At 34.0% G+C, this 144,179-nt stretch overlaps 2 protein-coding genes across 2 annotated transcripts; one reads left to right on the top strand and one right to left on the bottom strand.

Annotated features, from left to right (window-relative positions):
• Positions 1-1,845: 1,845 nt before the first annotated feature.
• RBM11 (RNA binding motif protein 11) lies at positions 1,846-17,042 on the bottom strand. The gene is made up of 5 exons (XM_074232052.1): positions 16,839-17,042; positions 8,571-8,733; positions 7,422-7,494; positions 5,657-5,747; positions 1,846-3,113 (listed from the first exon to the last, which is right to left on the bottom strand). The coding sequence occupies exons 1-5, from the start codon at positions 16,935-16,937 to the stop codon at positions 2,829-2,831; spliced, it is 711 nt and encodes a 236-aa protein (XP_074088153.1). The 5' UTR covers positions 16,938-17,042; the 3' UTR covers positions 1,846-2,828.
• Positions 17,043-32,405: 15,363 nt separating this feature from the next.
• On the top strand, positions 32,406-104,158 carry LOC141520294 (lipase member I-like). The gene is given in 11 exon segments (XM_074232050.1): positions 32,406-32,514; positions 47,554-47,939; positions 64,620-64,728; positions 70,881-70,982; positions 71,865-71,893; positions 71,896-71,956; positions 76,866-77,033; positions 86,489-86,584; positions 92,056-92,167; positions 95,858-96,037; positions 104,062-104,158. Coding segments are annotated over 11 exon segments (1,449 nt in total).
• Positions 104,159-144,179: the final 40,021 nt, after the last annotated feature.

The following is a 144,179-nucleotide window of genomic DNA, read 5'->3' as shown; positions in this document are numbered from 1 at the left end:
ATCACCTCCTGAGATTCCAAATGAAAACTCAAAGAAATATTATAACCAAATTTCAGAGCTCCCAGGTCAAGGAGAAAATATTGCAAGCAACTAGAAAGAAACAATTCAATTATCATTGAATCAGGATAGCACAAAATTTAGCAGTCTCTACATTAAGGGATCATAGGTCTTGGAATATGATATTCCAAAGGCAAAGGAGCTTGGACACAACCAAGAATCAACTACCCAGTAAAATTGATCATATTCTTTCAAGGGAAAAGATGAACATTCAATGGAATAGGAAGCTTTCAAATTTTCCTGATGAGCTGAATAGAAAATCTGATGTTCAGATATGAGACTCAATGAAGCATAAAAAGAAAAATAGGAAAGATAAATCATAAGGAACTTAATTATGTTGAATTGTTTGTATTCCTAAATGAGGAGATGATACTGATAATACAAATGAACTTTCTTATTTATTAGGGCATTTAGAAGGAATACATGTGGACAGGGCATAGGTGGGAGTTGAATATTGAAAGATGGCGCTAAGGGGTGGGAGTTGAATATTTAAAAATGGGGCTAAAAGGTGAGAGAGGAATATAGCATATGAAAGTCTATATCATGGGGCAGCTAGGTGGTACAGTGGATAAAGCACCAGCCCTGGAGTCAGGAGAACCTGGGTTCAAATCCAGTCTCAGACACTTAATAATTACCTAGCTGTGTGGCCTTGGGCAAGCCACTTAACCCCATTTTCCTTACCAAAAAAAAACTTTAAAAAAGTCTATATCATGAAAAATCTTGAGAAATTTGGATTTTTGTTTGTTTTGCTAAGAATTCCCACTTTTGCTGCTGCTGTAAAAATACTTTCTCCCCTGACTTAATTCTAAATTAACAAATTCTTCAAAAATTGAAAAGAAAAGTTACTTTTGTTTTCCAGGTTGCATAATGATTGAAGAATAAATCATATTATACAGTAATGAAAAGCAGTCAGAAAGATCTAGGTTAAATTCCTTTCTCTAATACATATTGGCTATACCAATTACGTGACCTTGGGCAAGTCACTTAACCTTTCAGTGTTTTAAACAATTTTAACTGCCTAAGAATATATTTCAAAGAGTGTGCCAGCCTATAATGGTAGAGGAAATTTCCTCATCTAAGAGTTCTCTACAATGTAATCACATTTACTTTCTACACATTTTCAATATTTTAAATTTTCATGATGTCCAAAACTTCATGTTTACAAATTTCACACTGCTCACAAATATAATTAAACTTTTTAATAATAATAATAATAATAATAATAATAATAATAATAATTCAATACTAGTAGCTAGCATTTATACAGTGATTTAATATTTGCTAAGTGTTTTACAGAGCTTAGTACAATTCCTTACAACAACCCTGAAAGGCAAACTATAATCTTCATTTTTACAGTTGAGAACACAGAGGCAGAAAAATTTAAGTGACTTACTTAGATATAACATATTTATTGTCTGAATCAGAATTTGAACTCAGGTCTTCTTCTCTAGAAGTATGCAGATCTATGCTCTGTTAACCTAGTGAACTGTAAATTACTTGTAGCTTTTTTGAATATATAATTTTTAATTAAATATAAATGTATATATTTCAAGTTTTAGGCATATGATTGTCAGTACATTATGATGAAAGAATTCCCTAATATTAATGAATAATCTATAAATTTGGAGAGGCTAATCTCAATAATCTCAAACAAATCAATTTCAATTATCTTTGATAAATAAAATTTAAAATTATTTTTATTCAGGTCCCTTATACAACTACAGGATTAATCTAATAAAAGATTCACATTTGAAAATTATACAGTAATGTAATTTATTATAAGTTATGATTAGTAATAATTGAAAATTATTATTATAAATTATTTGACAAATTAATTCTAGTTCCTAATGGTATAATCTCTTATCCCAACTTGAAATACCAATTCTATAATAATCTGAATTGCAAAATAGTTTTAGAAAATTTCAAACTTGAACAGACTGGAAAAAAGATTAAGTTCACTTAGCAGGGATTTAGGTTATCAAGACTAAAATAAAATTTACTAAAATAAATTTACCCTAAATGCTAGCAAATCAGTTAAGGGTGATACTTATAATAGAAAGCCAGTAATAAAAATAGAAAAATGATAAAATAGTAAAATAGTAAAAATAGCAAAAAAAATAGAAAATTGGTAATAAAAACCAAAATTGGAAATCCAACTTTACCTGCACATGATGGCACATAGACTTATTCCCATAGACTAAAACATTCAAACATCCAATAAGCAGTTTCATGATTGACAGTCTTTCATTAGAATCTCCATAGCTCAAAGATCCTTAGCAAAAAAGTTGAGTCAAAGAATGTAATAATTATGAAAAGTGTAAAGAAGATGATTGATACTATTTATTAGTTAGCAAACTGCATTTTTAACTCTTGCTTTACCTTTATGCATAAAAAAATAATCACTGTTCTTACAAGTATGATTTGTTGAAGATAAGGAGAACTATGTAGAGAGCTTGGATTGAATAGCATGTAGTACCCTATACCAGGAGGATATTCTATAACTATTTGTTGATTGATTGATTGGCAAGTAAAAATCCATAACCATAAACAAAGTACATATTTAGCTGAGTCTGTCAAGAATAGATGACAAGCATGCTAATACATCATTTACAAGTTTTGTTCATTCAAAGCATGAAATTAAATACCAATATCAAATTGGTCATATAATATACATCTAAAAATAAATCACATATCATAATTATTCTAACTGTGCAAAAATTTAATTTTCTTTCAAGTGTTATATAGATTAAATCTTTCATTTAAATACAATGTTAATTTCTTTTCCTCTTCTTATTCCTCCTTTTTCGAGGGTTACATTCTCTTGTTTTTCCTATGTCATCCTCTGCGCTACTATCACTAGTTTCTGGCTGCCATTTTCTTTTATTCGTTAGGCAAAAGTCCCAATCACTTGCTTGGTGAACACATTCAAAGGAACTTGTTCTAGCTTCCAAATCTGAAAGAGGATTTAGCACCGATAATACAGAAAGACTTGAAGCTAGTTGTGGTGTCATCTGACATTTTGAAGGTTGGGCCATCAGATTGTATATAGGATTGTGCTATGATTAAAGAAAAGATTTATGTATAAGAACAAGACAATAAATATAACAATCTTTATATATTAAATACAAAAGTGCTTATTAAACCAAAGTGTTTATTGGTAAAGTAGACACAGTGGTCATGCATAATTGGGAAACTTATGTAATGGATATAAAAGGAAATAAAAATACATGACATAATGGTATTATATGGATAGTACATTTAGGGAGAAAGTGTCTTAGTTATTAATTTTTTATAAAGTTTGTTTTACGTATAAGAGAATTGAAGTATCAGTCATTTTAAAGTTAAGAAAAAAACAAAAGGATAAAAAATATCCACAGGTCAGTCTACGATTTACAGTTGAACAGGCTCACTCAGTATATTTATCTTGATTATCTGCTACATGACAATAAGAGTAGAATATCACCCTAAATAGCATTTAAATAAATGAAAACTTTTAACAATACCTAACTACTTATTGCTGCAAATATTAATTTATTTAATATCAATATGATCCTTTTAATGTGATATGACTGCGAACCATATAATGTTATAATTTAGAACTAAAATTTAAAATGGTAATGAAAAGACCGATATTTATATTGGGTAAGCTGAAAAATTTTGCCAACGATCACTCATGCTTAGGAGAAGAAGCAGAAGCAGAATTGTCTATGGAAGAGTCAAACTCAAATAAAAGGGTAGTTAATCCATATGTAAGTATCCTTTCTGACCATACTGACAGTTTTAAAATGTTGTGTTACCTATGTTTTATTGCATATTTATTTATTTTGTTAAATATTTTGTATTTTCATTTTAATCTGGTTCAGCAGCACTTGGGAGGCCTACTGGATAGAGAGCAATCCTCAAAAACCAATATTTTGATGTAAGTTATACTTCTGAATCATGCTGATTATGTAACCCTGGTCAACTGATTTAATCTGTCAGTGCTCTACATAAATCTTTAAAATTATAAATTCCAGAGAAGGTACTAATTTGTATTGGTAGAAGGGAGTTCCCTCATGCGGGAGCTCCTTAAGTTAATGAAATCATGCTTACTCCTATGTTAAATTATACTTGCAAAATAGTGTTTATCAAAATAGAGGAAATATACAAGTAACCAGAAAAGGAAATAGTCATTTATAAGCAGATCAAGTAATAAAAAGTCAAATATTAAAAGTTTGTGGGGAAGTCCACTAGCAGGATGGGTAATGTTTGTTCTTCATTATCAAGAAAGACTATGACATCAGAGAGGTGATCCCTGACAAGTATATGAATCGGATTTAAGTGGGGGGAGGTAGGGCTGTGCTAAATCACCAGTCTCACTTTCTCCTTCAGTGTCATCTGAGTCCAGAGACCACATATGTATCAGCATGGCTAGAGATGGCCCTGAAGGTGAGACAATCAGAGTTAGGTGACTTGCCTAAGGTCCCACAGCTAGTTAGTATCAAGTATCTGAGGCCAGATTCAAATTCCTAGTCTCCTGACTCCAAGAAAAAATCAAAGGAAAATAAACAAGAATCATGTGATGGGAATTTATTCACACCTACAGAAGGAATACTCATACTAATGAAATCTCAAATACAAAAACAACTAATAAATTTAAAAGGTTAAACTTACAAGGTTCAGTGTGTATGGGAGGTAGGAAAGAAGATATTTGGAAAATAATGTCATAAAATCAAAAGAAATCAATAAAAATGAGATATTAAAAGTGAGAGAATCTTTAAAGCTATCCTTTCAGTTTACTGCAATTTGTATGTCTTGTTTCATTTACAATAAGAATGTCGGTGTGGATGTGGTTCAATTTTTCTACTATGCTCATTCATTGATTTATAAACCACCAGCTCAGACCACAAACAGCTAAGTTAAAGTTTCCAGATTAGGTCAAAGTGGTATCAATATTACCACTATTTTTCTCCTCTAGTACTCTATCTCATAATTGCATAAAAACAATTTATAGAAAATAGCTCACACAACTTTTTGTAATTAGAAGAGCCACAGAAAATAAATTACAATATAAAAAACATTCAGTTAATGATGGCCATATACCTGATCTCTACTTCTTTCCAGTGACAAATTTTGGTTACTGAAATTTCTCCTTGCCATTTACTTATTGAAATAACTGATATGTAGGGATTCAGGTGCAAAGATAATATAGTGACTAGTGAGTTCAAAAAAAAAGATAATATAGTGGTATATCAACACACTATAAGAGGCATGATGAAAGTCTCACACTACTTCCTCAGAATAACTTCTTACTTTAAAACAACTGAATTTGCTCTACAGATTTTCCCTTTCTTCATATTTTAATTTGATATTGTGAACTATGAAATAGTTTGGGCATCAGGTAGACATGGGTTGAAGGTCCGAGTCTAACACATAGCTGTATGATCATGGCCAACCTCATGCTCTAGTGATTATCTCTCTTAGACTGTAAGTTATGGAGGAATTGCTGATATGTAGCAGGTGAAAGAAATTTCCAGATTAGGATTTTCTTATGCTAAAGAAACCACAAATAAATTGGTACCTCTCCCCAACCAACAACAACAACAAAAATTAAACTTACCATATTCTGAGAGCCAAATTTCTGAGCAAAGTTACTGTCATTTGCTGTAAAGGTTTGTATAGGAAATGATTTTGACAGAAAGTCTTCATTTCTATTAAAAGAAGTAAGAACACTGAAATCTAGAGATTTGAACATTATTTTAAATTTAAACAGACACATACAGAGAGAGAGAGAGAGAGAGAGAGAGAGAGAGAGAGAGAGAGAGAGAGAGAGCTCTTTTCTAGGATGCAGCATTTGCCAGAAAAGTCAAACCACTGCCACCATGACAACAATAACATTGACCACCTGTAGACCTCAATAGAAACAACCCAGGACTTTGAATTTAAGAGCTTTTGGGATAGTATGCTTCTAGTCCACTGTCCAGTCATCTTTTGGGAAGCAATATCTTTGGAGACACAGTCTTGCAACTTCCTGCAGAAGATGCTAAAAATCACATCTATTGAAGACTCAGAAAAGATAATACTTGACACTCAAATCTATGGCAAATAGTGAACATGAAAAACTGATGAGTAGAAATAATATTAAAGAGGATGTACCAGCCTCTGTCTTGTAATTACAAAAGAATATAGGATTTTCCCATTTAACTTGCAATTGAAATATTCCGAGTTAACTTCCATTTTAGAATATTAAGTTCTTGGTAACAAGGACTGTTTTATTTTTCTAAATATAGCTTCAAGGCAAAGAACCAAATACAGTTCAAACTCTTGCTAGCTGTGTGACACTGAGCAATTCACCTAACTTTGGTCTGCTTCCATTTCCCCAAATATAAATTGGAAATAATAATAATGCCTACCTCTCTAGACTGTGAGAATTAAATGATATTTATCACACATAAGATGCTTAATATATTTTTATTTCCTTTCTTTCTTATTTAAGACTAGTTTGTCTAAAGTGTTCTTGGATTTTATGGCTTTCCTTCCACTTGCTACCTCAATTGTTCCTATGACAGTGGTAGCATACTCTAATGGGTGGAGAAGTGGGGGAGACAGGAAGAGCCAGGGTATGCATCTGTTATTTGGATGGGTGGATCAGGCACTATCTAAACAAAGGCGATAGTTGCCTATGTAGAGCATGATGATTTTTTCTTTTTAGAGTTTTTAGTTTCCTTTGATAATTATTATAATTAGATCTTGCCACCATAAAAATGTTGAGGAAGGAACACAGTGTGATCTTTCCTCTGAGCCTTAAAACCCTTTAGGAATGCTATTAGAAATTAAACAGCTAGGGGCAGCTAGGTGGAGCAATGGATAAAGCACCAGCCCTGGAGTCAGGAGTAACTGGGTTCAAAACCGGTCCCAGACACTTAATAATTATGTAGAGCTGTGTGGCCTTGGGTAAGCCATTTAACCACATTTGCCTTGCAAAAAAAAAAAAAAAGAAATTAAACAGCTATATCTTTTTTTTCAGATCAGATGACTAAAAATAGGGCAATGTAGAAGTCTACTCTACTAATCTTTAACCCAGCAATATAGTTATAAAAAAGAATATAAAGTATTAAATGGCATACCACTTGAAGTTGAAAAATAATTCTTTATATTTCCTTTAAAATATTAGATTTTTATTTCTCTTTGTTTATAACAGATCTAATTTACTTTGTTCCTGAATTTGGTAGCAAGGCTTTACTTTTTACACATGTATATGTGCATACACAGAGAGAGGTTTGGATATGGATATATATCTGTATTTGCATACACATATGCATAAAGCTCACATTTTCATTAGAATATATTTACTATCAAATTTCTTCCACAAACTATTTAATTACCTGTATATTTGTGAATTTATATTAACATATTTCTCAGCAGTTCGTTTATTCCACTCAGTTGAATGAGAACTCCCTACAAAAGACAAAAAAGATGTTAATGTTAATTTCCTAACTAGTTTTTTCTAATTTATCTCTAAATCTAATAAAGTGATAGGATGGTCATGGATTAATATATATGTATATGTAGATAAGATATATATCTATGACCTCAGATGAAAGAATAGCATATAATCCTTCCCTCACATACATACATTTTTTTACTGATTATAAGTACTATATATTCAATGTACCACATTTCATAAAAATTGCAAAAGTATATGATAATATTTACATTTTTTAAACTATCAGGGGCAGCTAGGTGACATAGTAGATAAAGCACTATCCCTGAAGTTGGAAGGTCCTGAGTTCAGATTCAACCTCAGACACTTAATAATAATTACCTACCTGTGTGACCATGGGAAAGTTACTTAACCCCATTGTCTTGAAAAAAAAGAAAAAAGAACATATACAATGACAACAAAAATGTAAATGGAACAAACAAAAAATCAAAAAGAAATAAACTATCAGTATGCCTCTTTTATGTAGAATGTTTTAACAATCTGCATTGATATATAAAATGCAACTCTATATTATGGAATGAAAAAAAGGAATGAGGTATGGCAAATATGTTGGGTAAATCTTTAGGTACATTGATGCCATACAGAAACTATCCACTGAACTCATTAAAAAGCATATTAAAGACTATTCCCAAAAAGAGTACCTATTTAGCTAATTTTCCACTTGCCAGAAATAAACTGAGACAAGTTCTTCTCCCAAGAAGGCAATGTTTCTAGTACAAAGGGGGAAATCAGACCATAAGAAATACAAACCATGAATGAAACGACAATATATCAGATTAAAACAAAATGGTAAGGGTCTCAAAAGATAAACTTTTCCAAATATTTCATGTAATAAATGAAGAACCCAGGGTGCAAAGGGATTTAATGATTCATTCACACAATAAAATTGTGGAATAACTGCAACAAAACTCTCATGTCTCAATAAATTTGGTAGAACAATTAGGATTATTTGTTTGACTTATGTACTAAGGACAAAATAAATTAGAAGTACCACAAGTCACAATACGAATTCAAGAAATATAGAACTTACCAGATCTATACTGCACATTAATTGGTCTACCATATAAACGAATTCCATTTAATAAAGCTATAGCATAGGATACTGATTCTTGATGTTTAAAACAGACAAATCCAAAAGGTCTTGGTTTTCCTTCTTTGTCCTTACAAATGGTAACTCTGATTAATGGTCCAGCCTGCAATGAACTTAAAAGTTATTTTGTTATAAATCTCAAAAGATATTCTTTACTCTTAAGTCAGTTTGGTAATTATAAATCATAATCTCAAAGATGACTAAAGAAAGATACATGTAAATTCATATTTATCTAAATATTCCTGCTAATATTTTTGTAGTATATTAAACGAATGCAAGGGAATCATTTGCTGGGGAAACAAGAAATCACATACAGAATTTAACATATCACCATTATTTTAGTCATGTATCTCATAATATATACACTCTTAAATTTTTATCAGAAAGTCATCTCATGTTTGTAACCAATTAGAGAATTTCTATCTTAAAAATTATATTTTATTTTTATAAGTATTAACATAAATCCAATTTGTTATATGAGCATTTCATTAGAATGTCAACACAAAAGAATGGTTCAATTTGAAATAGTTTAGATACCTCATATTTTGATTGACAAACTCTTTTTAAATAAAATTCTTACATGACTCAGCTGGAAATCTAAAATACACGGTCAATAGTTCTAACTTTAATAACAGATCAGTTTCTAAACATAATACTTAACGTCTTTAGATCAGAGGTATCAACCTTATTGCAGAGAAATATTTAACAAACTAAATAAAAATACAATAAAGCATAGTATAAATTCTATCATAGCTCTCTTAGAAAAATATGAAAATAACTGAATAGAACAAGTGGTCTTTTAACATCCATTTTTTTCTCCTCACATATACTGTCAATATTCTTTTTTCTTACTTATTCACACTGCCAATATTAAATTAAAAAAAAAACCTTCAGATCACAGAGAACCAGATTTACATAAAAAGGAACTTGAATTTGAAATGTGAAATAATTTGAGAAACCCCTTAATCATAGAATTTCACAACTGGAAGATATCAGGTAGTACTATCATCACATCAACAAGAGTCCTCTAATGCATATGAAACATATTTCTGCTTGAAGGTGAAGCTAAAATCTTCCAAGGAATTTCAATTTCCTGTTCTGTAGCTCTAATTGTCCAGAAGTTTTTCTTTATCTCAAGTCTGCTATCATCCCTACTTCAACTTATCTACTTGCAACTTTGATCATTTCTCCTTGTTCTGCCATATGAGGCACAGCAGAATTGGTCTTTTCTTTCTGCCATATGAGAATTTTTCAAATACTTGGAAGAAAAGAATTGAATCCCTCCAAATCTTTCCTTTCCCAGGCTACATAAAACCCATTCCATTAAATGATCTTCAAATGTCTTGATTCTGAAGACTTTCATCCTCGTTTTGACAAAAAAAGTGTTCACATTTCTGTAAAATTGTTATCTAGATCATTCCAATAATATGTTGGCTAGTGCCAGACATTGTGCTAAACAGTAGGATAAAAAAATGAGACAAAAGACAGTAACTGTCCTTAAGAAGCTAATGGAGAAAACAAAATGTAACCAAATATAAACAAAGAAAATTATATATAGTGGAAAGAAATCACTGAAAGAGGGAAGGTATTAAAATTAAGAATAATGGCGGGATTTTAGATGGGATTTATAGGAATCCAGGGAGATCAGTACTTGGAGCAGGGTCAGACCCCCATTTACATTGGATGCCTGGTAGGCATCCTCCAGCACCCAGATCTCCATGTGCTTCTGCATAACCCTGGATAGGCAGGTAGTCATTCCCCCACTTCAGTGCCTCAGTGCAGCACAAAACATGAGGGTCCCCTGTGAACCTTGACAACCTGAGCCTAGCACCATGGGGTTTGTAATCATTGGCACAAGAAGCTTGAGCTAATGGCCCTTCTACTCTGGTAGCAGAGTTCATATTTAAAAGAGAGGGAAATGGTCAAAAAAGGAGTGTAAAAAAACATAAAAAAAGAATCTGATTAGAAAATTATTAGGGTGACAGGTAAGACCAATATACAAATTCACAGGAAAACAATGTCAAAACACTTCTGGGAAAAACTCCAAAGAAAAATGGGAAGTGGTCTCAAGCCCAGGAAAGAGCTCATGTAAAGAGCTAAAAAAGGAGCTTAAAAATCATATAAGAGATAAGAAAAAGGGGGGGATAAGAATGATGCAATAGAATTAGGGGGAAAGAGTCAATACCCTGGAAAACTGCTTAAAAAGTAGAATTGGCCAAATGGAAAAGAAAGTGCAAAAGTTAATTGAGGAAAATTTAAAATAGAATTGGGCAAGTGGAAGCTAATAACTCTATGTGACATTAATAATCAATCAAACAAATTCAAAAGAATGCCAAAGAGGAAGAAAACATAAATATTTCATAGGAAAAGCAACTGATCCAAAAAAAATAGATTCAGAAGAGATAATATCAGAATCACTGGACTTCCTGAAAGTCATAATCAAAAGGAGACTGGACATCTTTCAAGAAATTATCATGGAAAACTACCCTGATATCTTGGAACCAGAGGACAAAATAGGCATTGAAAGAATGCAAAGATCAGCTGAAGGAAGAGATCTCAAAAGAAAAACTCCACAGGAATGTTAGAGTCAAATTTCATAATTATCAGGACAATGAAAAAATACTAGAGGTGACACGAAAGAAGTGCTTTCAAATATTGATGAGTCACAATTAGGATTACATAGGACTTGGCAGCTACATTAAAGGATCAGAGATTATGAAACATGACGTTCTAGAAGGCAAACCTGACAAAGTTAAGTTTACTACATGAAGAGAAAATAGTTGACAATCAGTGAAATGGGAGGATTTCAAGCTTTCATAAGGAAAAAACTAGAAGTAAATCAAAAATCTGACTTTTAATATCAATACCCAAAAGAAGCATAAATAGATTTAAAAGGGGGGGGGAGGAAGAAAATAAAAGGAATTCAATCAAGCCAAATTGTTTATATACCTACACAGGAATAAGATACATGTAATTCTTAAAAAGCATTATCAATAATAGTACAACTAAGAAGAAGATACATAGAAGGTATGAGTAGAAGGTGAATTTAAGGGAATGATATTTAAAAAAGGATAAGTATGAGGACCCAAAAGGAAGGGGAAAGTAATGGGGTAAATTATTTCACATGAAAAAGACTGTTTAAAGTGAAAGGGCAGAGATGGGAGGTTTGGGTAATGAGCACTCTTGAACCTTACTCTCATCAATATTGATTCCAAGAGGGAATAATATATGCAATCAGTTGAATATAGAAATATAACTTGCCTGACAGGAAAGCAGGAGGGGAGGAGAATAAGTAAAGGGGCGTTGGGAGTAGGGACTGATAGAAAGGCGGCCAGGTTAGGGGAGGTAGTAGACTCAAGTAAAACATTGATGAGGAGGGCAAGGTAAAAGGAAAGAGGACAAACAGGAGGAAAATTAGGATGAAGGGAAATAAACTGGTAGTAATCATAATTGTGAATGTGAATGGAATGAAATCTACCATAAAACAGAATAAAATAGTAGAGTTAATCAAAAACCAGAATCCTACAATATATTGTTTACAAGAACCCTATTTGAAACAGAGATGCACACAGAGTAAAGACAAGGGGCTAGAAAAGAATATATTATGCTTCAGCTAAAGCAAAAAAAAAAATTGTACAGAGCAGCCACCCTATCCTAAAGTAGAAGCAAAAATAGATCAAATTAAAAGAGAGGGAAGAAAATTATATTTTACTAAAAGATATCAGACAATGAAGCAATAGCAATAAGGTATTTCTAATAAAAACCTCATTTCTCAAATAAGTAATGAGAAGAGATAAAAAGATGTGCTTAGTCAGCTGTTTATATATATATATATATATACATATTAATAAACACATGTTATCTCTTTATGATCAGCTTTTTTCTACCCAGGACTTTGTTGTTCTAACTTGTTCAGTCTGTCTTAACTCTTCATGACCCCTTTTCAGGTATTCTTGGCAAAGATATTGGAGTAGTTTACCATTTCCTTCCCTAGTTTATTTTGATAATGGTGTTGATATTTGTCCTTCATTCTCAAAGAGCATTACATCAGGGAGGTGATGCCATGACAAGCATATGAATTGAATTTGAGTGAAGAGGTACTGTGCTAAGTCACCAGCCTCAGTTTCTCCTCCAGAATCATCTGAGTGCAATGGCCAGATATGAAACAGGACGACTGGAGATAGCCAAGAAAATTAGGGTTAAATGACTTGTCCAATGTCACACAACTAGTAAATGTCGTGTCTGAGGCCAGATTGGAATTTCTGATCTCCTCAATATAAGGCCAGTGTTTTATCCACTGTATCACCTAGCTGCCTTACATTCATTTTATAGATGAGGAAAATGAGGCAAACAAGGTTGTGATTTACCCAGGGTCACACAGCTAGTAAGTGGTTTGCTAGTAAGAGGACAAATTTGAGGAAGATGAATCTTCCTGACTCTGGGACCTGAACTATCCATTTTTGCCACCTAGCCATTCAATTTCTATGTTACCACCTACTGGTTCCATCATTTTTGGTTTGTTTTGACTCTGACCACCAATGGAAATCCCCTGACTGTTGTCTCCAGACTTCCTTTCAACCTTTCCTTCAATATTGCACATTATTTTCCTTCACATATTCAACATTACAAGAAAACTGATCTGCTATTCCTCACATGACATTCTAGCTCCCTTCCTTGCTTCTTACAAGCTATCTTATATATTAAGTAGATTCTTACTTAACATTCCTTTGTCTATCAGTAAATCTAGCTTCCTTCAAAGCTCAGCTCCAGCACTATCTCCTAATTAACACTCCTTTTGTTTTCTCCAATCCATCATGATTTATCTATAAAGTTCTTACATTTACTTTGTATACATTTTGTATTTTGATATATCCCAAATAGAACATAAACTCTTCAAGAGGAAAGAACAGTTTAGTTTTTGTCTATATAGCTCCTACATGTAGTTGAATATTAAGTCCATGACAGTGAATTTTTTAAACCATTAATATCCCTGAAATAATTATTCTGAAATCTCCTGGGATCCTCCTTTATTATCTTTCTGATTTCTTTTTTCCTACCTCTTCATTCCCTTAAATTCCAAATATCCTTTGGTTATACAAATACAAATTCCCCACAAAATCTCTCTCAACATTATCTTACCTTAAATCTTAAAGCTAGCATTCCCTCTCTCTCTCTACCCTTTACTATAAAAATTCTACTACCCAAATATCTCATACTTACTGCCTCCACTTCATCATCCTCCAACTTAGTCAACCCCATTGTACTTTTTTTTTTTGCTTTTACTACTCTCCTGCATTTGCTCTTTCAAAGTCCATTAATGATTTCCTTGTTGTCAAATCCACTGGCTTTTCCTAAAAGAAGTTAGGGAGAGATATCTTTAGATATGATAAAAAATTTCATAATCTCAAACAGAAAAAGAAAAAAGACACAATGAAGGTTGTTAAAAAGTGCTTTTTTAAATGATAACTTAAAAACAAAGTCTCTTCAGTTTTAATGGTAATTTTATAGCTCAGATTCTATATCATTGTCCATGTTTATTTCATGAGTTTTCATTCAATAAAGATTCATTATAGATATAAAAATCTTGCTAAAATCAAGAACAGCAACAAATAACAAGAGAAAAGTGTCCTTTATGAATTTTTACAAATTACACCTCTATGAAAGGCAATCAGATTTGAAGAGAGGGAGGGAAGGCGGAGAGAGGGAGAGAGGGAGAGGGAGAGAGAGAGAGAGAGAGAGAGAGAGAGAGAGAGAGAGAGAGAGAGAAAGAGAGAGAGAGAGAGAGAGAATGCAATAAACTGACAATGTGGGGCTATCTCTGAAAAAATCAATGGTCCCCTAAACCAATTTAACTTAATTGAATAATCTCACACTTGAAAGTGTCAACATCTTCTAAAAGACACACTGGTTTTAGAATTGGAAGACAATATGTAGTCTATTCAGTCCTTCCATTTTGCTTAATAGTTTAAAAAATGAATTTGAGAGTATTTGAAATGAACTATCTCCTTCTGACACTATTGTCAAAGGTCATTTTACAACTGATCTCTTCAGATACATATATTTTAACATTTCTCATTTTTACTGTGTATTGATATATACTCAAGTTGACTTCCCAGTAATATGTTAAAAAAAGATTTTCTGTTATTCAAACTCATAGCACAGGACAGCTAGGTGGATAGAGTACAGGGCCTTAAGTCAGGAGGACCTGAGTTCAAATCTGTTTTCAGACACTTAATAATTACCTAGCTGTGTGACATTGGGCAAGTTACTTTAACCCCATTGCCTTGCAAAAAGCACAAAAACAAAAAACAAAAACAAACTGATAGCAGGAGTCTTTAAAAAAAAACTGCTGAATAGGGGCAGCTAGGTGGCGTAGTGGATAAAGCACTGGCCCTGGAGTCAGGAGTACCTGGGTTCAAATTCAGTCTCAGACACTTAATAATTACCTAGCTGTGTGGCCTTGGGCAAGCCACTTAACCCCATTTGCCTTACAAAAAAAACTAAAAAAAAAAACTGCTGAATAATTAATTGATTGATATTTCCATCAAAGCATGACTAATATGGCTCCAGTCATCAAGATTTCCTACTTTCAGATGACAAGAAAATTTTAGTTCCTTCTTTTGGAAGTAAGACAAGTCATTAAATTTAGAGTCAGGGGTTTTGAGTTGACACCCTCCCCCATTAGTTTCATCATCTCTAAAATATGGAATTGAATTAGTTTTGAATCTATGATAAAATGATATGAGGATTTTTAGGGCTAAAAGAACAAAATAGGCTTAGATGACTTAATTTAGCCTGGAGAAGAATATCATATAAGTTGATAGCTTTAGAATTGGAAGGAAACCCAGAAATCATAAACTTCAATATCCTAATCTTAGATGATGAAATCAAGTCCCCATAAAGTTAAATAATTCTCCTTAAGTCACACAGAAAGGAAATGATCCCAACATGATACAATTGAAAGTACACTGTAGGAGTTAGTTTGGAATTCTATTTATGATGTTACTACCTCTTGACCTTGAGAAAAATCACTTTTTCTACACTAGGCTTCATGTTTGTAAAATGGTGGTGTTTCATGGGGTGATCTTTCTTTCTTTCTTTCTTTCTTTCTTTCCTTTTCTTTCTTTCTTTCTTTCTTTCTTTCTTTCTTTCTTTCTTTCTTTCTTTCTTTCTTTCTTTCTTTCTTTCTTTCTTTCTTTCTTTCTTTCTTTCTGTTTTTGTAAGGCAATGTGGTTAAGTGGCTTGCCCAAGGCCACACAGCTAGGTAATTATTAAGTGTCTAAAGTCGCATTTGAATTCAGGTCGAGTCAGGGTGGGTATTCTATCCACTGTGCTACCTAGCCTCCCCCAAAGTCTCTTTCAATTCTAAACTTGTGATGCCATAAACTCAATCTGCATTCTGGCATTGAGCAGGGAAAAATCCACAAAATTTGCTTGAGGTCTGAGTTGAATTCCAGCTCTGTCATTTTCTTTGCAATTAGAAACCAGTAACGACCTCTCTGTGCTTTCTTTTTCCCATATATAAAATGAAAAAGGTGAGAATAAATAAACTGAAATTAAATCCGTTCCACATTCCTCTAAGATAACCTTTCTCTTAAAAGTTATAACTATCTTCTTTTATGCACACTGCTTCCTTTAAATTTGTGAACCCTATAAAAGTGTGAGTTCTATGAGCAGATGAGATTGTTTTGTTTTGTTGGGGGCGGGGTTCCCTTTCTTTGGGACTCCAATGTTTAGCATATTTCCTGGCAGATAAAAATTGCTAATAATTACTCATTAACTGACTTGCCTCATAACCTTATGTGTAAGGATATGTAAATCAGCCTCTCTAAGTCTGTTTCATCATCAGCAAAATTAAGGGAACTGAAGGGAACCCTAGGGTCCCTTTTCAGGGCAACAGGATCCCTTTGCCTTTGAGATGCCTCCTGACTTACAACGCAGGTTCAAACCTTCACACCTGGCCCCAAATTCTTGAGGCTGGGCCAATAGAGATTGGACTTTTAAGACAGAAGCAGGAGAAAAGGGAAGTGAGCAAAACCAAGGAGGCGGTACTTTGTTCTCCGGGCTGGAAGAGGCTAAAGTACCGCCTTCTCGGTTTTGCTCACTTCCCATTTCTCCTGCTACTGTTTTAAAAGTTCAATCTCAATTGCCCTAGCCATCCAGCCCGCACCTCCTCCGCAAACGCCTAGGGGAAAGAAGGCTTGTTACCTGCAGGAAGAGTTCATAGAGGATCTCCTCGCTCACCCTACTCTCTAAATTGCCCACGAATACCATCCGGTCCGCATCCTTCTCCCGTGAGTCTGACATTGCTCACTGACCAGCAGCTCCTTTCCTCCGCCGCCTGCGCTCTCGCCACCGCACCAGGTGCCGGCAAAGCCCGCCTCCTCCTCTAATCGGTCACCATAGCGATGGGGGCACGCCTCCCAGCGACTGCCCAGAACCCCCTCCAATCCGCTTCCCCTCACGGATTAAGGATTCCAGCAGACTCAAAACTGAAGGATGCTGAGAGTTAGCTGAGGAGAAGAAAAGGTAAAACGGAAGAACATCTGATTCTGTTTCTCTATTTTATGTAGTCCCTGTATTTATGTATTCACGGGTATTCATTTAAGATTGAAACTGCAGCATTTCAGAGGATAGACTCAGAAAGAGCTGGCTAGTTTCGGAGTAGAGGTTAATCTGTATTCAGAATACTGGTGGGACTTCAAATAAACACCTCAATGTTTTAAAAATCAAGATCTTTTTAAGGGGGTTGTATTACAGACTAGCGAATTCACAGAACTATTGTGAGGATAAAATGAAACAATGCTTTCTATAATGTTAAAGAGGTATAAATGGGTCAGTAAAACTTGTTCTCGTCCTTGAAGGAAGAATGAGGTTCTTCTGGTTTATAAAAGGGGGGGGGGGGAAGCGAGAGATGGCCATACAAATATGATGTGGTCATTTCTTTCAGGATGATGATGATGACGATGCTTGTCCTTCTTTCTTGAAGAAGGCCGGGGGCAGCTAGGTGACACAGTGAATAGAGCACCGGCCCTGGAGTCAGGAGTACCTGAGTTCAAATCCAGACTAAAACACTTAATAATTACCTAGCTGTGTGGCCTTGGGCAAGCCACTTAGCTTCATTGCCTTGCAAAAATACTAAAAGGAAAAAGGCCAGGACTCAGGGAGGAGAAGCCATGACAAGCACATAAATTATATTTGAGTGGGGCAGTGCTATGTTAAATTACCAGGCTCACTTTCTCTTCCAGAGCCATCTGAGTCCAGTGGTCAGATATAAATCAGGAAAACTGGAGGTGGCCCTGGATTCTAGGTAATCAGGATTAAGTGACTTGCCCAATGTTACATACTAAGCATCAAGATAAGCATCAAGAGTCTGAGTCTGTATTCAAACTCCAATCCTCTGATTCCTGGACCAGTGCTCTAGCCACTGTGCCACACTAGCTGGGAGACCTTGGGAAAGTCACTTAACCCTGATTCCCCTGAATCCAGGGCTATCGCCAGTGGTACTGATTCATGCAAACAGTTGGATCAGGAGGAATGGCTTAGCATTGCACATCCTCTGATTCAAATCCAATTCATGTGCATGTCTTGGCATCATCTCCCTGATGATATGGCTTCTTCAAGATTGAAGGATAAACATCATCAGTCAATATAAGCAGTTTCCACATGAAACTTACTCTAATGTGTTTCCTGAGTCTTTAAATAATTTGATTTCCAGATGATGGAAGAGAATGTCTTCATTTTTATTTAGTAGATGAAACATCTTATTGCACTTGCCATCCTCTGGAAATACTAGTATTATAGATCGTCAAACAGGTATCAGAAAAAATCTATTATGAAATACTGCATATACTTTTTGTTCAGCTGTAATATTTAAAAATAGTACTTTTGAAAGAAACATCAGAAAATAGGTAAACTTCCTTTATAGAGTGGGGGAGTATCTGCTTCAAGGATTTATTCAATGAAGGGAGATCCAAATATGGAACTTCATTCAGTCTTATGAATCTGCAACTTTTTCATAAAGTAGAGATTTCTTTGGGAAACAGAGATACCACTGACCCATAATGATACAGTTAATATATGTCAGATAAAGACTAAAACTTCTACTTTACTTCAAACATACATAGGATTATATACCTTTGATTTTAAACATTCCCCTTCCATTATTAAAAATTCTTACCAAATCATCTTATCATTACATTCCTCCCTACGCTTCACTCCTAAATCTGTTCTTTGTGCTCTGTCTGTACCTTCTACACTGTTAATTGAATATCATTTTGCTCTTTTTTAGAGATATTAGATATGAGTCAAGTCTGAGCTTTAAGTAACCTTTTCTATAGGCCCTTGTGTCTGGGGTCAGAGTGTAAAAAGAATCAGGGAATTCAAAAAAGAGTCTGACACCTTTCTCTCAATGCCATTCTCCTTAGAATTGAACCCAATATGCCTGTATTTGAATCCAGATCTAAGAGAGGCCTCTTCATAAAGAGGAAAAATAATCAATGCTTCAGCTCCTCCAGTCCAGAACAATTATCATTACATTTGTTAGTTAATCTAAATTAAGCTTTCGCTCAGTTAAGGCATTCCTTTTACTTTTTTGTAATTGCTTTTCCATACTATTCAGTCCAACAACAGGAATAACAATAGAAAAAAATGATATAGTAAAAGGTACCTCATACCACTTTGTACTTTTGCACCATTTAAATATTCTACAAGACATGGCTCAGTGAAGAGGGAAGGTGAAAAGGATTATATTCAACATTTGTATTCTTTTTTTCTCTTCAAACTTCCCACATCATCCTCATACATATACAAATCTCATCAAAAAGTCCTCTCCACATACAAAACTGAGAAAATATAGGTTTAAGACAGCATAAGATCAAAATTTCTGTAAAATGTCTGGATAGGCTTTACTCTCCCCATATCAGAGGAAATATAGCACAGGACAGCTCAGTTCCACAAATATTCCATAAAGACATGGAAAATGTACCATACCAAGTTGTGATAGGAAATCCAAGGAAAAATTAGTGAGTCATCTTTTCATCTTTGATCAGCATAGAGAGAAACATCTGTAAACAAACAGATAGGCTCCACCTGCCAAAGTACTCCATTCAAAAATTGAACTGGAGTTCCAGACTATGTTGTAGGATAAGAAAAGTTTAAAGTACAGCAGATTCCTGAAGCTTTGTAAAGAGCAGAAGCAGGTGCCAAAAACCCAGATTTGGGTCACAAATCAAGTGAGTCCTGAGGACTAAAACTGTTCTTGTATATTGAGTAATGAGTAAGAACAAAATTGATAAATTCAACCCACTTCTTAATCTGAGGCCTACTGTAAAATAGCCTGGGCAGGGAGCTCAGTTCAAGGGGAAGTCTGCTGTGAACTTGCAGTCTTTCATCAGGCAAGTTTACTGGTAGATAGGTCAATCTAGAACTATAAATGGAGGCAAGCACAGTTGTGTTCCACAAATTCAAATATACATCAGTACCTTGCAAAGATCAGGTTAGGGCAATGACAGACCACACTGGGTCCACTTAAAGTTTTTAGAATATTGGAATAAAAATGCCAATAGATATAGAAAAAGGAGTTTGACAGCATATAAGACCCTTTGCTTTAAAAAAAAAACTCAAGCAAACTAGAAAACATAGGGATAAATGAATTTTTCCTTAATAAGTAGACTCTTTTTAAAATCAAGTACCAGGGTAGCTAGGTGGCCCAGTGGATAGAGCACCAGCCCTGAAGTATCTGAGTTCAAATCCAGTCTCAGACACTTAATAATTACGTAGCTGTGTGGCCTTGGGCAAGCCACTTAACCCCATTTGCCTTGCAAAAAAAAAACCCTAAAATCAAGTACCAAAATTAGTTGCAATAAAAATAAATGAATTCTTTCCAGTAAGATTAAGAGTAAAATAAGCATGTCCATGATCACTTGTTCAGTATGAAATTGTAACTCAATAAAATAAATGAAAGAAATTGAGAGACAAAAAGGAAACACAATCATTGCTTGCTATGGATGATATGATGGATTACCAAGAAAAACTAGCAATGTTTCAGGACATAAAATAAATGCTCATAAATAATTAAGATTTCTTAATATTACTAACAAAACCCAACATTAAGATACAAGTATTTCATTTAAATAAATACAGAATGTGCAAAATAAATGAATGGCTACATATGTCAAGATACATAGGATTCTATGAGTATGAATATAAAATACTCTTTACTGTGTATGGATAGATAGGCTTTTCTCTATCTCCCTATTTCTCTAAATAATTAGAGAAATATTCATTACTCACAAAGGACTTGTTCTCAAGATACATAAGGGGATTGCTTTAAATTTACAAGAATAAATTGATAACTGTTTAAAGTATATAAACAAGAAGTTTTCAGAGGAAGACATCAAAACTATTGCTAGTTTAGGAAAAAAACTACAAAGCTCTAATAATTAGAAAATAAAATAAAAGTCACCTTGAGTTTTTCTATCTTAAACCCATTTTAGTGGAAAAGATGACAAAAATATGAAAAGTCAAAGAGGTTAGAACACTGATATACTAAATGACCAACCATGATTCCAGAAGACATATGATAAAACATATTATTCACATATTAATACAGGAGATAGACTCAGGATGAAGACTGAAGCATTTATTTTTGGGAAATGGCCAATAAGGGAAAATATTTTACACGATTGTGTATTTGTTACAAGATTTTTTATTTATGTGTTTTCATAATTTTTAATTAAAATGCAATTTAGACCATTTTTTAAATGTCATTCATTATGAGTTCCCTTTTCTACTTCATCCCTCAAAACTCCTTGACATTTCCCATTCTCTTCTCTATCACTCTTTTACTTCAGATTTGATTATTATAGAATCCAATGAAAAAATTAGATCCCAGAGCAAACAAAAAGAGAAGATGAATAATGAAGAAAGTGAGAGAAATCCTTTATGGCAAGGGTGCAAAACATGAAATTTAAATACTGAGGAGCAATATTAACTAAGGGGGAGGAGAAACTATCTACTTGACTTGGTTACAAAGAAGAGAGGGAAGAAATATATAACCAGATTAAAAACAGTAAAGAAAAAGGAAACCCTAAAGGGAAAGTAATACCTTGAAAAGAGGTAATCATTGGGGATAGTACTACCTTTAAAATTATTAAAGTAGGGGTAGCTAGGTGGCCCAGTGGATAGAGCACCAGCCCTGAAGTATCTGAGTTCAAATCCAGCCTCAGACACTTAATAATTACCTAGCTGTGTGGCCTTGGGCAAGCCACTTAGCCCCATTGCCTTGCAAAAACTAAATATATATATATGTATATATATATATATATATATATATATATATATATATATATATATATATATACTTCATTAGAGGGCAGGACAATTTTAATCTCCTCAGTGTCCTCAGAATCAGTTGTAAACAGGTCAGTTGGAATTCCTATTCCAGGTTCTCTAATCCTTTAATGTAGAAGATGCTAAATACTGTGTAAGTGTAGTTCTATGGTATACAAATTGCTATTTTCTGAATACTTCTAATATTTTCTTCCTGATATGGGAATTCTGGAATTTGGCTATAATGTTCCTGGGAGTTTTCATTTTGATCTCTTTTTTTAGCAGGTGATCGATGGATTCAATGTCTCTTTTATCCTCTGGTTCTAAGATATCAGGGTTGTTTTCTTTGATGATTTCTTAATGTATGGGGTCCAGGTGCTTTTTTTTTATCATGGCTTTCAGGTGGTGCAATTTAATTAATTAATAATTGAATTATCTCTATTGGACTTATTTTCTTTTGTTAGCTTTTTTTAATCTCATTTTCCATTTGTTTGGCCAATCCTACTTTTTTAAGGAGTTGTCTTCTTTAAATATTTTTTGTACATCCTTTTCCACTTTTTGTGCTTCCTTTATCAAAATGCTGACTCTTTTTTTCATAACTCTCTTCCATTACTCTCATTCCCAATTTGTCTTTTTATTTCTCTTATTTGATTTTTGAAATTGTTTTTTGAGCTTTTCCAGAAGTTCTTTTTGGGCATGAAGCTAATTTACATTTGTCTTGGAATCTTTGCACATAGGCATTTTGACATTGCACTCTTCTGAGTTTGTGTTTTGATCTTTCTTGTTATTGCAATAAGTTTCTGTGATCTGGTCCTTTTTGGGTTTTTTCCCTCCCTCATTTTCCAACCTATTTCAATACTTTTAAAGTTGAGCTCTGTTGCTGGGGTGCAGGTGTCATTGAGGGCCTGGTACAGCATTGGGACCTCAGTGCAGAGAGGGCTGATCACTGACCTGGTACTTTTCTGGGGCTCATGGAGGGACCTGGTTCTGGCCTTGGGGGCAGGGAGAGGGTCTGGCCTCTTACTTGATGAGTATCTGGGCTGCACAGGGCCTGCCTGCTCACCTGGCACTGCACTGGGGCTCACAGGGAGCTTCGTAATCATTTTGATATTGGCAAGCTGTATTCTGAAGGCTACCTAAAGTAGACAGATGTACTTCTCTCCTTTATCCAATTTTTAGAGCAGACAAAAGGGAAAGGTTTAAAACATATCATGTTTTTACTTAGATATTCTTTGGGATTTAGATACTTGTAGGGAATTTTTACTGCAACAGTTATATGGATATATGAAAATTTTATCTGCAATTGAATGCTGTTTGAATTCACATGAACACAATAATTATACCTTGTCCTATCATTTGATTAATGAAGTTTTATTCTTTGAAGCAGAATCTTATGGGACTTTAATTTGACATACTTCTAAATTTTTAATTTTAGGTAGATGTGTCTGACTCTTCATAAAGCCTCCAGTCCATCATTTAAGAAAAATGTCAACAAGTCAAAGGGAGTTGTCTGTAGTGGAAAATATTAAGTAAGAACCCTCTTGATTCAATTTGCTATAAAACCATTTCCCCCATGGCTAATAACACAGCCTGGCTGTGACATCTTTTTATGCAACTGGCTCCTTATGACTCATGTGTGAAACTGAGTAAGAACTAAAGTCTTTCTTCTCAATAGCAAATTCCATTAAATCTAAGTGTAAAATGAGGCCTTATTTTTTCATTGTAACATACGTGAGATAAATCCTATTGGTGATTTCTGACTAAGTAATATAAGCTAGAGGAATCATTTTGAATTGTCATTTAAATCAAAAATAATAGATACCATGAAACTACGATTTATAGGCTATTTTCCTATTTGAAGTATCTATCTGATCATTTTAAGAAAACCAAAGATTAATTTTTTAATTCATGCCTCAAAATGTAACAATTGAAGTTCTCTGAAGTTTCAGGTGAATTGTGTGGTATTCTTCTTATAGCTTTATTTACTATTTGATTTTTATAAGTTTTATTATGGAATTAATCGCCCTTCTTTAGGTAGAGCTAACCTTAAACTGAACCAGATTAACATAGATAGACTCTTAAATATAGGTTACCTATATATTTAGCGAATAGACAGATTGAGTAGACTTTATCATATAGCACCAAATAATTAAAAGAATAATCATAATATTACAGGGTTTTTCAGAAAACTAAATTTCCCTTTTTAGCAGATGGTTGACTAGAGACCAAATTCCCCTTTCTGGTTGCTGGAGAAAGGCTAATCAAAGATAAAATTCCTCTTTCCAGTTTTAGTAGGTAAACTTTTTTTTTCAGAGTGTAACTTGAGTAATGGAATATTGTAAGGAATACAGGGTATAATTGCTAACCATAGACCACAAATTTACTCTTTCCCAATATATTTTTTGGTTACAAGAGGCACCACCTGCAGGCAAGGGCTTCTGGAATAGGATAAAGAAAGCCTAGTAAAAACTAATTATGAGAACTGCATTATCCAAAGCAATTATGTTTGAAAAACATTTCTATCACTTTTTACATTCCTCTTTTTTGTTAGAAAAATCAGTTCTAGAAATCATTCTTTGTCTCTGACCTATGAGAAGTTAGTTACATTATGCAAATGCTAGCATTTGAAATCAAATCATGGATGATGATGTAACTTTGTCCCCAGTTTCCTTTTTTTATTTCAGATTATCGGTCTCAAACCACCAAGAACTGTCTAGATTTAAATATCTCCTGGGAATTATACATCCCCTCCTCCCTTTACTATTTTACATTCTTCTTCACAGAATCCATATTAGAATCTTCTTGAAATACCTTTGGGGAACACGCAGAGTTCCTAGTGTTTTACAAAAAAATAGTTTCATGTACATATTTTATGCCAGACTCTAGAAGACCTTTTTTATATTACATGTTATTGACAGTACTTTTCTTATAGAGAAATATAGATATAAATAAATATAAATAAATAAATGAGGAAATGATATAGGAGAAGTTGCTGGATTTGAAGTCAAACTTAACATATTCAAATTCTTGAGCTGCCATTTACTACTTGTGTGATTTTGTATGAATCTTTTAACCTAGATCACTCAATTTAAAAAAAAAATTTTAAAAGATAATTGGGAACTTTTTTGCCAAACTATATGCCAATAAATTTGATAACTTGAGTGAAATGGATGAATATTTACAAAAAATACAAACTTCCCAGATTAACAGAAGAGGAAATTAAATACTTAAATAATCCCACTTTGGAAAAGAAATTGAAAAAAACATCAATAAACTCCCTAAGGAGTTTAGGTCCAGATGGATTTACAAGTGAATTCTACCAAACATTTAAGGAATACTTAATTCCAATTCTATATAAACAATTTTTAAAAATAAGAATTCTTCCAAGTTCCTTTTGTGACCCCAATATGATGCTTATACCTAAACTAGGAAGAACCAAAGCAAAAAAACTTATAGACCAATCTCCCTAAAGAATGTTGATGCAAAAATCTTAAATAAAATCTTGGCAAAGAGATTACAGCAAGTAATTACTAGTATAATAAAATATGCATGATCAGGTAGGATTTTTACCAGGGAGGCAGGGATGACTCAATATTAGGAAAACACTCAACATAATTGAACTTATCAATAACAAAACCAACAGAAATTATATGATTATCTCAATAGATGCTGAAAAAATCTTTGATAAAATTCATCCATTCCTATTAAAAACACTAGGAAGTTAGGAATAAATGGAGTTTTCTTTAAAATAATGGGCAATATCTATTTAAAATCAACAAGAAATATTATATGTAGTGGGGATAAACCAGGAGTATTCCCAATAAGATCAGGGGTTAAACAAGGATGCCATTATCACCACTACTATTCCCATCCCTTTTCTCTCATATTTTCCCCTAGGATAAGATAAATTTCTATATCCAATTGAGTGTGTATGTTTTTTCCTCTCTGAGCCACTTCTGATGAGAGTAAAGGCTCACTCACTCCCCCTCACCTTCCTCCTCTTCTAATCCATTGCAAAAGCTTTTCTTTGTTTTTTTAATGTAAAATTACTCACCCCTTTCTGCCTCTCCTTTCTCTATCTCCTAGTACATTCCTTTCTAATCCATTAACTCCATATTTTTAATATATTAAATTTTCAAATTCAACTTCCTCCTCTGCCTTGTCTATATATGCTCCTTCTAACTGTTCCAATAAATGAGACAGTTCATATGAGTCACAAGTATCATGTTCACATACAGGAATACAAGCAGTTCAACATCAAGCTCCTCATAATTTGCCATTCTCCTCTGCCCTCTCTTTGCCCCACCCAAGTCCTGTACATGAAGATCCAACCTGTTCAGCTCTGATAGTTTCATCAGGAAAGTTTGAAAGTCCCCTATTTCATTGATTATCCATCTTTTCCCCTGAATTAGCATGTTCAGTTTTTCTGGGTAGTTGCTTCTTGGTTGTAATCCAAGCTCTTTTGCCTTCTAGAATCTCATATTCCAGCCCTATGAATCCTTTATGGAGAACCTGCTGCATCTTGTGATATCCTGGCTGTAGCTCCACAATAATTGAATTGTTTCTTCTGGCTGCTTCTAATATTTTCTCCTTGACTTGGGAGTTCTGAAATCTGGCTATAATGTTCTTGGAAATTTTCATTTTGGGATCTCTTTCAGGACATGATGGATGTGAATGAATTCTTTCAATTTGTATTTTACCCTCCTCTTCTAGGATATCAGGCAATTTTCCTGGAGAATTTCTTGAAAAATGAAGTCTAGGGTCTTTTTTTTGGTCATAACTTTCAGGTAGTCTTGAATCTGTTTTCAGATCAGATGTTTTTCCAATAAGATTTCCAATGAGCATCTAGTTTTTCCTTCTTTTGGTTTTGTTTGCTTGTTTCTTGATTTCTCACAAAAATCATCAGCTTTCCTTAGCTGCATTCTCCTTTTGAAGGAGTTATTTTCTTCAGAGAGCTTTTGTATCTCCTTTGCCATCTGGCCAGTTTTACATTTTTAAGGCCTTTTGGACTGCTTTTTCCATTTGATTCAAACAGGTTTTTAAGATGCTATTTTCTTCTGTATTTTTTGTAATTCCTTCACCAAGCTACTGACTTGGTTGTCAAGATTTTCCCACATTGATTTCATTTCTCTTCCCAATTTTCCCTCTACCTCCCTTACTTGATTTCCAAAAATTTTTTTTGAGTTCTTCCATAAACTGAGATCAACTCATAATGTTCTTGGAGGCTTTGGACACAGAAACTTTGCCTTTGCCATCTTCTGAGCATGTGTTTTGATCCTCCACAGGATCAGAGTGATAGTCTATGATTGGATTTTTTTTTCTTCTGTTGTTTGCTCATTTTCCCAGCCCCTGACTTTATTTTAACTCTTTGATAAGGTGGGGCCCTGCTTCCAGGGTAAAGGACTCACTATTCCAAGCTTTTGAGTGTTTTTGCAGCTGTTCTCAGGGACACCCCAGATACCTCAATTCTTTCAAAGTCTTATGAGAGACTCTGACTACTCTCCTGACCTGTGCTCTGACTCTGGGCAAGTCATTAATCTCTCAATTTCCTGATCCTAATACTATTTACCTCACAGAGTCCATTTAAAGTATTAAATGGGATAACAAATGTAAAGTACTTTGATAAAACACAAATTAAATACAAGTTATAATTTTTTTAGGGTTTTTGCAAGGCAAATAGGGTTAAGTGGCTTGCCCAAGACCAAACAGCTAGATAATTATTAAGTGTCTGAGACTGGATTTGAACCAGGTACTCCTGACTCCAAGGCCAGTGCTTTATCCACTGCACCACCTAGCTGCCCCAAATACAAGCTATAATTACTGTATTGAATATAAAGGTGAGAGAAGATAAGGGGAGGAAGTGGAGTGGTTTGACTAACCCTTCTATTTTTTAAAGCAATAATATTCCCCCTCCCAAAAAAAATTCATATTTTTCTTGGAGGCTTTGGATACAGAAACTTTGCCATCTTCTGAGTGTGTATTTTGATCCTCCACAGGATCCTCCCACAGGATCAGATTGGGAGGGGCGGAGCCAAGATGGAGACAGGAAGGGATGGAGTCTTAGGAGCTCTCTGATAAAACTCATAAGCTAAGGACTCTAACTAAACTTTTGAGAGACAGAACCCACAAAGGGACCCAGTGAGGCAATTCTCCTACTCACGGTAACCTGGAAAAGAGCAGAAAGGCTCTGCTCCCCAGAGGGGCGGCCGCCAGAGGGGTGGCCCACCAGAGCCAAAGAACTTCAGCCTCCCGGAGGCAGCCCCAGGGCGCTGGGAGCCTCAGCTCACAGCAGCCGGGGAGTCGCCTGAGCTGCACCCCAGGGAGCACCAACACAAAGTGGGGGAACAGCTGGGGAGCAGCACATGGAGCCCAGCCACCAGGACACACAGAGAGCAGCCTGGTCATTTGGCAGCCTAGACCCGGAAACAGAAGCAGGTGGAGCCGGTAAGCAGGAGCCCCCAGGGCATGAGCCCATTGAGCTGAGGGAGGGGAGTGAAGAGAGACTGCAGAGCTCTGCCCCTGGAACAGGACTCTGGAGCTCTGACCACATTCAGATCCTGATCGCAGTCTAGGCCCCCCATAGAACAGCAGGGCTCCCCCCCACCTCAGCCCCATGGCAGAGTGGGGTGCTTATGGACATTCACAGACCAGGAGGGAGGACAGACCCTCACACACTGAGACCCTTCTGGGAGTGTCCCAAAAGCTCAGGAAGCACCCCCAAAAAACAGGCTTAGGCTGGGAAAATGAACAAACAAAAAAACAAGAGGAAGACCATTGAGAAATATTTTGCAAATGAGCCCAAGAAGGGTCAAAATATTCAGTCTGAAGATGAGGAAGCACAAGCTCCTGCATCTAAAGACTCCAAGAAAAACAGAAATTGGGCTCAGGCTATGACAGAGCTCAAAAAAGACTTTGCAAATAAAATGAGGGAGTTACAAGAAAAACTGGGCAAAGAAAGGAGAGAGATGCAGGAAAAACATGAAAAATGAAGTCAGCAGCTTAGTCAAGGAAATCCAAAAAAATGCTGAAGAAAATAGCATGCTAAAAAACAGCTTAGGTCAAATGGATAAAACAGTTCAAAAAGTTATTGAGGAGAAGAATGCTTTAAAAAGCAAAATTGGCCAGATGGAAAAAGAGATAAGAAAACTCTCTGAGGAGAATAAATCCTTCAGACAAAGAATAGAATTCAGGGAGATTGATGAATTTACCAGAAATCAGGAATCAATACTTCAAAACCAAAAAAATGAAAAATTAGAAGAAAATGTGAAATATCTCATTGAAAAAAACAACTGATATGGAAAACAGATTTAGGAAAGATAATTTGAAAATTATTAGAATACCTGAAAGTCATGATCAGGAAAAGAGCCTTGACATCATTTTCAAAGAATTACTACAGGAAAATTGCCCTGATATTCTAGAAGCAGAGGGCAAAATAGAAATGGAGAGAATCCACCGATCCGCCCGAGAAAGAGATCCCAAAAAACCAAACTCTAGGAATATTATAGCCAAGTTCCAGAACCCCCAAGTCAAAGAGAAAATATTACAAGCAGCCAGAAGAACACAGTTCAAATATCGTGGAGCTGCAGTCAGGATCACACAGGACTTAGCAGCAGCTACATTGGAAGCTCGTAGGGCTTGGAATATAATATAACGGAAGGCAAAAGAGCTTAGAATGCAGCCAAGAATGAACTACCCAGCAAGGCTGAATGTCCTCTTCCAGGGAAAAAGATGGACTTTCAATGAACCAGGGGAATTTCAAAGGTTCCTTTTGGAATGACCAGAGCTGAACAGAAGGTTTGATCTTCAGATGCAGGACTCAGGTGAAGCATGGAGATTGGAGGAGAGGGGGGAAATATGAGGGACTTAATGAGGATAAACTGCATGTATAGAAAAATGATACTGATAATATTCATATGAACCATCTCAGTTAATAGAGCAGGTAGAGGGAGCTTTTATAGTTGAAGCACAGGAGAAAGCTGAAGTCGAAGATAAAATATGGAGTAAAAATGGAGTCAATAAGAAAAAAGGGAAATGGAATGGGAGAAAGAAAAAGGAGAAGGGGAATAGTCCAAGCTTTTTCACATAATAAGATTTTTTTATTACAAAGAGCTATTGCAATGATATGGAAGGGGGGAGGCAAGGGGCAATGAGGGAACCTTTGCTCTCATCAGAGATGGCTAGGAGAAGAAACAGCAAATATACTCAATGGGGTATAGACAACTGGAGTAAGAAGGAGGGGGGGGCAGGGGGAAGGGGTGGGGATGTGAATAAAGGAGGAGAGGATGGACCATGGGGGGACAGTGATCAGATATAACACATTTTTCTTTTTTTTACTTCTTGTAAGGGGCTGGGATTGGATGGCCTGCCCAGGACCATAGGGCCAGGTGGATGCTGGGCCTCAGGGGTGGTATGGGGGCTCAGGGCTTCTTGGCCCCAGGACCAGGGATCTGCCTGCTGCGCCACTCAGCGACCCTACAGCAGAGTCAGAGTGAAAGGAGAGAGAAAATACAGTACATGGTAGTGGAGAAATAAGAAAGGAGGGAGTTGCGATCAGCAATAGCAACGTTGGAAAAATATGGAAGTAATTTTTGTGATGGACTTATCATAAAGAATGTGATCCACTCATGACAGAGTTGATGCTGTTGGAACAAAGACTGAAACACATTTTTTGTTATTATTATTATTTGGGGGAGGGTGCAGGGCAAGTAGGGCTGGGTGGCCTGCCTGGGGCCACATAGCAGGGTGATCGTTGGATGTCTGGGGCCGGATTCGGACCCGGGTGCTCCTGGCTCAAGGGCCAATGCTCTGTCTGCCACCCAGCCACCCCTACTATTATTACTATTTTATTTTATTTTGGGTCTTTTTTTTTTCTTCTTTTTGGTTTTTGCAGGGCAGTGGGGATCGGGTGGCTTGCATGTCACATGGCTGGGAGATTATTGGGTTTACGAGGCTGGATATGGACTCGGGTGCTCGTGGCTCCAGGGCTGGTGCTTCGTCCATTGCACCACCTGGCCATACCTAAAATTATTACTATTATTTTTTTTAATTTTAATTTTTTTTTCTCCCCCCTTTACTTTTTTGCCCAAGCAAGTCTATCTATATTCATGGGGGGAGGGGTATTTTGTTTACTTGTAAACAAGTATATTTTATTAATGTAAAGAAAAACATTTGTACAAAATGAGAGTAAAAAATAAATTTAAAAAAATAGTCTATGATTGGATTTTTTTCCTTCTGATGTTTGCTCATTTCCACAGCCCATGACTTTATTTTAACTCTTTGATAAAGTGGGGGTCTGCTTCCCTTCTTACACAAGCACTCCCCTCTACCCTGAAACTATGAGGACGATCCCTGCCTTTCTATGGCAATAAAGTTCCTTTTTCTGAGACTGGGACCCAGACTGCTACTTACATCCAAGTATCGGCAAAGCAAAAGTCTTGCCTCAGATATAGCAAAGAGACCTCTTTAGGCTCCCCTGACCTCCTTACCATTGGTGGCCTGAGTACTCTTAAACAGCTGCTGGGTTTATGCCAAAGCCAGCCTGCGCTGGACTGGGCTCCACTCTCACTCTGATGTGGCAGAGTTTTCCCAGTGCCTTTTTGAATTGCACTTGGCAATCCTTGGACTGAGAAATCTGGAAACCACCACTGCTGCCACAAACTCAGGAAGCCCCAGGGACCCCAGTACCCCATGGACTGTTCCTGGATGGCTGGAGTTGATTTACTCCTGCATGGTCCTGGCTGCTCTGCAGGTCCTTTCTAACCCTGATGTAACAGACCTTTCACATGAATCTTCCAAGTTGCCCTAGGCTGGAAAATTGTTTCACTCAGTCTTTTTGTATGTTCTACCACTCCAGAATTTGGTTATAGTCATTATTTAAAGGTATTTGGAGTAGTCTGTGAGAGAACTTGTGGGAATTCCTTCCTTTAACTCTGTCATTTTGGCTTTGCTCGCAACAGATTATTTTTTTTGCAATTCTCTCAGAACTTAAGAATAAAAGTAGTGGTAAGCATGAAAAATATCTTACAGGGACAAATTGAAGACCAATTTTACAATCAGAATAAGCACACAGCATGAATTCTTCTGAATACTACCATTCTGTCTCACTGTGCTGAATACCAGATGTGCCATAAGCTTCCAACATACTAATCTTTGTCTATTTTTGACATTCCATTGATGAGGGCACAAGGAATGATGCAATTAGTTTCTATTTTTTCTAAATTCTGCATAACTGGCAAAGAATATGGTTTTGAAAAATGTTCATGGACCACAAATTAAAAGTAAGGGAACAGAAAGTACCTCAACTTCTTAAGCAAAGAGGGAGGAGACTAGAGGGCAAAAGTTTAAAAAAATCAAGTTTTTTTTTTAACACTACAACCATTTCTTGCAACTCACTTAGTTTTTTTGAGGGAAATGTAACTCTTCTGCAAGAAGGAAGGTTGATCCATGAAGGAACATATTTCCTTTTTGAATCTGGTTACTTACTTTACCTTTCACCAGTTACAAATGTTGAAGTTATACATCTTACTCAGTTTGATGTGCTGGACAAGTTCTGGTAAGAGAGCTATTAGCAGTTTACTTATATTTGTTCATACATTGTATCTCTATCAAAAAATTAGTTATTTATAATGTTTAAATAAAAGCAGACAAAATGGTATTAAATCTGCATATTTGACAGTATTAAAATTCAGAATATGTATTTGATTGCTATGGAATAAGAATACATTTTACCATGAATTTAGACTTTTATGTGCAATTTATTTTCTAGTATGAATCTAAAACAGAATTCATGTTTTAGTTAGACACCATTTTATGGCAAAGAAAAGTCATCCATGAATATTTTCATGTGAGTGCTTATGATAGTGGAACACTTATATGTTAGATAAAATGTATTTGTTTTATTCATGAGGATATCATCATACTATCTTAAAATATGACTTACTTGTTTATCCTTGTGTTTAAAGTTTTGGCACCCCTCATTCCCAAGGAATGTTAGAATTTTATTATTATATTTTTTTCTTTTTTACAATTGTAATCTAAATATTCTCTTTATTCATTGATTATTTTATATTTTGTTCTTGGGTATTGTTCTTTGAACATTGGTTTCTCAAAGTGAGAAAAAATTAGTTTTCTCTTCTCATGCAATTTCAATATATATATGATTAAAAGTTAACTCTCATAATCAGGACTTCCTGATGTTACACCAGCTAAGTACTAGTACAGAGTTTCTAATGTAACTGGTGGCAGAACATGAAACTATGAAAGATTGTTTTTTTATGAATAATTTTATTCTAGCAAAATGGTAAATAAAATATTGTAACAGATGTTTTAACAGTAACAATTTGCAGCCAGTTTTGAATGACACTTTAATCACTGAATTAACACTGAAAAGTCAAAAGATAGACAAATAACTGGGGGGGGGTATTATTGTTTTAAAAAATAGAAGGGTTAGTCAAACCACTCTACTTCCTCCCCTTATCTTCTTTCCCCTTTATATTAAATACAATAATTATAGCTTGTATTTAATTTGTGTTTTATCAAAGTACTTTACATTTGTTATCCCATTTAATACTTAAAATGACCCTATGAGGTAAATAGTATTAGGATCAGGAAATTGAGGTGAACAGAGATTAAGTGACTTGCCCAGAATCAGACATCAAGTGTCTTTTGAAGGATTATGTGTGTTTATTTGAATTACCTAGGAAATAATCTCATTCTGGAAAAAAGACTATTTGGAAAAAGACTCATTATTAACAATATTATAAACCAGTCAGTACATACATTAAATACAATGGAAAAACAATCAACTTTTGCACTAAAATACAAAAGGTCTTAGAACATCATATTTCAAAGAGCAAATGAATTAGAATTGCATCCAAGAGCAACTTATCCAACAAAATTGAGTATAATCCTGAATGGAAAAAAAAATATTTGATGAACTAAAAAGACATTAAGGGGGGGCGGCTAGGTGGCACAGTGGATGAAGCACTGACCCTGGAGTCAGGAGTACCTGGGTTAAATCTGGTCTCAGACACTTAATAATTACCTAGCCATGTGGCCTTGGGCAAGCCACTTAACCCCATTTGCCTTGCAAAAAACAAAAACAAAAAAAAAAAGACATTAAGGTATTTCTAGAAAAAAAAATTCAGGAATCAATGGAAATTTTGATCAGAAAGATCCAGGAAAAAATACAAGAATATTCTTAAAAGTCTGATTACAGGACATTGGTTAAAAGTAAATTATTTACTTCTGATGTATAAAAATTTTATTAATATTAGTAATAGTTATTTTGAATAATAATAGTATTCTTAACAATATTATTACTAAGGAAATTTGAAAGAATAAGTCTGAGATGTGTATGATGAGGTATTCTAAAAAGTGCAATTGGGTATGAAAAAGGTTAAAAGGAGAAATCTCATAAAAATGAGACATGAAAGAAAGAATTTATGGAGGAAGCAGGTGGAGGTGGAAGGTTTTCTCTTATGTGCATTGAAGAGGAAACAAGATATAGATCTGAAGAGGTTTTGAAGTCTTCTGAACTTCTAGAGAGGTAAGAAAACTAGGGGATGGGGTAACTAGAATGAGATTGAGAGGGTGGAGTGATTAGATAAGAAAAGTCCTTTTAGAGTAGTCTGTAAAATAAAGGGTAGGAGGAAAAGGGGAGAAGATAGAGTAACAAGGATTGGGTGAAAAGATAAGCTAAGAAGGAAAATAATTAAAATAACTTGGTAGGAAATTTACAAATTGCAGTTATAACTTTGGATGTGAATGTAATAAACTCACCCATAAAGCAGTAAAGCATAGAAGAATGGATTAAAAATCAGAATCCAACAATGTGTTGTTAACAAGAAATATTTTAAAATGAGAGATATATGTGGAGTTAAAATAAAATTTATTTCATTTCTTCTGATGCATAACAGAAAGCAGGGGAAGATAAATCTCAGATAAATTTATAATAAAATAGATTTTATTAAAAGAGATAAAGAGAGGGGCAGCTAGGTGGTGCAGTGGATAAAACACCATCTCTGGAGTCAGGAGTACCTGAGTCCAAATCTGGCCCCAGACACTTAATAATTGCCTAGCTATGTGACCTTGGGCAAATCACTTAACCCCATTGCTTTAAATAAATAAAATTTTTTACAAAAGAGATAAGAGGGTAACCACACTTTGATAAAAGTTCCATAGACAATGAAACAAAATCAATACTAAATTTATATTGCACCATACACCATAGCATCTAAAATTTTAAAAGAAAAGTTATATGAATTACAGGTGGACATAGATGGTAGTATTATAATGGTAGAAGACTTTAATCTTCCCCTATCAGAACCAGATAAATCTAACAATAAAAATAAATAACAAACAAGTGAAAGAAATTAATAGAATTTTTGATAAACTAGATATGATAGCTATCAGGAGACAATTGAATAGAAATAGAGAGGGATACACTTCAGCAGTTCATGTTACATTACAAAGGTTAATCATTATTAGTGCAAAAAATTTTTATAATTAAAAGAAGAAATACTAAAAGTATCCTTTTCAGATCATAATGAAGTAAAATTAATGTCATAAGTGACAAAGAAAACATATTAAAAGCTAATTGAATATAAAATAATCAAATTTTAAATAATGAATGGATTAAAGAACAATTATGCTTGTTTTATTTCATTAAAATAAAAAATTTTAATTACATATACATACATACATGCATGCATACATATAGATATGTACTTTGCCAAAGTTTTTCTCTTTCTTTTTTGAACTTTTTCTTTGCTGGGGGTGGGGAATGAAGGTGATATTTAAAAAATGTTAATAAATAAACACTTTGTAATCATTTGCATATTTTGTTGACTATCCACTAAGACTCTGTCCTATCCCCTCACCCCCTAACTCATACATAAAATTAGATACATACATGTGTTCAATCATCATTTCTTTTTTCAGATGACTCCAAAATCTATAAATCTTAACTTAATCTCCCCTTATCTTCAGTCCCACATCAACCTTTGATATGTTCCTCTCAAAGAAATCCAAGATCAGAACCTAGAAGCATGCTGAAGTCAGTTCAAAACAGCTCTCTTAACTATCAAGTTTGTTAATTTTTGATAGTTAAATTTTTAATCCATTAATACTTTGGAAATCAATGAAATTAAGACTTGATTTTTTTCTGATTTACTTGGCATAATCAGAGAAAATATTTAAAAAGCAAAATAAAGTTTAAAATGGGGGGTATGTGGGTGTGTTCAGTAAGTCATCTGTTAAATATTTTCCAGCATACACCTGAGTGTACCCCAAATGGAACTAATCTTTTCCCAAAAATCATCCTTCTTCCTAACTATCTTATTTTTAGATAGGGCACCCCCATCCTTTCAGAGCAATCCTCAATACTTCATTTCTTATCTCCCTTTTAATTAGTTGCTAAGTAATAAGTTTTCTTTTTAGATCCCTTATATTCATTCTGTTCTCTTCACTTGGAAGCTACCACTCTATTCTAGCTCATTATCATCTATTGCTTATACTATTGAATTTACTTCCCAAATAGCCTTATACTTCCTCTAGTTTTTCCCAACTTCAATCCATCATTCATACACCTGTGAAACTGATACTCCTATAGCCTGTTGAAATGAGAACTTTGGAGGCAAAAGAGGAGAAAGGCTCCATTGGAACAGTAGCTGAGCATGGATCAATCAGTCCTGAGAAATAGGAGATTGTGATTCCAAAGGGATTGGTAATGGTCTCCATTACCCTCAGAAAATCGAAATGGAATCAGGTTCAGATCCCCAAATTGGGAGTGGTGGAAACAGATGCCACAAGACTTACAGTGCAGGAAAATAATCAATCCAGTGATGCTGGCAGGAGCCCCAGGGAGAGTTCTCTTTTCTTTATATAGGGCAGGACCACCCTGAAATGGGTTCATCCCAAGAGAGGGACACATGCCTTCAAAAGCATTCCAGGTCCTGCAATGTCTGCTGAGATTGAGTTCTAGGGAGTATACTAACAGCAGAGAAGTATGGCCCTATAAATGACAAACTGACATCATCCTATTTTTAAAGCTATTGCCAATCATATCATACTGGTGAGAAGTTCACAATTCAAAGATGAAAGGTTTGAGAGAAAAGACCATACAGATGATTAGCTCTTCAAGGGACAGGTTAAGATGTACCTGATTATCAAATTCTGCCACCAGAGATCACAAGCTAGTTCTTGCCCTCTGTTGATGATGTAAAATGGTGCTTCACTGATATGGGAGGAATCAAAACTGATTTAAGACCCAGAGACTCCCACAGCAACCAGATCATCTCCAATAGTCTTGTTTCCTATAAATCAGACCCTGGGATGGACTGATCTGGTAAAGGCAAATGGAAAGGATGTTTTGCACAGTATACCCCTCCCTATAATAAGCATAATTGTCCACATACCTCCAATCATTTGGTTAGTTGGTATGATCCTCTTCAATACCAAAGGATGAGTAGAATTTAAAAAAAAAAGAATTCCAACAGAACAGATTTGAATATGTAATTTCCCATTCAAGAATCTTAGGCCTCTAGAATAAAAACAAACATTAATCATAACTCCATCCTATCTTTATAGACTAATTTCACATTTCATTCCCTAACACACACAGTGTTCATGCAAACCTGGCCTTCTTGCTTATATTCAACATTTGGGGCATATAGATGGCTTAGTGGATAGAGAGCTAACCTGAAGTCAGGAAGTTCAAATTCAGTCTTTTTTTAACTGTGTGACCTTGAACAATTCGCTTAATGCACTGGAGAAGGAAATGGCAAAGCATTCTGATATCTTTGCCAAGAAAACCCCACAGACAATATGGTCCATGAATGTTACAAAGAGTGGACACAACTGAATTGACTGAACAGCAACAACACATAAATATTCTAATCCCTGTGTCTATGCTTTTAGAGGCTCTCCTCTACCACTTAGAAATCTTGGCTCCCTAGCTCAAATAGCACTTCATTTTTTTAAAGTTAGTTTTTAAATTTTATTCTAAATTTAAGAAATACAACTAGAATTCCCATAATGTAGTAGGATAGAAAAAAAACATTGCACAAGAAACAATAAATCTATTATGTACTGATGAATAGAAGTATGTATAGAATGATTTTACATATATGCACACACACACATACACACACACACACACACACACATACATTTTATGACTAATGGGAGTCGAGTACTTTTTCCTTGGGAAATCATTCCAGAAATCTTCAGTTGTTAGCTTTTTCTCATAGAGGCATCAAAATTATTTTGTACATATTTGTATTTTTAAAAATCTGCATACATGTATCCTCCAGAAAAGCACAGCTCACTAAAGTTTCATTTCATTGATGGTTTTGTATTCCTGGAGCTAGACATTCTTTCCATTTATAATAAATAGCTGTTGAATTAAATTGAATTGAATTAAATTGACTTTTGACAGTTGTTTGTTAGGAGTATCTTTTCCCAGTTGTTATCCAAGCCTAAATTATGTGGGATTAGGACAAAAAGGATATTTTCATTTTTTTTCTTCTTCTCCAAAGTAATAATGGTCACTGTGGAATTACAAGAATAGAGAGGAGTCTGGAATGATTTCAGTTCCAAATATTTCCTTTCTACTTCTTATTTTTGGTAAAGCCTTTGAGGTTATATAAACTTATTAGATGCTATTTTTCTGTTCCCTCATAAAATTACCCCTCCAAATCATTGTATATATCATATAGAAAGGTAGAATCAGTATCTGACATCTCTTAAAGGGGCAGGGGTATATGTCAGGTCAAGTTGCCACATTGCCACATCACAGTTTCAGGTTCATTGAGTGAGTGAGTTAAGGCTGCGTTCACTAAGTGAGAGTTCTTACTATTATTCTCTGTTATTTCATGAAGTTAAAAAAAGGTCTTGCATTGGTTTCTGGCTCATCTTTCAGAATCTGCTGTAATTATCCTATTTCTGGTACATAATTCTGGTGCAGTACAATGTGGTATAGTGTGATGTGTGTGTTTCTATGAGTGTGTATCAACCCCAGAGTTTTGAAACCCTGGTCTAACAAAGATATTCATTTCGAGATAATCCTGGTTACCTAAGGTACCTTTGACCAACTCATGGCAGCTTTCACCTTAGTTCTATTCTTCAAAGTTCAATCTACTAACCAGTGACAATTTACATTTGAGATAGAAGCCTTTACATAGACAGCAGTATTTATCTACTTTTAAAACTAAGGGACTCATGTGACTATGTTTGCCATTTGTAGCTAGTTTTGACACCTGGTAGCCAACCTGCTAGCATAGAAGTGTGGAGAAGGAAATGTAAAGGTAAAAATCATAGTTTATATAGAAAGGAATATTCAAGTTCAAATTTTACTGGAGATATGGAGGCACCTTTTTGCATTGAGTCAATCCCAAATTTGCTAGAAAGCCAGACTGAGGTCCACTGACTTCAAATGACAGACTGATTTGACTTGGAAATGGAAAAAGTTCTTTTCTGATATAAACTTTCTCACTCTGTAATGCTCATTTCCCCCTCTTTTGAGCTAGTCAGAATATTTAGCTGGAAATACCTTAGCAACTCTATCATTAAGGTGACTAAGGCATTGAATTAATATCCATTTGAACCAGATTTCCCCAAATTGGATCTTCAAAAGAAAGGTACCCAACTGGACTTGTAGAAAATGGACTTTTGATTTGTTTGTGTATTTGTTTTTTGACCAAGTTTAATTATTCTTAAAGAAAAGGCTAGAGATGAAATAGAAGTTTAACAGAATAGGATAGAGGGAAATAAATACACAGTTACCAATCATAGCTGCCAATGTGAATTGGATTAATTCATCCACAAACTTGAAGAGTACAGAAGAATGAATTATACATCAGAGTCCAAAAATATCTTGTAAAAGAAACATGCTTGAAACTAAAAGATAAATATTGTGAAAATAAGGGGCTGGAAGAGAATCTATTATAACCCAACTGAAGTAAAAAAGGTAGAAATTGCAAATATAATTTCACACAAAGCAAAAACAGAAATGGAACTGATGAAAAGAGATAAACAGAAAAACTGCATTTTGCTGAAGTATACATAGACAATGAATTAATATCACTACTAAACACATTTACACCCAAAGGATATTTTCTAAATTCTTAAAGGAAAAGTATAAGTTGTAGGAAGAAATAGTAATACAAAATGGGAAGGGATCTCAATTTAGGATTCTGAGACCTCGACCAATCAAACAAATAAACAAAATTAGCCATAGAGAAGTTAGAGTCCTAAATAGAATTTTAGAAAAGTTAGATATGGTAAGAGCAACAATGTGTGATTATCAACTCCTTTAATAGGAGTATAATATTTTATGGGAATAGAAAGGAGCACTATTTCTTTTTTTATTTTGTTAATTTTTTTAAAATTAAAGATTTTATTTATTTTGAGATTTACAATTTTCCCCCAATCTTACTTCCCTCCCCCACCTCCCACAGAAGGCAATTTGTCAGTCTTTACATTGTTTCCATGGTATACATTGATCCAAATTAAGTGTGATGAGAGAGAAATCATATCCTTAAGGAAGAAACAAAGTATAAGAGATAGTAAGATCAGACAATAAGATATCAGTTTTCCCCCCTAAATTTAAGGTAACAGTCCTTGGTCTTTGTTCAAACTCCACAATTGTGTTTCTGGATACAGATGATATTCTCCATTGTTGCACTGATGGAATGAGCAAGTCCTTCAAGGTTGAACATCACCCCCATGTTGCTGTTAGGGTGTACAGTGTTTTTCTGGTTCTGCTCATCTCACTCAGCATCAGTTCATGCAAATCCTTTAAGGCTTCCCTGAATTCCCATCTCTCCTGGTTTCTAATAGAACAATAGTGTTCCATGACATACATATACCACAGTTTGCTAAGTCATTCCCCAATTGAAGGACATTTACTTGATTTCCAATTCTTTGCCACCACAAACAGGGATGCTATGAATATTTTTGTACAAGTGATTTTTTTTACCCTTTTTCATCATTTCTTCAGGTCTAGACCCAGTAGTGATATTGCTGGATCAAAGGGCATGTTTTGCACTACAATTTACCAAACATTTCAACATTCATCTTTTTTGTAAGCTTTTGAGTTTCATATTTCTAGGTCTCTCCTTTCCCTCACCCCCATGACAGTGAAAAATAGGTTATACATGTACAATCATGTTTAATATGCTTTCATATGAGTCGTGTTATGAAAGAAGAATTAGAACTAAAAGGAAAACCCATGAGAAAGACAGAACAACAAACAAATTTTAAAAAGCAAAAATAGTAAGCTTTGATCTCTACATTCAGATTCCGTAGTTTTCCCCTATGGATGTGAATGGTATCTTCCATCACAAGCCTTTTAGAATTGTCTTTGATCATTGAACTTCTGAGAGGAACTAAAAAACTTCTATTTTCAAATATAAGATTCAAGAGAAGCATTAAAAAGTCAAAAAAAGGAATGAGAAAACTTAAGGAATTCAATACAGCTAAACTCTTTGCATCTCTGCACAGGTAGATGATACTTGTAACTCATAAGAATTGTATCAATATAAATGCAGTTACAAGAAATTGATCCTCACACAATGTTGCTATTAATGTGTACAATGTGTTGGTTCTACTTCCTTCACCTTGAATCAATTCAAGTAAGTTTTTCCAGGCCTTTTTGAAGTCCTCACAGAGAATACAAAAAATAATAGGTTGCAGTTTAAGGGAAAACTTATAATTCCAAATGCTTTTGTTAAATAGAGAATGATCAAATCACCAAATTAGAATACAGTTAAAATAATTAGAACACTAATAAATTAAAACCCTCTAATAAAATATCAATATAGAAAACCTGAAAATCAAAGTAAAGATGAACAAATTTGGGGCAGTTAGATGGCACAGTGGACTAAGCACTCACTGGCCCTGGAGTCACAGGAGGATCTAGGTTCAAATCCAGTCTCAGACCCTTAATAATTGCCTAGCTGTGTGACCTTGGGCAAGTCACTTAACCCCATTGCTGTTAAATAAATTTTTTTAAATCTTCAAAAAAAACCCATATGAACACAATTACAAAATATTTTTATGCAAGATTTAAATAATTTGAGAAATATTAATTGCTCATGGATGAGTTGAAACAATATAATAAAAATATTAATTTACTTATTCAATACCATACCAATAAATTACTGAAAAAATTCCTTATAAAGCTAAAAAAATAATAATGATACTCATCTGGCAGAGCAACATGTCAAGAATACCAATGAAAGCAATGTAAAAATTGGAAAGGTAGGGGCAGCTAGATGGTGCAGTGGATAGAGCACTGACCCTGGAATCAGAAGAACCTGAGTTCAAATCCCACCTCAGACACTTAATAATTACCTAGCTGTGTGATCTTGGGCAAGTCACTTAACCCCATTGCCCTGCAAACCCCCCAAAAAATTTGGAAAGGAAGAGAATCTATGAATACCTAATCTCAAACTATTCTACAAATTTATAGTCAAACAATTTCATTCTCAGTAGGAAATAGAGTGACAGATCAGTGGAATTAATTTGTTATCTCATAAAAAGAAGCAAATGAACTCACATTGTAATAAACTCTACAGTGCTGGCTACTGGTTCAAGAATTTGCTATTCTGCAAAAACTGTAGGGGAAAATTAAGTATAGCCCAGCAGAAATTAGATGTAGAACAATATCTCACACTGTACATAACAATAATCTAAAAATAGGTATATGACTTAGTCATAAAGTTGACATAATAAGCAAATGATAGGTAAAATGTATAATTTGGTTTTCTGAAATTTAAAAAAAATTTTGTACAACTGAATCATTATATCTAAAATTAGAAGAAAACAGGAAATGATTATTTTTTTTACAAATTTCTCTAATAATATCTCATTTCTAAGATATATAGGAAATGAAGTAAAATTCACAAGAAAAAGAGTCATTCTATAATTGATAAAATCATAAAATATGAATAGGCAATTTTCAAAAGAGAAATTCAAAGTATAAATAGCTATATGAAAATCTCTAATAATTAGGGGAATAGAAATTAAACTCTAAGGTATGACTTCATAACCATCAAATATGCTAAGATGGCAAAAAAGGAAAATGGTAAATTCTGGAAGGAATATAGGAAATCAGTATGTTAATGTATTGGTGTTGCAGCTAGGAAGTTCAGTCACACTGGAAAGCAACTTGAAACTATGTTCCAAAATCTGTAAATTGAATATTGCTTTTTACCCATTGATATCACTACTCCATCTATATCTTTAAGAGATCAAAGAAAAGAAAAAGGATCCAAATGTATAAAAATTTTAGTCACTCTTTTTGTGCTGGAAATTAAGGGAATGCCCATCATTTGGATAATGGCTGTACAAATTTTGATATTTGAATATGATGGGATATGGTCATGATATTGTTGATGGAATAAAGACAGTAAAATATATTTTTCTTCTCTTTCTTTTATTGTTTTGAACATAGACAATTTGAAAGTTTGTTTTGTCTGTCTATATGTATTTGCAACAAGTTTTATTTTTCATGCCTTCTCAATGGTTAAGGTTAGGGGAGTGAGGAGGAAGAGAATTTAAGCCTGAAAATAAAATAAAATTTGAAAAAAGAATTTTTATAGCATAGAAGTTACTCCTTCTGTTTGATAAAATTCATTTTCAATTTCATGTGAATGATAAAATTTTATTTCCTTTGAGACTTTATTTGTTATGATTTGATTTCTCCTGATACTGGATTATTTAAATTCTCTCTTTCCAATTATTATTAATATGTATTCCACATATTTCTTAAATATTCATCTACTCTAAATATATTTTCATTTTTATTGTGACATAATTAACTATAATAAAGACTGATAATTAAAAATTTCTTTTATCCATGAATAGGTAATTCCTCTCTTCATTTCAGTGCTTTTAGTGGCCTAATTTTCCCCCATCCCTTCCAATATTCATCATTTTTACTTTTCTGTCCTTTTAGCCAATAAAATAAGTGAGGAGTGGAATCTTATGTTTGTTTTAATTTTCATTTCATTAATTAGAAATTATGTAGAGTAATTTTTGTTTGATTATAGATAGCATTTTACTACTTTGCCAGAAAACAGCTTAAACATATACTTCAATCATTTAATAATTGAAGAATGGCTCTTATTTTTATAAATTTGATTCAGTTTTCTATATAGTTGAGAAATAAGGCCTTTATCAGAAATATTTCCTGTAATTTTTTTCACAAATATGATTTCTAACTTTGTATTTACCTTCATGCTTTTTCCTTTCCTGTTTATCTTACACTCTCTCTCCTTTCACTTTGATTATTCTCAAAAGTATTTTGCTCCAGTTTCTGCCTTTCCCAATCTGTCCTCTTTTCTATCAGTTCTTCCCTTCTCTTATCCTCTTCCTCTTCTTTCCTGTAGAGCAAAATAGATTTCTATACCCAACTGAGTGTGTCATTTTATTCTCTTTTTGAGTCAATTCCAATGAGAGAGTAAGATTCAAATGCTCCTCTTCCTTCATCTTACCCTCTTACTGTAAAAGTTCATCCATCCCTCTTTTATGGAAGATAATTTTCCCCATTCTTCTCTCCTTTCCCCTTTCTTCCAGTAAATCACTCTATCTTACCCTTTATTTTTTTTTTGTATCATCCCATCACATTCAATTAACACCTGTGCCCTCTGTGTATTCCCCTTACAAATGTTCTAATGATGATAATAACTGAATAAATAAAAAATTCTAATGATAATAAAGTTATAAGTATCTTTCCATGTAGGCATGTTAACAATGTAACCTTAATTGAATCTCTTAATATTTCTTTTTCCTATTTACTTTTTCAAACTTCTATTAGTTTTATATTTAAAAATCAAATTTTCTTATCAGTTTAGGTCTTTTCATCATTAGTGTTTGAAAGTCCTCTATTCATCAAATATTTCCCCCCTCCCAAAGGATAACTCTCAGTTTTTAACTTTCTAGGTGATTCGTAGTTGTAATTTAAACTCCTTTGCTCTCCCAAATAGCATATTTCAAGTCAATTGGTCCTTTAGTGTGTAGAAATTGCTAAATCCTGTGTTGGCATGTGTTTCATTGTGTTTGAACTGTTTCTTCCTTGCTGCTTGCAATATTTTCTCCTTTAGCTGGCAGCTCTGGGATTTGATTATAATATTCCTAGCCTATTCTGTTTTTTGAAGGTGTCAATTTCTTTAGCATTTTTTGTGCCCCTTTGTTGACTTTTTTCATGATTTTCTTGCCTCTCCGTCATTTTTCCCCAAAATTTTTCTTCAATACTTCTTAGATATTTAAACTCCTGTTTGAGCTCTTTTAGTAATTATTTTTAGGCCTGAGACTAATTCATATTTTTCTTTGACACTTTGAATATAACAGCTTTGGCTTTGTCGTATTCTAATCTTTCCTGACACTACAGTAATTTTCCATAATCAGGATCTTTTTTGTTGTTTTTTGCTCATTTTTCCAGTCTGTTTCTTTACTTTTAACTTTATATTAAAGTTGAGCTCTGCTCCTGGATAAGGGGACCTCTTTCTCAATCTTCATTTTGTGCCTCTACTGACTCAATCACCTCTGAGGTCTGCTACTGGGTTTATATGGTATAGCCTGCACTGATATAGCCTGAGTTGAGCTATGCTCCCTCTCACCTCAGTTTCATAGACCTTTTCTGCTGACCTTCAAAGTTGTCTTGGACTAGAAAATGTTTCAAAGTTGTCTTGGACTAAAAAATGTTTCTCCTCATCCTTTTGTGGGTTTTGTCACCCCAGAATACATTTTGAGACATTATTTAAAGTTGTTTAGAGGAGAATTTAGGAGAGCTTAGGTAAGTCCTTGACTTTTCTCTGTCATCTTGTTTCCACTCCTCCATGTTCCAGTTATCAAGAACATTTTTCAAAATGATGATTAATAAACCTGAGAATTCCATCTGGAGTTTAGTGTATTATCTATCTTTTCCTTGCAAGAAAAGTTGCAATTTATTTTTTATGACAAAGTAGCTATGAAGCTTGAAAACTTCATTTCTGGTTAAGGCAGCTAGGTGGTACAATGCATAGAACACCAGCCCTGGAATCAGAAGAAGCTGAGTTCAAATCAGACCTGACACTTAATAATTACCTAGCTGTGTGACCTTAGGCAAATCACTTAACTCCATTGCCTTGCAAAAAACAAAAACTTAAATTTTGCTAACTTAAACCTGAGATTCCTTTCTACTGGTGTTTTGTGGAGTTTAGTAAGCTTTACTTAGTTCTCTGGTTAAGGATTTCTAAGAATTTATTTCCTGACTTTATAAAACATGATATTTAAAATTTTGCTTCATCATATTTTTTTTCTGGAAACTGGATGATTTGTCAGTCATCGAAAATCTGTTAATTTGCAGGTCAACTTTTGTTTTAAGTGTAGAGGTCACATTAATTTTTCTTTTTTTTTTTAGGTTTTTTTTTCAAGGCAACCGGGGATTAAGTGGCTTGCCCAAGGCCACACAGCTAGGTAAATATTAAGTGTCTGAGACCGGATTTGAACCTGACTTTATCCACAGTGCTTTATCCACTGCACCACCTAGCCACCCCACATTAATTTTTCTAATTAGATTAATGTTAGATTTTGTTCTTATTTTTTGTCAATGAATTTTTAATATCACACATTCCATTATTCATTTCATTCATTGTTCAATTTTTTAAATTGTCTAATTTGTATTTTTTGTTCTAATGTATGTTAGTCTTTTTAATTTTTACTGAATTCTAATTTCATCCTGTAATTTTGTTTGCAATTTAATTAACCTTTTCAACTACTCCTACAGTCTTTTATGCAATTAATTGTCTTTTCTGGTATCTTAGTTTTTGAGGAAAATTATCCTCTTCTTATAGAAATTTCTCCTGGTATTATTTCACTCCCCCCCAAAAAATTATTAATTGTATTAGGAATTATTCCTTGTTTACTAATTTCTATAGCTTTTGCTGTGGAGATTTCCTTGTGGAGAGGCTATGGATGTATCCTTTTTCTTTATTTCCTATTTTTCTTTTATATATATATATATATATATATATATATATATATACATATATATATATGCATATATAATGGGCACTTTGGTTTGTATAAATTCTCTTGCTCAGACATCTTTGCAGAAGTCTTTCTTAAATTTTATCTGAATATGGAGGTCTGAACCTCAGTATGGTGGTATAAATCTAGAACAGCTATACTGAACTCTAGTTTAAATGCATTTTAACAGAGGGAAGCATTTTCTTATCTGCATGTTCAGGAATGAGTCCTTTCTATATTCTTTATTATGTATAGTAAACATTTTCTTTGATTCATTCTTTGTTAGCACAGTGCTTGTGAGGGAAATAAAGATCTACATGAGAATCAGGAGCAATCTAAACACATAAACTCTCTGAGATACTCTGAATTTAGTGTGTCAAAGGATACCATTTGATGAGAATATTAAAAACTTAAAATTATTAAATCTGTGACTTACGTTAAAAATAGAATCAAAATGAATGATTAAAATATTTTTCACTAAGATTCTATTTTTAAGTTTTTAGATTCCTACAAAACAATAACAATAAAAGGACATTTCAGTCCACTTTCTGCTTAATTTCAATGTTTTGTATTTCAGATAAAAGAACAAGATGCCTTAAATTCAGTGATCTGAATTTAGGAGATGCCTTCATTGATTTATTTAAGCCAAGACTTAAAACAAAAATTATAATGTACACAAAACCAATCACTAATTGTGGGGAACCTGTATTTGGACAGAATTATAAACTCAGTACTAATTTCAACATCACTAAGAAAACTGTCTGGATTATTCATGGATACAGACCAACAGGTTCACCCCCAAGTTGGCTTTCTACCTTTCTTGAACGTTTGTTGAAAAAAGAAGATGTGAATATAATTGTAGTAGACTGGAACTGGGGTGCTACAACTTTGCTTTATCAAAGAGCTGTTCAAAACACAAGAAAAGTTGCCATATTTTTAAAGGAACATATTGATAGAATGTTGGTAAGTTTGACATTTGAAATACATAAAACACAGTACAAAATAAGATGAAATTTTGAAATTCACACACACACATACACACATATATACATATACAAACATGTTATGTGAAATAAGGGATGAAATCATCATAGTTACAAGTAAGTTTTGTGTACCCAAAAGGTTTAGAGATAACTACACTACTTTTACAAAACAAACTTAAAGATTCAATCTCCCTAAAAACATAATTGTATATGAAACTGAGAATTGAATCCCAGGGATGGACTAAAATAAATATGCATTTAAAATTCTATACTTAAAATGCTGAAATAAGGATTTAAAATTTTAGCAATCTTCATTCTAGGAGTCCATCTACTTATTGATGATAAATCTTACATTCTCCCGATATGTGCATTTGTTTCCATTTCATTTAATATTCTAGCTTGACATCTTGTATCTTGAGGATAGAGGGGACATAACTTGAAATGATTTGCACAGTATTTTGTAATGTGTGCTTGAAGGGTTGGATCTTGTATGAATAAAGAAAAACTTAAACATGAATCTGGAAGGCTGTGGGTCTTGTTTACAATGTTCTCAGAGGGAGAGGCAGAAATAAAAATTTTCAAATAGATAATGAAGCCTATGCAGGTCCTGAGCTACACTGAACAGTTGACATAAGGGGCATCATCAAGCAGAAAGGAACCAAAATGGATCTACTCTTAAAGGCTTAAAGGTTTGTGTTGTTATAATAATGTAAACAATATTATTAGTCATATTTTACTCTGAAACTCCATTCCCTTGTAGGATTGTATAGATCCAGGGATTGTCTTGATCACTGAACTGCTAAGAGGAACTGCTTCCATCATAGTTGATCATCTCACAATATTGTTATTAAAGTATATAATATTCTCTTAGATCTGCTCACTTCATTCAGCATCAATTCATGCATTTCTTTCCATGCTTCTCTTAATTCCAGCCACTCATAATTTCTTACTGAACAATAGTACTCCATAACATGTATATGACATAACTCATTCAGTCATTCCTCAATCAATGGGCATTCTCCCAATTTCCAGTGCTTTGCCACTGCAAAAAGAGATGCTATACACTTTTTGAACATGAGACTTAAAGATTCAATCTCCCTAAAAGCATAATTGTATATGAAACTGAGAATTGAATCCCAGGGATAGACTAAAATAAATATGCATTTAAAATTTTATATTTAAAATACTGAAATAGTTATTTAAAATTTTACCAATCTTCTTTCTGGGAGTCCATTTTCTTACTGATGATAAATCTTACATTCTTCTGATATATGTATTTCTGTTCTCAATGTTTATGATCTCTTTGGTATATAGACCTAGTAGTAGTAGTATTGCTGGATCAAAGGGTATGCAATCTTATTGCCCTTTGGATGAATAACCAAATTGCTCTCCAGAATGACTAGATCAGTTCACAAGTTCACCAACAAGTCATTAGTGTCCAAATTTTCTGACTTCCACTCCAGCACTGATCATTTTCCTAAACTGATAGGGTGAGGTGATACCTCATAGTTGTTTTAATTTGTATATCTCTAATTAATAATGATTTGGAACTTTTTTGTATGACTATAAATAGTTTTTTTTTTGCAAGGCAATGGGGTTAAGTGGCTTGCCCAAGGCCACACAGCTAGGTAATTATTAAGTGTCTGAGGCCGGATTTGAATTCAGGTACTGCTGACTCCAGGGCTGGTGCTCTATCCACTGTGCCACCTAGTTGCCCCAATAGTTTTTATTTCTTGATAGAAAACTGCCTGTTTATATCCTTTGACCATCCTTTGACACTCCACCCATCAATTGGGTAATCATTTGTAATCTTATAAATTTGATTCAGTTCTCTATATATTTTAGAAATGAATCCTTTATCAGAAACAGTAGTTGTGAAAATAATTTCCAAGCTTTCTGCATTCCTTCTGATTTTGGCTGCATTGTACAAAAGCTTTTTAATTTAATATAGTCAAAATAATAATGTTTTCTATTTCTTGTTTGGTCATAAACTCCTTTCTCCAAAGATCTGAAAGATAAAGTATTACTTGTTCTCTTTTTGTTTGTTTGGGGTTTTTTTTGCAAGGCAATGGGGTTAAGTGACTTGCCCAAACTAGTCAATTATTAAATGTCTGAGACTGAATTTGGACTCAGATCTTCCTGACTCCAGGAGCAGTGCTCTATCCACTGCACCAGCTTGTTCCCTTAATTGATCTATGGTATCATCCTTTAAGTCTAAATTCTGTATGTACTCTTCAATCTTATATTGGTATAGGGTGTGAGATGTAAGTCTATGTCTATTTTTTTAACATACTATTTTTCTATTTTCCCAGAAGTTTTTGTTGAACAGTGAGTCCTTATCCTACAAGTTATTGTCTTTGGGCTTATCAAATCTGTTTCTTTTGTACTTTTTTCCATCAATTTCCTTGATATTCTTCACCTTAAGTTGCTTCAGAAGAGTGTTGCTATTTTTAGCTCTGTAAAATTGGGGGGTTTTTGGGGTAACCTTACTGGTATTGCACTGAATAAATAATTTAATTTGGGTGGAACAGTCATCTTTATTATATTAGCTCAGTCTAACCAGGAGCAATTGACAATTTTCCATTTGCTTAGATCTGACTTTAATTGTGTGAAAAGTCTTTTGTAATTGTGTTCATATAGCTTCTGTGTTTGTCTTGGGAGGTAGATTTCCAAGTATTTAATCTTATCTAAAGTTACTTTAAATAGAATTTCTAGGGCAGCTAGGTGGCGCAGTAGAGCACCAGCCCTGGAGTTAAGAGGACCTGAGTTCAAATGCAGCCTCAGACACTTAATAATTCTCTGGCAGTGTGACCTTGGGAAAGTCACTTAACCCCATTGCCTTAAATTTAAAGAAAAATAAAAGTAAAAAAAATTAAATGGAATTTTTCTTTATATCTCTTGCTCTTGGGCTTTATTAGTTATATATATGCATATATATATATATATATATATATATATGTTCATGATTTATGTGGGTTTATTTTATATCCTGCCTCATTGCTAAAGTTGTTAATTGTTTCAAGTTTCTTAGTTGATATTTTAGGGTTGTCTATGTATAACCATCATGTCATTTTCAGAGAGTGGAAGTTTTGTTTCTCATTACCTGTTCTAATTCCTTCAATTTCTTTGTCTTCTCAGTGCTAAAGCTAATATTTCTAATACAGTATTGAATTGTAATGGTGATAATGGACATCCTTGTTTTACTCTTGATCTTACTGAAAATTCTGCTAGGTTATCCCCATTACATATAATGCTTGCTGATGGTTTTAGATATTGCTTAATATGGTAAGAAAACTGCATTTATTCCTGTATTCTCTAGTGTTTTTAATAGGAATAGATGCTATATTTTGTAAAAGCATCTTTTGAGATAATCGCATGATTTCTGTTAATATTGTTATTAATATGATCAGCTATGTTGATTTTTTTCCCAATATTGAACCATCCCATCTGATGTTGTATGTATTATCAGGATGTATTATCATAGTAATAACTTAGTCATTTCTTTGCTAAAATTTTATCTAACTTTTTATGTCAATATTCATAAAGGAGATTGGTCTAACATTTTCTTTGTTTTGGTTCTTTCTGCTTTAGGTAGCAGTACCATTCTGGTGTCATAAAATGAATTTGGCAAAAATTCTTCTATTATATTAGTTTATATAGAATTAAAATTAATTCTTCCTTAAATGTTTTGTAAATCCATTTGACCCTGGAGATTTTTTTTCTCATGGAGTCTATTGATGGATTCTTCAATTTTTTTCTCAAAATGAATTAAAGTATTTTATTTTCTCTTCTATTAATCTGGGTATCTTTTATTTTTGTAAATAGTCATCCATTTTACTTATATTGTCAAATTTACTAGCATACAATTGGGAAAAATAGCTCTGAATTATTACTTTATTTTTCTCCTCATTGGTGGTGGGTTCACCCTTTTTATTTTTGATACTAGCAATTTGATTTGCATGAAACTAAAGTCCCACATATCCACATCTACTCTTGCCATTTTCAAAATCCATTTGCACCCAGGTGGCTACTGAAGCTAGCCTATTCTTGAACTCAAATTTTATCATTTTCCTAAGGCCAATAGATAAGGTTCTGCCCCAAAGGTGAGATCTAGTTACTTCCAAAGTGGTTTGGGTATAGATCTGGTTTACAAAGTCTAATTATTTTAGAAATTTCATTATGTTCCTTTCAGACATTCTTAGAGTATAGTTGCAATGACAATTCAGATTTTTGTTGTTATGTGTATATAAATAATTATCTTAACCACCTAAAAAAGGATTCCCCCATCTGGGGCTTCTAACTGTTTTAACTAGCTTTGCAAATGCACTAGAACTGTCTCTGCCTTAGCCCCTTGATACATGCCATCATTAGCATTCTTCCAGCAATTCATTGAATTTCTCTTTAAATTTCTCCTACAAATGGTTGTAGAAATCTATGAATCTCTAGATGTGTTTCTAAAGAAATATGGCATGTGCTAATAAGGTAAACACAAAGCTTCTGCATTCCTACTTACATTTTTTCCCTTTATAGTCCTAATCTCTGTGAGATTCAACATATTTTTCAGTAGGGCCTCTGAGTTTTAGATACCATGCTGCACACAACATTTATTTACTACAGTCTATCTCTACCTTCATTATCCCTTTTTGCTTGTATGTTAATAAGCCCATGAGTCACTCTTTTGCCTTGAGTGAATGATGCCTTAAAATCAAGAGATTTGTTCCTAATTGCTGATATCTAATATTCCCACTTAAGTTTAATTTTCATTGAGTTTTTGATCCAGTCTTTCTGGGGCCATTATTATAACTACAGAATACTTTTTCTGGCACTATTTATTCTCCTTGCCTACCTCTTTTATCAAGGACTAGGGCTGGTTCCTTTGCCTCATCTGTTACATTAAAAGATCTTATGTATCCAAAATAATAGGGGAAGTTCACTCAAGCAAATGACGATCATAGGATGTTAGTCACTGTGTGACAGTCAAGAAATAAAGGTTTTAGAGCAGATAAATCTGTGCTACAAGGGTATAAGACAAGTTGAATCTATGATAGGACATATGAATTCTTTCCTCTTCTAGAAATACCAATGCCAGAGGTTATTGAATTCTCATATGAAGTATATATGTTGAGAATGTGATGCAGCAGAAAAAGCACTAAATTTGAGTCATTGGACCAGAATTTGATTCCAAGACCTACCACTCACTGTGTGATCATGGACAGGTCATTCAACCTCACTGGGCCTCAGTTTCTGAACCTTTAAAATAGGATTTCATATGAGAGGACATTAAGGTCCCTTCTCATTCTAAATTCAGGATCTTATAATCTACTCCCTCCCTTATATAAATGGGAAAATTTAATTTATAAAAAGGATCTAACACCAGTGCCTGTAGTGATAATAAAATAATTTCTGATTAGTTAATCTCATAGCAACAATACTAACAAACTCATCAGAATTTACCATATATTTGCTGATGCACTGCTAATATAAAATTATGAGGTTAAAATTGAGAATGGAGACATGGGATTAGATATGAATCTAAATAAGTTAGGACTAATTCTTTCTTTGTCTTGTCATAAAATGTTTTTATTTTTGTTATCACATCCCAATTCAATTTATATCTTTGTTTTTAAGTCCCTCCCATATTTAACTTTCATAGCTTTACAACGTTCATGCCCTAAAAAAAAAGAAAGTTTGTTTATAACAAAAGGATTAATATGCATTTTAACTCTACCAATTATAGTGTTAACATCCTTATTGTTTCTCCCTTGAGTTTTGTGGTTTACTTATAAAACTCTTCTCACTTTGGAATCAGAAAAGCCTCACCTTCATGAATTCAAATCTGGCCTCAGATACTAGCTGTGTAACCTTGACAAGTAACTTAAACGAATTTACTTCAGTTCTTCATCTGTAAAATAAATCAGAGAAACAAATGCCAAACCACTTTAGTATCAGCGGTATCTTTTGACTCCAAACGAAGTCAAAAGGAGTGGGGAAAAATGACAAATATCATTTTGTGTCTCCAAATAAATTTGGATCCCTTCCAGATCCTTATGACTTCAGTCTAGTTTTGCATATTTCCTTATGATGCACAACTAACTACAAGAAATATAAAAAGAAGCACATTTTTGTTTATTTTGGGTCCTGATGTAAGAGAATATTTTATAAATTATTTAAAATTATAAAAATTATGTAAATATCAAAATAAAAGGTTACTTTTTGCTGTTTTTATTACATTAGAGTTCAAGCATAAACTTTGGGCAGAATCATGGAGATGATAACATAAATAAGTGAAAGAAGATAATTTGCAAACATATATATATATATATATATATATATATATATATTTTAAAAGGACAGTTAGGTGGCACTGCATTGGCTTTGGAGTCAGGAGGACAAGAGTTCAAATCCAGTCTCAGACACTTAGCACCTACTAACTATGTGATTTTGAGTAAGTCACTTAATTCTAATTGTCTCACATCCAGAGTCATCTCCAGTCATTCTAATTCATATCTAGTTACTGAACCCAAAAGGCTCCAAAGGACTAAGTGAGGCTGACTTAGCACAGCACACCCTTACTGAAATCCAATTCATGTGCTTGTCATGACATCACCTCCCTGATGTCATGGTCTTCTTTGAGAATGAAGGACAAACACCAACAACAATTTAAATTTTTTTAAAGAGAGGTTGTAGTTTTAAAATGATGTCTAATACCTTTTTCATTTTATTATATATTTTTAAAATTTTAAATTAATAAGTTTAAGCATTCATTTTTTCTTTTTTTTCCCACTTTTTTAAATTTTTATTAAAGATGTTATTTGAGTTTTACAATTTTCCCCCAATCTTGCTTCCCTCCACCACCCCCACCCCACAGATAGCACTCCGTCAGTCTTTACTTTGTTTCCATGTTTTACCTTGATCCAATTTGGGTGTGATGAGAGAGAAATCATATCCTTAAACAGAACAGAATTCTCAGAGGTAACAAGATCAGACAATAAGATATCTGGTTTTTTTTTTCCAAATTAAAGGGAATAGTCCTTGTACTTTGTTCAAACTCCACAGCTCCTTATCTGGATACAGATGGTACTCTCCTTTGCAGACAGCCAAAAATTGTTCCCAATTGTTGCACTGATGGAATGAGCAAGTCCTTCAAGGTTGAAGATCACTCCCATGTTGCTGTTAGGGTGTACAGTGTTTTTCCGGTTCTGCTCATCTCACTCAGCATCAGTTCATACAAATCCCTCCAGGTTTCCCTGAAATCCCGTCCCTCCTGATTTCTAATAGAACAGTAGTGTTCCATGACATACATATACCACAGTTTGCTAAGCCATTCCCCAATTGAAGGACATTTACTGGATTTCCAATTCTTTGCCACCACAAAAAGGGCTGTTTTTATCCCAAATGGCCCGACTCTTTGGGTTTATCAAACAGCAGATTACTATAATCCTCTCCTGCTTTTACACCTAGTCTATTCCACTGATCCACCACTCTATTTCTTAGACAATACCAAACAGTTTTGATGACTGATGCTTTATAATATAATTTGAGATCGGGTAGTGCTAAGCCACCTTCATTTGCATTTTTTTCATTAAGCTGGTAGAATTGTCATTTTTATTATATTAGCTCTACCTATCCATGAGCAGTTGATATTTGCCCAGTTATTTAAATCTGATTTAATTTGTGTGAGAAGTGTTTTATAATTGTTTTCAAAAAGATTCTGAGTCTGTCTTGGCAAATAGACTCCCAAATATTTTATACTGTCTGAGGTTACTTTGAATGGGATTTCTCTTTCTAGCTCTTCCTGCTATTTCTTGCTAAACATATATAGAAAAGTTGAGGATTTCTGAGGGTTTATTTTATAACCTGCAACTTTGCTAAAATTGCTAATTGTTTCCAGTAGTTTTTTAGATGATTTCTTGGGATTCTCTAGGTAGACCATCACATCATCTGTGAAGAGAGAGTTTTGTCTCTTCCTTCCCAATTCTAATTCCTTTAATTTCTTTTTCTTCTATAATTGCTGATGCTAACATTTCTAATACAATATTGAATAGTACTGGTGATAATGGGCACTCTTGTTTCACCCCTGATCTTATTGGGAATGCCTCTAGCCTCTCCCCATTGAGTATAATGCTTGTTGATGGTTTCAGATAGATACTGCTAATTATTTTAAGGAACAGTCCATTTATTCCTACACTCTCTAGTGTTTTTAATAGGAATGGATGCTGTATTTTGTCAAAATCTTTTTCAGCATCTATTGATATGATCATATGATTTCTGATAGGTTTGTTGTTGATATAATTGAGTATACTAACAGTTTTCCTAATATTGAGCCATCCCTGCATTCCTGGAATAAATCCTACTTGATCATAATGTATTATCCTAGTAATGACTTGTTATAGTCATTTTGCTAATATTTTCTTGAGGATTTTTGCATCTATATTCACCAGGGAAATAGGTCTATAATTTTCTTTCTCTATTTTAACTCTTCCTGGTTTAGGTAACAGTACCATGGTGGTCTCAAAGAAAGAGTTAGGCAGACTTCCATCTTTCCCTATTTTTCCAAAGAGTTTATATAGGATTGGAACCAACTGTTCCTTAAATGTTTGGTAGAATTCACTTGTGAATCCATCTGGCCCTGGAGATTTTTTTTTAGGGAGTTCAATAATGGCTTGTTGCATTTCTTTTTCTGAGATAGGGTTGTTTAGGTATTTAATCTCTTCTTCATTTAACATGGGCAACTTATATTTTTGTAAATATTCATCCATTTCACTTAGATTATCAAATTTATTGGCATAGAGTTGGGCAAAATAATTTTGAATTATTACTTTAATGTCCTCCTCATTGGTGGCAAGTTCACCTTTTTTCATTTATAATACTAGCAATTTGGTTTTCTTCTTTCTTTTTTATAATCAAATTGACCAGAGGTTTATCAATTTTATTGGTTTTTTCATAATACCAACTTTTGGTTTTATTTATTAATTCAAAATTTTTTTGCTTTCAATATTATTAATTTCTCCTTCAATTTTTAGAATTTCTAATTTGGTGCTTGAGTGGGGATTTTTGATTTTTTCTTTCTCTAATTTTTTTAGTTGCATGTTTAGTTCATTGATTTTCTCTTTCTCCAATTTATTCATAAAAGCATTTAGAGCTATAATATATCCCCTGAGAGTTGCTTTGAATGAATCCCATAGGTTTTGATATGTTGTTTCATCATTATCATTATCTAGGATAAAATGGTTTATTCTTTCTATAATTTGTTTTTTGGTCCACTCATTTTTTAAGATGAGGATATTCAGTTTCCAATTTGTTCTGGGTCTATATCTCCTTGGCCGAGTATTGCATATGACTTTTATTGCATTGTGATCTGAGAAAGATGTATTCCCTATTTCTGCCTTTCTGCAGTTGATCATTAGGTGTTTATGTCCTAGTACATGGTCAATTTTTGTATAAGTTCCATGTACTGCCAAGAAAAAGGTATATTCCATTCTATCCCTGTTCAGTTTCCTCCATAAGTCTACTATATCTAATTTTTCTAACAATCTATTTACCTCCCTAATTTCTTTCTTGTTAGTTTTATGATTTGACTTATCTAGATCTGATAGCAGGAGGTTGAGGTCTCCCACTAGCAGAGTTTTGCTGTCTATGTCTTCCTGTAGTTCTTTCAGCTTCTCCTCTAAGAATTTTGGTGCTGTCCCACTGGGTGCATATATATTCAGTATTGAAATGACTTTATTGTCTATGGTACCTTTTAGGAAGTTTCCTTCCTTATCTCTTTTAATGCTATCTATTTTTGCTGCTGCTTTGTCTGAGATAAGGATTGCTACTCCTGCTTTTCTTACTTCAGCTGAAGCAATATATGTTTTGCTCCAACCTTTTACCTTTACTCTATATGTATCTCTCTGCTTCAAATGAGTTTTTTGCAAGCAGCATATTGTAGGATTCTGGTTTTTAATCCATGCTGCTATTTGCTTAGGTTTTAAGGAAGAGTTCATCCCATTCACATTTAAAGTTATGATTACTATTTCTTTATTGCCCTCCATGCTATCTTCCCTCTGTTTGTATTTCCCCCTTACCCCCCTTTATCCATTTTCCCGATTATTTTGTTTCTAAATACCACCCCCTTCAGTGTGTTTGCCCTCCTATATCACACCCTCCCCTTTCTTTCCCCTTTCCATTTTTCCCTTTTCTCTTTGCTTCCTTTTCTTATATTCCCCCTTCCCCCCTCCCCTTCCCCTTCTCCATCCCCCCTCCCCTTTTCCCCTTTCAATGCTTGAAAGGTTAGATGTTTTATAAGTTAACTGAGTATGTGTAGGTTGACTTTAAGCCAAGTCTGATGAGAAGAAGATTCAGGTGTTTCTCATCTTTCTTTCCCTCTATTACCATAGGTTTTTTGTACCTCTTTATGTAATGAGATTTACCCCATTCAATCCCCTCCCTCCTCCAGTCTCTTTCCTGTCCCCTTTTTTAAGGAGGTAGTGTTTTCTTTAGATCATTCTAAGTCGTAGAAAATTCTGAGTGTCTGTCCCTTCTAGTTCAGTATATTCTATCGAATAGAGTCAAAATTCCTGAGAGTTATTAGAGTCTTTCTCCCAAGTGGGGTTAAAGCCAGTTGCATCTCTTTAGATAGCAGTCTCATGGATAGGTCATGAATGTCCTTCATTTCTGACTAGGTATATTCTCTCTGTTAGTTACCATTCTCAAAATTTATGAGAATCGTTTTCCCCATGCTGGGATATAGCCAGTGTCAACTTACTGGATCGCATTTTTTCCCTTTTTTTTTTACCTTTTCATGTGTCTCGTGCACCTCCTGTTTGATATCCAAATTTTCTGTTTAGCTCTGGTCTTTTCATCAGGAACTTTTGGAATTCTTCCATTTCATTAAATGTCCATCTTTTTCCCTGGAAGAGAAAGCTCAGCTTTATGGGAAAGTAAATTCTTGGCTGCATTCAAAGCTCCCTTGCTCTGCAAAATATCTCGTTCCAGGCCCTTTGATCCCTGATGATTCAGCCAGGTACTGCATGAACCTTACTGTGGCTCCTTGATAGTTAAATTGTTTCTTTCTGGCTGCTTGCAGGATTTCCTCTTTTATTTGATAGTTCTGGAATTTGGCCACAGCATTCCTTGGTGTTTTCATTTTAGGATCTTTTTCTGGTGGGGATTGATGTACTCTTTCAATAACTACTTTGCCCTCCGATTCCATGATATCATGACAGTTTTCCATCACTGGATCCTGTAATATTAAGTCCAGGCTTTTTTTCTCTTCAATGTTTTCAGGAAGTCCTATAATTTTCAGGTTGCCCCTCCTCGATCTATTCTAAAGGTCAGCGGTTTTGTTGATGAGGTATTTTACATTTGCTTCTATTTTTTCTATTTTTTGATTTTGTTTAACTGACTCTTGCTGTCTCATGGAATCATTAGTTTCTGTAGACTCCATTATTTTTTGGGGGGAGGAGTTTTCTTCATTAACCTTTTGCAACTCCTTTTCCAATTGGTCAATTCTACTTTTGAAAGAGCTTTCCATTTGACCAATTGAGGTTTTGAGAGAATTAATTTCTTTTTGCATTGGCTCATTTGAGGATCTGAGAGAATTATTCTCATTTTGTAATTGTCCAATTGGTGATCTGAGAGATTTATTCTCCTTTTGTCTTTGTCCAGTTGTACTTTCTAAGGTATTAATTGTCTCTCCCAAATTTTTAAGCGCCTTCCTTATTTCTTCAAGGAAGTTTTTCTGTGCTGGAGACCAGATTGTATTCTCCTCAAAGGTTCCAGGTCTCTCTGAGTTGGGGTCTTTCCCTTCCAGGACTTTTTCTATGGATCCACCTTTCCACTGACCCTTCTTCATTATGCTAAGACCTTGAGTTGTGGGGGGGGGGGACTGGTTCACCTGGGCTTGAGATCACTGAAGGCTTTACTGAGTGCAATTTCTCTGGCTGGCCAGTAGGAGGTGCTAGTTGCCCTCTCTGGGTGTCTGTGACCTTGGTTGGGAGGCCTTCTCCCTTTGGCCAAAGGCAGGAGTTGGAACTATTGAATTCTTTTGCCTTCAATCAATGGTGGGCTTTACCCTGGCCTGAGGTGATTCCTCAGCTGGGCTGATTCTTCTGCTCAGACACCTGGGCCTGAGGCAGAAGTAATTTGCCTTTGTTTGAGGAGAGGCCTCTGTGCAATGGAGGTGTGCCCACAGAGTTTCTCAGACCTGAGAAGCCTAGGGATGGTGTCTGCCATTCTCCTGCACCAGAACTCTTCCCCCAGCCTGGTCCCTGAGCTCCAGGGGGACAGAACCAACACCAGCGCCTCTGCTTCCCTGCAGACCCAAGACCCTTTCATTCAGCCCCACCACTGATCCAGCAGGTCCAGCTCTCAAGTCCTCAGACTCCCAGTTCCAATTCAGCTGTTAATCTGGCTGATCCCAGGCTGCATCTCCCTCGGAGCCCAGACTCCCCTGCGGGTATTCAGCCAAGGCTGCTGCGGGAGACAAATCCTGAGGTAGATCTTCCTCTCCTGGCTTTTCTTTCTGGGTTTCCTGGTTCAGCTTACTTTTAAGAGGTTTGTTTCATGTGATAGATGGGGAAGAGATCAGGAGACTTTAGAACTGTGCCTGTCTTCTCTCTGCCATCTTGGCCAAAAGCCTAAGCATTCATTTTTAAAATTTTTACATTCTAAATTTTCTCCTTCCCTTGACACCCCTTCCCATTGATTGAGAAGGGAAGCAATATGATTTATTCATATGAAATCATGCAAAACATAGTTCTATGTTAGCTTTGTTGCATAAAAGTGCAAGAAAATTAAGTAAAAATCAACATATTTCATTAGTTCTCTTTTTTGCAGTTGGATATTTGTCATCATGGGTCCTTTGAAATTTTCTTGGATCACTGTATTTATTGGAGTAGATAAATATTGCCCTGTTTATAAACATTGTTGTTCCTGTTTTTGATGTTTCCATGGTTCTGCTCACTTCATGTTGCATCAGGTCATATAGGTCTTCCAATGTTTTTCTGAAACTCATCATTTCTTATGGCCCAACAGTAGTCCATAAAACCATTATTATACTTAGTTCAGCCTATAATTTCTAATTGTTTGCCATCACAAAAAGAAATGCTAGGAATATTTTTGTACAGATAGATCCTTTTCCATTTTCTTTGTTATATAGACCTAGTAGTAGTATGGTTGGATAAAAGGCTGTGCACTGTTTTTTAGGTCTTTAGGTATGGTTCTCATTTGTTCCAAGTAATGATTTAACAGTTTGCAATTCTACCAACATCATATTAGTGTAGCTATTTTCCATATCTCCTACAGTATTGTAATTATCCTTTTCTATCATCTTCACCAATCTTTATAAAAATATTCATAGCATTTCTTAGATGCATAGATTTAAAATTGAGGGAAGATTTATATTTCTATATGCTTACATTATTTTTGAAAAACTTTCAGTTAATCTTGATTTTGATATTTTAGTGTATTAATTGAGGACTTTTTAATTTGCTCTTTTGAAAAATGCCTATTCATTGATCTGTTCTTTCTCTTTTTTAAATCAATGTTAGCATTTAAAGATATGAATGTTCCCTTATGTAGAGTTTTGGTTGCATCCACAGATTTTAGTTATCTCATTAATGCTTTTTTTAAAATTTAAGGTAATAGGGTTAAGTGACTTGCCCAAGGTCACACAGCTAGGCAATTATTAAGTGTCTGGGGCTGGATTTGAACTCAGGTCTTTCTGACTCCAGGATAGGTAACTCCATCCATCTAGCTTCCCTGGTGTCATTATCTTTAATGAAATTTTTAATTATTTCTATTTTTTACCCACTCATTCTTTAGAATTAGATTATTTAGTTTCCCATTAATTTTTAATCTATACAATTTAGTTCCTTTATTGGAAATATTTTTATTGTTTTATCATTAGAAAAGAGTTCATTTAATATTTCTACTTTTCTATAATTGTTTGTAAGATTTTTGTGACCTAGCATTGTCAGTTTTTGGTGAAAGGGTCATGCAAGGCTGAGAAAAAAGTATACTCTTCTATTTCCATTGAATTTTCTCCAGAAGGATATAATATTTCACTTTTATAAAAATCTTCTTCTCCTTAACTTCTTTCTTATTTATTTTATGATTAAATTTATCTAGGTTTAAGAGGGGAAATCTGAGTTCCCACAAATATAGTTGTGCTATTTCCCTCATTAACTCATTTAATATTTCCTTTAGGAATTTGGATGCTATGCCATTTTTTCTATCTGTATTTATTATTAACATTGTACTATATTTTTTGTAAAATATAGTTTTTCTGCTTATTCTGGTTAATTAGGTCTATTTTAAGATAGATAGAATTTTATATCCAACTGAGTGTGTGTGTGTGTGTGTTTCTCTGTGTTTGTATGTATGTGTGTGTATGTGTGTTTGTGTGTGTGTCTGTGTGTTTGTGTCTATGTGTGCTTGTGTGTATGTGTTTTCTTTCTTGTGTGTATGTGTTTTCTTTCTCTCTTTCAACAAATTTGGGTGAAAAATGAAACTGAAGCATTGCCACTCCATCTCCCTTCATTTCCCATTTGTATAAACTCTTCCTTTTATATCTCTTTTGTGTAAGATAACTTTTCCCATTCTTCCTCTCCTTTCTGACCTTTCCCAGTTCATCTCTCTTTCTCATCCCTTTACTTTTTTTGGAAATCATCCTAACATAATAAATTTATACATGTGCCCACAGACTATGTAAACTCCTTCTAAATATCATGATAAATCAAAAAGTTGTTTGGAATGCAAATGTATAGGAATGTGAATTGTTTAACTCTATTGAATCCCATATTTTTTCCCTTTCATGTGTACTTTTTTATGCTTTGCTTGAATCTTTTGTTTGAACGTCAAATTTTTTATTCATCTTTGGTCTTTTTTTTGCAAGGCAATGGGGTTTAAGTGGCTTGCCCAAGGCCACACAACTAGGTAATTATTCAGTGTCTGAAGCCAGATTTGAACTCAGGTACTCCTGACTCCAGGGTCCATGCTCTATCCACTGTGCCATCTAGCCACCCCATCATCTTTGGTCTTTTCATCAAGAATAATCTCTTTTGTAATTTTCTTGTATCACTTTCATTTCTGTCTAATTTTTCTTTTTGAGAAGATCAAAATTCAAATTACCTCTAATTTTCAACTGTTTTGATTTCTATAACAGAGTTTTCTCTCTGAATTAAAGTTATAATGAAAAGTTTTTTTTCCCTTGTACCAGTAGTCCCTAGAATATTTCCAAGACATCTGTTTGTTATATTTAAAACCTGCAACTTAACTTGGTACCATCCCCAAAAGATATGTCATCTGTCCTTGCCCGAACTTGTGCCATTTAGAATTTTTCTCTTCCAAGGAAACAGCAAGTCTTATAATTTGATTCCCTAGTAAAGATTACACGGTGCATATAAGTCCCATAAGATTATATTCCTTAATTGTCATAGAGGTATTAGTTTCAGCTTAATGCCAATCCACCTTTCTTAATATAACCAATTGTATTTTCTATGCTTTAAAGATTCTTTCCTTTGTGCATCATTGAAGAGGGTCCCTTCCTTCTCACTAGGGTTGCTGGTTTTACTAAGGTCATTCTGACTTGCTCTGTTAACAGTTATATGCATTACTAATTATAAACTGAGTTAGCTCAGAGTCTATACCTCACATTTTTGCCCTTTTTGTCACTATCTTTAGCTCTTCCAGGAGTCTTTTGGGTTTGTGTCCAATCTGCATTTTTTGAGACTTTGGTTTTATCTTCTTTTCAGTTGTATCTTGATCTTCCCTGTCATAGTTTTTAAGATCAGATTCTCTTTATGTTCTTTCCACGTTTTTCCAGTCTATTACTTGGTCTTGAATTTTCTTTTAAGTTCACCTGGGAGGAGGTACTATTCAAAGAATTAGAGTTTATTTAGAGTTTATTTATTTCTTTTGGTTTTGTCTTCACAACTAGTCCTGGGGATCTCAGGTTTTCAGTGCTTTCAAAGGGGTGTAATTGGGGATGTAGTGTAGTCTCTGATGCACTGGTCTGTATGCTACTCCTTACCTATGATGAACCTTCACTCCTTAGCAAATGTAAATTCTAGCAATTATCTCTGCCCTGAGATTAGAACCCTCATTCCATTGTGACTTCAAGAACTTTTCTCTGATCTGGAAATGTAACTTGAAACTAAATGATTGGCTATGGCATTGCCATTGCCTGTCCTATATACAATAATAGTACAGGAATTCCTGTAAACTCTTTCTGACCAGTCACCCAATCTACTTGCCCTTTCTGACACAACAACTCCTGAAGTTTCTACCTGTGCTATTGTAGCTGCTTCTAAGGCCCACCGTTAATATTGCTCACACATGTACTCCAGGTTAGCACACATCCAAGTGTTGTAAACTTCTTTTATACCTCTAAATTGTCATGGATGGAAAAAAAGTCTGTTTGGTCTTTTATTGCTTATACTGCTCTAGAATTTGATTTGACATAGTATTCTAAAGTACTTTTGAGGAAAATGTGGTAGAGGTCAATTGGAAAACTCTACTCCACCATTTTGGCTCCTATCCTAATATCTTTTTTTTGCCTACAATTTAGCATAGCATTTGTACCCAAGTGGAACTTGAGATATTTAGTCAACCACAATGTTTATTTCACAATCATTATTTATAAGAACTATAACAATGTTTCTTGCTTTAATTTCAGAGATTTGGAGCTTCTCTTGACTCTTTTCATTTTATAGGAATGAGTCTAGGGGCTCATATAAGTGGATTTGTTGGACAAATGTTTAATGGTCAACTAGGAAGAATTACAGGTAAGAGGTTTCATTTGTACAATTAAAACAATCTAATGCTTCAACCATTTCCCCATAAATCATTCAATTTGAATTATAAATTAAATATTATCCAAGGTTCAATTATGCTTATTTTCTATTTGCAGAGTTAGCTCTTCAAGCAAATATAGTGACATCAAAAATAGAAGAGGCAACCAGCCCTGGAGTCAGGAGTACCCGGGTTCAAATCCAGCCTCAGACACTTAATAATGACCTAGCTGTGTGGCCTTGGGCAAGCCACTTAACTCCATTTGCCTTGCAAAAAACCTAATATATATATATGTATATATATATATATATATACATATATATATATATAGAAGAGGCAGTGATATAATTGTAAAGCTCCATGTATAAATGTTAAAGCTGTTACTATTTAAAATATAAAAATACCACTTAGACCTTTTAAATAAATACATTCTTCCCAGATGCAAAAATTATTAGAATGGAATTAAGAAAATATAAAGAAGTTATTCATACTCATTAGTATATTATTTGAATATGTAGAGGATCCAAAACTTGATTGAGTTTGATAATATTATGTTACAGCAAAGATGTGCTATTTCATTGGTGTGGAAATTCTGCTCTAACAATAACAATTTGACTAGAAGTTAGACTGTTAGTCAGACTCAGATTGTTAGTTAGTTGCCTAAAGCATCATTAGGATATCAGACCCAACAAAAATCCATCTATGATGTTTAATCATAATTTGAAGATTACCATAGTTCATAACAGCATCAGTAGAGCAAAAGCTAGGTCACATTCACTAGAAGTAGAAAGCCTTAGTACTATATAAATGTAAGCTATTAAAATCTTGTCAATCAACAAAGGGTAAACCTGGCATAGTGACCCAAGAACAGATTAATAGTATAAAGCAGGCATTATTCCTGTATGTTCTCCTTTTACTTCTTTAATGAAAGAAACACAGACATGAGAAGTAGAGCCAAGATGATGAAGTAAAGGCAATGACTCACCTGAGCTTTCTCCCAAATCCTTTCAAATAACTTTAAGTAAAGACTCCAGATAAATTCTAGAAAAGTAGAACTCACAAAAAAGATGCAATGAAACAATTTTCCAGCCAAAGATAACTTAGAAGGTCAGCAGGAAATGTCTGTTGCACCAAGGTGAGAGAGGAATGTAGCCAAGCACAGACTTTGTCAACATATACCCAGCAAACCAAGAGATATAAAAAAAAGAAATGAAGAAAAGAATGCCTTATGTAGCAGAATTGTACATCTGGAAAAAGATGCACAAAAATCACTGAAGGGAAAAAAACTTCTTATAAAGGAAAATTAGAAAAGAAGACACCAAAATCACCTGGAGGAAAAATTCCTTAAAAATTATAATTGAGCTAATGGATGCTAATGACTTTATGAAAAATCAAAAAAACAATGAAACAAAATCAAAGGAATGAAAAAAAAGATAAAGGACAATGTAAAATGTACCACTGGAAAAATAATTGACCTGAAAAATAGGTCCAGAAGAGATAATTTAAAAATTATAGGACTACTTGAAAGTCATAATCAAAAAAAGAACTTAGATATTATCTTTCAAGAAATTATTCAGGGGGCAGCTAGGTGGCACAGTGGATAGCCCTGGAGTCAGGAGTCCCTGACTTCAAATCTGGCCTCAGACACTTAATAATTACCTAGCTGTGTGGCCTTGGGCAAGCCACTTGGCCCCATTTGCCTTGTAAAAAACTAAAAAAAGAAAAAAGAAGAAATTATTCAGGATAATTGTTTGGATATTCTAAAACCCCAAAGGTAAAATAGAAATCGAAAGAATCCACCAATCACCTCCTGAAAGAGATCACAAAATCAAAACTGTTAGGAATATTAAAGTCAAATTCCAGAACTCCCAGATCAAGGAGAAAATATTGCAAGCATCCAGAATAAAACAATTTAAGTATCATGAAGCCACAGTCATGATAACATGAGATTTAGCTGCTTCTACATTAAAGTTTAGAGGACTTGGAAAATGATATTCTAGAGAGCAAGAGCTTGTATCACAACCTAGAATCACCTACCCAGCAAAATTAAACATAATCTGACTTTCAAACTTTTCTGATGAAAAGATTCGAGAAATGCAACTTAAAACAACTCTGAGGTACCACATCACATATACCAGATTGGTTTAAATGACAAAAACAGAAAATGATCAATGTTGGACAGGATATGGGAAAACTGGTGGAATTGTGAACTGATCCAACCATTTTGGACAGCAATTTGGAACTAAACCCAAAGGCCAATAAAATTGCATACCCATGATGCACTACTAAGGGGGAAAGACTCACATGTAACAAAAATATTTATAACAGCTCTTTTTGTAGTGACAAAGAATTGGAAATAGAAAGGGTATCCATAAACTGGGGAAATGGATAAATGAATTGTGATATGTGAATATGATTAAATATTATTGTTCTGTAAGAAATCTTTAGTGAAAGAACTTCAGAAAGACCTGGAAAGACTTATATTAATGCTGAGTGAAGTGAACAGAACCAGGAGATCATTGTACATAATAACAGCAACATTATGTGATGATCAACTCTACTAGACTCAGCTCTTTTCAGCAGTTCAGTGATAAGTAAAATTCTAAAACACTTGTAATTGGAAATACTAGCCATAACCAGAGGAAAAAATGTGGCATATGAATCAGATGAAAGTATATTCTCACATATTAAAACTTGCTTTATGTTTTCTTTCCCATGATTTTTTCCTTTTAGTTTTGATTCTTCTTTACAAACTAACTAATATGGAAATATGTTAAACATGACTGTACATGTATAACCATTATCAGATTACTCATCATTATGGAAAAGGGGGAGGGAAGGAGGGAGATAAAAAATGCAGAACTCAAAACCTTAGAACAAGATGAATGTCAAAAACTACCTTTGCATGTGATTGGAAAAAATAAAATAAAATAACATTTAAATAAAAAAAGAGAAAAGACCAGAACTGAATAGAAGATTTGATCTTTAAATGCAAGACTCAATAGAAGTTTAAAAAGATAAACAGGAAAGAAAAATCATAAGAGATTTACTAAAGTTAAACTTTTACATCCATACATGGGAAGATAACTGGTAACTCATAAGAACTTTCTCATTGTTTAAACAGAAGGATTATATAAAGACAAAGGTAACAGTTGTAAATTGAATATGAAGGGATGAAATTTTAAAAATGAAATTAAGGAGTGAGAGAGGAATGAAGTGGGAGAAAGGAAAATGGAGAAGTAGAATGGGGTAAATTATCTCACATAAAAGAGGCAAGAAAAAATTTTTAAGTTGAGGAAGAGGGGTAGCTGAAGAAGAGCTGAGTAAATTGTAATCCCATCAGAATTGGTTCAGAGTGGGAATCGCATATACCCTTCTTTGGATATAGAAATCTACCTCATCTTTCAGGAAAATAGAATGGAAACGGAATAAAAGAAGGGGGAGAGGTGATAGAAGAAAAGGTAATTTGGGGCAGCTTAGCCAGAAACAAAACATTTTTATGATTTAATTATTTTCCAATTATATGTAAAGATAGTTTTCAATATTCATTTTTGTAAAGTTTTCTCCCTCACATCCTTCCTTTCCCCTTCCTAAGATAACAAGTAATCTAATTAGATTATACATGCACATTCACATCATACATATTTTTATGTTGGTCATGCTGTGAAAGAACCACAGCAAAGTTCAAATCACAAGAAAGAAAAAAAAAACAAATATAAATGAAAATAGTATGCTTTGATATGCATTCCAACCCTATAATTCTTTCCAGGAATGTGAATGGCATTTTCTATCACAAATCTTTTAGAACTGTCTTTGAGCATTTTATTACTGAGAAGAGCTAATTCTATCATAAATAATCACATACTGATGCTGTTACTATGTACAGTGTTCTCTTGAATCTGCCCACTTTATTCAGCATCAGTTCATATAACTTTCCAGAAATCTATCTGCTCATTATTTCTAATAGAAAAATAACATTCCTATATATTCATATACCACAACTTATTCAGTCATTCTTCAATTGATGGATATGCCTTCAATCTTTGCCACCAACAGAAAGAACTGCTATAAATATTATTGTACATGTGCTGGGTCTTTTCCTCATCTTTTTGAATTTTTTGGAATATAAACCTAGTAATGGTATTCTTGGACCTAAGGGTAGATAAATTTTTGTAGCCATTTGGGGATAGCTCCAGTTGTCCTCCAAAATGGTTGGATCAGTTCACAGCTCCAACAACAGTGCATTAAATTTCCATTTTCCCACATCCCTTCCAATAATTATCGTTTCCTTTTTCTGTCCAATTAACTGATCTGATGGGTGAGAGGTGGTACCTCAGAGTTATTTTAATTTACATCTCTCTAATAGTGATTTAGAGATATAACTATATATATATATAACTATATATATAACATATAACTTTAGATAGCTTTTTTCTTCATCTGAAAACTGTTCATATACTTTGACCATTTATCAATTGGAAAATGAATAGTATTCTTATAAATTTGACTCATTTCTTTACATATTTGAGAAATGAGAATTTTGTCAGAAACATCAGCTTTCACTCTAATCTTGGTTTTGTTTGTGCAAAAATTTTTCAATTTAATTTATTCAAAATTGTCCATTTTGCATTTCATAATGTTCTCTAGTAATTATTTAGTCAAAAGCTCTTCTCCTCTCCACTGATATGACATATAAAGGATTCCTTGCACTTCTAAATGTCTTATGCTATTACACTTTAGGTCTAAAATCATGTACCCATTTCAACTTTATTTTGGTATAGGTGTGAGATGTAGCTCTATGCCTACTTTTTGCATACTATTTTTTGGATTTCCCTGCAGTTTTTGTCAAACAGTAAGTCCTTATCTCAGGAGCTGGCGACTTTTCAAACGGTAGATTATTATTCTGCAGAAAAATTTGAAACTAGATTCAAAAGGTTATAAAACCATGCATACTCCTTGACCTAGGAATTCTATCAATAAATTGAAATTCCATAAAAGATAAAAAAACAAAGAGGAAAATGACCTAAATATATCAAAATATTACTACTCTTTTTCTTGTGACAAAGAATGGAAAATTGACAGAAAACCCATCAATTGGGAAATGGCTGAACAAATTGTGGTCTGTGGTTATGATGGAATATTATCCTGTTGTAAGAATTTATGAGCAGGAAACTCCCAGAAAAAATATGGAAAGACTTCCAATGGGTTGAAGCAAAATAAAATGTGCTTTATACAAAGGAGCAACAATATTGTAAGATGATCAGCTGTGAACGACTTAGCGATACACTGATCCAAGACAATTCTGAAGATTTAAAATGAAAAATACTATCCATTCCCAGTGGAAAAAATAATAGTGTCTGAATACATATTAAAACTTTTACTCTATTTTTCTTGAGGATTATTTTGTCTATTTTTCTTTCACAAAATTACAATTGGGTAAATGTTTTACATGACTACACATGTTTCTTTCTTTAGGATATGATTTCTCTCTCATCACATTCAATTTGGATCAATGTATACCATGGAAACAATGTAAAGAGTGGCAAAGTGCCTTCTGTGGGGGGGGGGAGGAAGGAAGGAAGAATGGGGAAAAATTGTAAAACTCAAAATAAATAAATTCTTTTAAAAAATAATAAATTATACAGAAAAAAATAAACCCTTCAAAATTAAAAATTCAGCATTGTTCCAACCAACTATACATTATAAGCTGAAGCATGAAATACTAAGAGAATTGATATCAATATTGATTAAAGAATTAAGTTATTAATGTATTACTTTTCCTTTGGAGCAATTTCTTAGTAAATATCATTCAAATAAAAATATTACTATATATCCATAATAGCATAATTTGTGTTAATAGATAAAAAAGATCACTTTAAAATAACAATGATTTGAGTTCAGGTCTTGTTTCTGACATCTACTAATTGTGAAACCTGAAGTAAATCATTAATCCTCTCAGTATATCAGACAACATTCCAAATTTATAAGTTATAGATGAGTTGTGGACCTTCACTACTGTTTAGAAAAAGCTCCCTGAAAAACTCTCCACTTTAAGAAGCAATAACAAATATTTCAGTTATATGTTTTAATTTGCTCTGCAATGAAAATTGATTGCTATAATGAAAATTTTATTTTTCTATTTCAGGTCTTGATCCTGCAGGTCCATTTTTTTCTGGGAAACCACCAAATAAGAGACTGGATATTACTGATGCACAATTTGTTGACATTATCCATTCTGATAGCAATGGTAATTGGAAATTATATGGTTTTTGCTTTTCCTATAAAAGTGGAAGCAAAAGAAGAAACTAGGAAAATGCAAGCAAGTAGAGGGTGGGATACATATACCTTGAATGGATTGAGTGAACATAGTTCTGTGATTCTATATAAATTAAATATGCTTATTTTATAACATCATGATGTTTTAACTTGAAGTAGTAATTTTAATTAGGACTGAAAAATGTGTGTGACAATTATTCAGCAAGGGAGCTTATAAAATTTTTATATTCTTAACTTGCTCAGTCCACATCTGAATATTTTATTCAATTCTATAGATATCATGTTTTAGGAAAAGCCTTGTTAGTCCCCAGAAAAGGATGATTAAAGACAGTGAAAGTTATAACAATCATTCCATACAGATATCAATTAATAAAACAAGGTATTAGTCTGAAGAAAAGACTTAGAGGCAAAAAGAATTATCTTTCTGTATTCAAAGGGCTGTCTTGTAGAAGAGGAATTATTAAACTTCTAACTAAGAGGCAGAATTAGAAACAATGGGTGGAGGTTTCAGAGAGACAGATTTTAGGCTTCAACTGAATTCACAGGCAGAAAGGGCTTTCCCTTACTGAATCTCTTCAAAAAGAGTTAAAAGTCCCAACTATGTAAGTAGTATAAGCTATTCCTGTGATTCCGTGAACTCTGAGTCCCTGAGAAAAAGACAAAGTCATTAGGATTTGAGTAATATTTACTTATTAATGCCAAAAGTACTCATTTTTATTCAATTGAAGGTAGAATATAGGGTCTTTATTTTTTATTTTGTAACATCTCTTTGATAGCTTTAAACTTATTAATTTTTTTCTGCATGTGGTATGTCTATTTTTCTTTAAATTTTGTGACAGTGCATTTTCTTTAGCTCTTGGAATCAAACAACCCTTGGGACATATATAGATTTTTATCCAAATGGAGGAAAAACACAACCTGGCTGCCCAAAATCAATATTTTCAGGTAAATCACTGTTATTTTCCTCCAAGAAAAGTAATTTTATATTTAAATTTAAATTAGAAGTGGGATTTTAAAATATAAGAAGTCACTAGCTCACACTAGAGGATGTCATTTTGCCCAAATTTTTGGTGAATATATTTGATCTATAGCAATTGGGTATGTTGGTAGTAAAATGGGATCAATCACCTTCCATCTCATGCTATATTTGTCTCCATTCTGATGGACTACTTAATAATAAACATTCTCACACCTGTTATACCCTACACATCCCAGGCATTCTGAACCCCTGTATTTCATTATTAAAATCTTATTCCTGATTCTCTACCAAATTCCTTAATTTCATCCCCCTTAAACCTCTCAGCCAAAAATTTCAACCAAACATTACCAAGACCTTTCAATGTCTCCTGTGATATATTTGCTTCAAAGGTATCAAACTGTTTCATCTTAAATCTCTTACTTCCAATTCTGAGCTCCTTCAGTGGCTAATGAAATGTGACTTGACCCTGATCTCACAGATTCTCTGTTACTGGCTTTCTTTATAGTACTAGCTGTAACTTCACTCATTTTCCTTGGCTCACTAAGAAAGGTGGGATACTTAGAATATTTTTGCTCCCCATTTCCATTTTCAAATTCTCTCCCAAAATCTGTTACTCAGTAACCTCTCCTTTGAGGGTCATGCTCTTCATATCTACCACTCTAACAAAATCCCAATAGTGGTTTTCTGCCAACTTTCAGATCACTCCCCAGCCTTCTTCACTGAATTTGGTATCAACTGGCTCACAGTTGTTTTTTTTTTTAACTTGCCCAATTCCTGCTCCTTATGCTAAGGGGACATAAGCATACATATTGATTTTATCTCAAAAATTCCTAACTACTCAGTTCCTCAACCCACTCATTTCCCATGAACAACTGTTCTATTCCACATCAGATACAAAGAAAGATGCTCATATCCTTCTCTTAACAGTGCTCACAAATGCAATACCTCTACATTCCAGAATTTTGAAATCGCATTAACTGACATAATTGTTTTCCATAATTGTTTTTGTGCTATTTGCCCTGCACCCCCCCAAATAATAATAATAATAAAAAATGTGCTTCAGTCTTTGTTCCAAAACCAACAACTCTGTCGCGGGTGGATCACATTCTTTATGGTAAGTCTATCACAAAAGTTACTTCCTTATTTTTCCACCATTGCCATTGCTGATCGCAACTCCCTCCTTTCATATTTCTCCACTACCATGTACTATATTTTCTTTCTCCTTTCACTCTGACTCTGCTGTAGGATAGCTGAGTGGCACAGCAAACAGATCCCTGGTCCTGGGGCCAAGAGGCCCCGAGTCCCCCTACCACCCCTTAGGCCCAGCATCCACCTGGCCCTATGGTCCTGGAGAGGCCATCCAATCCCAGCCCCTTGCTAGAAGTAAAAAGGAAAATGTGTTATATCTGACCACTCTCCCCCATGGTCCATCCTCTCCTCCATCATTCACATCCCCCCCTTCCCCCTGTCCCCCCCTTTTCTTCTTACTCTGGATGTCTATACCCCATTGAGTATATATGCTGTTTCCTCTCCTAGCCACTTCTGATGAGAGTAAAGATTCCCTCATTCCCCCTTGCCTTCCCCCCCTTCCATATCATTGCAATAGCTCATTGTAATAAAGAAAAAACTTATTATATGAGATATCTTGGCCTATTCCCCCTCTCCTTTTGCTTTCTCCCATCACATTTCCCTTTTTTCTATTGACTCCATTTTTGCACCATATTTTATCTTCAAATTCAGATTTCTCTTGTGCTTCAACTATAAAAGCTCCCTACCTGCTCTGTTAACTGAGAAGGTTCATATGAGTATTATCAGTGTCATTTTTCTATGCAGGAATACATGCAATTCATCATCAAGTCCCTCATATTTTCCCCCTCTCCTTCAATCTCCATGCTTCACCTGAGTCCTGTATCTGAAGATCAAACCTTCTGTTCAGCTCTGGCCATTCCAACAGGAACATTTGAAATTCCCCTGGTTCATTGAAAATCCATCTTTTTCCCTGGAAGAGGACATTAAGCCTTGCTGGGTAGTTGATTCTCAGTTTCATTCTAAGCTCTTTTGCCTTCTGGTATATTATATTCCAAGCCCTATGAGCTTCCAATATAGTTGCTGCTAAGTCCTGTGTGATCCTGACTGCAGCTCCACAATATTTGAACTGTGTCCTTCTGGCTGCTTGTAATATTTTCTCTTTGACTTGGGAGTTCTGGAATTTGGCTATAATATTCCTAGGGGTTGTTTTTTGGGGGATCTCTTTCTCAGGGCCATCGGTAGATTCTCTCCATTTCTAATTTGCCCTCTGCTTCTAGAATATCAGGGCAATTTTTCTGTAGTAATTCTTTGAAAATGATGTCAAGGCTCTTTTCCTGATCATGACTTTCAGGTATTCCAATAATTTTTAAATTATCTTTCCTAAATCTGTTTTCCATATCAGTTGTTTTTTCAATGAAATGTTTCACATTTTCTTCTAATTTTTCATTTTTTTGGTTTTGAAGTAATGAATCCTGGTTTCTCGTAAATTCATCAATCTCCATGAGTTCCATTCTTTGTCTGAAGGATTTGTTCTCCTCAAAGAGTTTTCTTATCTCTTTTTTCCATCTGGCCAATTTTGCTTTTTAAAGCATTCTTCTCCTCAATAACTTTTTGAACTGTTTTATCCATTTGACCTAAGCTGGTTTTTAGCATGCTATTTTCTTCAGCATTTTTTTTGGATTTCCTTGACTAGGCTTCTGACTTCATTTTCATGTTTTTCCTGCATCTCTCTCCTTTCCTTTCCCAGTTTACTTCTAACTCCCTCATTTGATTTTCCAAGTCTTTTTTGAGCTCTATCATAGCCTGATCTCAATTTCTGTTTTTCTTGGAGTCTTTAGATGCAGGAGCTTGTGCTTCCTCATCTTCAGACTAAGTGTTTTGATCTCCCTAGTGGTTTTTTGTAAACTTTTCATCCCTCTTCAAATTTTTTGTGGCTTTCTCCTACCCTACCTTCTGATCTGAAAATTTTGCCTCATATTTTACGGAAAATATTTAAAGCATTTGCTATGAGATCCTTTTCTCTTCCTCATTTCATATCACACATGTCTTCTCTCACTGCCTCCTCCTTTACCCGTCTTGCATAATGAGGGGGCTTTATGCTTTACCAAAGCTAATCTCTCTATTTACCTGCTCCAGCAATCCCTTTTCTCTCCCTACTCTTATTTACTCTTATTACTTATTACTCTTATTCCCTATCACTTATTTTCCATCTTTGTTTATTGACCTACAAATATGCTTTTTCCCCATTCTCAAGAATTCTTTACTTGCAAATTGTCAGCCTTTATCTTTTCTGTCTTTTTAATCTAAACTCCTTGAAAAGGCCGTATGACAAGTGTCTTCATTTCTTTGCTTTCCTTTCTGACTTCTGCATTCACTGAAATGGTCTCTTAGTGGTCTTCACTATAGATCAATGGTAAGTAACAATATCATATGTAATTCTTTCATAATAAATATTACTTTTATTTATTTTGCCTAAGGTCCAAGATAGGCTTTGTTTTACTTAGGATTCTGGACTACAGTAGTTGTTTCAATGTAGTTAATAATATGATAAATGACCTATTAGAAGTAGTTTGTAAGAATCTTCAAAATGGTATTATATTTGATTTGATCCCACACAAATAGCATAGTGCTCTATAGACACTTAATAAATACCAAATAAATACTTAGTAAGTACTTGATAAACATTTATTGATCTAATAAGTTTAATATCAGAATGAGGGGCAGCTAGGTGGCACAGTAGATTGAGCACCAGCCCTGGTTAGTGCTCAGCAGGACCTGAGTTCAAATATGACCTCAGACTCTTAATAAATACCTACCTATGTGACCTTGGAAAAGTCACTTAACCCATTGTCTTGCAAAAAATCAGAATAAACCAATAAGTTTATTATTAAGATATAACCAGTATAATCATCATACTGTTAATGAAAATTCATTTTTATTCATAATTAACCAGCATAAAAGTATTAAACATTGCACATTAAATGCTTGTTGAATTGAATGAAAATGTCCCAAACACAGTAACTGATTTGTCCTATTCATATGTGGGTTCATTCTCATTATTCTCATTATCAAAGTGTATTCCTTATTACATTGTTACTATACTTCAGATCCAGTGTGATACATGTGAAAGAGTGGAAGGCTTAGAGTCTATGAGTTCAAATCCTTCCTTTAGTATTTATACTCAGATATATGACCTAAGAAAAGCCTTTCTAAGCTTTCATTTCATCATTTGTAAAATCGGACTTTTAGAATTACATGACTTCTGAGGTCCACTCAATTTCTAAATCTCTGATACTGAAAAAACAGATAACAGCTGATTACTATGACTAAGATGGGGGGACAGAGGGAAAAACAAGCCATCATGGTTTCATTAGATTACCATATTATCATGAACTATGAATGCAAATATGCCTGTGATAAAGCCTGATTTTGGATGTGGGAAAGAATTATTGAGACATGTTCCTGTTTTTCCATTCCAAACACATTTATTCCTAGAAACAATTACATAGATATTAAAATTAAGTTGCTAATTCAATTATAAAAGCCTACATAAATACTCATGTGTAAATGAACTCAAGCATAATGGATATATAACTCTGATAGTATTGTTTCAAATTGTAAAAAGCTTGAATGTGTCTGTCAGCACTCGGCCATATGAATTTTTCCAGTACTAATTGTAAATATTACATTTTGCAGATGGTTTTCTTTTTAAATGGCATTTCTTATATTATTCAAAATAGTACAATCTCAATCATAGCCAAAATTCAATTATTTATAAATATAAAAGTCAAAAGTAACATTTTATTTTAACTAAATATTCATTTCACTCTTTTTTTCCCTATTCAGGATCTTCATTTATTAAATGTGATCATCAAAGAGCTGTTCACTTGTTCATGTCATCCTTGGAAATAAATTGTGATTTGACTGCATATCCTTGCTATTCACACAAAGATTATAGGAATGCTAAATGTACCACATGTGAAGAGTTTAAACCAAAATCATGTCCCAAACTAGGTAAGCATCATTTCACACAAATATTTTGTGATAATTGTTCATTTGTGACAATATTTTCAACAAAAATGCAAATGTATTCAGTTTTTAGCTGATAAATATTACATAACAAATATTCCCAAGATCTTTTGCATGACTATATTCTGAACTCTAAAGCTCTGAAATCTAAATCTAAATTCCATACTTGGCAGGAGTTTCTAGTTCATTTATTAGAAATTAAATTTTAAAATTTTCTCTCCAAGAGACTTTTTTTAAAATCTCTTCAAATACTGTAGACATTATAACAAGTCATTTAACTGTCTTTCCCTATTCTTTTCTTCCTAACTCTTAGATTGAAGTTTTGGTGGTAATCATCATTTTGAAGGACTAATACAAATAACTTGGTTTAGTTAGGTGTTAAGTGATATTGCCATATTTACTTTCACAAATTTTTTTGGTGTTGGATACTTTTCCATTTAAATATTGAAATCTGATGACAACATTTGATATTCCTTTATCTTAGAGCATATTAGTGTAACAAGCAGGAACTTCTGAGGAAGTAGGAGCAGTAAGAAAATTATTATCAATAGTTAAATTTTTCATTTGTTTTTCTAAAAGAATTTAACTAAATGAAATCCATGCTTTTTTATTAATTCTCACAAAATTTTGATAAAAAAGAAACTATTCCTGATGACAACTAAAGCATTCCTGGGAGATAGCTTAGAAAAACACTTCCACACATATAGAATTTTAACATCTGAAAGGATGTTAAAGATTGTCTATTTCAACCTCACTTATACAGATGAGGAAACTATCTCTAAGCTGTTATATAATTTTTGTCTTACATTTTCTTTTATATTTTTAGAGCTCTCTATATGAAGTATAATGAACATTATAACTTTCTCTGCCCTTTTAGTCATGAATTGCTATTTAGGAAGAGTTTCAAAGAGAATAAGGGGGCAGGACCCCTTACAAGAAACTTATTGGAATCTGACCAGATTTGTTGAGCTATAGCCAGGGGGCTCAAGTGGCCTTTGATATGACAGCTCACAGGCAAATCTTTTCTTGAACTTTTATTTCTATTTCAATACTAAAGTTTACTTTATCCACCAGGAGAAAGAGTAAATATGAAAAGAAAAAACAATTATATTTGTCAAGATATGGTCCACTCCTCTCCAAAATATTGCTTTCTTAAAACAATTTTGAAAGCTTGATGATGAACTAATTCTGTAGATGAACCAATAGAACCTTCCAGGAAAGTCACCTGGAGTTCCTGTTGCATCTTCCTAAATATTCCCAAATCCATTATTGAGCTATATTCTTCATTTCCAAAATTGAAAAAAAAAGTAATTGGCATTTTTGAGGTAAAACAAATTAACATTCTCAATGTGTACATGCATCTTTGCAATAGTTCTGAACAGATGTTAAAGGTAGTAGGTTAGCTATAAGATAATTTAATTAGACTGTAACTCTCATAAATGAACAAATCCCTGCACTGCATTCTTATAAGGACTTTCATGTGGAATTTTAAAGAAGGTTAGAATATTCCATCTTAAAATAAGAAGTGGTAGTTGTCATCACTCTGATAGTAGCAGTAGCTACTAGAACAATTAAATAAAGTAGCTAAATTCTTCTAGTTCTGGTTAATTTTTTATAAGTACCATATTCTTTCTGTTTTTGACAGTGCTTATTGAGGAATTAAAAGTTTATTAGACTAGGGGCAGCTAGGTGGCACAGTGGATAAAGCACCGGCCCTGGAGTCAGGAGTACCTGAGTTCAAAACTGACCTCAGATACTTAATTACCTAGCTGTGTGGCCTTGGGCAAGCCACTTAACCCCATTTGCCTTGCCAAATAAATAAATAAATAAATAAATAAATAAATAAATAAAATTTCATTAGCCTGCACAAAGACGTTATCTTGGCACAGAAGAAAAAACACTGAACCTGGAGTTCTATCAGGAGAACTGGGATCAATTACCCATATAGATCACTTTGAAAAGGAAACATCTTCTTTAAACTTTACTTTCCTCATTAGAAAATAACAAACAAAAGACAGAAGGAAGGAAAGAAGGAAGGAAGGAAGGAAGGAAGGAAGGAAGGAAGGAAGGAAGGAAGGAAGGAAGGAAGGAAGGAAAATAAAGGGTTGTAAGAATAAAATGAAAGAGCATCAAGTTTCAGTAACCAATATAACTGATGACTTTTATGAGCATGTTACAGAGTTGTTGTGAGGAAATATGGGATCATATTTACATAAGTTCTTGCAAAGCATTTAAAAGAAGTTTCTAGCATTATTCTTTTGGACAATAGAGAGTCTGGTATTATGATAATAATATTATATGGATTTAGAACTGGTTAGCAGTCAGAAAAAAATCATTAATGGGTTGATATCATTTTGAAGGAAATCCTGAGTGAACTCACATAAGGATCTGTACTTGCATCTTTTTTTTTTAGATTTTTGCAAGGCAATGGGGTTAAGTGGCTTGCCCAAGGCCACACAGCTAGGTAATTATTGAGTGTCTGAGGCTGGATTTGAACTCAGGTACTCCTGACTCCAGGGCTGGTGCTCTATACACTGCACCATCTAGCTGCCCCTGTACTTACACCTTTTTGTTGACATTTATTAAAAAACTTGGATAAAAGTTGCAACTATTTGTTCATAAAATGTATAGATGGCAAAAAAAACTAGCTGAGACAGATACTATTCAAACAGACTAGCATTGGGGCAAATATAAGGCTGAGATTTTTTAGATATAAAATTTAATAAAGATAGGATTTAATTTTAAATTAATAAATTCAGCAAATATTTATTAGAGTCATTCCAAATACAGATACTGTATTGGGTCCTTTGGATACAAAGACAAAAATAAGTAATTCCTAACTTCAAGATTATATTTTTGTGTTCACAGGTAAGTAAAAGAAAAATATTTTAAAATGGGAGAAAATAATAACAACTGGACCTATAAATATTAAAAATAGTCAGGAATTTAATTATAGGTAATTGTCTGTGTAAATACACAGATAAAAGAGGTTAAAGATCATTTCAGGGAATATTTAGTATTCAAATTTGGATTGAATGTACAATGAAAGAGTGATATGAAATAAATGTCTGAAAAGTTACACAGTCTGATTGTAAGGACCTTAAACAAAAGGCTGAGAAATTCAGTGTTTATAATACAGACAACTTAGACTTGCCTGGATCTAAGTATTTTGTAAGCTATGTGAAGAATTACTTGAATAAGGGAGAGAATAAAATCAAGAACAACAATTCATAATAAAATCATAATAATCTCAAGTATGAGGCCATAAATGGAGTCAATAAAATATAGAGGTCAAAGTGTCAGTTCAGCTGAACATCCAGGTGTTTTGATATTTTCATAATGGACACATATGCATATATAAGAATAAGTATATAGGAATTGTGTATCTGCATATATATATATATATATATATATGAATATACATATGTGTGCATATAAAACCAATAAATCTTTATAATGTGAAAATGGAAGGAGATGATTTCTGGAAACAAATGATACAAGTATCACTGCTATAATACTTGTGTGAATAGATTCACATGTGGCAGCAGGTAGTTGGAACAGTGATGGTCTAGAGTCAAGAAAACTTGAGTTCAAATTTGATCTCAGCCATATACTATTTTCAGATATTGTAAGTAACTTAACCTCTGTCTGCCTCAGTTTCTTCTATTGTAAAATGACCATTGAGTTGTCATGAGGATCAAATGGGTATATATTTGTAAATTATTTAATGTAGTGCCTCTTTTATAGGCACTTAATAAATGTTAATTTCTCCCATTTACTTTCTGTTTGGATTAATTCATTTTTTTGCTACAAATGTTGCTACTTGGGTAGAGCAGCAGTAATTCTTCTGATACAAGACAGAATGATGTCAGCTTTAAAAACTAACAAGTGAGCCCTACCACTTACTGATTATTTTCTGAGTACTGAAGAATTTCTTCAAAGTAAGATCTCTGTGAATTGTTCTTTTACAAATAAACATCCAAGACACTTTCTCTCTCATAGTATCTAATGATCAGTTTCTTTATCCCTGCTGTTTTGAAGTATTTATATTTTGCTACTGTCAATGATTAATTCACATCCTTAGGGAAATTGTGCCTCTAAGTGTCATAGAAAAGGGATTTTCCTTTTTTGTATCTAATTGGTATATGGGTTCTGTGAGCACCTAGAAGAAATTATAACCTTGTCTTTGAGTCATAAATGTTGTTTGCATGGGGGTTTTCCTTGTAAAGTTAGCATTCACAACTACAGGATTCCAGTATGTATCATCTTAATGATTTGGATAGTCTTTTCTACTTAATGCACCTTTTGTTTTTATGCTGTTTTAAACTGGCCACAGGGGAGCAAGCACTGTTCTGGACATCTTTTCTAGTTCTCTTAACACTGCATGCATACTCAAAGATACAAAGGCTCTCATTTTGTCATTCCTTACTTGCCCATAATGATATTCTGTGATGACTCCTTTAACATGCTTCTATAGTATTCATAAGTATAATAATGCAAAAACCTAACCACAGAAAGAATAAAACTCTACAATTTAAATTCCTATATTTTCAATAAAATAAAATAACCACATTATAGCATACAATTTAACAAAAAAGGAAAATCCATTCGCTTAAACCCTACAATTTAAATTCCTTAAATTTTCATTAAAATAAATCCAACCATATTATAACATATAATTTAATAGCAACAAAAACGAAAATTCATTTGCTCTTTGATTCCTAAATTCATATCTATTTATACAAACTTGTGAAATTATAAACATGATATATACGATTATATATATACATACACATGCACATTTTTATAATTGCTTAATATATATACCTTTTATAAATTTTTTATGTTCCCTTTCAATAATGTCATTTTATGATCCCATAATATTTTATTATATTACTTTAGGAGGCTAAGAATTAGAGCAGTGATTTTATTTAGAGGTCTCTTGTGTGAAGAAACTTTTTACCAATGCACTTGGTACCTTCTATGCAATGTATAATCTTAGGATTTTCTAAAACAGAGAGAGGTTAAATGCCTGGCAGTTAAGTCACTAGTCATATATCACATGGGTATCAGAGGCAAGGCTTGAACTTAAGGATTTCTGGCTTTGAAACTCTCTCTCTTCTACATCATGGTAGCCTTTATATTAATATTTCATAATTTAATCACATGTCCTCCTTTAATTGTTTATATGGTCTATTTAAAGACTATGTGTTCTATGAGAAAAGTAACTTTAGATATTTCTGTATGGTTAGGTACTCCTCCCCTGACAGTACTGGAGGGTAGTCCCAGCAGTGAAATATCTAGAACAAAGAGTATGACTAGTTTTATAACTCATGTGTCTATTAACAGATTATTCTTCAAAAATTTAGAGTGGTCATTGATCCCATCAGCAATGTAACTGAATGCTTATTTCCATTCAGCCTTGCAAACAACAAATTCCATAGTTTTCTCCTAAAGCAATCTTTGAAGTATTTTTAAAAATTAACTTAGTAATTATCAGAAGAAGCAAATATTGAAATAAATATTTTTTAAAATATTATACATAAGAGGCTGCTAGGTGGTGTAGTGGATAGAGCACCAGCCCTGGAGTCAGGAGTACCTGAGTTCAAATCCAGCCTCAGACACTTAATAATTACCTAGTTATGTGGCCTTGGGCAAGCTACTTAACCCCATTTGCCTTGCAAAAACCTAAAAAAAATATTGTACATATAACTAAATCCTCCACATTAACTATAGCTCATTTTAAAGTATATATATTAACTAACAAAATATCCTGTTTCCATGTACCCTTCTGATTTTTTCTGTATTTTTAATTTTGAGATTGTGATTTTTTAAATAGTTGTAATTAGTTATATTGCTCTGATTCTTTTCTCTTCCTTAGAATATGAATTCTTTGACAGTAAGGTAGTTTCTTTTTTGTCTTTGCATACAAGTCTGATGACACTTTACAAATAGTTGAGGAAAAAAGGAAACCAAAAGGGAAAGATATACCCAATTGAATGCAGAATTTCAAGGAATATCAAGGAGAAATAAGATTTTCTTAAATAAATAATGTAAAGAAATAAAAGAAATCAATACATTGGGAAAGAAAAGAGATCTCTTCAAGAAAATTAAGAATATTAAGAAAAATCTTCAAAAATGAACATGATAAAAGACAAAAATGTTAGGGGCTTAATTAGATGCAGAAGAGATTAAGATGAAGTGGCAAGAATAAAAACAAGGAACTATATGAAAAAGATCTTAACATCACCAATAACCACAATGGTGTACTTATTGATCCTGAGTCTAACATTGGGGAGAATGAACTTAAGTGGGCCTTAGGAAGCGTTGCTTGCAATTAGGTTAGCGGAGCTGAAGGAATTTCTGTTGGGCTATTTAAAATCCTAAAACATAATGCTGTTAAAATATTGTGTTCAGTATACCAGCGAATTTGGAAAGCTAACAGTGATTGGAAAAACTAAACTAGATTGGAAAAGATCAATCCTAAAGAAGCACAATGCCTAAGAATGTTCAAACTATTGGACAATTTCCTTCATTCCACACACCTGCAAATTTACACTTAAGATTCTGCAAGTTTATCTTCAGCAATAAATGAACCAAGGATGGGGTGGTTAGGTGGCGCAGTGGATGGAGCACCGGCCCTGGAGTCAGGAGTACCTGAGTTCAAATCCGGCCTCAGACACTTAATAATTGCCTAGCTGTGTGGCCTTGGGCAAGCCACTTAACCCCATTGCCTACTGAAAACCAAAAATAAAAAAAATAAATGAACCAAGGATTCTGAGAAAAGGTTTTTGAAGAGGCAAAAGAATTAGAGACCAAATTGCCAATATTTGTTGGATTTTGGAGAAAGAAAAGGAGTTCCTAGGAAAAAATCTATCTACTTCATTGACTACATTAAAGCTTTGAACTGTCTATATCACAACAAAATGAGGCAAGTCCTCAAATAGATGAAAATATCAGATTGTCTTATTTGTCTCCTGAGGAACTTTTGTGAGGACAAAGAAGCAAAAATTAGAAATAAACATGGAACAGTTATTCAGTTTAACATTTGAAAAAGAGTAGGATAAGATGGTATATTGTCATTTATTTAACTTGTATCATGGAAAATATTAGGTTAGATGAATCAAAAACCTGAATTTTTAGTTTAGCAAGAAAAGCATCAACTATCTTAGATATGTAGATGATGCCACTTTGATAGCAAAAGAAAAAATGAAGATAAATTAAGAAGCCTCTTGAGGAGGGTAAAAAAGAATGTAAAAGCTGACTTGAAGCTTAACAGCAAAAAAAACTAAGAGCCTAGTCTGGTCCCATCAATTCTTGGCAAATAGTGGGAGAAGTGGAGGCAGTATGAGGTTTTATAGTCTTGGGCTCAAAGATCACTGCAGATAGTGAGTCTAGCCATGAAATTAAAAAATTGCTCCTTGGAAATAAAACTATAGAAAATCTGAACAGCATACTAAAATACAGAGACACATCACCTTACCAATAAAGATCTGTTTAGGTAAAGGTACAGTTTACCTGGTAATAATGTGTGGTTGTGAGAGTGGTCCTATAAAGAAAATTAAATACCACAGAAACCAAGCTGGAGAAGACTTTTTGAGAGTCCCTTGGAAAAGCAAGGAAATCAAATCAGTGAATACTTTAAAAAATGAATTCAGACTATTCACTAGATGGTCAAATATTGAATTTGAACATTTTAGCTATATATTAAGAAGTATTTAAATTTTTGATAAATAATGAGAAGACAGGGTTCATTGAAAAATACTCTGATAATGGGAAATACTGAAGACAAGAAGAAATGGAGACATCAGAGTATATGAGATGGATAAATAATGTTATAAAAACAAAGATAAACTTGGACAGACTTCAAAAGATAGTATAAGATAGATGGACTTGGCATATTATGGTCTATAGGGTAATGAAGAGATTGAACAACTGAACGACATCCAAGTTTCTAGCAAATAACTTGCAGATAATAGAAGTTTAATGAACATTCATGGATTGACTTATTCACTTGGCAAAATTCTTCTTCATTTTTTTTATTTCTTTGTATTGCTCATATTTACTATTTTTAAAATAATTAATGAATGGAAAACATTATTCAAATATTCAGTAAATCCTAGGGGTAGAAATAGAAAAGTAATTCATTCCTTCTTCCCAAGAACTCACAATTTAACATGAGGAGCTAACATATTCAGAAGTTTCAGTTATGTCAGATGGAAAGACTCTGTGATCTTTAGGGAACAGCAAAAAAGAATAAGGTAGGGCATCTTCTTTAATGTCATTTATACTGATAATGGGGTGGACAGTACCAAGGATTTTGGCAGTGAGAATTTTATTTTTCTGGTCCTCATTAACTGTGGCTACTAAGGAGTCAAGTGCTACAGCACCCAAAGAAGCAACTGCCAGTTTGCTTCTCTTCAAGAGTTCCTTACCTGATGATAGCTGCTAGTCTAGTCTAAGATAGTAGTTACTTCCATAACCATTGAACTACCTACAAGTGACAGTTTCTCCACAGTATTTGCTCTCCTCAAGGATGGTTATGGAGCCTGGATGGAAACAGAGCTTATGTTCTTGATAGAATAGCTATTCTCAAGGCTCTTGGATTCAAGTCTCAAAAATTGTATTTGTGTCTGAAAGATGATAATTGAAATTATAATAATGGCTTGACTTGCTTGGTTTCCTGTTTTCTTATCAGAGTGTTCTAGTTAGGCTAACTTACCTAAAGAAGGTTAATTTAGATCAAAAACTAAACTTTTATCATTGAAACTAAATATGAACAAATCAGCATCCACCTTTTTAGAACTTATCACTGATAGAAAAATTTTCCATTATATGTATATGACTCAGTTTTATTCAGTCATCTACTCCCCAAATATTAAACAAATTTATGAATTAAAAAATCTATGAATGACTGTTTTAATCTACATTTTAGATATTTAGAGCTGAAAGAGACCTCACATAATACAAGATCCTCATTTTTGAAAGAAGAAAATCAAACCTCAAAGAGATTAAGTAATTTGCCAAAGATTATTAAAATAATGGACTAGAATCCATATCTCCTGATCCTTTTTGATACACATATTTGAGACAAATATGTGAACAAAATTAATATTTGGTGGATTTGCAGACTCTGCTGAAGATTGATTTAAGATTGGTACTATGAAATATTAACAATTTGCTCCATTAGATTTTTCAAAATATCATTTAGCAGAGACTTAGTCACAATATAATAGCAAAAATCTTGGCACAAATACACACAGCTATATTCAGTATGAGGGGCTGAGAGTATTTGAAGAAATGGAATATCTTTGTGAATTATTGCCAATTCAAAAAATAATGATATTTCTATTTGAATCATTTTTCTTCTCCCTCAGAAATTCTCATGTAGTTTATTTCCATTGCAATCTTATTTAAGGTTTACATGCTTCAAATTGCAGGTTATTATGTGGACCAGTGGAAAGACATTTTAATTAAAAGGCAGCCTCCTGGAATGAATGTTTATTTTGATACTGCTGATAAAGAGCCATTCTGTTGTAAGTTATAAACTTTTTAAAAACATTTTTTATATTCATACTTTATTCTGATTACTCATTCTATTATCCTTCAAAAACACAAGATCTTTTCAGAAGTTTGATTTATAAAGATTGTATTATTTTATGAAAGTAGTTGCCCTGGAGTTAGGAGAAATTGAGTTCAAATCTGGTCCCAGACACTTGATACTTACTAGTTAATACCTTGGGCAAGTCACTTAACTCCATTGCTTTGTAAAAAAACAGCAAAAAAAAGGAGCTGCTTCAGCTAAAATAATAATCATCATTCTTCAATATGATGATGTCTATCAGATATGTGGGTAAGTCCTCAAGTATCAAAACATATTATGCTCATAATCAGATCCTTTTCAATTTGGAAGTATCTAATTAGGGCTAAATTTTTACAGATTTTAAGAATTGAAAATGACTTCCATGTCATCAAACACTGAAGAAAATTGTTAATTTGTAGAGATAGTCATGTTCTTTGTTTCTATCAGAACAAAATATAATGACAAATTTATCTTTATTTAACAAATTCTGGCAAGTCACAAGGTTGATTTTTTTAAACAATTTCAGGTCCAACAAATTTATTTTCTTTGTAGAAATATATTTTAACTATAAAATTTTCTTCACTCATCTGAAGAGAATCTAAGAATTTCAACTTTATAATTTGCTATATATAAGAATCATCTTTGGGGAGAGTAACAAATCCTTGAAATATAAAATCAGGCATGTAGAACCATTAGTAGTAGAATGCGTGATAATATTAGGTTTATATATATATATATATATATATATATATATATATATATATATATTAGAATGTTATCTTCATCTTTACAAGCAAAGTATCATATTATCATAACCTTCAAATCTCTGAGGATATTACTGATAATTAATTCAATTCCCTCATTTTGCAGATGAGGAAAGGAGGCACAAAGGGATTAAGTGATATGCCCAAAACAGAAAAGAAAGTAACAGAGTGAAGATTTGATGCCAAAGCAACAAATTCCACATCTTACTGGCACTTTCTCCATGCTATAACTAACAAACCTCTACCTCCTCCTACTTCCTCCTCCCCTTATATCTGTAATTCAGAGTTACTTTTTACATAAACAAGAACTCCCTTCCCCTGGTACAACTTTCAAACAACTCTATACAACTTCCAGTTGCTATCTTCCTATTGATGCTTTATACCCATGTCCTCATCATAACTTTCAGAACTTCTCTTTCTCCCCCAGCTACTAGGACATCAAGCCTGCTCTGTCTTCAATTTCCATTCTACCTAATCTTTTTTTTAGGTTTTTTTTGCAAGGCAAATGGGGTTAAGTGGCTTGTCCAAGGCCACACAGCTAGGTAATTATTAAGTGTCTGAGGCTGGATTTGAACTCAGGTACTCCTGACTCCAAGGCGAATGCTCTATCCACTGCACCACCTAGCCACCCCCTCTTCTTTTTGAAGGCTCCATCATCCTTCCAGTCATCCAGGTTTACAACCTTTAAATTATCTTTGATTTTTCTGTCTTCCTTTCTATCCCCACCCCCCAATTCAATCAACTGCTAGGATTTGTCAGTTACCTCTCTACAAAAGTTCTCATAATCTATCCATTCACCTCTATTAAAAAGGTTGATCCCTATCTCTTATTGCAATCACTAGTTGGTCATCTACTTTTATTCTCTACTCTCTCTCAAACATCCCTAACCCAGGTGCCAAAACCATCTTATAGCACATGTCTGACTATATTATCCTTCTTCTTTTCAAAATTCTCCATTTTTGTTTTGCTTCTAAGATAAAATGCAAAATTGCCAGCCTGGAATTTCCCTGTAGAGTCTTATTTCATATTACTAGCCATCCTGCCTTCTACCTTCCTGATAAAATGATCTGCTAGCTGTTATTAAAATTCAGCATCCCATCTCCAAGCTTTCATTAATACAGTGAAGTTATTCTTGATTTCTTTCCCCTGCAAATGATTGTGCTTTCTGTCACTCCAAACTACTTAATATTTATTTGCTTTTGTATCTTTTATATCTCCTCAAAAGAATGTGAGTTGCTTTATGATGAAGAAAAATTCCTGTTTATTATTATACTTCAAGCACTTAGCACTTTCCTTGGACTGGATAGTCAGAGAATTACCATCACTACTCATAGCATATTCATTGCTAATCTAACAGTGTAGTATAGTTAAGATCACATCAGGAATTAAGAAAAAAATCAACTAGCTATCATTTTTTCCCCCTCTCTTCCTTTAACAACTCATTTTCAAATACCAAAGTGGTGGTTCATGTCTCTGTGATTTCTGTTCTAGTCCTTTTGGAGCTTTTTCTTTTCTTAGCTATAAGAATGGAGGCAACCTAAGTCACAGGACCAGTGGCTCATCAGATTAACATAGATATAATTTCTTTTAGGCTTAAATAATGTAAGAAGCTAAGGTCCAAAAACTTAAAGTGATTTGATTAAGTTCACTGAAGCAAATTAGTGCTAGAATTTAGACTAGAAGGGAAGTTTCATTATAAAAAGCTTTTAAACAAAAACATAATTTAAAGAAAAAGCACAACAATATGAATAAATGGTAATAGAAGTAGAGACATAAGGTAAAATAAAAGAAACTAGGCTTATTCGGTTTAGAAATGAATAATTTAGACAGTAATTCTAAAAATAAATTTAAATATTACAAATCTTCATGCAGAAATTGACAACATGAGAATTAAACAATAAATTATGAATGAGAAAGTCTCACAAAGCTGGAATAAAAGTCATAACATTTGCAATTTTAAACTGAGATTTTTATGAAAATTAATAAAAATGAAATCTTATAATTCCAACAGAAATCAAATCAAAATGTATTGAATGGGAAAGAATCAGTTCAGAATAGGTGAGATATGATTAGATAGGAGAGGAGAGAAGAGGAGGAGAGGAGAGGAAGGGAGGGGAAAGTAGAAAGGAGTGGGGGAGGAGAGGGAACAGAGGGGAGAAGAGGAAAGAAAAACAATTTTACAAATAAATTTTCACTTGGGCAAATCATGGAGAAAAGAAAAGCAAAGCTATTCCCATGCCCCTCATATTATTAATAATGATTTCAATCTCTACTTGCAAGAAATTCCCAGTATAGTATGTTCAATAAGTAGTCATATTGCCAGGGCTTATTAACCAATTTTCTTGATTTTTGTCCTGCCATTGCATTTCAATGACTCTGGAAGAAAAAGTGAGGCTGATGACCACAACTCTGCCTCACTTAAAAGTTCATGAATAAGTTAAGACATTATCCCATGTCACTGGTCCCCTTAAAAAATGAAGGATGAATAACATTTGTTGTTCAAAAAACCCTAAGAAAGGTGAAATAAAATTAAGTAGCCCATTATATCTTAATTCACTTTTTTGTGAACTTTTGTCCTTCTATAATTACCCACAAGGCTAGCTACTTCATTACCTGTGAACACAGACAGTTTAAGAATTATTTTGATTTTTTTCTCACATAGTTAAGATCATGTCTATATTAGTAAAGTTAAAATTGGGGTGATTCTCAGAGAGCCACAGTTAAAATATCTCACAAATATGATATGGAAGGAGGTAAATAATTTCTTTGACCTAAGTATTTGTTGTAAAACATTTGTTATCTTCTCTGGTTAACTATGTAGAAAGGCTTTCCCTGGTACTAGTGTTCATAGCTATCTTGATGAAATGTAAATCTTCCATCTCAATCATATTTGCCAACTTTCTAAATTTAGTCTAATCTCTCTGACAATTTACATATAAAATTTGCTTAACCAGGTTTGGGTATGAGATAATGGTTGTTTAAACCTGTTCAATTTTTATGACATTTAAGGAAGATTACGAATCTGTCTTTAATTTTTATGGCCAAAGAGGACTATATAAGATTGCAGTGTGTAAAATCATTGTTTCTTTAATTTGATCCATACAGAGCATTACCAAGGTTTTTAGCCCTAATAATTTCTGTATTGTGGTAGAAATATTTCATCAGTCACATGAACTCAAAAAAAGGAGATATTTCTCACCTAAAAACTTGATTTAGTCAGTATATTTTCTATTTTTCAGGAGTCTGTCTACTAAACTTAGGAATTTTAAAGGTCATATATTTTACTTCTTCTCTTCTGACTTTAATTTCACAGTGCTTTAGGATCTTCAGTGCTGGACTCTTCCACTATACACTTATTTGTTCCTGTGCTTTATTTGTAGCATAATTGATGAAGACAACTCACTAGAATTAGAAGACTGTGAAGAAATGAAATGCTTTACTTTGAATCCAAATATCTTCCTCTGTGCCTGTTCCATTCAATCCATTTCACTATATGACTACACAAATAAAATAATAAGAATTTAACTTAAGAGAGGGGGTAACAATCATGACAAAGCAAGAGCAAAAATAAATGCAATTAAAAGAGATAATCAGGAAAACTACATTTTGCTAAAAGGTACCATAGTCACTGATGTAATACCAAAAATTTTTACAGCAAGTTTCTCTGGCTAATAAGTATAGAATTTGGTTAATTATACAAAAATAAGAACCATTTCTCAATTGATACTCAGAAGAAGAAATCTAAGTTGTCTATAGTCACATAAAGTGCTCTAAATAATTGTTCTTTAGAGAAATTTAATTAAAACAACTCTGAGATACTACCTCTTAGCTTCAGAAATGACAAATACTGGAAGGGAAAAGAAAAAAAAATGTAGCATTCATGAACTACTGGTGAAGTAGTGAACTGGTCTAATCATTCTGAAGAGTAATTTGGAACTAAGCCCAATGGACCATAAAACTGTATATTTCCTTTTACCACACAATCCTACTTTGTCTCCCAAAGAGAATAAAGAAAAAAGGAAAAAGGTAATATTTATAGCAATTCCTTTTGTGGTAGCAAAGAATTAGAAATTGAGTGGAATGCTTATTAATTGAGGAATGGTTGAACAAGTTATGACATACAATTATGATAGAGTACTGTTGTGCTATATGAAAGTATGAAGGAGATGTTTTCGGAAAAATCCATGGCAAGACCTATGTAAACTGATATGAAATAAGAAATGGGAAATCATTTGCATACTAACAGCAATATTGTCATGATGATCAGTTGTGAAATACTTGGATACTTTGATCAATATGATGATCCAAGACAACGTCAAAGGATTCATGATAAAAAAAATGTAATCCAACATCAGAGAGAGAAATGATAAAGTCTGCAGGCTAGAAGAAGTATATTTTCACACCTTTTAATTTTTCTTGTTTTTTTGAAATCTAGTTAATTTGGAAATATATTTTACATGCTTCCACATACGTAGTTAATATTTCTTGCTTTCTCAGTCTATGCTAGAGGAAGAGAGAATCTGGAACTCAAAATTTAAAAAGAAAATAATGTTCAAAAGTAAATAGTAGATGTTTATATGAATCTAACTTCTAATATTTAAATCCACCTTTACATTGATAATGTTAACATAAATTTGAAACCGTATATTTTGTATTTCAGTGTATCATTATATTCTTGATATTGTTATTTTGGAGAATGTTATAAAGGAAGGTTATTTGAAAATTAAATTAATAGATAAAAATGGGAAAATAGAAGAATCAAAAATCAAAAGGTAAGTAATATGATTACAGAAATACTCAATTTGAGATTTGGAAGAATCTCAGTGGCTCTCAATTTTAATCTATATAAAAAAAGAATTTTTCACAATAATATATTTGACATATGTTTGTCCTGTTGCTACCTGAAAGACAACAGAGAAGGAACCTATCACATCTCCATGACCTCTATGCTATTTTTAGATAGTGCTAATTGTTAGGAAGTTTTTTCTTATATCAAATCTAATTTTGCCTCTTACACATTCCCCCCATAATTCTTGAGAATATTATTCTATATCCAAAAATGAATGAGGCTACTTCCTGTTCAACAAAATAGATCTTTAAACTCTTGAAGATAGATATACTTTTCCATTTATATCTTCTCTTCTCTAGCCTAAAAATAGCCATTTCTTTTAATTGAAGCCAATATAACCTAGGTTCTAGGTCCTTTCACTTCCCTAATGTCATCCCCTGGACACTCTCCAATTCTATCAATATATTTTTGAGGAAAGTGACACCCAGAACTAAAAACAATCATCCAAATGAGATCTAATGAAGGCATGGTAGGGCAAATTGTTATCTGAAGCCATGCCTCTTTTAATGCTGCTTAAAACCCCATTTGCCTGAGATCACAATGATGACATATTGAGTTTACAGGTCACTAAAATGACCATTACTTTTTCAAAATATTTGTTGTTTAGCAGTGTAATATTTATAAATATTATTTTAATATCATTTATTTCATATTTTTGTAAGGCTTTACATTTTTCCCTCCTGAAATTCATCGAATGAGATTCATTCCAATGCTCCAGCCCAGAGGAGTCAAAGTCACAGCAACTTCTACAAAAATTCCTGTATGCCTGGAAGATTAAAATATAATTGAGAAATGATTAATAAAATAAATAAAAATACATTTCAACAAAAATCATGCTAATCTATGATTTTCTAAATCAATGAAAAGTCAGAAAAGATCTATCTACAATGGAATTGGATAAAATTACTCAAGATTCTTTTATAGTCTACTTCCAGTATATAATGTATCTGCTATCCCTCCTACTTTTATGTCAGTTGCAAATCTGGTGAACATGTCATCTTTCACTTTTCCTGAATAATTAATTAAAAATTTAAATAGGACCAGATGAAACAAAGATTCCTGAGATACTTTGCCAGAGAACTCTTATCATGGTGTTATTGCATCATTAATAATTGTTTTTGAATGGCCCTATCTAAACAATTCTGTATTCATATAATTGTATTGTTATCTAATATATAACTCTTTATCTGCTCTTGATAAAATCTAGGTAAACTGAAACCACATAATTTCCATCACCTACTAATTTAGAAATCTTATAAAAGCACAGGAAAATACTGTTTGGGGTGATGATTCATAAGTGATAAGACCTCCTTTTTGCCCAACTTCTATTTCCAGATGTTTTCAACCATTTCTTTATTGATTCCCTCATTTTATTTTCCCAGGAAATGAAATCTGATTCATTGAGCAAAACAGAGTTTATTTTCTTTACTTTTTTGAAAATTGAGTGAAAATTTATCCTTCCTCAATGTTGTAATATATCTGATTTTTCCAAAATTTAGAAAATATCTTTGTCAAGAGTTCAGCAAATGCATCTACCAGTTCTTTCAGGATTGGAAGATATGAATTACCTGGGCCAGATGATTTGAATTCATAAAGTAGATAGTCTCTTACTACCTATAACCCAGATAATAATGGATATCTCTTTCCTATTAGTCAATTTTGTTCTGTCATTTACAGTGCAGATATCATTCTCTTTGGTAGAGAAAATAGAAATAAAATTATATTTGAGCAGTTTTGTCTTCCCTTTGTTGCCAATTAACATCATCAAATTCTCAAGTAAAAAGTATATCCTTTCTTTGATGTTCCTTATTCTCCCCTTATAGTTTACCACAAAATATTTAGAAAGACCAACTTTTTTCCTTATCTTAACTTCAGGCTGTTGACATTTTTATAGAACCATGTCATGCTCTTTATATCAAACTTCCAATAATGAAACTTGACTTCACCTTCAGTATTTCTTCAGTTTCTGGACTTCTTTATATAAGCTTCTGCATATACAATGCTACTGCCTGTTATTCCTTTGATGGTAAAAAGTATCCAAATTCGTAGTTCTGTCATGGACTTCATTCCCCAACAAATCTCAGTGATAGCCTTAGAATTAAGTTTTCCTCATTATTCTAGAACCACTTCTTCTCACTTCTTAATCTTTGAGAAAGTCTGTCTAGATGCTTGAGGATATGGTTTTACTACTGGTTCCATTTCAGGATTTTTCTCCTTTTGGACTTCTGCATATCTCAATTGCTATTTTTTTTGTTTGTAGTTACTCATTATAGTACTTAATTTTCACAATATACATGCCAACCATTTTTCCTCCCTTCCTTATTTTAAAACACTGTTTTGATTAGATTATAAAGATGCTAGTTAAATACATTCTGATTAGCCATTGTTTACTACATCTCTGGTCAGGAATTTGTAATTATATTTTAAGATGCAATTCAGAAGTTCAAATCTCATTTTTAGATACACATTCATTACTAGCTAAAACTTTCCAAATTAATTTTCCTCTTAAATAGACAACAATGATGAAAACGTGCATACTGCTATAGTCTTGTTTCATGCCCAAGACTTCACAATTATTGACAGTATTTCTAAGATTCCTTTTGGGGATGTCACTTATGCCTGTGTAAATCATCAGAAGTAGGTAGTCTTCCATCTTGATTGTCTTTCTACTGAAATATAGATAACTCTCACTGGAATTTGGCAAAAATACAAGCATTGTATAAAATGTGGTGCTTTTCCCATTACATCATATTGTCTTCTCTTTTAAGTTAAATATTCACAGTATAGGTGAATTTTGACTATGAAATTCAGTCAACAGAGAAGTCTATTTCAGAAAGTTAGTTTTTTCTGAATGGCAGTAGATTATTTGTTTTTAACTCAAGTATCTAATGTAGTTTTATGAAATTATTTTAATGATATTCTCACAATTCAGAGTTATTTCTTAATTTTTGTTGTTAAGTCTATATTTTAAAAATGGAAAAAATTTTAAAAGTTAAAAAAGTTGAGTCCTTTTAAATAATACAATACAGTAAAAAATTCATATTGGTTAGTTATTGTCCTTCATTCTCAAAGAGGACCAAGCCATTCCTTGACAGTGTCAGGTCACAAAGTCACATGAACTTGGTTTGCTCCACAGACCAGGCACAAATAAGCCATGTGAACATTTCATATCTATTATTACTACTATGTACATTTTTACATACTACTGTGTGTATAATGTATATTTACAATATGAATTATTTCTAGATTATTAAAATACTACAATGGTACATAAAGCATCATTTTTAATGGAAAACAGCAATCCTAAATTCTACTTTGTTTTATTTTTTTCTATAAAAAGTGAAAATAATTTAATTTACTTAGAATTTTCTTTGATTAAACACTATACATAAATTTTGTCATTAGTAATGTGACATTATGTCAAATTGTTGGGAAGAGTGACCAATGGCTTAAGTTTAGATAATGTCAACATGTAAGATTACTTCTAATATTTCTGTTCAAATTATATAATTCAGTACTTTTATCATCAAGCATAATTTGTAAAGTTTTACTCTATTTAGGATTCAAGACTATTTGAAACTACATGTGATGATATGTTCTGCTTTCTTTCTAGTTACCTGGCAACAAATCCTATCTATGAAGAAATCAATATTCTTGCTGGATTTTACTATGACTTTAAAGAAATTTCAAAAATTGCTTTGACATATTTTCAAAAGAATTCAAAACATAAGTGTCCTAAATGCAAATACAAGATTCACCATATCAAATTAAGATCACTTACAAATCCAGAAAGGTAATGTATACAATATGTGTGGTGAGTTTTTATTTGGAGAATTTGTTTTCAAATTTGGAGGGCGCTAGTATTCCATTTACATAAAAAAATGGTGAAAATTGTCTGTCTATTTTTTATTGTACTACATATCTAACTGAAAATCTGTCATTATGTTTTAAAGTATGCTTCATTAAGTCCTATTCCACAAGTTTTGTAACCAGATACAAGGTTTTTTAACCAGTTATTTACTTCCAAAACTACTTTTCCTCTTCTATATTTTTTGCTTTTGATAGGCAGCACTGAAGAAAACATAACAATTTTCCCTAATATTTCCCAACCTAACATTTACATTCTGAATTTTATGTTTTGGTAGCCTACCAAACCTTCTATAGGAGGATCATATATGTCACAGAAAAAGACTGTAGAAATTAAAAATCTTAGTGTTTTAAATTATGCATTGTCTATATCATTAAAGGAAACAAAAAGGTCATTTTTTTACTCATTAAACAAGGAAAAATATACTTTTCTTTACACAGTAGATATGTTCCATGAAACTTTGATCTGAATCAATATTTCAAAAATGAAATAATTTTAAATAAGATCTTATAATTTTTTCATTACTAACTAACATTTAAATTGTGTTTTTACAGTTACACATTTACAGTTAAACATTTTACAAACACTCTTTCATTTGAATCTCCCAAATCTCTGAAGTAAGGGGAAAGATTTACTGGTCCTATTTTATAGGTAAAGATACTGATATCTGAAAGATTAATGATGCCCAAGTTAGTAAGTGGTATATTTAGGACTAGATCTAAATCTCCTCAAGTTCAATGTTGAACACTTGTAAAATGTATCTGTTTTGAATTTAAATTGTGGTTACAAAAGGAGATGAGTCTACCTAATTTCTTGTATCACATTATTCAGGTACTTGAAGAAAAAGTAGACTTTGTCTGAATATCTCAATATTTGCTCAATGCTATATTTCACTTCCTGTTGTATAGACCTCTCTCCTAACAAAATTTGTAAGTCAAAAGGGGACTGAAGGAGGACTTTAATGATGGGTTGAATTCCAATATATATTCAGAAAAAGATCATTTTAACACAAGGGCAATTACATAAACAATAAAAAAGAAAAATTTTTTAAATTATTTTAGGAGTCAATTATTGAACTAGTTTGGTGAAACAGTAAGAGTAAGCAGCAGTATAATGTGGGGAAACAAGACAGGAAGCACACTGAGGTCAGATTGTAGAGAACATTAAATTCTAGACTGAGAAATATGGATTTTTAATGGTTTCCCATGAGAAATATGAAAAAAATGAGTAAAAAGTAAAAGAAAAGAAAAATTGAGTAAGAGAGACATGATCAGGTAGCATGGTGAAATTTCATTTAAATCAACATTATTACCACTCACTTCCATTACTACTTACATGACTACCAGTGTTTTTCCACAATATTTTTGCAAAGGGGTTTGTATACATAATCTCATTTTCCAGAACACTGGATTTTGAATCAAAAGAAATCCATCTTCAAATTCTGACAATAACACTTCTCAACTCTGTGAACGCTGTGACCATGAACTAGTCCCTTAATGTTAGTGGCCTTTAGTTATTTATAAATTAAGTGAAGGGGCTGGACTAGATGGCTCCTAAGGTACTTTGAACTATAACATAATACTATGAAAATAAATAAAAGCTTGTAGCGTGAAATGAAGTGTCAGGTATGAGAAAGAGTAAGGAGTACATTTTGATTAGATTGTGTAAAGTAGAGTAATATATAATATTGCTGGAAGGGTAGATTGTGTCCAAGCTGTGAAGAGTCTTAAATGTTTGACAAAAAAAAAATCTTTGTTCCTATAAATAACAAGGTGACAATGGATCTATTACGTCAGAAAGTGACCGTCAGAATTGTATTTTTAGAAAAAATTACTTTGATAGCATGTTGGAGATGAATCAGAGTATGATTAGGTAAGACAGAATAATTAATTAGAAATAGTTTAAGGAAGATATGATGATGGCATTAACTTACCTGGTGGCTATGTGTAGAATAAAGAGTGGATGTGAGCAATGCAGAAGTAAAGCTTTTATTTAATTGTTTACCTCTTGTTCATTTTTCCTAAATTTATATTCAAGGCTGTTAGAAAATTGAAATTTTTCCTTTCAGTATTTTCTCCTAGGTGGTATTTTGGGAATGGTGTGGTAGACAGAATTAGATCAGAAGTCAGAAAGACCTGAGTTCAAATCTGATCTCAGGCATTTACTAGTTGTGTGAAAGTGATTTAACCCCTTTTACCTCAATTTCCTCATCTGTAAAATGAGATGGGGAAAGAAATGGCATACTGAAACAGTTGATTAAGAATGAAAATATAGAGGTGGCTAGGTGGCACAGTAGACAAAGTACTGGCCCTGGAGTCAGGAGTACCTGAGTTCAAATCCGACCTCAGACACTTAATAATTACCTAGCTGTGTGGCCTTGGGCAAGCCACTTAACCCCATTTGCCTTGAAAAACAAAACAAAACAAAAGAATGAAAATATAGTTCATATTTTCAATATATAGATCAAACTCTTGGTATAGAAATACTGTTTTGTAAGTAGAGGTAAGTATTATCAAGTGAGTTTGTGGTTTTTTTTTTGGTTTTTGCAAGGCAGTGGGGTTAAGTGACTTGCCTAAGATCACACAGCTAGGTAATTATTAAGTGTCTAAGATTGGATTTGAACTCAGCTGCTCTCTGCCACCTAGTTACCCCCATCAAGTGAGTTTAAAAAAAAAACCACCACTCTCACAATAAGTGCAGATTGAAATGGAATAGGAAGAATCACGATTAAAAGAAAGTTAGAATGTTATTGAAATAATAATGGTATCAGGGAACCAAGAATCTAGTTTGAGAAAAAGAAGGGGTAGATATTAATTACACTGTAAAGAAAGATTTGACAAGGAAAGAATGAAGAGTTGGATCTTGCAGTTAAAATGTCAGTTCTGTTCTTTATTATCTATATGACTTTGGGCTTGACTTGGGATTGAACTAAACATAAACAGTCATCAAGGCCTACTTTAGATATATAGCCTAAAAACTTAATCTGCATGTCTTATTGACTAATTGAATATAGGGATAGGGAGGTACATAGGAACTATCAGGATTTGCATATTGTAATTCTATAGGCATGAATCATCTAAAAATTATGTTGTGAAATTATATAAGATTTATAAAGAGAATGTTTATATTTGGTAGATTTTTTCCTATTAGTTTACAATATTCAAAAGCTACATTGATTAGTGATGCGATTTTAAGCTTGTTTCATATTTTACTTTTCCCAATTACATGAAAACATTTGTAATTTGTTAATAATTTTTTTTAATTTTTAGTTATAAATTCTCTTCCTCCCTTACTCCCCACCTTATTGAGAAGGCAAGCAGTTTGATATAGGCTATACATGTACAGTCATGCAAAACATAATGCCACATTGTGAATGAAAGCAGACCTCAAAAACTCAAATAAAGGTGTTTTAAATAAAAAAAACTTAAATCTGCATTCAGACTCCATTAGTTCTCTCTCTGGAGATGAATAGCATTATTATTTTAATTCTTTGGGAGCTGTCTTAGATCATTTTATTGCTAAGAATAACTACATCATTCATAATTATTCATCTTATAATTTTGCTATTTTTGTTTACAGTATTCTCCTGTTTCTGTTCATTTTACTTTTCATCAGCTCTTATAAGTTCCTCCAGGTTTTTCTGAGAATATCCTGCTCGTCACTTCACATAGTACAATATTATTCTACCACAAACATAATCACCATTTCTTAGTAATTTCCCAGATAATATGCATCACTCTCCATTTTCAATTCTTTGCCATCACTGAAAGAGTTGTTTAAAATATTTTTGTACATATAGATTTGTTTCCTTTTTGGTTTTTAGGTCTTTGAATTACAAACCTATTAGTGGCATGGCTGGAGCAATAGGTATGCATGGTTTTATAGTCCTTTAGGCATAGTTTTTGCTCTCTGAAATAGTTGAATCAGTTCACAACAATGCATCAGTGGTTCACTTTACCCTCATCAGCTTCAACATTAATAATTTTTCTTTTATATCATATAAGCCAATATGATAGTAAGGGATAGTACCTCAGAGTTTTTCTAATTTCCATTTCTCTAATCAATAGAGATTTAGAACAGTCTTCCTGTCACCATAGACAGCTTTGTTTACTTCCTCTGAAAACTGTTCATCTATTTTTATCAATTGGGAAATGGTTCTTACTTTTATAAATTTGACAATTCTCTATGAATTTGAGAAATGAGGCTTTTATCAAAGAAACATGTATAAACTTTTTTCACTGTTATGATTGCTATTTATTTCCCTCCATTCAATTTTCCACCATTTATCCTATTCTCTCATTTTATCCATTCTCAAAAATGTTTTGTTTTCTCTAATCTGCCCTTCCTTCTATCAATCCCACTTTCTTACTTTCCTAAAGGGTAAGATATATTTCTATATCCAAATGTGTTTTTGTGTCTATATGTGTGTATGCTATTCCCTCTTTGAGTCAATGTCAATGAGTAAGGTTTAAATGTTCCCCTTGTCCACATACACCATTTTCCCCTACACTGTAAAAGCTCTTCTGTACCTATAATTTACCCTAATGTATCTTTCTTTCCCCTTCTCTCTCTTTCTCACTCTGATTTTTTGGGGGGATTTTTTATGTTTTAGCAAGGCAAATGGGGGTAAGTGGCTTGCCCAAGGCCACACAGCTAGGTAATTATTAAGTGTCTGAGGTCAGATTTGAACTCAGGTACTCCTGACTCCAGGGCCAATGCTCTATCCACTGTTACCTAGCCGCCCCAACTCTTTGGTTGTTTTAAAGATATCATCATATCATATTCAACTTATACATTGACCTTTGTATAAGTATATTCCTAACTGCTTTAATAGTGATAAAGTTCATAGGAATTACAAGTATCTTCCTATTTTGGAATGTAAACAGTTTAACTTTATTGAATTGCTTACAATTTCTCTTTCCTATTTACCTTAAATCTTGTGATTGAAAGTCAGATTTTCTGTTTAGTCTTGGTCTTTTCAGGAATGCTTGAAAAATCCCCTTACATTAAATATCTTTCCCCCAAATAAAAGAATTATGCTCAGTTTTGCTGGGTAGGTGATTCTTGGCAATGATCCTAGCTCTTTTCTACTTCAGATTATCAATGTCTCTACTCTTTTATTATAAAAGCAGTTAAACTTGTATTATTTGACTATGGCTCCATAGTATTTCAATTATTTCTATTTGCAACAATTTCTCCTTGACATGGGGGCTCTGGGATTTGGATTTAATATTCCTGGAAGTTTTCATTTTAGAATTTTTTTCAGGGAGTGATTGGTGAGTTATTTCAATTTCTATTTTACCCCTGATTCTAGAATATCAGGGAAGTTTTCCTTGATTATTTCCTGAAATATGCTGTCTATGCTTTTTTTTGTTATCATGGCTTTAAAGTAGTCTAATAATTATTAAAGTAGCACTTTTAAATCTATTTTCCAGGTCAGTTGTGTTTAACAATGAGATATTTTTATTTTCTTCCATTTTTTCATTCTTTTGACTTCATTTTATTGTTTCTTGATGACTTATGGAATTATTAGTTTCTATTTTTCAATTCTAAGTTTTTTTAGGAATTATTTTTCAGTGATGTTTGTACTTCCCTTTATATTCATTCATTTCTACTTTTTTTAATGAACATCTTTTTTCTGTTTGATCCATTTTACTTTTTAAGGAATTCTCAATGGATTTTTGTACCTCTGCTATCATTTGACCTATTCTGTTTTTTAAGGCTTCATTTTCTTTGGTATTTTTTGCCTCCCTTACTGACCTATTAACGTTTTTCATGATTTTCTTGCATCACTGTCATTTTTTCCAAATTTAATCTCTACTTCTTTTATTTGATTTTAAAAATCCTTTTTTGAGATCTTAGAATTTTCTTTGGATCAAAGACTAATGCACATTTTCTTTGAGGCTTTGGATGCAGCTTTGACTTTGTTGCCTTCTAAGTTTCTGTTTTGAGCTTCCCAGTCACTATAGTAACTTTCCGTGGTCAGGATCTTTTTGGATTGTTTATTTTTTGCTTATCTCTCCAGTATATTTCTTGACTTTTAGCTTAATATTAAAGTTGGGCTCTGCTCTTGGGGTTGAGGGGATACTATACCAAGCTTAGGTATTTTCCACAGCTGTTTTCAGAGCTAGTTTGGGGATCTTTAAATTTTCTCTTCTTTCAAGGTAGTATGATCTAAGAACTGACTTTACTACTCTCCTGGTCAATGCTCTTATCCTTGAGTGACCACAAGAATTATCTTTCCCCTGGAACTGTGACCAATGTTCTGACTTTCCTCTGACCACAAACTCTGATGGCTAATGCTCCTCCTCACCCAGGGACTGGGATTCCAGAACTGCATCCTGGATCTTACTATAGGCAATGCAACAGAGTCCTGAAACAAGTGCCAACCAAGGGACCTTTGTAATCTCCTTCTAGCAAATTTCAAACCCCCTTACCATCTGTGAGTTGAGATCGCTAGAAGCTGCTAGTTTAGTTGCCCCCCAAGGTCTGTTCCTGGCTTGTGCCTGTTGTGGTCCCCTGCTGACTTGCCTGGGCATTACCTTCTCTGAACTGAGTTCCACTCACATGACAGTACAAGACATTTCCTGTTGAATTGGGCTGAAAATTTGTTTTCTTTTTCTTCGGAAAGATTCTTCTGAATCTTCTTTTGGGTTCTGCTACTCTAGAATTCATTTTGAGGCATTATTTAAAGTTGTTTGGAGGGCAATTTGGGAGAGTTCAGATGATTTCCTGCTTCTTTCCCACCATTGTGACTCTGGCCTTTAGGGATGCAAAATTAATGATGGAAAACAATAAAAAAAATATAATTTAGGATTGACTCATTTGCAATAAATAATATAAAACTGATACTTTTTATAGTGCTTCAAGAGTTGGAATCTTCCAAGGTAGGTATAAATTAACAACAGATTCTATGAAGAAGTGATTCACCTCCCCCAGTACACTAGCAACTACTTCTGATCAGTTGTCACCAGTTGTAAACAAACACAGAAGACCCAGGAGTAGTATTAACCCCTAGATCAATAGTTCTATTTCTAATAGTCCCCAGTCATCATCAAAGGAGGCAGCTTCTTGGGAGAAGATGCCATGTATTCCAACCATCTATTAACCACTATATAACACACATGGCTGGCAAAACTAAAGCAGAAAGGCACTGTAATAGAGAAAGAGAAAAGAACAGTGCCAAAAAATTCAAACCACTGCTCCCACTTTAACTACCATCTCCCCTCAGAACATTTTGTAGACATTTCAGGACTCAGAAACTGAAAGTCTTGCAAACCAGTGGTATCAGTCATTGTCCTGGGAAGTAATCCCTGTGCTGATGCTTTCAAACTCTTCAGATTTGACTACTGAAGAACGCCCAAATAAAGTCACCAAAGCCATTCCTATTGTCAAAAGGCTTAACATTTGTAAATGATATGATTTTATCAGTGAAAATGACATCTATTTAAACATTGTATCCTAGGGATCACAGGACCATTTTAGTTGACTTGCAGCTGAAAACTTCCATGTGTTGTCTCCCCAATTAAGCCCTTTGAAAGCATCTTACTTTTCCATATTTATTCTCCGCACTTAACATAGAATTTTACACAGAATAAGTGCTTAATAATGAATGATTGGTTGATGATTAATAATTTCTTTGACTACCCCCTCCCATAAGTTCACTCATGCATCAAACTTTAAGGTTTACAAAATACTTTACTCATCACAACCCTGTGAGGAAGAAAGCACAACTTTTCTTATCCCCTTATATAGATGTGAGAAGTGAAAGAAGAAATAAGAATGACAACACAAACCCAGGTTTCAAGATCCAAATTGATCACTTCACGTCTTCCAAAGATACCAAACTACTACTATAAACAGCATATTTTCATGAGGGAAAATATGGTCTTGCTATTGTACTAATTTTTTTCCCCTCCTTCCCTCCTATTTTTCTCTCCCTCTCTTAGACCACACCTTTGTAGGAATGATTTTGTGCTGAAAGAAAATGTAGAAACAATACTCAAACCACATACCTGTGTCTCAACAGACATATAGAAGAAGTGATATTCAACAATAAATATGTAAATCTAGAACTTTATATTGGTCAAAAAATCATGGTGATGGGAAAGTATAATAATCCTTGCCTGTACTGAGATCTCCTTTTCCAGAAAGAATGATTCAATATGAAATTAAAATGATACTGTATTTTGGGGAAATGTTGAGAAGTCAATATACAGAGAACAAAGTAAAATGGAATTTCCAAGGATACATTAGCATGATATTATTCAACTCGCTTTTATATTTATCTATTCCATAATTAAATATTGTTAATAAATTAGAATATATTTGGATTAGGAATTGAAATGTTCAAAGTTTCCTCTGAAAGAATTCAATATGCTACTTAAATGATTCCCAGGCATTTTTAGCATCCTGTTGTGGTAGAATAAATTATTGTTGCTGTTAATAATATATTTTATAGTTTTAAGGTTTAGAAAACACATAATAGGGGAGGCTAGGTGGCGCAGTGGATAAAGCACCGGCCCTGGAGTCAGGAGTACCTGGGTTCAAATCCGGTCTCAGACACTTAATAATGACCTAGCTGTGTGGCCTTGGGCAAGCCACTTAACCCCATTTGCCTCTCAAAAAAAAAAAAAACTAAAAAAAGAAAAAAAATTTAAAAAAGAAAGCACATAATTTTTCATTCCAAGTTTATGATTATTTGAAGACATTGTAATGAAAATGACTATAATGCCAAAAATATTAGAAAGGTCTAGGTATTGGTTGAGTGGGAATAGTTAAGCATATTGCATGTAAAAATATGAATGTAACTTACTATAGATGAACCATTTAAAATTATTGATCTGAAAAATTCAAAACCATATAGAAGAAATATGAAATGATGCAAAATAAAGAAAATAAAATCAATGTGATACAATGGAAAGAACACTAGAGTTAGAGGTAAAGAACCTGGTTTTAAATAACAAGTCTGCTACTTACTTCCTTTATATTCTCTGAGTCTCAGTTTTCTCATCAGTGAAGTGAGAAAGTTTGAGTTTATTACTACTGAAGTCCTTACTTTAGAAAAGACTTCAATTTTATTTTTTAATTAATAAGCATTCATTTTCTCTCCCTCCCATCCTAAATCTCCTAATGGGAGAGGTGCAGAGGAGAGATAGGGAGAGGAAAAATAAAAAACAAATCTTGTAAAACTATGAATCATAGAACAAATAAAATCGCACATTGCCAATGATCAAAAATTTGTCATATTCTGTATCTTGAATCCTTCATCCACCTAAAGTAATTTCCATCTCAAAGACTATGATCCTATAAATCTAAGCCATATTGGTTCACAGGAATTAGTTACTAATTTATAATAAAAGTTAATAGCTATTAGGGCACAGAAATTTTGAAAACAAAAGGATTAAATAGTAAATATATCCTTTACTAATAAAAAGTAATAATAATCAATTTATGAACCACAAACAAAAGACATGGATTGAAATGAAAATTTAATACAAAATCTTAAATTATGAATGAGTCAAAAAAACAAATCACAGAAACAATAATTTTATAAAATAAGATTATAATGATAAGACAACATACCAAAATTTCTGGGGTATGGTTAATATGTTCATCCCTACAAGCATACATTAGAAATAGACAAAAGAGAGGATTAATGAACTGAATATGTTTTTAAATTAGAAAGCCAGCAAATAAGCAAAAATATAATATTGAAAAAAATTTTAAAACTCCAGTAAAAATGACAAATAAAATTAAAAACTGATTCTTTGAAAAAGTTAATTACATTACTAAAGCTTTAGGCAATTTGGTTAAAAAGAAGACAGAAGAAATAAATAAAATAGCAATGAATAAAGTAAAATATTAAAACAAGAATTGATATTGTATTCCCTGGTTTGCACACAGATCATTTTAGAAAGTAACTTTTATGTGGGCCCCATGTTATTTTCTCTCCTATCTCAAAGGAATTCAGAATTGGTCTCAATCTTTTCTCTTGCATTCCTTCCAACTCTTGCCTGCATATTCTGGGACTTTTCAACTCCCCATTACTTGCACAATTATTCTACCTCAGTTATAGGAATAGCCTGTATTCTTTATCTCATCATTGCTATCAAACACTTCACTTTTCCCATTTAGAATTTAATTCTATAAACTGTATATTAAAATAATACCATCTGATTATTTTGTAAGAAGACTAATCGACATCAGGCAAAATGCAAATTTATTAGCTGGATTTCAACAAAAACTTATGCACTGTTGCTGAATGGAATTGAAAAATAAAGTATAATGATTTAATAAGCAAAATAGTATGGCTTTCTTTTGTATCCATGTATCAATATTAAATATCTTTGTGAAGTTTTTTGTATCAACTTTGACAAACTTTAAAGTAAAATATAAAAATAAAACAAACTTAAAATCAGATATTTGCATTATTATATAAAAAAGAATGTTAATACAAGATTTTAAAATAATCAATTATATTGTTCTCACTAAGATATTAATAAATTAAGTAATATTCAAATATCTTGTTTCATTAATAATTACAATTAGCTACTTAAAGATATTACTTATTTAATTTTTTCTTATTCTTTATATGTTTAGTTTTATCTGCATCTTAATGCATAATATGCTAGTACACCAATATTTATAAATATGCTTATTAGTAAAAAAAAAATATATATATATATATACTGGGCATAAGTGATTAAAAATAGGTTTGCTAAAGAGAATATTTGATAAAAATTTGAAGACCTCTACAGCAGACAACTTTTCCCAAGGTTTTTGCATTCTAAATCACAAGAACTAGGAGAAAAAGAGGACTATCTTCTAGCCATTATACAGCAAATTCTTTTGTGTAATCTGATTAGATGATCATCAGGTTCTGGCTAGGAAATTATTTGAATTTCTTGCCCTTGACCTTCAGGTCAAAGAACCTCCTAGATCTCATCTATTATAGGTTTTAGAAGGTCTGATCTAAAGGAAATTTTGAGTGATTTTCTATAGAGTTTTCTTACCTCCCCTACCATCTCCAGCAAGGACAATTCTATCAAAGAGCCTAGCTTGATTGTCAATTAGATTATCATTCCATGGGCAAACTGGGCATCCATCTGAGTTTCTGATCCAGGGCTGGGGGTTAGTGATGTATGTTTGGTTCTGGATTCCAGATTGTCTCTGAGTAAAGTGGCAATAGATTTATTCAACCATTACCACCAATAAAAGCAAGCACCAAAAGAATAGCTTTGATCAATTCCCTATTTTTTAAAAATGTTAAGGACCATGTAAATGAAAAGCCAGTCTTAATGGTCTATGATCCAATTTATTGAATATTAATTACTACATGCTATGATTCATCCTCACTTACAATCTGTTCTTTTAAAATGTAATTTGAAACTCCTTTAGAAAGGGGATAGTGGTGATGCTTACTAGTTAGACCAGATTCTTTTCCTAAGGGGATTTGTGGAAAAAATGTATCTAAAATAACCACAAGAAATCCATGTATAACAACTCATGAATCCTTGTACATAAACAACATCTTGTTTTCCAAGGTGACTATTTAGCCTAGATTGTTTTTCTTGAAGATTTTCAGTGCACTTTTCCTTTCGAGTATAAGCCCTAGAATTCTATAGTCTACATGATAGATTAGTATGTCACCTTGTTTACATTTTCTTGAATATAATCAAAAAGAACAGAAAATTATCAATAAACTATAGTTATCAAATTGATTGAATAAGGGTTTGCCTATGTTCTTTGAAATACTGAACTATCATAGTATAAGTGAATTGTTGCTCCAGGATTAAGATGTATATTATTGATGAATTATAGCAGGCTTTTACAATATGTAACACAAAAGATTTCAACATTGTTCTTAAAATTGCATTCTGATAGCTAAGGTAAGACCCAAATGCCCTAATGTTGCATTGGCCTCAAGGTACATGAATGGGAGTTCAATGCCTTACTTTCCTCTAAAGTTAATCCAGGAATTTCCATGGAAAGAATGTTTCCCTATAAATGCAAATCATTTCCCAGAAAGACAGAAAATCTGCAATCAGTCAGGGCATTTATTTGACTTCCAGAATCCCCATTATTATCATCAACGCCTCTAATACATTAAGATAATATTACAGTTTATTTGTCCAAGAAAGGCTTCTCCTCTTTCAATAAATATGCTAGCCAAGGAAAACTGTCCTGCCAATTGAGGGAAAGAGAAAAGTCTTAATTGGACCAAAAATATCTCAAACAAGAACAGTCTAATATTACGGAAAGAAAACAATTCTTGCTGAATATAATCTTGTCCATTAAATTACTTATCTCATAACAAATGGTTTCCCCTTATATCTACAATGCATAGTCATTAGTTAATCAAGACAAATGGAAATGGTAATCCAACAAAACAGGAAGTGCTCCATACATCCTTCCTCATATCACTAATGGAGTTGATGTTCCTTATTTCAATTGAAATGAAACAATGAGTTGCATTGTCAGTTACTTTATTCTATTCCTAAAGTTCTTATTTTTTATAAATTAATTCAGAAAAAAACAGATCGATTTGCAATCATTCTTTTGGGTAGAAAATCTTGAATATCTTTGTGGTTTTTTTTAAATGACCAGTGTCTATTGAACAGAGATAAATCACAAGCATTATATACTTATAAATCAAAAGTGTTATAGCAAAAGTTCATTGATCAAGGAATGTTCAAAGTTCACTGAAACCATTGCTTGATTCCAAAAATTTATATCGGCATCTTCTTTAAAGAGTCCCAACGTTGTTCTTAAAAACTACATTTGACATGTTGGGAAAGATTCAATGTCCCAATAATGCATTGGCCTCAATGTACATAATGGGAGTACAGTATCTTGCTTTCTTCTAAAGCTAGGTTAGAAATGTACAAAGCTACAGTTTAAATCATTCCACAAAAAAGAAAGAAAATATGATGTTATTTATGAATTTATCAATGCATCTTCAATGCTATGAATTCATTCTTTTCTTTTAGTCAGTGTTGTACAAAAGGAAATTCTTTTTATCAATTAAGGCAAAGAGAAAAATCATAATTAGACAAAATAATTCAAAACAAACTGTCTAGTTCTATTTTGAAAAATTGAATTTAATGAAAGAAAACAAGTTGTCATGAAATACAATCTTTCTTATATCACAACAAATTGTTATTCCTTCTATAAACATTGAACAATCATTGATTAATCAGAACAAAATAAAAATTATTCCAACAAAGTAGGAAGCATTCTATATGATGGCTTCCTCATAGCACATCTTATCCATGTAGTATGTGCTCATCATTCCAATTAAAGTGAAACATTAAGCTCCATTTCAATTGCTTTATTACAGCTTGAATGCATTTATCATTCTTAGGAATAAAGTCTCCACTAAAAAAAGATAGATTTGCTATGATTTCATTGGTTAAAAATGTTGAACCACATACTAAGATTTCCTTAGATTCTATATAATGATCACAGTTCTTGAAATAACCCTAAATCACAAGTAGTATGTACTAAATCATAAACATTATAGCAAAAATTCCTTTGTCAAGGAATATTACAAAGCACTGGATTCATTGCTTGATACCAATTAATTCATCTTGAAATATTTCTGATATTGTTCTTAAAGGATACCTTTTGACAACTATGTAAACTCAAATGCTCCACTGTTTCATTGGTTTCAATGAATAAAAACAGAGTTTGGTATCCTGATTTTCTCTGAAGGTAGCCCAGAGATTTCCAGGGATAGAAATTTTTCATGTAAATAGAAACCATTTCACAGAATGCCAGAAAAACCTGTTTCATTCAGAATTTTTTTAACTTATTAGTACCTCACTACTATGATCAATTTGTTAAGTCCCTTGAGGCTACATTAAGGTGTTTTTATTTGACCAATGAACAGTTTTTCTCTTTCAGGAAAGGTTCCGCATAAGAAAATCCCTCCTGCCAATTTAAATGGACACTCAGAACTGGAATAGTCTTAGCCTTTTGTAATGTACTGAATTCAATGGAAGAAAACAAGTCAATGAAATATAATTTTGACATTTGAATGATATCTTAACATAAGTGATTTATCTCACATCAACATTGGATATTCATTGATTAACTGGAGAAAATTGAAAATATACTCAAAAAAAATGTAGTGTCCCTTGCCATTGTCCTTTTGTAGAAGGAATCTTATCCATGCAGTTAATGTTCCTTATGGCAATTGAAATGAAGTACTGGGGGCAGCTAGGTGGAACAGTGGGGGGCAGCTGGGTGGTGCAGCAGATAGAGCACTGACCCTGGAGTCAAGAGTACCTGAGTTCAAATCTGACCTCAGACACTTAATAATTACCTAGCTGTGTGGCCTTGGGCAAGTCACTTAACCCTATTTGCCTTGCAAAAAACAAAAAAAAAATGAAGTACTAAGATCCATATCAATGACTTTTTTTTGAGCCTGAATATGTTTATCCATATAAGAAGGAATTATTTAATAAAAACATATATTTATTTGCTATGGTTCTATTTGGGACAGGAATTCCAATGTGAAGGTTTCCTTGTTTTCTTGTAATGACCAGAGTGCATTGAATAAAGGTGACATATAAGTAATATGTCCTGAACCATGGGATTATAGAAAATTTACCTTTGTCAAGGAATATTCCAAGGTACTGAAACAATTGTTTAATTCAAGTCAATTACATAGAAATCTTCTTGGAAGATTTCCTGTTTTTTTCTTAAAGACTGCATTTTGACATCTAGGTTAAGACTCAAATGCCCCAGGGTTGCTTTGGATTCAGAATAAATAATGAAAGTGCATTATCTTTCTTTCTTCTAAAATTAGGTCAGAGATTTAGAGAATGACATTGTTTTTCTTTTTTATGGAAAGCATAGCATAGAAGGGGAGAAAAATCTGCTGTCATTCAGCTCATTTATTTGACTTTCTAAAAATTTCATTATTATCTGTACATGTAGTCCAGTCCATTAGGGTTTCTTTGAATTCTTCTCTTTAAGTCAGTATTCTACATAAGGCAATCATTACTGCCAATTAAGGGAAAGAGAAAAGTCTTTAACTGGTCCCAAAATAATTTTTAAAAGGAACAAAGTATATTGTAATGAATTGAATGAAAACAAATATTGAAAGAAAATCTTGCCTATAAATAGTTTATCTCATATCTAATGATTTCCCTTTCTATCCACAATGAATACTGGTTGATTTTTCAAGACAAAGTGAAAAAAATACTCTGACAAAAAAGGGTCTTATAACAGCACTACTTTTAATTATGGAGTACATGTTCCTCAATCCTAAAATAAATAATTTAGGTTCATGTCAATTATTTTATTCCAGCTTGTATGTGTTTATCCTTTTGAAAAACAAGTCATTCCTTGTGAGGGAATATGGGCTGTTTGGATACACAAAAATGTGAAGGGAGATTGTTAGTTTACATTACAAAGACTAGGATTGGTGTTTTGAGTATAAGACAAAAGACTTGGCCTCAACCTGATCAAAACCTGAAATTAAATCAAGTCTGGCCCACCAAGTTCTGAGTTAACCTTTCCTCATGCTCAAGGAGATTACTATTCCCTCTCCTGTGGAGTGGAGAAAACATATGGAGGCAAATGTATCAATTAGATTGTGTTTTCAGTCAATGATAGGCATGGAGGGGAAGGATTTTCAAAGTTCATACAAAACCTAGCACTTCCAGGATTTGGCATTTCTCTTCCCTTGAGAGAGGTGGTCCTTCTTTGCAAAGATGTATTAATAAAAAACCATTTTAATCACTCTAAGTGTTCATGTGCCTTTTATAACATTCCCCAATAGTGAAATGGTCAAAGGATATGAAGAAGCAGTTTTCAGATGAAGAAATTAAAGCTCTCTATAGTCATATGAAAAAACACTCTAAATCATTATTGATTAGAGAAATAAAATTTAAACAGCTCAAAGATACCATCTCACTACCATCAGATTGGCCAACATGACAAAAAAAAGTAAAATGATCAATGTTGGAGTAGATGTTAGAAAACAAACACTAATGCACTATTTGTGGAGTTATGAACTGATCCAATCATTCTTGAGAGCAATTTAGAAGTATACCCAAAGGGCAACCAAACTGTGAATATACTTTGATCCAGCAATATCACTTTTAAGTTTGTATCCCAAAGAGATCATCAAAAAGACAAAAAGACCACATGCACAAAAATGTTTATAGAAGTTCTTTTAGTAGTGGCAAAGAATTGGAAATTGAGAGGCTATCCATCAATTGGAAAAATGGCTGAACAAATTGTCATATATGAATGTGATAGAGTATATTGTTGTTCAGGATTGAGTGGACTTCAGAGAAGCCTGGAAAGACTTACATGAACTGATGCTGAGAAAAGTGAGCAGAACCAGGAGAACATTGTATACATTAACAACAACATTGTGTGATCATCAGTGGGATAGACTTAGCTCTCCTCAGCAATAAAATGATCAAAGACAATTTTAAAAATACTTGGGATGGGGGGGCAGAGCCAAGATGGTGACTGGGAAAGAGCTTCTCTTAGGTGTTCTCCCACTATAACATTTCAAAACTTATAAAATAAGGACTCTAACTAAATTTTCGTGAGGCAGAACCCACAAAGGGATCCAGTGAGGCAATTCTCCAGTCCAAGGTAACCTGGAAAATATCGGAAAGGCTCTGTTCCATGGGATTAGAGGGACAGCCACCAGAGCAAAGGAACTTCAGCTTCCCAGAAGCAGCCTCAGGGTGCCTGGGAGCCATGGCTCATGGCAGCAGGGGCAGTTTCCAGACCTACACCCAGGGGAGCACTGGGCACAACTTGAAAGATCAGCAGGGGGACTGTTGGGAGCTAGGGTCTCTAAGCTGTTTGACACAGTCACAGCAAAAAGACTCAAGGCAGTCACACTTCCTAATAAAACAACATTTCCTTCTTCAATATATATATATATATATATATATATATATAGGGATTTCATGCATACCAATATTTATAGGTTTATTATTTATTACAATATTTACTCACCCTAATACTGGAATGACTATAAAGGAAGGATTTCAGAAAAATTCCCTGAATAAAACAGATTGTAAACTCTGTCCAAATTTAACAGGACTGCCTCTCTCTGAGGCATACAAAAGGCTTCAACATTATGAAATCTCTGGAAAACCCAGCACTGGGAATTCCAAGGAGATGCCAGAATATATACAGGGAAAACAGATACAAGATGGATCAGATAGAATTCCAGAGAAATTAATAGTTTTGCCCCCCTTACCATACACAGGAATATTTGAAAAAGATGGTGAGAAAATAGTTAGTACAGGTGACCGATATGTGAACTCCAGCAGCCTTAGTTTCATGGGAAAGAATAAAAAAGTCACAGAAACTGTGGCTTCTACCAACAAGGCCAGAAAGAAAAATTGGTTATTGTAAGAGTTAACGGATGGGTGGACAAGCATAAAGACCCTCACTACAGACTGTTAAGGAAGTGTATCAAAAATCATTACCTACACAAAAAATATAAAAAACTTTCCATTAAAAGAATTGCTTAATTGATAACTTTAAACGAATTAGCACTTATACAATGTAGTAATAAATAAGGTAACAGGTTAAGGTCATCATGGTCTGAGTAGGGATAAGAAATCAAATAACTATATGATTACTACTTAAACTTGTAATCACATGATTAAAACTTGTAACCATATGAACTATATGATTGATGATGAAAATTGTATACTATTGTAACCAAGGAAATGTTCTCAGCTTGCTTGCTTGCTTGAAACATACATAATTTTGAAACTATAAAAATAAATCCAAGCAGCTGACAGTCAACCTGTTCCTGCCTTTACCCACTTGTTGACTCAACTCATTTCGCCGACTCTATCCCTCCTGTCAGGTTCCAAGGACCCCCATGGAAGCTGGACCCCCCCAGGGGACCTCTGCCAGAGGTGTGTGAAGTGTATAAAGTGTATGAAGCCCAGCCTCAGGGCACTCAGTGAGCAGCATGGCAGTGGCAGCCCAGATCCAGGAAACAGAAGCAGGCAGAGCAGGTAAGCAGGACCCCCCCCCCTACCCAGGCAACTGAGCCTTGAGTGCTCAGCCTAGGTAGGGGAGTGGAGAGAGACTTCTGAAGTCTGTCCTCTGTACCTGGAACAGGACTCTGGGGCTCTGACCACATTCAAATCCTGATCACAGTCTAGGCCCCCCCTCCAAAGAACAGCATCCCCCCCCCACCTCAGCCCTATGGCAGAGGGGTGCACTTGTGATCATTCACAGACCAGGAGGGAAGACAGAGCTTCACACACTGAGATCCTTGTGGGAGAGTGTCCCAATAATACTTGAAAGCTCAGGAAGCACCACAAACCCAAGCACAGGCTGGGGAAATGAGAAAGCAGAGAAAAAAGAGGAACACCATTGAGAAATACATTGTCTATGATTTCAAGAAGGATCAAAATACTCAATCTGAAGATGAGGAGGCACAAGCTCCTGCATCTAAAGACTCCAAGAAAAACAGAAATTGGGCTCAGGCTATGACAGAGCTCAAAAAATATTTGGAAAATCAAGTGAGGGAGATAGAAGAAAAATTAGGAAAAGAAATGAGAGAGATGCAGGAAAAATATAAAAGAGAAGTCAGAAGCTTAGTCAAGGAGATCCAAAAGAATACTGAAGAAAATAACATGTTAAAAATCAGCATAGATCAAATGGATAAAACAATTCAAAAAGTTATTGAGGAGAAGAATGCTTTGAAAAGCAGAATTGGCCAGATGGAAAAAGAGATAAGAAAGCTCTCTGAGGAAAACAAATCCTTCAGACAAAGAATAGAACTGGAGGAAACTTCTGACTTTATGAGAAGTCAAGACATAATACTTCAAAACCAAAAGAATGAAAAATTAGAAAAAACAAATGAAACATCTCATTGACAAAACATACGATCTGGAAAACAGATTCAGGAAAGATAATATAAAAAGGACTGGGATACCTGAAAGTCATGATCAGGAAAAGAGCCTTGACATCATTTTTAAAGCATTCCTACAGATATCCTAGAAGCAGAGGGCAAAATAGAAATTGAGAGAATCCACCAATCTCGCTGGAAAGAGATCCCAAAGCAACCCCCAGGAATATTATAGCCAACTTCCAGAACTCCCAAGTCAAAGAGAAAATATTACAAGCAGTCAGAAGGACACAATTCAAATATCGTGCAGCTGCAGTCAGGATCACACAGGACTTAGAAGCAACTACATTAAAGGTTAATAGGGCTTGGAATATAATATTCCAGAAAACAAAAGAGCTCAGAATGCAACTGAGAACCAACAACCCAGCAAAACTGAATGTCCCTCTTCCAGGAAAAAAGATGGACTTTCAATGAACCAGGGGAATTTCAAATGTTCCTGTTAAAATGGCCAGAGCTGAACAGAAAGTTTGATCTTCAAATACAGGACTCAGGTGAAGCATAGAGAGTGGAGGAGAAGGGTAAAATATGAGGAACTTTATGATAATGAACTACATGTATTCCTGCATAGAAAAATGATACTGGTAATTTTCATAAGAAATTTCTCATTTCATAGAGCAGGTAGAAGGAGCTTTTATAGATGAAGCACAGGAGAGAGAGCTGAATTTGAAGAAATAATATATTGTAAAAATGGACTCAATGGCTAAAAGGGAAATGTAATGGGAGTAAGAGAAAGGAGAGGTGGAATAGGCTAAGATATTTCATATAATAAGATTTTTTTATTACAATGAGCTATTGCAATGATATGAAAGGGGGAAGGCCGGGGGGGATGAGGGAACCTTCGCTCTCATCGGAGGTGGCTAGGAGAAGAAACAGCATATATACTCAATGGGGTATAGACATCTAGAGTAGGAAGGAGAGAATGGGGAATGGGGGAAGGGGGTGGGATGTGAGTGAGGGAGGAGAGGGTAGACTGTGGGGGAGAGGGGTCAGAAATAACACATTTTCTTTTTTACTTCTTCAAGGGGCTGGGATTGGATGGCCTGTCCAGGACCACAGGGCCAGGTGGTTGCTGGACCTTAGGGGTAGTATGTGGGCTCCAGGTCTCTTGATCCCAGGGCCAGTGATCAGTCTGCTGTGCCACTCAGTTACCCTACAGAGCATTTAAGAAGAGGGACAGAGTGAAAGGAGAGAGAAAATATAGTGTATGGTAGTGGGGAAATATGAATGGAGGGAGTTGCGATCAGCAATGGCAACAGTGAAAAAATATGCAAGTAGCTTTTGTGCTGGAATTATCCTAAAGAATGTGATCCACCCACCATACAGCTGGTGGTATTGAAACATAGACTGAAGCACATTTATTATTATTATTATTATTATTATTACTAATCATTATTATTATTATTGTTTGGGGGGCAGTTTGCAGAGCAGATGGGGTTGGGTGGCTTTCCCAAGGTCACACAGCTGGGTGATTGTTGGGTGTCTGGGGCCTGATTTGGGCTCAGGTGTTCCTGACTCCAGGTCTGTACTCTATCCACTGCACCATCTAGCTGCTCTGCAACACATTCTTTTAAATAGATCAGTTTTAATGAAAAACACATTTTTTAAGTTTTTTGCAAGGCAATAGGGTTAAGTGACTTGCCCAAGGCCACACAACTAGGTAATTATTAAGTGTCTGAGGCTGGATTTGAACTCAGGTACTCCTGACTCCAGGGCCATGCTCTATCCACTGTGCCATCTAGCTGCCCCGCAACACGTTCTTTTAAAATAGGGATAGTTGACCATTTTTCTGTTAAAGACTGGATATTTATAACATCTTTTACAGGCCATATTTAGTCAAATATTTAATTAATTCACCCTAAAAAACTACTAGCTTTATTGAATTTTGAGTTCCACCTGCAATTATCTATACTGCACCAGACCAAATGATTTCTCAGGTCTTATACAAACAATGGGCTAGATGTTCCTGCCCTTGTTTTAAAAAATAAGCTCATTTAAGACAATAAAGTGAAAGACTATGAAACCAATATTTCATTTGCAATAGAACAAGGAACAACTTGATGGGGGGGTTTTTGTTGGGCTTTTTTTTTTTTAGTTTTTGTAAGATAATGGGGTTAAGTGGCTTGCCCAAGGCCATACAGCTAGGTAATCCTTAAGTGTCTGAGGTCAGATTTGAACTCAGGTACTCCTGACTCCAGGGTCAGTGCTCTATCCACTGTGCCACCCAGCTGCCCCATCTAGTTCTTTTGAAGATGAAAAATTCATCATCTAGCCCTGGAGTTTGAAAAGCTCAGGAGTTTTTATTTTACAAACCTGCAAAGTTCACAGATTGAACTTTTTCCTGGAGAGACAATAAGCTGCTTGAAGGCAGGTTGAATAACAAAGTTCTAGGAGAGAGTGGGTCATAAGAACTGGCCGAGAAATGACCTGGGAATGCAGGTGTAAAAAGAAAAAATAAATTTATTAAGAAGTCAATACAACACAAAGAAAGAGATAGGAAAGCTAAAGGATCTTTAAAGGTCAAGTGAGTTTTATGTATTGCAACTTAATCTTGTTTTATGCTTTATGTTTTTTCCCTCTCATGGTCAGCTGCAGATTAATGCATGGTCAGGCCAGCTGCAGATTAATTTGTGTTTAGGAGATCAGAAGAAAAAGAGAGCTCAGCACCTATACAGATGCTCCCTCAGGGTCCATGTTTTGGGAGTGGTTCAGGTCCTGTGTTTGAGAGTGTGCCTTTTGGGAGTGGTCCAGGCTCCTGTACTGGAGAGATTGTGTCTGGTCTGGGTGGTTGAGGATTTTGTAGGAAGTGACCTAAAATGATTGTTGCACCTTCATAATCTAGCATCTAGCTTGACCCACCAGTGAAAGCATGGCCAAGGTCAAAGTAAAAGCCAAAAGGAAATGTTTTAAAATGCAGAGAAGTTACAAGGATTAGTACCCAATATTTAAGATCACAGGATTTTAACATTGCAAAAAGATTACGAAATTTGTTTCTGATTACAATATTCCCTATGCCCATAATTCCCTGCACCACTATCATGTTAAATGTATTCCCATATTAATTTTGTTGTGAAAGAAAGATTAGAACTCAAAGGGGGAAAAATCCAGGAGGAAAAAAAAAACAAAAAACCTTTAAAAAAAGTGAAAATAGTACTTTGGTCTGCATACAGACTTTCTTTGCAGATGGCATTTTCCACTGCAAGTATTTTGGAATTCTCTTTGATGACTAGATTGTTGAGAAGAGTTAAATCATAATTGATCATTACAAAATGATCAATTTTTTATTTAAGTATAGATTTAGAGGGAAGAATATTGTGAAGCATCCTAACTTGTTTAGTACTATTTCAATTGGGACTTGTGAATCAAGGAATATCCATAGCTACTTTATCAGTAAAAATCTATTTACCTTTATGTTAGTGGGAGACTGTCACAGACTTGGTTGAGAGGGAGGTGGCAGTTGTTTTGTGATAACCATTTCTACATTACTATCTTAGTATATTAGCTTTTACTAAAAGCTAATAAAAACTGACTAATAAAAATCAACTAATAATCATAAAGAATGAACATCTTTGAGGGTTTATGAATTATACAGCATAAAAAAAAGCCCTACTGGGATATCCTTACAACCCTGAGATGACATAGTAGCCATGCTCTAGAGACCTGTCTAAACTTATACAACTGTAAATTGGGGCAGGAATTCCAGAACATATGATATAAGAATCAATATGATAACAATTACATTAAGTTTATTTTGGGAGTCTCTGTAGGAAATAATTGAAACATCATCATACCATCATATATATATAATTTCCTACATTTAGTGACAATTGCCCCCAAAGTAAATGCTTTTGTGCTACATTAACCGCTATATTCAGGCAGAAAAGAAACACGGAATTTTTGTAGTCTAACAAGGTTTATTGAAGGATATAAGATATTCTTTTTGACCAGTAGAGGTCTCAGGAGGACTGGCAATGAGACAAGATGCTTCTGGAGTTTGTTTTAATATTGGTTTCAACCAGTATCTAGGTAGTCGATTAGGAGAGCAGAATAAATCATCAGTAGAAATTAAATTTCTAACAGAATTGTTGTTTTAAACCTCTAAGTAATTACCACTTGTAGGGAGAATCAGAGATTATTTTGGAGGGAAAAAAAAACAACAGAGCTTTTGTTCTAAGGATTTGCATCTTTTCCTTGGTATATTTCCATAAAATCATGTAAATTTATTTACTAAACGAGAAGTTGACATTTGTAAATTTAAAAGTCCTATTATTTGTCCTTATGGGGGTGGGAATAATAACCTAATTTTTTGTCTTCGCAGGCATTAGGATAGGGTTTCCTTCAAAGGTATTGAAATTGTCCTTGAAATTTGATTAACTTGGGGACCTAAAGTCTCAGGTTATCTATTGATATTTCTTGGTCATGAATACAAAATAATCTAAATGTACTGTTCGGTTTCAGTCTAAAGATTAACTGGTACATAATGTGTAATTTAGAGGTCAGGAAATTTGTCCTTGATAAATATATTTGTTAAGTATCCTTTCTTTATTACAGATAGCAAAACTCCTTTTGTTAGTTATTTGAATGACCCACCAAAGGTCTCATTTTGTTCCATTATGGAACCTAAAGTACCAGACAACTGACCCAGAACACTGTCTCTATTCATTTACATATATGTATACATACATATATATTAATATATGCTATATTCATGTATATACATAAACACATTTGTGTATATATGCACATGAATGTACGTGTTTATAGCATATGTGAATGTGTATATATATATATATATATATATATATATATATACATATATATATATATATATATATATATATATATTACGGACAGGATTCTGCAACCAAATATGAAATGTAGTCATTACTTAATTGATACTAATACACATATTCAAAATAAAAAAGAAACTGACAAATGGAAAAAATCTTTGTATAAATAATACATAATATAAGTCTGATAGCTAAGGAACTGAAACAAATATATAAGACCAAAAGCCTTTCCTCAACAGAGAAGAGGATCAAAGTATATGGGGGATAATTCCATTTTTCAAAAGAATTATAAATTATAAACAAACCACATGGAAGATTGCATCAAATTATTAATAAGAAAAATACAAATTAAACAACTAAACATCACACCTTTCAAGTTTATTAAATTTATAAAAGCTATAAGTAGTCAAAGATGAAGTGACAATAGGAAAACAGGGATGCTAATATAATCTTGCTGGAGTTATGACTTAATTCAAGCATTCTGGAAAATAATTTTGAATTATATAATAAAAGATACTAAACTGATCATATATTATAATCAATTAGTCTCACTACTCACTCACTGTCCCAAAGAAGTCAAAGATAGACACAAAGAAAAAAGTCACATATGTACCCTAATAGATTCATAACAATATTTTTTGGTGGTAAAAACTTGGAAGCAAAGTAGACACCCATCAGTTTTGAGAATGACTGGACAAACTGTAGCACAAACATGGGAGATAGAGCTTTGTGTATGAGGTGTGTCTATAGAAGGTCAGTTTGATTGGACCATAGAGTATGCGAATAAGAATGATGTAGGATACAGCTGGTACTATATGAACCAGCATTATAAAATTCAGTGCCATTGATTTATCCACTTGAATTAATATGTCCATTTCAGGAAAGTTTACAACTTCATTCACAAGATCTTATGTTTAGAACTCCTAAGAAATTTTCAAAATTCCAGATGAAAAAACTAAGGCAGAAGATCTTAAGTAATTCACCCAGAATCATATCTTTGCTAATCTTATAAAAATCTGGATAGCATTTGATCTTTCTTTATAAGTAACTATCTATGCAGTACAGGAACTATTTTGTGCCTTAAAGGTTTAGAAAAATTCAACTGTAAATTCCTCTTTACCCTGTGTGTGTGTTTCTGTATGTATGCACATATCTAAATGCATGCTGAGCTTGTGTTGAGATTGAGTTCAGTTGGAGGTAATTCATTGGTAAATTGTCTTATTTCTCCTTCTAGAATAAGTCCATATAGTTATTTATTTCCTGTTTGCCAGTTAATTTACATTTTTGCAAATAGTCATTCATTTAATACATTCTTAAATTTATTAGGATACTACTATGTGCAATATTTCCTGATGACTTTCTTAATTTCTTTTGCCTCTATTGTGATCTCTCTTTTTCTAATATCTAATTTTGGTGATTTGTGTTGTCTCACTCCTCTTTTGAATTAAATTTGATAGTGATTTATCAATTTTATTGACCTTAAAGTTATTTTTATATAATAATTTTTTATCTTAAAAGAAAATATATCTTTAACTTTAATCTGCAATGGCATTAAAGTCTTTGCTCCTTCCTTGTAAGTTGTCTTTGGATGGAAAATTGTTTTCCCCCTCCTTTTGTGGGTTATGGCACTACAGAATTTGTTTTAGGTCATTATTTAGAAGAGTGTCCCACCAGGGTGCACAGTTCAGTGCAGGTTTCCTCAGTGAAGACCAGGGACCCCATAAACAATGTGTAAGGCTTAGGGGTGACTGAATCAGCAGAGGCATCTGGAGCTCTCAACCCACAGATGTTAACGGGGTCAAACAACTGATCAGAAGGAGTTACAGGGGTCACTTAGGTAGCACTGGAGCCAGGTCACAGTCCTAGGAGGCAAACCCAGGACAAGAAAGAACACTCTTTCACCAGAATTTGCATTTTCAGTGGACCCCAGACCTTCATGAGAGTTCCAGTGCAGAAAAGCCTACTTGTGGTCACTTACAGACCAGAGCACAGGCCAGGAGAGTAGTAAATAGACATTTCCTTAGATCACACCACCTTGAAAGAACTGAAAAGTCCCAAGTCCCTTAAAAGTGTTTCTGAAAGCAGCTGCATAAATCCCTAAAGTCTGGGACAGTGTGACCTCCAACCTGGAAGCAGAAACCCATTTTAGCAAAGACTTAAAAGTCAAGAAATAGATTAGATAAATGAGCAAATAACAGAAAAAATTCTGACCAAAGAAATTTACTATAGGAATAAGAGGATCAAAACTATGCAGAAGAAGACAACAAAGTCAAAACTCCTAAATCCAGAGCCTCAAAGGAAACTATGAATTAATTGGTCTCAGGCTACAGAAAAAAATCAAAAAGAATTTTTAGAATCAGAGAGGAAAAAAATAGGAAGAGAAATTAGAATGATGCAAAAAAAACATAAAATGTCAATGCCTTGGTAAAAGGTTTTAAAAAACTCTGAGGATAAGATTATACCTTGAAAAGCAGAACTGGCCAAATAGAAAAAGATATACAAAATTTGCTGAAGAAAATAATTCCTTAAAATTAGAGTTGAGCAAATGGAAACTAGTGAATGACTATGAAACATCAAGAAACAATCAAACAAAATCAAAAGAATGATAAAAAAAAAAAGACAATATGAAATATCTCAGTAGAAAAACAACTGACCTGGAAAATAAATCCAGAAGAGATAATTTTAAAAATTGTTGGACTTCCTGAAAGCATGATCAAAAAAAAAAAGAGCTTAGATATCATATTTCAAGAAATTGTCAAGGAAAACTGTCCTGATATTCTAGCACTAGAGAATAAAATAGAAATGGAAAGAATCCATCAATTGCTTCTGAAAGAGATCCCAAAATGAAAACTCCCAGGAATAATATAGCCAAAACTCCCAGGTCAAGGAAAAAACATAACAACCAGTCAGAAATAAATAATATAAATATTTTGGAGCCACAGTCAAGATGACACAAGATTTAATAGCTTCTCCATTAAAAGATCGGAGGAATTTTATATGCTATTCCAGAGGGCAAAGGAACTAGTATTGCAGACAAGAATCACCAACTCAGCAAAACTGAATTTAATTCTTCAGGGGAAAAATGGACATCCAATGAAATGCAGACTTTTCAAATATTTCTGATAAAAAAGAACAGAGCTGAATAGAAAATTTGAATTTCAAATACAAGATGCAAAAGTATCATAAAAAGGTAAAAAGAAAAGGGAATTCATAAGTAACTTAATATGGTTAAATTGTTGACATTCCTTTATGGGAAGATGATATTTGTAATTCATGAGAACTTTCTCATTAATTGGGCAATTCGAAAGAGTATATACATCAGAGGACACAAGTGTGCATTGAATATAATGGGATGATATCTAAAAAAATAAAATTAAAGAAAGAGAAATGTACTGGGAGAAAGAGAAAGGGAGAGGTAGAATTATATAAAAGAAGGCAAGAAAGAACTTTTAGCATAGATGGGAAAGATGGGCAGGTGACTGGGAATGTTTGAACCTTTCTCTCATCAGAATTGGCTTAAAGAAGACAAAGTATACACATTCAGTTGGTTATATTAATCTGTCTTACCCTACAGAAGAGTGGAAGGGAAGAAATAAGAGAAGGGTGCTTATAGAAGAGAGTGTGGATTGAGGAAGCAATATTCAGAAGCAAACATTTTTGAGGAGGATCAAGGTAAAAGTAGAGAGGGAACAGAAGAAACAAGAGGGGAAATAGGATGATGGGAAATACAATTAGCTATCATAACTGTGAAAAAATTTTGAAGCATTTCCACATTCTCTTCTATAAGTACCCTTCTCTTATAGAGAAATAAGTCAAATTTATAAAAAAAATTAGAGGCCAAATTCTCCCATTGACAAATGATTGAAAAATATGAACAATCCTATGAAGTAATCAAACTATCTACAGCCATATGAAAATGCTCAAAAACATTATTGATTAACAAATTAAAACAATTCTGATGTACCAACTCACATCAATCAGATGAAGACAGAAAAAGGGAAATGACAAATGTTGAAGGGGATATGGGAAAATTTATGTAGAGCAATTTGGAACTATGCCCAAATATTTATACAATCTCTTTTCTGGCAACAAAGAATTGGGAATTGAGGGGATATCCATCAATCGGGGAATGGCAAAACAATTTGTGGTATATATTTCTGATGGAATACTATTGTGCTATAAGAAATGATAAGCAAAATAACCTCAGAAAAACTTGAAAAAAAGACAACACACACAGATGCGAAGTAAAATGACTAGAACCAGAGAAGATTATACAAAATAACAACAATGTGATTGAAAAAACCTGCAGATATGCAGCTTAGAAAAGTCTCAGAGAAGTTATGATATCTATTTAAAATACCTGAAAATCTATCATGAGGGAATGGATCCATGAATTACTGGTAGAAATTTAGACTTGATATTAGAAAAAAAACTTCCTTTTAATTATAGTCAAATTTCCCAATTTATCTACATGTATCTCTAAGGGGAACATGCAGCTCATCTAGGTATTGTAAGGGATACATAAAAAATAGCTATAATATTTTATTTTTACGTGCATATATATATATATGGAATATTCTAAAATACATTTCTTTTCACATTTTATAGATGATATGGGGAAGCTAATTCATTTTATTTTTATGTGTATATAGAATACATGACAAATTCCAGAATTAATTTTCATTCTAATTGATGAGTAAAAGACATCATCTACAGTAAAGGCAGCTAGATGATATAGTGGATAGAGCACAGACCTTGGAGTCAAGAGGATGGGAGTTTGAATCCAGCCTCAGGCACTTAGCATTTATTAACTATGACCTTGGGCAAATTGCTTAATCCTAATTACCTCCAATCCAGTGCTATCTCCAGTCATTCTGATCCATAACTGGCCACTGGACCCAGATCGCTCTGAAGGAGTAAATGAGACTGGTAACCTAGCACAGCCCCATTGCACTCAAATCCAATTCATGTACTTGTCATGACATCATTTACCTGATGTCATGTTCTTTGAAAACAAAGGACGGGGGCGGCTAGGTGGCATAGTGGATAAAGCACCGTCCCTAGAGTCAGGAGTACCTGGGTTCAAAGCCAGTCTCAGACACTTAACAATTACCTAGCTGTGTGGCCTTGGGCAAGCCACTTAACTCCATTTGCCTTGCAAAAAAAAAAAAAGAAAAAAGAAAACAAAGGACAACCATCATCAATCATCATCTGCATTAAAGGAGAAAATAAAAGATCCATGTACAGAATTTACATTTCTAAAAAAGATTTATTAAACAGTATTCCTTAGAGGGAACCAAGGGCCCAAGAGGATTTCTGACAGAATTGGGCTGTTGCTAGAAGTGTGTTGGTAAATGTTAGTTCTCTCTGGGAAAATATTGGACACACTAAGCATAATCTCTAAGTGCTTCACAGCACCTGCTTCATCTGGCTTCACAGATATTGGAATGAATTGTTTTTCTCCATACATTCCACCCGTGGAGGACTTTCCATGCTTGGGGAAGACACCTTGCCCCACCCCCCACTACTCAAGGATGAGTTTGAGTCTCCCTCCATTACCCTCAATGTAGTTTAGTCTGTCTGCCAAAACAGTTTAATGGGATATGGCCACTGTGCATTCTACAACTTCTTGGAGCCACAGGTGAGTTAGGTGGCTCAGGGGGACATCAAAGATAAAAAGCAGCCCTCACACCAAGTATTAGTTTTCCTTGAGCACACCCTACATTCCTATGCCTTTTGGTATATATATTCCATAGCAAGCAATATTGTTGAATACAACATTCCTCAGAATAAGGAAGGAGAATACTTACAGTTACAAAATGCTAAGAAATAAACCACCAGGGTAGCTAGGTAGTGGATAGAGCACCAGCCATGGAGTCAGGAGGACCTAAGTTCAAATCCAGCCACAGACACTTAATAATTGCCTGGGTGTGTGACCTTGGCCAAGTCACTTAATCCCATTGCCTTAAATAAATTAAAAAAAAATAAACCACCTAAAATAAAAAGCTCACCTCTATGTCCTTCTATGGTTAGCTAGATTGCCCAGTAGATAGGGTATGGGGTATGGAGTCAGGAAGTTTTGAATTCAAATTCAGCCTCTGATGCTAATTGTATGTCACTTATCCTCTGTCTGCCTTAGCTTCCTCTTCTATAAAATGGGTTCTCTCAGAGGTCTTGTGAGAATCAAATAAAAATATATAGTATTTAGCACAGTGCTTGGTACATAGTAAGTGCTATATGAATGCTGACTATTTTTATAATACGTATAACAAGGGGAGTTGAATAACTGGAGTCACAATTTTAATAAGTCCTACAACACACCTGGAAGTATATAACAATTATGAGTTCAAATTTCTCTAGAAGTGATTAATCAACATCTTGAAAATGGCATCTGCCAACATATAAAATAATAAAATATTATTAACATTCTAGTCTTTTATCAGAAAATGTACAAATATGATAAAAGAACTGCTGGAAAGGTAAAAGTGTAATGTAAATGAAGCATAATTATTATCAAAATTATGAACACATAAAAACTTTAAATGCTTAAGTACATACACATATATGTATCCATATTGTTAACTTTAATAACAAAATCTTAAAATATATAGGATTAAGATAAAATGATAGAAAATACGGGTTAGACATGAAATTTTATTCTCTGGGATTTATCATTAAACTACAGTTGGAGGCCATTGTGGTAATGAATACCCCAAGCTGTGGAAGATCACCAGAGAAACTTTAACTTCAAAGAAAACAATAGTTCAGACTAGAGCAATTGACTTTGAAAAGTAAAAAATCTCACCATCACACAAGACCACTGTGTTGAGCTCAAAATCTGTGCAGGTTTCCTTTGTGTTGCCAGGAGGAAAAATCTGCTTTCTCTCAAATCATTTGGTTAGATCTGATCAATGGCACCATTATTGTAAACCCTTAGATTATAAGAACCTTAAAACATAGAATTAAAATAGCATAACAGAAAAAAATATATGGATTAGACATGAAGTTTTACCCACTGGGATTTACCATTAGCCTATAGGTGGAGGTCATTTTAGTAATGACCACCCAAGCTGAGGGAGATCAGAAAACTTATACAGCAACAAGAGGAGAACAGAATGTATATATATATACATATATATATATATATATATATAACAAGAGTAGACCAAACTTTGAACTTCCAGGAAGACCATTGTATTATTTGATATCAAAGAGATCCATCCTTCTACAATGCTATTTTGCCTGAGGGAGGTAACTTTTTTTTGAGTTTAAGTATCAGGAGGGCAGGGCAATTATTATTTTCATATTATAAAGGACAAAAATTCTTTTCCGGACTAAGGAAGACAAGACAAGTCTTCCTTTCAAAGTCTGAGGAGGACACATTTCATTAACCTTTGACCAAGAGTAGTTGCAAAAGCATAATAATTATTATATTTTATATTATACATATATATATTTAAAATTAATTAATTACTCCAAAGGACTCTGGGAGATATATACTATTCATATGGCATATTCTATAGTTTACTATTAGTATATGTACTCTGTTCTATCTATAGATACTATTCATGAATGTGTTTATATAGAGTATAATACATGTCATTTAAATATATAGTGATAAATGCAGATATTATATAATATAAACATACTGTGCAGATAATCTGTATCTATGTATATAGTATGCATATAGTAAATCCATTTATATGTAGGATAGAAATAATGTGTGATTCTATGTGTGAATATATGTGTAGAATGTATATATAATATTTGTTATGTACTATATTCTGTATATATTCTAAGCATATATACATTCTCTGGTTTTATATAGCACTAAATAGTATATCTATATGTTCTCTGTATATATAGTATAGACATTAATCATAAAATATAGTGTATGCAGTATACATAAAATGCAATATATAGTTAGGTGTATATGTCTCTTTCACTTTGAGTGTATATGTGTGTATTTGTGTGTGCATACATTTCTCATTTTTCCTCTACAATGTATAATCAGCCCTATAATTAGCCCTAATCAATGAGGCAAAAAGAATAAATTGACTTTTCCTTTAAGATACTATCACCCCCATTAAGTTGCCTAGAGACAGCTCCCAGCTAGCTTCATAGGTCCAGCCAGAGGTTGGCTACCTCAATTTTAAGTAACCCTTAGAGCCTTAACTCTTGAGCTCCCACCAATTTGTTTATACTTGTATAATAGAGGTAAACCAGAGACACAATTAGTTTGAAGCAAAGGCATTTAACAAAATGACATAAAAGAAAAATAGCAGTAATCATTTACCCTATGAACCTAGAGAACACTCCCCCACAAATATAGGCAACTTCAGTGGAGAGAACAAATGCATGTAAGGAAATTGCATACATACAAGGAACATGTGAGGCCAGGATACATGCATAGAGAAGGAGTTCATGCCTCAGATGCTACTGGGCTGTTGCCTTCTAAAGATTCCACTGCATTGTTTTCATCAGGCTTACTTTTCACAAATCTTATAGTCACTACTGTTTCCAGCATCTAGATGATCTGAAACTCATGGCCTTCTCCCTTAAAGGAAGAATGGATGCTACCATGAGATCTTTAAGGGTAAAGTCCATAAATTTTTTCTAGGTCTTTTAGAAAAGGAATGTTAGAAATGAGCCCCCATACCCTCTTTTCCCAAAGTAGGGTGACCTGGCTTCTAATAACAAAACTTAGCCTGGAGGGACAGAAGAATTATTTCATTTCTTATAAAAAAAATGGGTACTCATGCAGGGAGGAGCACCCAAACAGACACTCTGTCCAGTCTCATATATATTTTGAAGAAACTTCCTCCTCCCTTCAGAGTCAGGATTGATCTTCCATCATGGATACATTTAACTCAACACACCTGAAGGGAAAAATCAGTTTACCCATTTTATAAGATCATTTCAAATACTAACCATCCAAGGCCTGATTGACTGATCCATGAACTCTACTGATTATCGGCAGCTGTAATTCCAGGAACTAGCCATTCCAGGAGCTGTTTATCCTTGAAAGAAGTTGGCTACCTCCTTCAGGATAAACGATTTAATTAAGAATATGCCCTTTATGAGTACATGGCCTTCAGCAGGTCACACAATCTACAGATGGTTTTTTTAAATTTATTACTGAATATTGGAACTTAGCCCAAGCCTTGGCTTTATGCCTTCTTTGTCCTCTAATGTATAAAAATCACTTTCGGGTTAAAAAACACCGAAGCCTCACCCATGGAGCTGACGAGTTGCCTGGGATTTTCCCCTTCGGGTCTCACGCTGGATTGATCCGGGGCTTCCCCAGCATTGACTTTGAGAGACGGTGTTCCCCCGAAGTGGTGATGTTTTCTTTTTCTTTTTCCTCTATCTTAATAATTATTGTAATAGTTTTAATACTCTGTGTAATTTTGTATTGTTTGTGTCAGTGTTGTTCGTCTTATTGTCCTATTCCTTGTTTAGTTTAATAAATCCCTATTAAAATTTGTTGTATGAGAGTGTCATTTTGTGGGAGCAGATCCACGAACACTTAAAATCACAATACAACACCCACCCAAACCACCCCTTAATATATTCCCCCTCCTTTGTCATATGATTGTTAATGAACTTCAGTCATCACAGAGGGTGTGTAACTTGATATGTATGAAGCTTATGATAGGTCAGAGACCTTTTCTTGACCCCTGTTCAGTTTGAGCTGGTTTAGACATAGGGTCTTCAAGACAAATTTGAGGAACTTCACTAGTTTTGTGATTGGTCTGGGTCATTTTATTACTCCTTCCTTTTGCCTTTACATTCCTTTGTCAATTAGGTCTCCATCGATCTCCCAGAGGACCCTGCCGTTATGACATAGTTATTCTAATAATAATCTTACAGCACACTCTCACAGGAAGAATCCCTTGATCAAGAATCCCTAGGGTCAACAGAATGTCTTTCCTCTAGTAATTCTTTTTCTATTCCCTTTCAGAATCTTAGCAATAAGCTTTTAAATTCCTCAAAGAAAGATTCCAGGCCTGAAATAATATGCTCTTTGGAACAAAAAGTTGACTCCTAGCTACCCAGAGATTCAGATATAATCTTTTCTTCTGACTTCCTAGTCATTAGATTTGAGATCTCAAGAGGGAGCCCTACCCTAGTTCTATGGGAATTTTCAAAATTGTCCAATATGCAAGAAAAGACAAAAACAACACAGAGGCAGAGCCATGAGCCATTGGCACCTTAATAAAGGATCCATGGTTCCCTTTAATGAAAATGGACCTCAGATTTTCCTCATGATCAGAGATGCCTCCATTCCTCCAACTTAGTTTTTATAGTGCTTGACATCTAGACAAAGCAGGTGAAACAGACCATTCTAATTGTTGAATAGACCCTTGGCCTTGGTCTCAAGGAGGACCTACACAAAATGGGGAATCTCATTGGTTGACATATGGACTATTTAACAGACCTTTACAGACATATGTTGACCTTCCAAAAGGTCCTACCAAGTCAATAAGCAGGTGCATGGGGTTGGACTGATAAGCAGATGTCAAATCTACAAAGGTCCAAGGTTCAGTAGAAGGACAGGTTGAAATCTGGAAACCAGAGCAAATGAACTTATGAATCTGCAGTTCAAAGTTCTGAGGCATCCTATCAAAACTTAGAATAACTACCACTATGGAATCATAAAAATAAGATTTAATACTGATTGTAATTAAATAAAGGTCCATTAAATCAGCTATCACAGCTCATAGTGAGCATTCCCTATGCCTCCCAATTTTACTTTCTATAGCAAAGACAAAAAAATCCAATAAACAGGTCTACAGTTTGTGGTTCTTCAGTTTTCAAATCCAAAATCTCTTCTATTTTCTCATTAAAAGTTGGGGAAAGGCTCAAAGATAAGATCTCTTGGCCCTTTCATATGCATATGTGAACCTCAAAGGTCTGAAGTAGGCTCCCATTGTGGATCACCCTAATACCTAACTTTTTCATTCACATTCATATAACATATACCCTTCCCTTTAAAATTTTCATTCCTTTGGCATCTCAGCTGTATAAATTAAAACAATAATACTGTTAGAAATCTTGAACTCCAAGTTCCCCTAAGGTTTCTGTGTAAGTAACAGGTCTGGGCAGAACATAGTCAGGGCTGTATATTGAAGAAAAATTTCAGAAGCTCCCATGACAACTCAGTTATAAAAGGAAAGTAGAGTCTGATCAGTGTTAAAGAAAATTCTTGTGTACAAATGTCAAACCAGCTAATCTTTGGTGCTATTTACTATGTTATGACTGAAAGCACAAGATCAGTCTTGATTCAGGGGAATGATATAGCAGCTATATAGCAGTCATGGGCAGCTATTTTTTTCACATTTCCCTGTTTCCTTTATGGGCAGCCAGGTGACACAGTGGATAGAATACCGGGCCTGAAGTCAGAAAGACCTGAGTTCAAATGTGACCTCAAACACTTGCTAGCTGGGTAACTCTGGGCAAGTTACATAACCCTGTTTGCCTCAGTTTCCTTATCTGTAAAATAAACTGCAAAAGGAAATGACAAACTACTCCAAAATGACCTCAAGGTGGACACAAAGTCTAACACAATTGAAAAAAAAACCTTGCTACATTTCTTTTAAAAAGGTATAGTAGGGGGCAGAGCCAAGATGGCAACAAGAACAGAACCTGTCTTAGGCGCTCTCTCAAAAATCTTCGAAACTAAGGACTCTAAATTTTCGAGAGACAGAACCCACAGAGGGACCCAGTCAGGCAGTTCTACTCAAGGTAACCTGGAAAAGAGCAGAAAGGCTCTGCTCCCTGGGCTCAGTGGGGCGGCCCACCAGAGGGGTGACCTGCCAGAGGGAAAGAACTTCAGCCTCCCGGAGGCAGCCCCAGGGCACTGGGAGCTGCAGCTCACAGCAGCAGGGGAGTTTCCTGACCCATGCTCCAGGGAGCACTGAGCACAAATTGGGGGAACAGCAGGGGACATCTGCCAGAGTGAGCACATGAAGCCCAGCCCTCAGGTCACATGAGAAGCATGGCCACTGCAGGCCAGATCCAGGAAACAGAGAAGCAGGCAGAGCCGGTAAGCAGGAGTCCCCAGGGCATTAGCGCATTGAACCTAGGAAGGGGAATGAAGAGAAAGAGACTGCGGAGCTCTGTCCCTGGAACAGGATGCTAGGTCTCTCACCACATTCAGATGCTGATCGCAATCTAGGACCCCTCATAGAACACCAGGACCCCCCCACCTCAGCTCCATGGCGGGGAGGGGGGGGCACATATGGTCATTCACAGACCAGGAGGGAAGACAGAGCCTCACACACTGAGACCCTTGTGGGAGTGTCCCAAAAGCTCAGGAAGCACCCCCAAAACAGGCTTAGGCTGGGAAAATGAGCAAGCAGAGAAACAAGAGGAATACCGTTGAGAAATATTTTGCATATGAGCCCAAGAAGGATCAAAACACTCAGTCTGAAGATGAGGAAGCAGAAGCTCCTGCATCTAAAGACTCCAAGAAAAACAGAAATTGGGCTCAGGCTATGACAGAGCTCAAAAAAGACTTTGAAAACCAAATGAGGGAGTTAGAAGAAAAACTGCGAAAAGAAATGGGAGAGATGCAGGAAAAACATGAAAATGAAGTCAGCAACTTAGTCAAGGAAATCCAAAAAATGCTGAAGAAAATAGCATGCTGAAAAACAGCTTAGGTCAAATGAATAAAACAGTTCAAAAAGTTATGGAGGAGAAGAATGCTTTAAAAAGCAAAATTGGCCAGATGGAAAAAGAGATAAGAAAACTCTCTGAGGAGAACAAATCCTTCAGACAAAGAATAGAACTCAGGGAGATTGATGAATTTACAAGAAATCAGGACTCAATACTTCAAAACCAAAAAAAATGAAAAAGTAGAAGAAAATGTGAAACATCTCATTAAAAAAACAACTGATATGGAAAACAGATTTAGGAAAGATAATTTAAAAATTATTGGAATACCTGAAAGTCATGATCAGGAAAAGAGCCTTGACATCATTTTCAAAGAATTACTACAGGAAAATTGCCCTGATATCCTAGAAGCAGAGGGCAAAATAGAAATGGAGAGAATCCACCCATCCCTCTGAGAAAGAGATCTCAAAAAGCCAACACCTAGGAATATTATAGCCAAGTTGCAGAACTCCCAAGTCAAAGAGAAAATATTACAAGCAGCCAGAAGGACACAATTCAAATATCATGGAGCTGCAGTCAGGATCACGCAGGACTTAGCAGCAACTACATTAAAATCTCGTAGGGCTTGAATATAATATACCGGAAGGCAAAAGAGCTTCCAATGCAACCAAGAATCAACTACCCAGCAAAACTGAATGTCCTCTTCCAGAGGAAAAAAATGAACTTTCAGTGAACCAGGAGAATTTCAGATGTTCCTGTTAGAATGGCCAGAGCTGAACAGAAGGTTTTCTCTTCAGATACAGGACTCAGGTGAAGCATAGAGAATGGAGGAGAAGGGGAAAATATGAGGGACTTAATGATGATGAACTGCATGTATTCCTGCATAGAAAAATGACACTGATAATGCTCATACTAACCTTCTTAGTTAATAGAGCAGGTAGAGGGAGCTTTTATAGTTGAAGCACAGGAGAAAGCTGAAGTTGAAGATAAAATATGTTGTAAAAATGGAGTCAATAGAAAAAAGGGACATGTAAAGGGAGGAAAGTAAAAGGAGAGGGGGCATGGGCCAAGATATTTCATATAATAAGATTTTTCTTTATCACAATGAGCTATTGCAATGATATGGAAGGGGGGAAGGCAAGGGGGAATGAGGGAATCTTCACTCTCATCAGAGGTGGCTAGGAGAGGAAACAGCATATATACTCAATGAGGTATAGGCATCTGGAGTAAGAAGGATGTGGGGGGGACAGGAGGAAGGGGTGTGATATGAATGATGCAGGAAAGGATGGACCATGGGGGGAGAGTGGTCAGCTATAACACATTTTGTTTTTTACTTCTTGCAAGGGGCTGGGATTGGATGACCTATCCAGGACCATAGGACCAGGTGGATGCTGGGCCTAAGGGGTGGTATGGGGGCTCGGGGCCTCTTGGCCCCAGGGCCAGGGATTTGTCTGCTGTGCCATTCAGCTACCCTACAGCAGAGTCAAAGTGAAAGGAGAGAGAAAATATAATACATGGTAGTGGAGAAATACGAAAGGAGGGAGTTGCGATCAGCAATGGCAATGGTGGAAAAATGTGGAAGTAACTTTTGTGATGGACTTATCATAAAGAATGTGATCCACCCGTGACAGAGTTGTTGGTGTTGAAACAAAGACTGAAGCAAATTTTTTATTATTATTATTTTGAAGGGGGTTCAGGGCAAATGAGGCTGGGTGACCTGCCTGAGGCCACATAGCAGGATGATCGTTGGGTGTTTGAGGCCAGGTGCTCCTGGCTCAAGGGCCAATGCTCTGTCTGCCTCCCAGCTGCCCCTACTATTATTAATATTTTATTTTATTTTATTTTATTTTGGGTCTTTTTTCTTTTTTTTTTTTTTGGTGTTTGCAGGGCAGTGGGGTTGGGGTGGCATGCATGTCACAGGGCTAGGTGATTGTTCAGTGTACGGGCTGGATGTGGGCTCAGGTGCTCATGGCTCCAGGGCTGGGGCTCCGTTCATTGTACCACCTAGACATACCTACAATTTTTACTATTTTTTTTATTTTAATTTTTTTCTCTCCCCTTTAATTTATTGCTCAAGTGAGTCTATATTTTGGTGGGGGAGGAGGTATTTTGTTTACTCTTAAACAATAACATTTTATTAATGTATAAAAAACATTATTTGTACAAAATGAGAATAAATAAATATTAAATATAAAAAAATAAAAGGAAATGAAGCTAAAAATAAATAAAAAGGTATAGTAGAACACACTTTTAAGTTTAATCTACTAACATTTTCTCCATGACTTAAAAGTTTGGGCACTCCACAAAGCAATAAATCAAGTCCTCATTTGTAGTTTTTTGCTGATTTCTGGTTTAAATTTTCCCACTGAAAATTTTACATCTACTCTCCTATGCCTAGAGCTGGCTGTAGTACACTTTTGGACCTATGCTTCTCCAAAGCCAGGCAGAGTCGATAGATAGACAGATGATAGATGACAGAGATAATAGATATGTGTATGTATATAAGTGGAGAGAGAGAGAGAGAATGAGATCTTAACCTAAGGCTATGTATTTGAGTCTTAACAAATGACCTCAATCTCCTACAGCTAGATAAAGCATGCCAGGCAGTCACCCATATTTGATACTCTTAGCCTGTGCTCCTCAGAAATTGGTTTGATTCTGGGGGGGAATTGGTGGTGCCATCATAAAAATGAGAGGGTTTTTTTGGTTTGTTTTTGCAAGACAATGGAGTTAAGTGACTTGCCCAAACTCACATAGCAAAGTAAATATAAAGTGTCTGAGGTTGGATTTGAACTCAGGTCTTCCTGACTCCAGGACTGGCACTCTATCCATTGTGCCACCTAACTGCCCCTAAGTTGAGAGTTCTTTGAAAGTGGAAAACTCACAGACCAGCCCTGGAGTTGGAAATGTTCAGAATTTTTATTTCACAAGCCTACAAAGTTCACAGATTAAACTATTTCCTAAAGAGAAATAAGCCTTTTGAAGACAGGTTGAATGCAAAGGTCTGGACCAGGTTCTTGAGGGAAAGAGAAAAAGAAAATCAGTCCTAAGTGATGACTAGGCTAAGACTCTAGAGAGTCTGGCCAAGAGGGGAGTTTAAAGCAGACTTTTATAGCCTTGCCCACTTCCCATGCAGGGAAGAGTCAGAAAAAGCAATCACCCTCTATGTGATTGAGGTCAAGTACCCATTCTGAAAGGCAGGAAGCTGGAGGACGGGTAGAGGGATGAACTGAGGGTGCGCTTATCTTGGAGAACTTACATTTAGCAATGGATTTACATTGAACATTAGGAGAGAATTTATATTTGATGGGGACCCTGCTGCCCTCAGACAGGCACAAATAACATTTTCTTAATATTAGAAACTAGAAAATTTTAATTTATATTAAATTAATATTGATTAAATTAATCTTGATAATAAAATACAGGTTGAAAGTTGAGTCCTAAGAATCTAGCTACTGAATTACTAGCTACTATCTACACCAGTTGTCTCTTATATCTTGGAGTTCCAGAACCTTCAGTTCCTTTGAATCTTGAGAGAGGGGAAAATTAAGTATCAAAATGGAAGCCACATTCTGGCAGCTCTAGCTCTAGGAGGAGGGAGAAGAAAGTTGGGAACCCTACATCAGTGGGAAAGGTTTTATAGATTCCATAACGATAGAAAGGAGGGGCTCTGAAAGCTGGGGGAATGGTGTCAATGAATGTATGCAAAGATACTTGGTAAACTGAAGTTCTGTACAACTGCGTCATAAAACGAAGTCTACATGAAGGACTGATACTGTAACACTTTGGGGGTGTCATTGTATTGCTCTATAGCCCTTAGCATAATGTCTGGAACATAACAGGGGCTTAATAAATGCTTTTTTTAAATGAATGTTTTCCTTAGAGTTCTTGTTTGCTAAAGTATCTGCCTGTGTGTTCTTTCTGGAATTTCCACAATTCCCCAAAGTGAAAATCATACCAGATGGTATCCACTCACTAGACTCTTTTCCAGAGACCAAAGCTCTTCCCTCCCTTGATTATTGAAATAATTGTCTCAATTCACTTTTGATGTGTACCACTTTGAAACAGTAGGTCAACCAATCTGCCTGGATCTGTCCACATTTTTATCTTGTGGCTTTAGATTATTTTTTAAAATCTTTCCCAAGTGGTTGTTTTGATGAAGATCATCCAAAACTTCTGGAATAGGGAGAGACAAAAATAATAAAGCAGTTTCACTGAAAACATTTTCTTTCTGACCATTAGATTAATGCCCCCCCTTTTAAGATTTCATTATTATTAGAAACAAAATATACCACCCACCCCCATTCACCCCACTTCTCTTGCTCTTTCTGACATCCTTTTAAAATTTTTATACTTTGAGTCATAATTCATGTTTTGTGTTTCTATAACACCTTTAATCCAAAGATCAAACCACCTGATTAATGTCACAGTGACATTAGTGGCTTATCCCCCCATAGGGCAAGGAGGTTGTGGACCAAAGATGTTAGGGAAGAGAATGAAATTAGTCTATTTTTTGGCATTTCTTATACTTCTGGTACATCCTTACAAAATATTCAATTAAAATCTTGTTTTGGATTCCTGATTATTTCCAACTATTTTCAATTTCTAAATTTTCCAACCCTACCCACTGTGATTACAAGTAATATAGCATTTATAAATGTGAAATCATGTGAAACATTTCCATTTTAGTCATATTGCAAAAAATCTAGAAAAATAAAGACAATGAGAAAATTATACTTCATCATTTCATTCTCTGGAGGTATATAGCATTTTTTTCCTCATTAGACCTTTGGAATTATCTTAGATCATTGTGTGGTAAGAGGAGTCAAGTCTTTCACATTGATCCACTTTGGGGGCAGCTAGGTGGCACAGTGAAAAAGAGCAAGAGAGCCTGAGTTCAAATCAGGCCTCAAACACTTAATAATTATCCAGCTATGTGACCTAGCACAAGTCACAACCCCATTGCCTTGCAAAAACCTAAAAAATAAAAATAAAATAAGTTAAAAAACCAATGGATCAATATTATAACTTTATGTAACTATGCACAATGATTTCTTGATCTTTTCACTTCACTTTGTATTAGTTTATATATGTCTTCCTATGTTTTTCTGAAACTACCCCCTAATCATTTCTTGTAGCATACTAGTCTTCCATCCCAAACATATGTCACAACTTGTTCAGCCATTCTCCAATTGATGAGCATCTCTTCAGTTTCTAATTTTTTTGCCACCACTAAAGAGCTGCTATAAATATTTTTTTATATATTACTCCTTTTCATTTTTCCTTGATTTCTTTGGATCCAAACCTAGTAGTTTGATCCTATTTCTGGATCAAAGTGAATCCAGGGTTTTATATCACTTTGGGAATAATTCCAAATTATTTTCCAAATTGGTGGGCCATTTCACTACTCCACCAATTGTTCATTAATGTACCTATTTTTCTCTAATTCATTCCTACATCTGTCATTTCTGATAGGTATGAGATGATACCTCAGAGTTGTTTTATTGTTGCGTTCTTCATTCCTGCTCATATCCTTTGACCATTTATCAACTGGGTAATGGCTCTTATTTTCATGAATTTGTCCCAGCTCTATACTTGATATAAATTAGAGAAATGATGTCTTTATCAAAGAAATTTTTGGTAAAAAAAGTTAACATTACTTCATTGTCTATGGTATCTTTCTGCAAAATGAAGTTTTCCTAATTATTTCTTTTAATTAAATCCATTTTGACTTTGAGATAATTAGTACCTTTGTCTTTTTTTACTTTGAGGCATATTTAATTATTGTCCAGGCCTTTATTTTCATCTCTGTGTGTCCATCTGTTTTAAGGGTGCTTCTTATAAATAACATACTGTATTCTATCCAATCTATTATCTGTTTCTTTTTTTAATATTCATCTCATTCACAGTCACAGTTAAGATTATTAACTGTGCATTTCCCTCCATTCTTTTATATTGTCTCTCTCTCTCTCTCTCTCTTTCTCTCTCTCCCCTGCCCCTCTTCAAAAATTTCTTTTTCTTCCAATCACTGCTTCAATTAATCTGGCCTATCTTTGTTATCCTCATTTTCTCTTATCCCCTTTCCTCTCCTATTTCTTTATTGGATAAATTACGTTTCTATAAACAACTGAGTGTATGTGTGTATATATATATATATATATACATATATATATATATATATATAATTCCTTCTTTAATCCAATTCTGATCAGTATGAGGTTCAAACATTGCCTTCCTCCTCCCTGTTTCTTTCTCCACTGTAAAAGCTCTTCTTTGTATACCTCTTTTATATGAGATGATTTTCTTCACTATATCTCTTCCTTCCCCTCTTTTCCCAATGCATCCCTCCTTCTTTGTATTTTTTTGGCTTTCATTTCAAAGTACTCTACTTTCACCAATTCCCTCTGTCTATGTAAACTCCTTTAAATTGCCCAAATAATGATAAAGTTCTTGGGAATTATATATGTGTCATATTCCCATTTAGAAAGGTAAAGAGTTTAACCTTATTGAACCAGTTATGTTTACTCTTTCAGGTTTACCTTTTTATGCTTTTCTTGAGACTTCTGTTTGTATGTCAAATGTTCTACTTGGTTCTGATCACTTCATTGAAAGTCCTCTATTTCATTAAATATTTATTTTTTCCGCTTGAATGATTACACTTATTTTTGCTGGTTAGGTGATTCTTGACTGTAACCCTAGCTTCTTTACCTTTTAGAATATCATATTCCATACCCTGTACTGCATTAATATGAAAGCTACTGGATTTTGTGTGATCCTGACTACAGCTCCATGGGTTTTGAATTGTTTATTTCTGGCTCCATGAATCTGGAAGTTCATTTTTCAATCTCTCCTTCAAAAGGTGATCAGTGGATTCTTTCCATTTCTATTTTACCCACTGGTTCCAGAATATCAAAGCAGGTTCCCTTGAAAATCTCTTAAAATATTACATCTAGAATGTTTCTTTAATCATGGGTTTCAGATAGTCTGATAATGCTTAAATTATCTCTCTTCAATCTATTTCTAGGTCAATTGTTTTTCCAATGAGATATTTCATATTTTCTTCACTTTTCATTCTTTCGATTTTGTTGTATTTTCTATTGATGTCTCATAGAGACCTTAGTTTTCATTCACCTAATTTAACTTTTTAAGGACTTATTTACTTCACAGAACTTTTGTGCCTTTTTTTTCTTTTTGGTCAATTTTGTTCTTTGAAGAGTTCTTTTCTTCAATGAAATTTTTCCCTCTTTTATCATTAGATCAGTTTGGTTTTTTAAATATTATATTTTTCAGTATTTTTGTGCCTCTTTTACCAAACTCTTAATTCCATTTTCATAAATTTTCTTGCATCTCATTTCTTTTCACATTTATTCTTCTACCAAGTTTATCTCTTTCTTTAACTCTTTCAGGAATTCTATTTGGGTTTGTGTCTAATGAGCATTTTTCTTTGAGGCTTTGCCAATAGTTGTTTTTCCATTATAATCTTCTTCTACCTTTATGTATTGTTCTTTCCTTCCACTATAATAGCTTTTTATGCTCAAATTCTTTTCTTGTTGTTGTTTGCTTATTTTCCCAGCCAATTTTTTTCCTTTGAACTTAATGTTAAATTTGGGCTTGCTCACCTAAGTTTAGGGGTCACTGTCCCAAGCTTCAGGCTTTTTTGGTATTTCTGTTTTCATGGCTAGTTCTGGGGACCTATAAATTTATTTGTGCTTTGATCCTGGGAGAGGTATGGTCACTGCTTTTCTGATCTATATTCTGGTCTTAACTATAGTAACTTTTACTATGGTATGATGAATAGGGTCCCTATTCCCTTGTCACCAACCACTAGCACTCTTCTCCTCCCTGGAATTGCAACACATTTGTGAGCAATAGAGTTGCCAATCAGCATCAGCCATACCCAGCAAAGGAACCAGATGATTTCTTTGCAAACTGAATCACTTTGCATCACCATATGCAAACTGAGAATTCCTGAGCCTGTGCTTCCTGCTGCTGAAGCAGCAGTTACTGCCAATATCTATGTGGGCTCTGGACAGACCTCCTCCAGTCATTCACCCCAGGATTATAGATTTCTCCTAAATATCTCTTAATATTTTTAGGTTGCAAAAAGATTTCACCTTGATTTTTTCCTGGCACTGCTACTCCAAATTTCATTTCAGATATTATTTCAAGTTGTTTGGAGGGGAATGTTGGAAGAATCAGCTAGGTAGCTATCCCTACTCTACCATCTTGGCAACTAGGGACTTTTCTCTAGTTCTGTCTATAGCTTACAAGACCTCAAGTAAGATGCTTAATTTCACTGTTTTCTCACCATGCTATGGATGCAACCTACATCCTATTTTTACTTTATATTTTTTTCTTTTTCTATAAGAATACAAATTCACTGAGGGCATGAACTATCATGATTACTTATATTTATATTGCATGTACTTATCACAGCATCTGACACTAGTTAGTTATTAATAAACATTTTATTTGTCTAATTACCAGAAGAAGAGAGATATTTGAAAAATGGTTTTGTTCTAAGGAGAATATTGGGGTTTCTAAAAGCAATGTACAATTATCCAGAAGTAATACCACCAATTTGTTTCTATTTTTATTCAATTCTGAGTGTAGGCAATTTCCTGTATATATATATATATATATTATATATATATATATATATATATATATATATATATTATATGTATATATATAATATATATATATATTGCATATACCTCATATAATATGAATATATATGTTTGTGTATGGTATGGAGTATGTTTGTATATGTATATATGTACATGTATATGTGTGTTTACATATATATTGACTAAATATAAACCATACATCTATCTGCATATTAAGAATTCATCCACTATTTTTCCCTATGTGGATACTTAATTTGAGCTACTTTTAGTGATTGTGAATCTCATTTAGTGGACTCATCAATCTTACAGGGATTGGTGCAATCTGCACAAAGTCATCTGCAGGAAAGAACTTTTACTTCATTATCTATTAAAAATCTCTCCTTCCTTTGGATATCATCCATGGCAGGAACAAACTCCCTTTATTAACATGTTTTCCTATTTCAAGTATTGCTTGATAATAATAATTAGAGTATCTTCAAAGTTTTCTCTGCTGTTATAGTGTAACTATTAAGGAATTTTTATAAGATTAATATATGATTGAGGGATGCCTTGTTGGATGAGAGCCTTTAAAGATGCATTTTGCTTTGCCAAGTAAAAATTAGTTTTATAATCAACAAATAGACACAGTAGGATCTTGTACTCTACATACCTAATTGTGTGGCCAGAAAAATTCACTCTATTGTAGAATATTTTTTTTAAAAACTTGCCAATTCCCAGCTTATATTTTCAAGAATGCCTTTAACATGTGAGTAAATTATTTTTATAAAGATTTTGTAGAGCTGAGAAAGTAGGCAAACACACCTGATATTTTCTAGGTAAGCTTTTTCAGCCATGTTTTTCATTCATTCAGTGTCTTCCCATTTCAAACATTTTGAAAATTGATTTCACAAGACCAACAGAGTGATATTTTGTCCAGCGTGAATCTTCTTTGTCTATACTTAGTCTGTTACAGATGTTCTTATATTCTTTATATTCTTTAGTGCTATATTTCTTGATGAAGCTCATTGGGGATTGTGATGTCAAGTCCAAAGATGCAATGCTATCAATAATGAAAATATAACATGTTATAAAAATTTTGCCAGATCTTTTCCTTTATTACTCTATTTCTTATCCTTATGATTTCACTTTTAAGTAACTCAAATGTAAGTTCCATTAGTTAGGTCTCTAAATTTTCTGTAAACTGTCTCTCCATTTTTTATTCTTTTGTGAGAAAATTCTGATGATCTCTTTCATTATGTTCAATAACAATTATCTGGTAAATTTTTTTCAGAGATTCACCTTCTCTAATTCTGTCTCCTTGCCCCCTCCAATAAGAAAGAAAGAAAAACAAAAACCCCTGTTTTAAATATGCACGATCAAACAAAAAAATTCATATAATGACCATGAGAAAAAACAGTCCCAGTTTGCACCTTGAATCTATAATCTCTCAAGAAGCAAGAAAATCTTTTCATCATGTGTCTTCTATAATCATGATCAGTAATTGTGTTGATTATAGTTCCTAAGACTACCAAAGTTGTGGGTCTTAACATACTTGTTGTTCCTGTATAAATGATCAGTTTTATTGCCAGTTGGATAAAAGTTTCTAATTTCTGTACTTATTTTGATTATTTTTTCATTTTTTATATTGATAATTTTATTTTCTTCTTTATTCTTTAAAATCAAGTTACCATATTTGCCCATGTATAAGAGCACCCTTTTTCAAAAAATTTGGGGTCTAAAAACTAGGAGCATATACAGTGGTGGTAGATTATTTTATTTGCATTTCCCACTTTTTCTTACTTGTTATCTTTGTGCACATTGTTTTACATTTGTTGCTAGTATATTAGGTTAAATTTTGCCACATTCTACCCAGAAATGGCTCAGAAATTATTTTCATTCCTTGTTGAATTCAAGTTAAAAGTGATTCAGTTTGAAAAAGTGAATGGAAATCATGCTCTCCTCAACATCAGTTTGGTCCTCCTCCAAATGAGAAAACAATCTGAGACTGGCTACAGGAAGAAGAAACCCTAGTGAAAATGCCATGGCAGAAGAAGGCCATGAGAGGCAAATCAGTCAAATGGCTTGCTTTAAAGAAGTAGTTGGACTTCCAGCCAAGATGGCAGAGAGAAGACAGGAACAGTTCTAAAGTCTCCTGATCTCTTCCCCATCTATGACATGAAACAAACCTCTTAAAAGAAATCCGAACCAGGAAACCTAGAAAGAAAAGCCAGGAGAAGAAAATCTAGCTCAGGATTTGTCTCCTGCAGCAGCCTTGGCTGAGTACCGGCAGGTGAGTCTGGGCTCCAAGGGAAGATCAGCCCAGGATCAGCCAGATAAACAGCTGAATCAGAACCGGGTGTCTGAGGGCCCGAGAGCTGGACCTGCTGGATCAGCGGTGGTGCTGGACAAAGGGGGCTTGGGTCCACCTGGAAGCAGAGGCGCTGGTGTTGGTGCTGTCCCCTTGGAGATTGGGGAAGGGGCTGCGGGGAGAGGTCTGGAGCAGGAGAGTTGTGGACGCTATCCCTGGGCTCCTCAGGTCTGAGAAACTCTGAGCCCACACCTCCTTTGCACTGAGGCCTCTTCTCAAACAAATGCAAACTACTTCTGCCTCAGGCCTAGGTGTGTGAGCAAAAGAACCAGCACAGCTGAGGAATGACCTCAGGCCAGGGTAAAGCCCACCATTGATTGAAGGCAAAAGAATTCAATAGCTCCAATTCCCTCCCTCAAGCAAAGGGAGAAGGCCTCACAACCAAGGGCACAGACACTCCAGAGAAAGCAACCAGCACCTCCTACTGGCCAGCCAGAGAAACTGCACTCACTAAAGCCTTTAGAGATTCCAAGCCCAGGTGAACCAGCCCCACCCAACTCAAGCTCTTAGCATATTGAAGAAGGGTCAGCGGAAAGGTGGATCCATAGAAAAATTCCTAGAATGGAAAGACCCCAACCCAGAGAGACCTGGAACATCTGAGGAGAATACAATCTGGTCTCCAGAACTTAAAGACTTCCTTGAAGAAATAAGGAAGGAGTTTAAAAATCAACTGGAAAATTTGGGGGAGACAATTAATACCTTGCAACAAGAAAACAAAACCTGAGAAAGTAGAATTGGACAATTACAAAATGAGAATAATTCTCTC

The sequence above is a fragment of the Macrotis lagotis genome, chromosome 1 (assembly GCF_037893015.1).
Source record: "Macrotis lagotis isolate mMagLag1 chromosome 1, bilby.v1.9.chrom.fasta, whole genome shotgun sequence".
Classification (NCBI taxonomy): domain Eukaryota; kingdom Metazoa; phylum Chordata; class Mammalia; order Peramelemorphia; family Peramelidae; genus Macrotis; species Macrotis lagotis.
Note: the sequence above shows the minus strand (reverse complement) of the source record. Positions and strands in the feature narration are given on the sequence as shown.

Excerpts from the sequence above, each read along its gene's own strand:
- RBM11 (XM_074232052.1), bottom strand. The coding sequence starts at position 16,937 with ATGTCAGACTCACGGGAGAAGGATGCGGACCGGATGGTATTCGTGGGC. Across the intron at positions 8,734-16,838 it reads TCTATGAACTCTTCCTGCAG|GCTGGACCATTAATCAGAGT; the intron begins GTAACAAGCCTT and ends AGTTCATTGCAG. Across the intron at positions 5,748-7,421 it reads ATAAATTCACAAATATACAG|AAATGAAGACTTTCTGTCAA; the intron begins GTAATTAAATAG and ends TTCTTTTAATAG.